The 132,876-nt window shown below is 37.6% G+C and overlaps 1 protein-coding gene across 4 annotated transcripts; it reads right to left on the bottom strand.

Moving 5' to 3' along the window:
- Positions 1–13,354: 13,354 nt before the first annotated feature.
- Positions 13,355–132,646, bottom strand: ERBIN (erbb2 interacting protein). 4 transcript variants are annotated; one of them, XM_059833951.1, is made up of 27 exons: positions 132,603–132,646; positions 91,958–92,014; positions 81,522–81,719; positions 77,132–77,249; positions 63,027–63,105; positions 62,168–62,257; positions 55,794–55,850; positions 49,771–49,834; positions 47,869–47,943; positions 46,404–46,548; positions 45,884–45,956; positions 44,700–44,829; positions 44,250–44,365; positions 43,142–43,211; positions 42,013–42,112; positions 39,836–39,957; positions 39,063–39,233; positions 38,092–38,274; positions 35,000–35,117; positions 33,106–33,289; positions 30,784–32,305; positions 22,208–22,351; positions 21,239–21,370; positions 19,284–19,493; positions 18,030–18,122; positions 17,474–17,548; positions 13,355–15,745 (listed from the first exon to the last, which is right to left on the bottom strand). In XM_059833951.1, the coding sequence occupies exons 3-27, from the start codon at positions 81,708–81,710 to the stop codon at positions 15,638–15,640; spliced, it is 4,368 nt and encodes a 1,455-aa protein (XP_059689934.1). In that variant the 5' UTR covers positions 81,711–81,719; positions 91,958–92,014; positions 132,603–132,646; the 3' UTR covers positions 13,355–15,637. The 4 variants fall into 4 exon arrangements, with proteins under 4 accessions (XP_059689934.1, XP_059689932.1, XP_059689933.1 ...); XM_059833949.1 differs by lacking the exons at positions 22,208–22,351; positions 132,603–132,646 and having other exon boundaries at positions 91,958–91,987; XM_059833950.1 differs by lacking the exons at positions 22,208–22,351; positions 132,603–132,646 and having other exon boundaries at positions 39,069–39,233; positions 91,958–91,987.
- Between the last annotated feature and the right edge of the window lie 230 nt (positions 132,647–132,876).

Below are 132,876 nucleotides of genomic sequence, written 5' to 3'. Positions count from 1 at the left end.
TGGGTAGTGCTTCCTTTATTGATGCTTAATATGTTACAGAATTTTAAATAATTCCAAGCAATTGTCAGAGATTATTTTTATATAAAAATGCCTATGCATATGTTTCAGGTAGTACTTATTTCAAAATTATTGTCGGTGCACTCATATTCTTTTTCTAAATGGAATCCATATTCCAAAAGTACAAGATTTAAGATCACAGTTAAATCCTTTCTTTCAGCCATCCTGGTAGCTTTTAATTAGCCTAAGTTTAGAGAAGTTTAACTGCGGAATTCAAGATCTTTTGTTATATATTGTGCAAAATTAAACACTGGTATGATTATTCTATCTATAGGAACATTACATGAAGATTTCCTGTGTTTTGACTAGTACATCTCATCCAAAGATGGTTAGCAGAGGTGGATAAGCTATTACTGCTTTGAACATTCTTGTCCTTTCTCCTTGCATCTCTCAGTGGAGGGTACCAGAAAAAATGAGCCCTAAAATTCGCAAACAGAAAAGTTCTGTGATGTCAGAACTGACTGGGATGCCCTCCTTCAGGTAAAGCCTTTAATAGTACATATGAAATTCTGAGCTACTGGTCTGCTTCCCAAAAACAAAACAGAAGCAAAACACTGTATAAATTTTGTACTTGTCAGTCCCTGCCACAGGACAAAAATAGCTTGGAAAATAATACAAGTAAATAAATTAATTTGGATTTCAGAATAATAAACATAATAAATATATAATAAACAAAGAATAAACAACCCCAAAAAACCCAGTGCCGGCAGTCTTCGTTCACACAGGCTGCCATTAAAATGCCAGAAACAATGACTCTATTTTAGCCAAACTGTTCAAAATTTAAAAGTATTTAAGAGCCACTCCCTCTCCTGTAATATAAAACAGAGCTATTGAGAAAAAAGTTAAATAAAATGGGTAGACATCCAGAAGGGAAATCAATGTACAAGGAGTGCCCTAACATCATCTTCTCTCTAATCAACGGGTAGCAGCAGACCTGCATTAACATCTTCCTACGGGTTGCTGTAAGCCAAGAGAAAACTTTAGCAGTGATCTAAGTGGATTAATTTATGTAGGAGCTTCTTTTCAATTTTGCTCACCTGTTTTTATACTTCTTAGTAACTGTATTGGTGCACATAGATTCAGTAAATAAATTCTTTCATTTTACCTTCACCTTGCTTGTACGGGCAATGGTGTCGGGTTAACTAGCAAAGACCAAGGCATTCCATGCCTGCAATGTGGAAATCCTTCACCTCCTCCCAGCTGGGGATCCCAGCATCAGTCTCCTGACAAATCCACACAACAGATTTTGACTGAGCTCCAGTCGTGGAACTCTAACCATGATTTCAGAAAGCCTGTTGCAATTGCAGAGTTATCCAGAGTTGATGGGGTGCTTGGGAGAACAGCTTCACAGTCTTTGCATTAAATTCTCAAAAATATGCGCTAACACCTTTCTGGAAGAGGAAGGTTTATTACTTAAAAATTCCTATTCTTAATGTGTAAAAACAGGTACAAACTATGCTTCGAAGAGAACTGATTTATTGGCAGCTGTTGTGTAGTCAAAATTCTCTCCAGTTCCTTCAAAGTTGCTCCAGAAATTAGACTGAGTGGGACTTTGCAATTCATAGGGCACTGTTTTCAGACACTGTGAAGGCAAATGATAAATTATAAACCATTCGTGCATCAACAATATGCATGTTCTTGAGGGTAAATAAGCAACCCTTTCTGAAAACAAAAAGTGGGGTAAATCTCAGAATATGTGGGGCAAATCTCAGAATATGGAGCATTTGCTTGCCCTAACAACAGCATACCTTTTCTGCTTTGTTAATCAGCTGAGTTTTTCCTGTGTATAGAAAATAATCTTCCCCTAAAACTGCATTGTTTCCCTCTTCTTGTTAGATTCTGAAAAACAACAGCAATACATTACCCTTACACAGATCATGAAACTTAAATTCCATGTTACCTACATGTAAAATGGTAGTCTTTAAAAAAAATCAACTATTAACCTCTTGTCTAAGATTGTATTTCCTGATCTTTTTACAAGGTTTAAAAAGCGTTTACTGGGAAATGTTAATTGCAGGTGCCAATAGCAAGTAGCCAGCCAGCATTCAGAAGGAGGTTACAGTAAAACCTGTTTTTTAGATGATCAGGAGAAGTGTCTTTTTCCTTACAAGAAGTCACCTTTAGAGTAGGCAGTGAGTGGCCTGTTAGAGGTAGACATCAGTGTGGTACTTAGTGCGCTTCCAGGGGCAGGGAAAGGAAATCAAATGAGTTAAGATAAAGATAGAAACATTAGAAAACATTCATTAACCTTCCTCAAATCAAGCCTTAAAGACTTCCAAAAGAATGTTATCCACAGAGCACATCTGTTTGATTTAACTTCAGATTCAGATACTCCTGGGGCACTGGTAAAACTTGCTTCTGGAAATCCCAAGCCCCTGAGACCAGTGAGAAAGTCTGGACCAAGGAAGACATACCCTTGGCAGAAGAGTGTGGTGTTGTAGCACCTCACCTGACTTACTCAACACTTTATTAAACAAAGAAAAAAGACCGATTGGTACATTGTTCGGGAAAGAACCACACATGTGGTGGTAGGATGGCCATATGACTGATACTCTTTTCGGTGGGTATTTCTTAGCTGAGTTTGGTTATCAAATGACTAGATGTTTCAGTTTAGGCTATTTACGGATCAACTCACATTAATACATTTGCAGGATGCTAAACAACACGCTCTTTGTTCTGTTTTTTTAGTCAGGCTTTCATAATTCTGCAATTATGCACTGAACTCAAAAAAAAGCTAGCGGTCTGTAGGGAAAAAAAGTCCAAACATTAAAATAATCATTGTATAACACAGTTTATGTTTAGAGAACTTTTGACTTCTTATTGAGGCTTTGAGAAAATTTTGAGTGAATGGTACAAATGTTTAAAACACTGCCATCATTTAACCATAGCTAGCACCTTTGGTTCTCTTTAAACCGTTCAAGTTGTGTTCAGCATATTACTTTTTACTTATCTAAGATGACAAATTTGTATGTTTAACTTAATCTTTCAGTATATAAGAGTGATTAAAATAGACATGTATCAGTCTGGTGAAGATATCCAAATAAAAATAGTGTTTTTCTTCTGAATGTTTTTTCACAAACAGTACTAGAATGCCACTAAAAGCCAGGGTATTTGTATAACTTTCGCTACATAAGTTTGTTTCCATACACAATAACTTCACACCACTTGTCTTGTCGTACAACCAAAATTCCAGTGTTTTGCATAGATGGGCGATGCAGAACACAGGAAACAAATGTGTCTTTTACAACACAAATATTCCTTCCCTTGTGAATTAATCAAGAGACATAATCTTCAAATGCCAGTCTCCTACTACTACTCACAGCAGACTGCCTGTTCAGACTGAGTCCTGATAATACTCCTACTTTCTCAGTTTATGCCCAGATTCGTGCTCCAGGTCAGGATGTTTTTCTGCCTCTTAAAATCAGGCAGGAATTTTACTTAGTGTGTAAATTCATGCAGAGGTGCTTGCCAAGTTCTGCACGTGGTGAAAAACCTCAGTTCTCATAGCATGAACTGTTTCTCGTGAAAGCAGGCAGTTAACATGAAATCTGAAATCAACAGTGTAAGTTTTGCCTACATCTACAGTTGTTTCAGCACATTTTATTTTGGAATAAAACTGCACGTGGAAGTAGGATTTTTGAAATACCTAATGCAATTGAGATTCACACCGCAGTTTAACTTGAAGTAACTTTCAAATACAGACAAATTGGAAAATGTTAACTTTGTAGTGCTTCACAGACAATAGACTTCATTTTAAACTCCAACAAATCCACTTCCCAAATGCTATAATCTGCTTTCACCCCCTTTCCATTGTTATACTATGTAGGTTTATCAGGTAGCTTCTCTCTTTTTTGTATATACCCTAGTATAATTTTTTTTGTTGTTTTAATAAGACTGTTGTGTAGTAGAGGAAAATACCTTACAGAAAACAAACTCTTAAATTCTGTGAAGTAATCCCTAATCCACCACATCTGTAATATCAAAAATTACCTAAAATGCATTTAACAAGACAAAGTATGAGACCAATTTTATATCCCTACCCAGAAAAACTATAAAAAGATTTTTTCTAGCACAAATTTTCTCTAGTAGTAGTTGTTTTTCCCAGATGAAACTTGACCTAGAAACTTAAAATCCTACCCATATTGTGATTAACAGATGAACTCTACATAGTCAATGTAAGTAGTTGAAAGCATTTCAGAGTTCCTGTCCCTGGACCGCAGTCAACTATATAAACTGGCATTGTTAAACTGAAACAGCTGTGATTTCTGCATCTCTTTTTTATCTGTTTTATGGCAAATGCATGAAAAAAGTCAGGATTGTTGTATTTAGCAGAGCAGTATCAGTGATGAGAGTCATATTAGCAGCTATATGAGCGTGTTTTATAATGAAGTTCCCCTTCTCCCCATAAAATTGCTTCAGTCAAAAGATGGAGTAGCTTTTCTCATGTTTCAATTCTTTTTAAACTTGCTCTGAAATAAGATGAGGGACTTAGCTGACAGCAGCAGGATCTAGATAGTATTTTTATCTCTGAATCTCCAAGCACACATTAACAAAGGAAGATTATTGCCACCATTTACAGACTGGGACAATGCACCAAAACGAGTAAGAGAGAGATCTGAGAACAGATTCTGCATCCAGTTATCATTTCAGGGCAGCATTTCATCAGTCACTTAGGAAATCTAGTATCTGTTTTTCAGACAACGCTACTTGGATTGCAGAAGCATTTCTTCTTCAAAAGTGGTTTTTAGAAGACCCTCTTTTACGTTGTATAAAAATCTACGTATCAATTTTGTAAGTTAGTATCAAACTAAAAGTTTCATGATATACTTTTACAATCAGTATGTGTGACTATGTATGTGTAGGAGAAGGAAAAGAAAATGTTAAAAATTCAGCTTTTTTTTTTTTTTAATTTAATCGCGTGTCTGCTAAGAGATCTGCTACTTGCTATTTTTCTGGCAGGACATGCTATTGGAACTGTACAGGATGGTCCCTGCTATTTCTGGAGGAAAAGCAGCATCTTTTTCCTTTGCTGTGATGTTCATCCTGCTGTGAGTCACAGCAGATAACTCTACGTAAAGGGAAGATGTTTTTAAATCTCCAGAATACCTATCTGAACAAGCTAGTTCAAAGGAGTTAGATAGAAAATTCTAGAATTCATCGGGAAGAACTTCCTCTGCCTTCCAGCCACAATTTGTAGGAGCAGGGCAAGAAGTATAAATACATTTAGGACACAAAAGTTTCATTCCTCTAAAGCCAAATAATTTCACATATAGTGGAGAAACTGCGGAAATGGGCTTTTCTATTTTAGTGCCTGACTCTGGGGACAACCGCATATCCATTAGATATGAAATTTCCTTTTTTTGTGCAATAGTTGAATTACCGTCATCAGACGTATTGGTTTGGTAAACTGGACGTCAAAGAGTATCATCTTCAGCAGGCTACTATCACCTGGAACTGAAAAAATCACAACAGTAGTGAGTTTTTGTTTTGGGGACATTGTTTTGAAGGATGATAATCCAGGTATTGTTGCAGCTGAAGTGGTTCCTTTAATTTGCTCTTGCATGCTGAATTTCAACGAATACTTCTTTTGCCTTAAGTTGGAAAAATAATACCAGTTTTGCTCATATGAGTCAACCAAACACTGCTTATCTGAGACACAGAAAAAAATATTAATAACAGTAACTTGCACACAAAAATCTAATCAGCATGTTGTACTGCATGACAAGATGAGGAGGTCTGCGCACAGTCACCCTTTGCCAGTAGTTCTAGTTCCCAGCCTTCTTCATGGCATCAGAATATAGGCTTCCACTGACAATAAAAGGATTAGAACCTTTATAATTGTGAAGTTTGAAAATATACTGGTGTGTAACTCAGTGCAAATAAACATTAACATTTTATTTATAACTTTTATTTGAAAGGGGTATAAAATAGACGTTACTGCAAAATGAATCGAGTTCAGTAAGTAGTAATGCTGAAAATTCTTTTTGGTATCTTAAGATGTTTTGGTATCTTAAGATGTCTTAAAATACAGGCACATAATGATTAATGCTGTAATAGAATAATTACAATCTACAATTAAAAAAACACCACGCATCACTTACTGCAGAGTCAGTCCCATTATTCAAATCACCAAGTGTATTTTCATAACTTTTTAAATGAAAATGCAGCAGAAAAAAGATGTTTTTGGAGGTTTTATCTGTTTGGAGGCTTTTCAGCATGGTTTCTAACCCTTGCATGCATCAACTCCAACCTTATCAGTCATTTCTCATTACAGTTAGCAAACGAGATGATTTTACATGATTATTTCATTTTTCCCAGGACTTAGTATTATGCCAGCTAACCAGCTGTTAAAATCTGTTTCAATATTTATTAGTAAACCTCACTTTCTTGGTAGAGGAGCCATGGCTTTCAACTGAAGTACTTCTGGCAGAAACATTCTCAGCAAAAATACCTTCTCCATATTCAAAACCAGTTGTTGATTATTCTATTGTGAGTGGAAGTTGTTGCAGACAAAAATCAATCAAATATGCTAAAATATTATGATGTTAGGAGCCTTAGCACAATACTTTCAAATCATGTATTTTGCCAGTGCATACTTATAATTCAACAGAAAGCTTTTCCCCCTTTTTGTTGGTTTGTTGGTTTATTTTTTTCTCCAAAGTTTCCTTCACAAATATCAACATTAGCAACTGAACGAGAATTTCTCTGTAGAGCATCTGGTTCATATGCTACCAGTTTCTCTATTAAGAGACAGTCCGTGGGAAGTTTGTCGAAATCGGTATTTTCACAGGTCTGGCAAACAAGAGTGAATATTCCATCACAGTTTTTTCATTAATTTGGACAATACTGAAACACAAACCAGTTCATTTGCAGTGTCCAACCGTGCCCATGAAATGTATGCAGTGCAGAGCCATATTCCCCTTGGTGTTATGCAGCTGCAAAAATAGATGTTGCAGACTACTGTAACCAGAAATTTAATTCCTGATGCTCAAAAGTTCAGGCCATGCAGAAAAGCGGTGTCATTTCAGCAACATGAGCTTTCATGGACAACTGTTCTCAGCCATCTCGGGAACCTTGTCAGCCGAGCCACGATACTCGTTCTCTTGTACTTTCTTATTACATCTCTAAAACTTTTGCTCAGGTAGTCATATAAATGTGAGTGGCTGAAAATGTCCTTGCTTAGCCATTACAAGCTACAAGTTAACTGCGCCTTTCACAGCTCAGTAACATTTATCCATAGCTACTTAATAGATTTTTCCCTCAAGTGGGTAATTGCAGACTACTTTGGAAATGCACAGAATCCTGTGCAGAGTACTTCTGATGTAGTCTAAAATATGTAGGTTGTACTGCTTATTTCATGTTTTCTCTGCCTTCAGGCCAAATAGCTTCTTCTTTTTCTATACTTAATTCTTACCCTTAACACCAAGCAATATTTGAAATTGCAGTATGGAAATACAAGTCATGTTCTTGCAGACAATATCGGGAAAAGCACACACATGAAAGCAGAGAGCTGGAAATTGGGGAGTGTGTTGGAGGAGAAGGGCTGGACTGCAAGGAGGGGTGATGCCATACTTGAAATAGGGCTCTTAGAAAGTGGTAGAAGAGGGGGACTCCTGGGAACCCTCTGAGAAACTTGAGGGTACCTGCTGCTGTCAGGTACGAGGCAAGGGGAGCCACAGGGCTGTGGGCCTGGGGAAGCTCTGGAAGCTTCTAGCGAGCGTGGTCAGCAGCCCTTGACGCAGGGTGCCTGGAGCCTTTGCTGCAGCTAGCTGCCCCTGCTTCGGGAGGGTGACGCTCTCTCTTTCAGCTGGTGCTGGGGAGAGGCCCGTGTCAGAGCTTGGTGGATCAGAGGGAGTGCCTGGGGCTTCTCCTGGACCTTTCCTGCAGGAGGTGCACTGCTGTTGGAGAGCTGTGCTGCTTAGTGCAGAGGAGTTACAGAAGTCAGCAGGCTGCGCAGCATCAGAGAGAGACAGGATCTCCTCAGAGACCCTACTGGAGCCCTTCAAGAGCTCTGGATCCCCATCACAGTGCAGACCTGGGCACAGTCTGTCACTAGCAGAACCGCAAGTGGAGAATCAGTGGAAGGCAGTGGCTGGAAGCTGGTGTCTTCCAGTACCTCGTGTAAGGCTCCTGTTCCACCTGAAGTTCACCGCCCTCAAAGCTGAGGAAGAGCTGAGGGTACTTTCAAGCAAAGCATCTGGACCAGCTGACCCTCAGGCACACCAGATCACCTGGAGGAAGCAGTGAGTGATGTAGTGGGCAGCTCCCTGTAGCTTCACTGGCTACAGAAGCTTGCTTCTTGCTGGGGGCCCAGGTCCAGGATGTTGTGGAGAGACTACCAAAGCTTGTCCAACACTCTGACTGTGACACCCTGCTGTTCACCCATGTGGGCACCAGTGACGCCTCCAGGGGCAACCAGGAGAGGATCTATCACCCCCAGTCTCTGGGGGGATAGTCAGGGGTGTAGGGTCCCAGGTGCTCTTCTCCTCAGTCCTGCTTGTGCGAGGAGAGGGCATGAGGAGGCGGGGACTGGTACTGAGCATCAACAACTGGGTGCAGAGCTCAGGTCAGCAACACAGTTTTGGTTTCTGTCACCATCTAATCCTCTCTGAGGATGAATGTCTGCTTGGAGAGATGGGATCCACCTCACTTAAGTGGTGGTGGGGATGTAGTAACTCTTAAGATTCACATAGTTAAGTAATCATATAATCCCTAGGCATCACTTTCAAAAATGTTTCAAGTTTAGAAATTAAAAATGTTTTCACTACTGGAACATACATTTGTACAGAAACTGTGTGCGCACCTCCCCGGGTAACCTGAAAGCCCCAGCTACTGCATGAATAGCATGGATAGCTGTAGGAAGCTTAACTTCCTAAACAAACTACGAAGACCGTGATATGATGTGAAATGTGGTATGAAATTAGTTTTTATCAGCTTCCAGTGGCTTTTTTTCTTAGCTCATCATTATAAAAGCTTCCTCTCCCTGCCAACAGTCATGGTTCTTTTCTTTAGTCTTTATAATCTTCATAACTGTAAAAAGAATCAGATGGGAGTCATGTCACAGAAAATTAAATCAGGTATTTTGTTGCTAACTTGTTGAGGATGAATAAGAATGTGAATTAAAAACAGTGGGTTCCCAAGCCTAGAAGCAACTGCCTCATAGATACATAATGCTTCTATCAGCTGGTTGCAGTAATACTTCTGTACATTGGAGATCATTCTGCTTACTGAAACAGTAACATTTAGCAACTGTCAGTTCAAGTATAAAATTACAAATTCCTGAAGAACCTTTACTGTTCTATGGGCTAAGCAAGAACTACCTAAATGACCTCTGCTGTGATAAGCATGCATTGATGCTTTAGTGGAACAGTGCAGTAGGTTGACTCATTCCTGACTAATGTGAACATACTCTTAAAAAATTTCTCCTGTAATACTGGTTGAGTCGACAGCCGGCTGAATATGAGCCAGCAGTGTGCCCAGGTGGCCAAGAAGGCCAACAGCATCCTGGCCTGTATCAGAAATGGTGTGGCCAGCAGGAGTAGGGAGGTGATCGTGCCCCTGTACTCGGTGCTGGTGAGGCCGCACCTCGAATACTGTGTTCGGTTTTGGGCCCCTCACTACAAGAGACATTGAGGTGCTGGAGCATGTCCAGAGAAGGGCGATGAAGCTGGTGAGGGGTCTGGAGCACAAGTCTTATGAGGAGCAGCTGAGGGAACTGGGGTTGTTCAGTCTGCAGAAGAGGAGGCTGAGGGGAGACCTCATCGCTCTCTACAATTACCTGAAAGGGGGTTGCAGAGAGGTGGGTGTTGGCCTCTTCTCCCAAGTGACAAGTGACAGGACAAGAGGAAATGGCCTCAAGTTGCGCCAGGGAAGGTTCAGGCTGGATATTAGGAAAAGTTTCTTTACTGAGGGAGTGGTGAGACACTGGAAGAAACTGCCCAGGGAAGTGGTGGAGTCACCCTCACTGGAGGTGTTCAAGGAACATGTGGACGAGGCATTGTGGGACATGGTTTAATGGGCATGCTGGTGTTGGCTGATGGTTGGACTTGATGATCCTACAGGTCTTTTCCAACCTTAGTGATTCTGTGAAATCCAAGTAGTAAGGCAGAACTTGACCTTCATTTAGCATCAGTCAATCATTCAAAGCAAGAGTTGTTTTTTTTGTCTTGTGTTGAAGGCAGTTTAGAAACTTACAGGTTTATCCTCTTGGGAAGAGTGAAAAAACCACCAAAAAGCCCCTGAAAAACCCAGAAATGGAGCACTTGCATGATCTGAGATTCTCCCATGGCACAGAGGCACTTGGGGTCAGCATCATTTGATCCAGTCCTCTCACAGGTAGAGCAATTCTTGCAGAAAAAGTATTCAAGGAACAAGAAACCCTAGGTCCAAACTTAATTTAAAAAGCAATAAAGGTATAAAGAGCAAAGTTATTTACATTAAGCTAGCTAATTAAATCAGTTATTGCAATCATGATTTATCTTTGTTTTTTCATCTTACAGGATAGATTCTTAGAGTTTTGCAGAGAAAGAACCAAAACCTGTAACTAATGAAAGGCTTTTTTAGATGCAGTATCAGCCATTCATGAGGCAGCCTCTGACAAAAACCAACAATCTTCTGACATACTTCTGGTTTCCTTAATAAGAGGAAAGGTTTTTTTTCCAGAAAGTATACTTGTTCTGGTTGGAACAAATGTTCCAACATCTGTTTTTGGAGGGCAGATGCAGGTTTGTCTTTTTAAATGAAAACTATAGAGAGTGCTCCAGTAGTTCTTTAATTTTCTATGTAAGACCCTTCAGGACAAGAGATTACTCTGAGGCACTAAAAAACTTTTAAAATTCACTATTCAGGTGGGCCTCTGGGAAAGATAAATCTTAATGGCAGAAGAGCAGAAATTATTTCATACTGTAACTTGAAAAGTTTCCTAACATCAGCTATACCCAACTGAGTAGCAAAAATTGAATAAAGGAAGATTTTGAGAAAGATGTTTCTTCCGTTGTTTGATCTTTCAGTTTTGTTTTCTAATACATGCCACATGGAAAACCTACTGAAACAGTGTCCTTGTTAATGACAAAATACACCTCCGACAACAGACTGTGAGAAATCACAGAATCACATATAACTGGCCAAGATGGATTCAGACACTATAGCAAATAATCAATTTCTAACCATGTTTTATACCCTTCAGCCAAGAATTCATGAATGCTGCAGGACCGTAGGTAGCTTATTGCCTCAGTAAGCATTGAACTGACAATCATTAGGTCTGAGTTTTTTTCTGCTGACTTCAGTTGTCCAATGTATGATCTTAAATAGAAATTTTAACTTCTCTTATTTTGGCTACTTCAGTTTTTGATATAACAACTCATATAACAACAACTGACAGGAGCAATTTTATAGTGCAGTTGTTAATGTTTGGTGTAGCTGAATGCCTGTTTCAAGGTAGTCTCATAGATGCTGCAACAGAATCTTCTGGACACATTCCAAAATTGAATTTATTCCAAGGGAACAGAAATAAGACACCAAAAATACACTTTCTCTCTGAAAAAGTGTCTCCAGTCAGAAAAATACAAGTTGGACCCAGCATTCTCAGGTGCTTGATGAAAAAAGAAACTGTTGAGTTATGAAATAAAGGAGGACAGCAAAGGCTCACTTGCCCAGGAATGAGGCTTACCTAACAAATAATACTTGTGAAATGGGAAAGAATAAATTTGAAGTCTGATGCATAGAAGGCAGAAAAGACAACAAAAAGGTCTTCAAAAAGAGAGCTCACAATGAAAAAATGAAGGGGGAAACCACTCCAAAGTCCAAGTAGGAAGCAGATACAGAAAACCTTAAATAAGGAGAGGCCCAATATTCTAGGGTCCTCAGGGCTGTAACCTGTTATAATTAGAATCAGTTTTCTGCGTAGAGGAAGTAGGAAGCGATATTGGTATGCCAGATCCCCATATAAAAGGAAAAAAGGCTAAACAGTTTGTGTTACTACATTGTCAGGTGGTTTCCAAGAAAACTGGATGTAAACCTGCATTTTCCTCTCCTGTGAAATTCTATGCTGAGCTCTTCACTTTCTTTACCACATAACCCTTGTAATCTCACCAGAGCACTCTCAGGACACTCAATTTTAACCCTGCTCCTTGACCTAGTCACCCCATTCCGCTACTGAAACAACTTAGTCTGCATCAGAGAAAGATCACTCATCTCTTTAGGAGAGAAGGCACTGGCTGCCCTAGCTGATTTAACTGCAAGATTGGGTTATTCACGAAAGTATTTCTCTATTGTGCATAACCCAGTCTTGCAATGAAATCACCTAAAGCAGAGCCCAGGGCACTGAGATGCAGAGCCAGAAACACAAATAAGACTTTACTAATGTATACTGATAGAGTACTAAGGTCTATAAAAACTACGGAGGAATAAAATGGTATTATGGAGAATTTCCTGGAACTTAAATAAGTCAATTACACACAGCTTTAAAGAGCATTAGTTTATTATCTAATCTCCATGTGTTACCTCAGAAACAGTCTAATTATATACAAAAATTTGGAATGTTGAATAAATGTTGATCAATAAAAACATTTCGTAGCTGTTGACAAGGGAATATTTCTAAACAAAAGCAAAGTAATCATAAAGGTTTGATTCTGTGTGTTGTTTATTGCTATGTTTGTGTTCATAGAATGCTTTCAAGTATATACATTTTTTAAGTCCAGTCCAAAAATGAAACTAAAAATATTTACACAATAAATATGTGGGAGAGTTCATCTTTTCATGACATCTGTCGAACTGATTCTTTAATGAACTATTAAGAATGGAAAGATTTAACAGAGTTTGCATCAACTCATTGCCATGCTGAGTAACTTAGGCTGCTGATGGTTTTTATTCTATTTCAAAATGTAGTTTAAGATGCATTCAAAATGAAAAGTGTCGATATTGTCTCTCCTCCTGCTGAATCCTGGCTGGACTAGTACAGGAGACATCTTTCTCCCACTCTCTGCAAAATCATCTAGTTTGACATGTGTTTACACGCAGACACTGAAGGAATAAACACATTTCAATCCACTGAAAACTCCAACATTTACTGAGTAAAAACAGCATAATCCATGTTTTATTAGATGGTTAATTTGCTAATTTACTAAAGACAAGCTTTGGCCAAGTATTTCCACACGAAGAACTAAACTTCTTCCTATAAATCTCTACTTCTGTAGTTCTATGATAGCCAAACAGTTTTTGGTAGAATTTTCCTGTGATACATAAATCTGGAAATTAAGTGACACAACGAAACTTCTGTTACCATTAAAGCAAAACATAATACAGTATAATTCCTCAGTGATATATTTAAATGTACTGCAAAATGTATACAAAGTCTGTCCAAGATCAATAAAGAATCAGTTCTGCTTTTTGGACATTTCCCTTCCCAAAGATACAGGTTATGTAGAAGACAAAGGTAACTTAGGACTTGTCTGTATGTATCCCCTTTAAAAGGCAGTGTGTGATAAAAATAATATGATTAGAAGTAATGAACATGTGATGTGAACATTTTGCATTTTCAATAAAAAAATAGAAACTAAACAACAACAAAACACATCTTAGAAGGGGAACACTGAAGCCTGCCATTATATAGCTATGTTTCTCATTCTTTTCTTGGAAGATTAACAGCACACAGAAAATAAGTGAATTTTATCAAAATACAGCACATTTCTGCTAATATATCAAAAAAATCATTTTCTAGGTAAATATTACTGAAAATCAACTAAAAAGAATTAAAATATACAAAGAGTTGTTAAAGGGTTTCAATTAAAATTATTAGAACTATACACAGTACAATAAGCAATAGTTAACATCTCTGAAAAGAAGTGCAATAATATTGGAGTTCACTTATTTAAAAAGTACTGCCTGTTTATTACTGCTAGCTATGTATAATTCCTCCCTCTTCCAGCTCATTGTCCCAAAACTAAAAGGAGGCTGGTGTTTTTGCTAGCTTTATTGAAAGCATTTACTTTTGTACACATGGGTTGAAAAAAAGCAACTTATACCTGTCTCAAACTACCAACTTATATGTAATTAAAAATGAACTGCAATAACTGAATATTGCTCCAATGACAGGCTAATTATTAGCCCTGATTAAAAACAGTTATTGGTCTTCTATGGCACTTTTCCCTGGTCCGTAACAACCGTGTATTAATTATCACTGCAGATTACGCAGTCTCTATTTGATTACAAAGGAGAAAGAAAAATAAAGTTAATGTTTCTGGTAAACAAAATTAATAGAAGCATAATTGAATATTTTATACAGTAATAAGGAACAAAGGCAGCCTGTGGTAAATCACTATTATATTAATAGTTAGAAACCCTTTAATGACTCTGAAGTGTCTAGTTCACATTTAATGTTACCTGTAGGAACAGCCCTTTAAGAAATATCATTACGAACTGGTGGGTTGTAAGTACACCCTCCCTTTGCTCTCCATCTCACCACAGCAATTCTCCATCACTGTTCAAAGTTTCACAAACTTGCTTTGGTTACCTAGCTCCATGCCTATGGTTTCCTTTTTGATTAACAAGGCAATGCAAAGGCCAAACAAAATCGAGATGTCTTTCATAACCCGTCCTGCATCATTTACTTTGTGTGTGTTTAAATATATATTACAGGCAACAACCTTAAAAACTGGCCATTTCAGTTTCATTTTTAAAATCTGCAAGGTTAAAATGGAGTACTTTCTAAAAAGATAAAAGTATCACCATTTGCACAAAATTGGGGATTTCCACGGCAGAGAAAAACCTCTGGGCACATTTCCACAGTACAGTTGAAAAAATTATGTATGCAAGAAAACCCAACGAAACATGACTCCAATATGTCAAATGAATATTCAATGACTACATTAAGAACAAATCCTGTAGAATATCACAGATGTGTAGTTACAGTCTTCCTAAAAAACACCGTAAGCTTTTATTGCATTTTCTATTGGTAGACGTACACTCCGGAACTAAACACTACTACTTCTTTCCTGATTCCAAATTTAGGTAGCAGATAGTTGTTTCACCTGACCTTTATTCTGTCCAATCAGCACCACCTTCCATCTACCCATTCATCTATACAATGTGCACATAGCAAAGCCAACATTTCATATCTCCTGTCCATATCTACAGAAGTGGTTTCAGCATAACACATTAATATCTGGTGAATAAAAATAAAGGCAATAAACAGCTACAGGACAGACAGCCCTGCCATCTGTCCATTGGCTACAACCGAGGCTTCGCAAAGCCTTGCGCAAAGTTTAGTAATGTGTATGAATTATCCAAAAATAAACCTACCATCTGTACAAAAAAACCAACGGAGGTTTGTTCTTGGAGGATGATCCTTAGGTTGCTGTAATGCTTAAAAACAAGTTTATTCACCATATGCATTTCCAAAATTATTTCCTGTACGTTCTATACAGTGGTTTTTCCCCCTTTAACCACAAGTTCAGTATTACCTGTACAAATTTTGATCATAATTCTTTTTAAGTTCCTTTCATGTATAAAAATAGGCAAAATACTCAGTTTCCCATAAGTCCTTCAATGAATCCTGCTGGCTTTTCCCCCCAATCCACAGTATTTATGAAGAAACTTCTCGCACAATGATGAGCTCCACTGTATTCTGAAAAGTCTTTAGCAAAGATACTGCTTGTCCATGATCAATATTGATGAAGCTGTATCCATTAGCCTAAAAATAAATATTTGAAATTGAAAATGACAGTCTCATACACCATGTTAGTAAAACATGTCTCATATTTCATGTTAGCTTATTTAAGCTTTAAGCTTAATATAAGCTTATTAGTTTATTTAAGCTTCAAATTCTACATGAATGCAGACATAAAACACTGCAGATTTGCAGATTACATTGTTGATGTGAGTTGAACATTTACCTGTATGCTGCAAGAAATTAAACTACTGTATAAGCTTTGGAAGAATTTTGCCCCAAAGGTATTGCAAATAACCAAAAAAGAAAACTGAACTTTAAACCATTAACATCAGACATCTAATTCATCATCCTTAATATAGCCATGCCAAAAAAAGCAAATGCAGAACATATGATACATCCCAGTTTAAATATTAGAATATTAGAAATGGCATTTGTGATAAATTAAAACTATTGAAGCCTTTAACAAAAAACATTAATGGCATTGGAAACCATTTTAGGGTGTGAGACCTCCTGAGGCCACCCCCAGCTTGAATTTTCCTCCAACTCTAAACAACATTGTCATTATTGGGACAGGTTTGGCTTGGCAAACACAGGCTGGCCTAAGTGGCCTACAAAAGACAGGGAAAACCTGGCTATGGTTCAACTTCTCAGGGTGTACTACTGCAAATTCATGTTCAGTCTCGGTGGCATAATCTTGCAGAATGACAGATTCGTCCAGTTTAGACTGTTACTGCTTCCAGCTGTGCATCCCACCTTTCTCCCTCAGCTACTGCCCCTTATGTGGCAACAGAGAGAACTGGCTGTGCGCTCTGCACCTTAGCTGTGCCTTATTGGAGTTTTTAGAAAACTGAAATGCAACAGAATCAAGTCTACCGACATTCTCAAACCAGTAATGTGGTGAACAACTAATAATTTTTAGCAAGCTCTGCAACTTTAAGGGTGGCTACAGCACTGTTCAGATGTCCTGTTAGCCCATTTCCTTAAGAAAGTAAGGCTCATATAATCCCCTTGCCTATTTCCTTGACTCCTTCCCAAATAGCTCATGAGCTCATTAGACAACTTCAAACAAATCTGATACAGCAGAGGTCTGAAAGGTACCGATTTCCTACAGAAAAGGATTGCACAGCTGCAGCCCAGAAGGCATGTCTCCTGAAGGAACTTCCTTAGCTTGCCTGCGGCAGCCAGGGCAGCCAGGAGGTACATGCTGTGACCGGCCAGATATCAGCCAGCCAAAAGGCAGCTTCTGCCAGCGCTTGCGCATGTCCAGCCTGTCAGCTGGGGAAGAGGCAGCAAAGACTGGCAGGAACTGTAGGATGGAGGGGGATGTAACAGCAAGGTGCAGCTGAGGAGAGGGGTTGTGAGGGGCAACTGCTGGTGTTCAGACAACACATTATTCAGAACACTGCATGTGAATGACCACAAGTTAAATAACTGAATGATAGTAAAGCCTAATGAAATGCTCACATTCCATCTTGAATGACAACATAAGGCCTCTTTTTTTGTCTTTACAAGTATGAAAAATGTTCAGAGTTTGAAAAAATGATCCAACTGATTAATGCTTCAGCCTGTATCACCTATCCTAAATGTTCGGTGGAAGAAAATTAAAAGCATCATCCCAGAATATAAGAATGCTTCTGCAAAAGATACTGGCAATCTATCTAAAAATTGAAGATTCTGCTCTTAGAAAAGATACAAACTAAAAATGAACTGGTATATTACACAGGCTAGTTCATTATATGACCACAGTACCTGAATTATTTTATCTCCAGGCTGCAACAACTTAGATGCTGGTCCTTCTGGTTGCACTCTGGTTACAAATATACCCTTGAAAAACAGAGACGGAAAACATTTTTGACAACTTATTTCATGAATAGTAGGGTAGCATGAAACAGATGCAATATTATTCTACAGGTCTACTGGCTTTTGTGACTGCCTTCCTTTTCTGATGTTAAATCCAGGAGAATTGCCTTTAAGGGAGTACTGAAGGGCAAATTCTGATCTGCCTTTGTTTAATTTGGCAGATGTGTATGTCAAGATGAATTATCAACCACCAGAAATAAAGCTGTAGGCTGAATCCTTTTCTCTTTTAAGAGCCTTCATAACTGTAAACTCCATAATTCAGTATCTCACATCTGTTGACTGATATCTGGAACTGTGCAACAACCACTCAGCTAGAATAATCCTCTGTGTTGTCAAGTGACCACTATGGTCACCTATCACCTTGATTTTCCATATCATATATACTTCCTCCCCACTCCCCGCTTTGATTTTAAGATGCATTACTACATTAGTATAAAATACTCACATCATCTTCAGGTCTGAATGGATTCCCTCTACCACCAACTCCTCCTGATATACTAAATCCAAGTTCTGGATCCTTGTCAATTCTCACACGAATCTAAGTAGTTACAACCAAAGTTAGATGAACTGGCTGAAAATCTGCATTCAAAGCTACTGTAATGAAATTATTACTATGGAATTCAGATGAACAAAAGCTTTAAAAAGAAGAAAACTCAAAAAAAGGCATTTAATACAGTTCAAGAGAGTATTGTATCTCATAATATTAATCCAGAACAAGATTCCAATACAACAGCACCAGCTATCATTGTATGTAAGTTTTACTCCAATATCACTGTTATTATAATCATAGCTCATGCGGGCTTTAAATTCAGAGATATTTAGATATTATGTAAATGAATTTAATGCCCCCAGCAAAAAACACATTCCTATGGGAGAATCTGTTCCCCCTGTTTCTTTGCTACCCCTAGCTGAATTTAAAAAAAAAAAAACCACAAACCAAACCTTGCTCCTACTTTTACTCTAAGTTCTATGTGGCCAACACTGTCTCCCCTTTCTATTGCCAGGATGGTTGACTAGAAAACTTAATTACACAAGAAGTGGACATTCTTTATTTCTAGCACAGAATAAAAACATAGTTCTCAGTATTTTCTCAAAAACCCCAGAACAATACAGAGGAAACATCCTGTGTCCTAGATCAGAAAGAAGGTTGCCACAATGAGAGAGCTGTTAAATTGTATAAGAATCTCTTACCCACATCTGTAGAAATAGAACTGATAATTCTCAGGCATGCATCACATGCTCACACTCTTTTTATCCTGGCTTTTGTTTATGGATGCACATTTCTACATTTGCAGGTTTTTCAACCATTCTGGATAAAGTACTTTGCATCTATTCATTGCTAACTTGTACTGCTAATTTGTATTTTTTCAGTTTCTAGATAATTAATGAGTTGATGATCAATAAATGTAGTTGAGAAATAAATTTCTAGCTCAGTAAAAAGATGCAAGCTTAAGTTTCTGGTACATTCTATTAAAAATCTACCACATTTCTTTCTTAAAATGTTCACATAAAAAGTAAAAAGAGCTCAAAACTAGAAGAAATGTGTGATTTCAGTAGTAGAATTGTCTTCTGCTGCAGATAAATTCCTGTATGATTTCTATCACCATCTACAAAGAAATGGTAATAAACAAAACCAATCTAACAATTCACTGCCACTGACAGACAAATGTCATATTGTCAATTATGATTTTATTCTTACCTCTTGCTTTGCCAATTCATGGCTTTGTCTGGGAGAATACTGGGACTGGGTATAGGGAGGTTGGGGGGCAACTTTTAACATCAGATAATCAATTAATTGCTCTCTAGACGGATGTCTTGCTACTGATGATTGAGGAGGGAGATGATGGACTTGGCTGTAGTTTGCTTGAGGTCTTTGAGGCTGGCACATTTGTCCGTTTGTCAAAGGTATCTGAATAAAACATGAATACTCTATGTCATACATTTTATAAGCAGCAGTCCTCAATTTCTCCTTTATTATTTCAATATTTCTCATACTTGACTGCTTTTATTTTTAAGAACATTACTAAAACTACTCTTCTGGATCATGTACAATTACACTCAATTTTCTTTATAGTCATCAGCTCTGACCTCCTGAGAACAAATCTGAAAAACAAAACTTAGAGTGCTAACCTACTAGAACAGCCTAGACAGCCTTTGCTTTTAGCACTTGTTTCACTGAGTTATCCCAACCATTATTTTCTAGAAGTGCAACTGCCAGAATTGACACTTGGTTGATATCACTATAGTTTGCACTTTTATTGCATAAAATTCAGATTTTGTAACAATTCCCAGTAGATCATACACAAAATAAAAATGCCACACAGCTAGCCAACAGAAATCATATGCTCTCTGAGCATCTTTTGGTAACCACTTTGCAAGAAAACCTTCTGAGCAAATTCACGTACAAGCTCAAGATTTTAATATCAAAACTGTAATGATATTTCCAATAAGTGTTATTCTTCTGCTAACACATCTGTCACTGATTTGGTAGATATAAAGATGACAAACAGCAGTAAGGTACACAGCTGTCAAGACATACAGTGCATTCAAACCATTTTACTAGGAATGATGTTGGAGATGGCAACGTTTCCTACTGAAGCCTCAGAGTTACCTGTTCAGCTTTGCAGCTCTGTGTTGAGATGGGCAGCCTTTTCCCTCCTCGCCTGTATGCCTTGTGCTCTTACCTAGCCTAAGTAGTCACTCATCCATCTGTATGATTCCCACATTCCAAAAATGCTAGTCTTGAGTTACAGATTTTTCTGCCTGCCACCATTATCCCATTAGTTATAGGATACAAGGATGTTAAAATACTCTCTCTCTCAGTATTATAAATAACTGAAGTGTGCAAATTTCAACCTTTAACCATGCTAACTGAACGGACACATATCAGAATCTGTTCTGTTAAGATGAGTTTTTTATGTCAAAGTGATTACGAGAAAGGGTAATGTGTGTATATATACATTTTTTAGCTAATTTACAGATCAGATGTACTCAATTTACACGATTTTCTACTGCCTTTTCTGAAAACCTAAAGCATGACAGAAAACCTATGTTTTGTTGCACTGCCAGAGGTAGAGTTTACATAGGCAACATGTATCAACAGCTGTGCAAATTCCCAATATCCAGTGTCTGTAGAAATGCAACTGAAATTACTGAAGTGATAAAATCTGTTGCTATATTATAATAATTTACAAGCATCCATTTATTTTCATTGTAGTAAGTCCTGCCTGTAGAGATGGTCCTTAGAGATGTATACAGAATGTCTCCTACAAATTCTAGTTTATCATCACGATTTCGTCACAACAGATTTCAAGTTTGTTCTTTAAAAGGTTTAATCAGCTTCAGATTGCTTCCCTGAAATCATGTACCATATTCCAATTTCCACTTGCAATTATGTCTTTTGCTGCCAATTTCTTCTTTCAAAGTCCCTGCTGAAGAGAAACGAGAACAGCTAACTTCATACAGCTAACTATTTTGTCTTTCAAAAAGAGGATGCTATTTAACTTACACCACCTTCAATACCTAGGTACTACATTTTAAAGAAGCCCCAGTTCCAACTGCTATCCCAACATGTGTTTCTACTACTAATAAAAAAGATATCCTTATAAATAATAATAAATATATCCTATCCATGGTGTCATGTAGATCATTTACCTGCACAGCTATTTTCTTCATGCTGTCTGGAGGAACATCTTTGAGACTAAGTGTGGCAGATGAGTAATTCTGCTGTCCTGAAATGAATACTTCATCCTGGCATTGGTCTCCTGGTGTAGAAGCCTGGGGATGCTTCAAACAGAATGGAGCAGTAAAGATGACTGACTTCATATAACTCAAACTAAAAAAATTCTCATAAGCAGCCCAGAGTAAAACATTTTAAGGGCTTTATCATTCTTTATCTTCTTTGATTAACTAGTACATTGTTTATGTAGAAAATGTTACTAGCAAGAGACCATACTCATAATATATTGATGAATATTTATGAAAACTAGCAACTGCAGAGGTGTCTTTGATCACCAATAAACTGATCAGAAAAGTGAACAAATGCTAAGGACTGCCTATTCGAGGATTCCTATAGTTAAAAGAAGTTGTCTGTTGACTTCATCCTGCTCACTATGGATACCATAACATCACTCAGCATGCTCAGAGTTAGAGTCATTTCCTCACATTTTCTTACAAACTAAAATATCAATTTTCTTGAATGCTTGAAGTATCTTACAGTACAGTTTATATAATCAGAATTTGTTTGGGGGAGGAAAAAGCATGATAAATAAGATTTTGTTCAAACCTTTATCAACCTAGGTTAAATTCAGAATGGTAATCTCTTGTTCACATTTGTACAGCAAAACCAGACAGTTTTACCTATGTTCAACCACATATAAAAGCCAATTAGAAAACTCAACTTCATTACATTAAATTGAAAAGCCTTGCAGTAAGTTTAAGGCATTTGAAGTGAAGGTAAATTCTTTGATTTAATGCCTATAAAAAAATTCCAGCACATAAATTATATTCTTTTTATTGAAAGCATTATCCATACGTAGAATAACAACTAGCAATTTACAAACACCTCTCACAGTTTATTCTTTCCCCCTCTATACATTGCAATAGCCTCCTGTAGGTACTCACTCGAACAATGTGCACACCAGAACCTCTTCCGTCTGCCACACTCAAGGCAACACTACCCTGGCTGCCATGCAGATCCCTAGAGCTGCCATAGTGAAAGTTGCTAACTGCAGCATAATTGGAATTAAAGGACCTAGACAGCATGCTCTGAATAAAGAGGGGACAGATTTAACAGAGATTAGTGCAGCATGCATAAACCACAAGACATGTTATACATAGACTAATACAAACATATTTCATTGTCATGCAAGATAAAAACCATGCAAGAATCATACCACTGTGACGTGTAAAACACAATTCAGTGACCCCTATTTACCTTTATTTACTGTAAATCAGCGTGCAAACAGCAGTTAACATGCAGAATTACATGTAAATAAAGTAATTCAAATGTTCATGTGTCTGGAAAAACAACAAAGGTGCACAGTTTATCAAAATTTCTAGGTTTTCATTAAATTTGCAACATATCAAATATGTTGTAGGAAGAGAAGCTGGCAGTCAAGATAAACACCTGTGGAAAACCATCTAATTACCAGTTATTTTGTCTCATTTCCCCGCCATTACTGGTACGGTACAAATAAAAATGTACACAGAGATTTGACTGTTTGACTGGGTTTTCTTGCTATTGCAATGCTGTCAACATCTGCAATGCATTCCAGTAACACTTCTTTCAAGAATGTGAATAAGCCTGATTTAAAGAAAAAGAGGCTCAAGAGAAACCTCGGAGTCCACCCCTGTGCCACTGCAGGCAAACAGGTAACATGAGCTCAAGGGTAGCAGTGATACTGGTTTGGTTTTGAGCTTCATTACCTTGCAAACCTGACCTCTGCAATATTGGCAAAGGTAGCAGAAAGAAAGCAGTAGACATTACCATCTTGCCACCATGGACTTTTGTAGTTGTAAGAATAAAACAAAATAGAAAGACTGCACAAAAGAAGAGAAGGAAAATCCTCCATGTGCCACCTGACAAATGAAACAAACCTATCTTGAAAAAGTGACAGACCCATGAAAAAATATGATCATAGTAAAAGATATACCACAAAGCATCAAAACCCAGCAAATTCAAAGTTTTTTGTTTTTTATAAAGTTTCTAATTTTTCCAAGTTAAAAAACAAAAAAAAGTTTAAAATACATATCATTTGACTGCAACAGTTGTATTGCAACTACTCTTACAGGAATAAATGCACTTTGGTGTTTGTCTGTTGACTACACATACTAATCTGATTTTGAAAACAGTCACTAGTCTCCAGGGAGACATTTGCTCTTTCATACTAGCTTTACCTTGTGAAGCTAAAACTGGCTTAGTAATCTAAGGCACATGCCTCTGCATATGCTCCATAGTCCCCAGATGCTCTGGTAGCACAGTCATTGGAAACTCCCTTGGAAAACAGTATTTACTGACAGTACTTGGCTTTCCTTGGCCAAGGCTGTTGAATAACCTCTCACCTAATGGCATAATGAGCTTTCTTCATGCTCCTCTTCTACACTCACCCTGTTCTCTAGTCAATGGATTTTTCAAGCTTCCAGACAAGCCTCCAGAGGCTTTCCCCCTCTTGGGAGGGAAGACGGTACTCAGCAATTAAGTCTCTCTTTACTAAACATTCAATCTGAGTTTACTGCTCATCTAAGTTTCAGGCCAAACACCCAGATGAAACTCCCAAAGCCAGTTTTCATTAGCTCCTTTGTGTCTCAAAGCATCTTCTTACAACTCTTCTCAAAATAGTCTCCATAATTAGCCAGGTGGCCTTCTTCCCCTACTTGTATAGGCAACTCCCTAAGTCTCCTTACAGGAAGCTCCTCTCAGAGGCTCCTATATCTATTTTCTGTAAGTGGCAGAAAGACAGATAAAAATAGAAGGAATGCATGGTGAGACTAGAAAATTATCTTCTGAAAGTGTCTCTAGCAGACCATCTTACTACAAAGATCCCTAGATCCACTAGATTCACTCTTCTCTTAGAAGGACCCAAACAGATGGTCAATAAATATTAACTATCTAAATCCAGATTTGTACTTACAATCTAAGTTAGATGTGCAATAGGAGGTAGAACTTTCCTGAAATTTGTAGAGGCACAACTTGTCCATCAGGAATTAAGATTTCAGTTAACTCAGTTTAGCATCAAGGTGATTATATAACCTGAGAGTAGTTTTATTGAAGGGTTTATAAAATCTCCTTTCTTGGTACAGACTTTTTCCAAAGTACAAAAAATGACCGTGCAATTGATGTAGGGAAGATATGAGAATTACTGCAAACACCGTTTTTCTCCTTCTCTACATTGGGCATAGCGTCTTAACACTAAATTAGAAGGAACTTACAAGTACAAACTGTACAGAACAAATACTATTTAAGATTACATGGAGGTGTAAGAAAGTTTTAGTTTAACACAAGAAGAGATTCCCAGTGACAAATCTAGGAAGTATTTTTCCTCTACCTATTTTTAGCTGGGAGAGAGAAACTGAGGCATTTGGAACGCGAACAGGATTCCTCTTAATTTTGCTTCTCAGTATGAGCACAATGAAGATTGTACATTTCCTAGTGAGGTTCCTGAAGACTGCTGCACCAGAGAAGACACACTTTGATAAATCTGACTATGCAGATGCCATTAAACCCACTGATTTTTATTCCAATTTATTAACAACTAAATATGGAATAAATGTATGGTCTAAACTTCAGATTAAGTATGAATGTGAATTCCAAGTACCAACTCCATTCTGCACCTGATTTGCTACAGTGCCTTAGGGCATAACGGCCTGCAAAATGATAATTCAAATATCTGAGGCTTGAGGAATCTCATTTCAGTTACTTTAAACTAATATACACTAACCAATATACATGCCATGTTCCACTATATTTTTGTGAAAGCTTTTTACTAGAAATGAGTTATTCAACCATGAATAACACATATTAAAAGCTACAATACATCAAGAAAAAACAGCTATGTACAAATTAAAAAAAAAATATTCAGCATGTAAATCATGATTTGTAGTAAAAATCAGCTTTTAATAGAATCAATTTAGATGCAGGCAGCTAGTAGCATAGTTTTGGGGTTTACTTACATTCTTTTTGAATGCTACGAGTCAGAACATATTCTCCATTTTGCAGCTTACAAGAGAATTTGAGACTTCAACAAGGTGTCTTTTGGGAATTGAAGTGTCTTAACATGTTTACTTAGGTGCAAGACAATAAATAGTGAAATTTACCTAGGAGAATTTCTATTGGATAATAATGTTGTAATTTTAAGACTGGCTGGAGTCTGTCACGACAATCTATGAAATTTTGGTATAGAACAGGAACTAATAAAATTCAAGTATCTGCAGGGAACAAGACTCTACATTCTATTTATCTTGGAATAGCTTTAACTGGTAACATAACTGCTAAGCCTAAGTATTAGCCTTTTTATTTATTTATTTATTTAACAGTACTTGGAATCAACTGCCAGTTAAAGGTGGACATGTTATCCTTTAAGGCTATATTAAACGTCTAGAAATCCCTTCATTTTTCATTCCCACCCTGACTATTAAAGATTCTTTAGAAAATGTTTGCTAAAGGTATTCTGGAACACTTGAAATGGCTAAAATTAATGCTTTAAGCCTTTTGGAATAAAAGCACACAAGCAAAAAAAAAGTTTTGCTTGAAATCTGATAGAATTCTACCAAGATACCAGTTTGTGCCAAAGAAGAACTTAAACATTATGAAACTATTCTTCAGTCATGACAGAGGAAAAAAAAAGCATGAATTTAGGTCTCTGATCCTGAAAAAAAAGAAGTATCTTCAACAAGTGATAGCATTCCTAGTGAAAAGTTACATATGGAAAATTACATATAATTTAAATTCTACTGTCATAAAATGTTTGCAGGGTCAGAACTTTTGTTGTTTACATTCCAAATACACAAGAATTTTATTCATTTTAATGTGTGATATATTGACTTCTGAACTCCAGAAAATATCATTATAACACACTGATGGTTCAGTAGTCCATTCAAAATGGAGAAAAAACCCTAAAATCAAAATTTAAAACTAAGAACTACTGAATGGATAGCATTCCTGCAATTTATCAGTGTCAAAATATTCTTCAGGCTATGATCTTATAAACACTTAAGCACTTAATTTTATGTGTGCACAGACCCACTGAAGTTAGTTTTCTCGGCACATTGAACTAAGCTTAACTTGGAGAAAATCTGAGGCCGTATCAATGAAAATATTTTTGCATGTTAGCTATGTAGCGTAAAAAAATCAGTTCAAGAAAAACTTTCAAACTTTGATTAAAACTGCAATTCTGTATCAATGATGATACACTCGGACTTTCTTCTTTTAATAAGGCACTGTACACTGGCAACTTTGAGAATAGAATCACCTATTCTGATTTCTGAATTGGAAAGCAGGAATCAAACTTTATGACCTCTGAAAGGTCTGCCATTTTACATAAATAGCAGGCAAAGTAGATAAAAAATAGAGGACTTAATTAAGATGAAATTAGAATTGAAAGAAAACACGCACCTGATGAACTCCCAAGAGATCCACAACAAAAAAAGAAAATATACTTAAGCAAAGGACAGAGTCAGGCCCAGTAACTGTTTTTGCCTACTCAGCACATAGGAACATAATAGGTATTTGCAGATAACTGTTGGAGATATTTGTTAATGCAATTTACAAATGAGAATTTTCTCTACTACACAATAAAATGTGTGTGACACTAGTGTTTTTACATGGGCAGTATTTTAGGTTAAATTCCTAAATGAAAATTTTCAACAAGATTACTATGGAAGATTACTGTGATATAACAGGTAGTAAAATTAGCAAGTCACACTCAAAAAGGAAAATATGCTGAAAAATATTACTGTTCTTAAAAACCTCACCTGTGCACTAATTTTATGAGGTTGGGGGTGGGGCAGAATTGACTGCATGCTTTCCAACAGCCTACATATAAAACCACTAGAGAGCAGCTTGACATTTAAATAAGCTCTTTTCTCCATCTCACAATAAAATATGCTTTGCATCAGGGTAAGCAAATTGTTTCTCCTGAATATATGCAAAACTTCTATTTACAAATGGTCTCATGAACTGTTTTCACCTTCCTTCAACCAGTTGGATAATTTTAGTTGATCAGCGTATGCCCCCTTACAGCTTGTCAAAGGGATTACAAATGCTGGTTACTTGGCTGGACTCCACTATTAATCATTTTTGCTGGACTTAAAACTATCCTTTATCTCTCCTCATGCAAATTAAACTCTTGGAAGTTTTTTTTTCCGCTACCTATAAGGTAAAAAGGGCTAAAAAATAAAACAAGAACTAGCTTCTCCAATTTGTCCAACAAGCAGACACTGTTTCTTTAAGTGGGTTCACCCCCGCCCCCCAGTTACCAAATTTTATAAAAAAATAAACAAGTACTTTAGGAGCTTAGCAAAAAGGAAAAAAAAAACCACCACCACAAAAAACCCACACCAAACCAGCCCCCCAAAACCCACTACACCCTCTTCGCTAATAAACACAGGATAGAAATAATAAACTCGATTAAATTCAGTAACAGACTCAGAATAGTTGTGAATGTAATACTATTAATCCATACAGTTGTGTATCAACACAGGCAAGAGGATATGAATTAAATATTCATCATAAGGCTTACTTTTCTATACTTGTTTTTGTCAGTATTGTGTCTTATGCTTTAAAAAAAGAAATGCCATTTTAAATCCATGAAGGCTTTGTTAAAGCAATTTCCAGTAAGCATTCATTAAATGAGCTCTGTAATTGAATTTGTTCCTTAAATGCTTGTTCCTTAAATGAGTTCTCCAATTACTGACATTTTTTCAGACTGCAAAACACTTCAGAAGTCTGGTTTATAGATTAAGTCCCCCCCACCTGCCTAATTTTTAATTACAAACAGAAATACCAAAACCATTATTTTAAAAGAACAAAGAAATATCCAGTAAATTCCTAGAATTTCCACATTATCATATTTGCCAGCTGCCATATAGGATCATATCTACATTTTTCACAGTTCAGATTTTTCAAGTCAGTCATATCCCAGAAAATATGAAATAGACAATTATGCACACATTCACTTTTAAACCCATAAATAAGTCTCAGATTGCTAAGTAAAAGCTACTTTAAAACACTTCAAGGCCAGAACAAAAGAAACACGCTCATACAAAACAAACTTCTAAGATCCGTTAAATTAGATGCACAGCTAAGATCTCAATAGCAGCTATTCCATATCACTCTAGTAGGAAACAAAAATTAAGGTTTACATATAAAGCATGGTAGAAAGTACAGACAGATATAAAGGGAATCAAGTCAAGCAATCAATTTCATTTCAGTAAAGGTGACTACACTGCTACAGTACCTGAACAGACATCACTAGTGTAATTAAACATTGTTCCTAACATGTCAAATGTAGACTATGTAAGACAAGCTGCATTAGCAGTGCACTGAAGTTCTGGCTCCCTCTGCATTCAGGGATTGCTGTGATTTTTGCTTCTCTGTCCTTTCATGTAAGATTTGATACATGCATCCAAAAGAATGGGAGATCAGAGAATGCACCTTTTATTAGGGTGGGAACATGGTGAGGGTTGTGACCACCTTATGGAACAAAGGATCCCCACACTACAGCACAGTATTGTGAAAGCCTTAAAATATTTTATGTTGTACATGACACAAACTGGATCAGAACAGGTGCAGCTGTTGTGCAGGCTTCTTTAAAAAACAAGCAAAACCCACCCCTTTCTATCACCAGAAGTTATGCAACTTAAAACAAACAAAAGCAAACCCATCCCTCCAAATACTTGGATTTCCAAAGAAAAATTAGTTAAAAGTAATTTTTCCAACCATCTCCAATTAAATTTCTTTTGCTATCATGGATATTGAAGTACCTAGTATAATCATCACAAATCAAACTATGTTCTTGCAAAAGAAATTAAAAAGAAAATCAATCTGCCTGGCATAATCAAAATGTATTTTGGCTGCTTTACTCACTTCCCCTCCACGGAAACAGGATTAAGCTAACTAGCGATGATATTTAAAACTGGTTTAGCTGGACAGCATAGATTACACTCTTTCAGCCTCTACTCAAATTCTTTGAAGATGCATAATTGTTCAGCTCTAAGTATCAGCTCAAATTCTTGATAGCATTTACAGTACATAAAGAATCCTGTATGAATTGTATGAGGTTCAACAAGGCCAAGTGCCGGGTCCTGCACTTGGGTCACAACAACCCCATGCAACGCTACAGGCTTGGGGATGAGTGGCTGGAAAGCTGCCCCGCAGAAAAGGACCTGGGGGTGTTGGTCGACAGCCGGCTGAATATGAGCCAGCAGTGTGCCCAGGTGGCCAAGAAGGCCAATGGCATCCTGGCCTGTATCAGAAATAGTGTGGCCAGCGGGACCAGGGAGGTGATCGTGCCCCTGTACTTGGCACTGGTGAGGCCGCACCTCGAATACTGTGTTCAGTTTTGGGCCCCTCACTACAAGAAGGACATTGAGGTGCTGGAGCGTGTCCAGAGAAGGGCAACGAAGCTGGTGAGGGGTCTGGAGCACAAGTCTTATGAGGAGCGGCTGAGGGAACTGGGGTTGTTCAGTCTGGAGAAGAGGAGGCTGAGGGGAGACCTTATCGCTCTCTACAACTACCTGAAAGGGGGTTGCAGAGAGGTGGGTGTTGGTCTCTTCTCCTAAGTGACGAGTGACAGGACAAGAGGAAACGGCGTCAAGTTGCGCCAGGGGAGGTTCAGGCTGGATAGTAGGGAAAATTTCTTTACTGAGAGTGGTGAGGCACTGGAACAGGCTGCCCCAGGAGGTGGCTGAGTCACCCTCACTGGAGGTGTTCAAGAAACATGTGGAGGTGGCACTGTGGGACATGGTTTAGTGGGCATAGTGGTGTTGGGTTGATGATTGGACTTGATGATCCTAGAGGTCTTTTCCAACCTTAGTGATTCTGTGATTCTGTTCATCATCCCTAGTTATATCAAAACCTCCTGTGATTTCCTGAAATGAACAAGATTTTTAAGTGTTCTCATCTCACAGCAATAAATATTCATTCAACAATCTGTTAGATACCCAACTTCAAAAGACAACTGGCTTGGAGGCAAATATGTGAATTATGGCTTTTGAATTCTTCAGCAACTGAAGCTGTAGACCTACACTTCCAAATAGATTTTACTGATTTTCTCTTCCTTGTTCTTAAAGAGAAGAAATAGGGGGGGAAATGCAGAACAGAAAAAAATCAAGAAGTGTAAGCTAATATTTTAGTATAACACAAATACAATGCTACAATAAAAATCACCTGGCCTAAAATAGCTGGCCTTGCAATCCAGCAGGTCAATATGACATTATTTAATGCATTCCAAAGTAATTGGACTAAGCTGGCAAGTATGATGTAAAAACAACAGGGATTTTTTTTCTTTGGAGGAAAAGTTCATTTACAGTCTACCATTTGACTGTTTCTCAGATACTCATCACAAACACGTTTATCCTTTATAAGGCAGTATCAGAAGTACATTTTCACTGGTAAGTAAAAGCAGTTCAAAACAAGTATTTAACTTATTCCATATCCAGGTAACAGAAAGGTAGAAAAGTTTTTAAATTATTATTTTTACCTTTTCTAGCTTTTTAGCCTCAATATGTCGCAGCACCTGTTCCCTCCAGTCATGAGGGACTTTACTTTTTCCTGGAGGGTCTAATAAAGAGTGCTCAGAGTTAACCCTTGGGTTTGATCTCTTTGAAGGACTAGTCCGTGAGTAATTGAAGTCACTAACTGACATAGTTCTTTCCGGTATTTCATTCACTGACGGCCGAGCACTCTGTGGTCGGGGTACGTTTGGACCATCAATGCTGTATGTCCTAGCAGAAAGAGGTCTCTGCTGCCCAGACATTGCTGGTGGAGCTCTTCCCATTGAATGCAAATCTCTGTATGTTAAATAATCCCCTTCAGGAACCTGGGTCCGCCTTGAAGGTCCGGTATCCCCAACATTTATAGAAGCTGTAGAAGATACACTGCTCTGCCTTTGCAGAGTGTGTCTGGTTGCTCCTGGGAGCAGCCTATCATGCGGTGGAATAGCCCACATATCTATAAGTCTCCCAGTCGTTCGTTGATGAGTGTTATACACAGTGCTGGCTCGGACATTGTTATGATTGGAGAAATTCATATTGGCACAATGCTTTACATAGGTGGGAGTTTCTGTACTGTCAGACCTATGCAGACGTGAAGGAGGTAAGCTGCCTTGCTCTGCTTGGGTGTTTTGTTTCTGGGACCACAGGGTGTCTTTTGCTGTTGCACTGCTGCTGTACTGAATATTATACTGGGGAGCGCAGAACATCTGTGCACCACTTGCCACTGATCCTCTCACTACATTAGCACCTTCGGGGTTGTGATTTGAGTCAAACTTGAACACAGTTTTTGCAGAAGATACTAAATCAGATGATGATGACGACCCAGGAAAAACCTGCAAAGGCTGATCATACAGAAGAGTGGCAGATTTGCTTCTGACTATGTTTTTTCCATCTGCACTATCAGACACTGATTTTACCACTGAGTTTGGCTGTTGAGATCCATTCTCATTGACAATATCATAGATTTTCAGACCACCAGTGTCCATACTGGTGATGCTGAGAGATTTCATCACAGGACCACTTCTCTGTGGGGACAAATCTTCAGTGCTCCTCGAAACAGACAGCTCAGCAGAATCGCCATCAACTGTAGTGCTTCTCATTAGCTTGTCTTTACTGAGAGACTGTACTGCTTCCTCAGCATGTCCATTGACTTTATTTATAGGATATTTATCTCCGTTTTCCAAGTGCTCACTTTCTTCTTTCCCGCTGTTATTCAAAAAGCCTTTTACTGAAACCATTTCCTGCGTTTGTAACCTTTCTACAGGAACTGACATTGCCTCTTCACTAGCCAGTTTATTGATATTCATGTTAATTTGGTCTAATTTGAGATACTCCTCTGTAGGAGTGCTTAGATCAACACCTTTTCCTATCAGACCTAATCTTTCTTCAATGCTTAATTCATATTCAGACAAATTTGTAACCTTCCCTTGCACATTTATTTTTTCTTCTGCCGTAATGCTCAATTCATCTCCATTTTGCAAAAGGTTATTCAAATTTTCATCTTCTCGCCTGGAAAAAAAGATGGCTCTTAAAAGAAATTCCAAAAGGAACCAACATATTCCTTTAAGAACTGTTTTAGAAAAAATAATCATTAACATGCAACACAGCCATACTGTGCACACAAAACAGGACAAAGACCAATATTTATGACTTGCTATCTTACCATTACAAAAATACATCATATGGAGGGCTCATTTTGGTAGTGATTGTGTCACCTGATTTCAGAAGTTTGTTTAAATTGAACACAAATTATTAAAGACAGTTTAAAAGTGTCAAAAAGTACAACGTGACAATAGCTCAATTTTTTTTATCAAATATTTGCAAGTTCCATGACAATTTTGGACAAATGTCTTGTTTCTATTGGCAATTTTTTTTAAAAAAAGGCACCTTCTAACTAAAATTTCAAAAAGAGTAGCATCCTGTCAGTCCCTTCTTTATAAGTTTCTAAAAGTCTTTTATAGTTAGTAATCAAACAGATCTTCAAAATTATGCAAATAAAAACACAGAGCTTTTAAAATGGTGTATCGAAATGTTTTGCAGGGGTAACAAATTATAAGGATGAAATTATTATACCCTATTATTAAAACAGATGGGAACAATGCCTTGTATCCTGAAATTAGCCTCTGAATTTTATTGCCTTTTTTTTTTAAAGGGAACTATTCCATTATTTAACACTATTTTAAAACATTATAATTTCAATTATTTCACAAATGATAAATTAATGAATTAAAGGAGTGGACACATACTATGAACAATTAAGTAACATTTTTCTATTATACTTGCTCAGTGGTATACAGTATCTTACAAACCTGATCTTGGATAAAACAGCAGCATGTGTTTCTTTGTCTGGAGAACAGAGAGAAGTATCTTGGCTACTATCAGTATTTAAGGAAACAGAATCTGACATTCGAGAAGGAGAGGAACAGTTGCTGTTATTTTGATTGCTATTGTGGGTAGCTTCATCTGATAAGGAATCAGCATCTTTCGAATCATCTGAAATAAAAATTTTCCAATTTAGTTAGACACATGCAACTGTTTAATAACCATTTGATGTGTGTATGTTACTGAAGAACAAGAGACAATTTCTGAATACTGTACCACTTACTACTGGAAACTAAAATGTAAGCTAACACCTGTGCAAACTTCATTTAAACTTACAAAAGACTGTTGGCAATACTTCTTATTTTTAAATATTTAGCTTAATGTAAACAGCCCTCACCTGATAATGAAATTCAATTTGTAGCTTTATTCCAAGTTTCCTTGGCATAAACTAGTGCTACATTATGTAATATTTCCCCAAAATACCCATCAAATCATATTTCTGTTTTTGCAATGATTTCAAAGTTTTAAATGACACGAGTCTATTAGCCCCTAGGAAAATGAAGTACACTGCTTCACATGCAGGATTTTGAAAGTGTACACAGTTCCTGATTTTGAACATTATATCATTGTTAAATAGCTATTTATTAGACCAAGCACTCTGGAAAGACCTAGATCACTGAATAAGCTCTGTATAGTTTCATAAATGTAGAAGAACAGGAAAGAAAAATTTTCTTCTGCAGAGTTGGAATCCAATGCATTCCCATGCTTTGCAGATGACTTAGGACAACATTTTCAGAGTAATTTACACCTGTGCACATTGATTCTTGCGTAAGTTATGCATACTTACATACCCCATCCATATAAAAATAATTTCTTTGCGGGACTTCAAGCCAGCCATGATTTTGATACAAGTGTACGAACAAATACATTTAAATTTTTGCTTCAAGACACAGTTACAGGTGCCAAAAGCATAAGTTTTGTGAAACTAATGTCTACCTCCAGAGCCAAGAGAAAAGTTTGGACTTTGTGCTTTAGGCAGGCATAAAAACCCAAAGGCAGCATTGATAAACATCAATCTTTTCACCTGCATGTGATCCTCAGCAGACTCTTCTTGCTACTTCCATGTGGTTTTCCTTCATCCCCAGTAAATCTCACCCTTTTACATCTAATGGCCAGAAAAGCCTTCTGTCCTAGAAAGTGCTCGACTAGGATATCATATGAAGTGAAGTACGATTTGCTCTCTAACTTTTAAATTATGTTTTTTTCTGAATCCTAGGTCACTCCTTACTCCTAAGTAAATGGTTACCCAGACCGAAATTATCTTTCAGAGAATATAAAACTTAGGTAACAAAAACAATGTCCTGAAATTTCCCATTAGAGGAAAGAAGAAAAATAGAAGAGTAAAGTGAATCTGGAGAAAGAGTTGCCACAAGAGAAGTTTATTCTTAAACCTCGGGAAGAGAGCACAGCTTCTCTGAGAAATTTAAACAAGTGATATTGCTGCCTACATCAGCAATAATCCACAAAATCTGGGGGAAAGGGGAAATACAGAATATTTCCAAAGCAAACACCACTTTCCGCAAAACTTTTCTTAAGCATATCAAGAGTGTGTTCAAGCTAACAGGCCCCCAAAACACACGCATCTCCTTTCCCACTCTGCTTTTAAACTGATGACAAGAATCAAGAAAATTAGATGTCAACACAGCTTTCTCTACCACACACTCAAGTATAAGATATTGCAGAATTTTTTTTCTGCTTTCATTGCTTAACTAGAGAATTGATCATCTACTTTCACATAATTTAATTGGAAAAACTAGCCACTTTGTGTCAAGAAATTATCAGAATCACACAAAACTTCTATTACTTTTTATGGTATCTAACCTTTTTTGCTATTACTAAGAGCTACCACTTTTGGTTGGTTTATGGAGGTTTCTATCAGTGGTGGTCGCATTTCTGCCATTTTCATCTCTTCATCAAAGGAGAGTTCTTCTGACTCCTGCTAAAAGAAAAACAGCTTTATGCTGTGCATTTTAAAAGAACTGCTTAAAGGTTAAGTAAATGCTATCTAAACTATCACCCACTGAACAATAAAGGGGAAAAAATAAACAAGCACCATAACATAGGCAAAACATAACAACTATGTAGTGCATTTGTACTGCAAGTCAACTGAATTTAATAATATTTGCCACTGAATTATCTTTAAGAAGCAGCAAATGCAGACTTGCATTGTCACTGATAAACTCCATGGGAATGACAGTCAAACCAGTAACTTCAGCTGCAAAAAACAACTTGGAGCAAGCAGATGCAGCCTCTGTTCCACCACTGGAGAGAAACTCCAGTTGAGTTCAAGTCAGAAAGTTATCAGCCAGCCAGCAAGCATCCCAGAATGACTAGCTGGGTATTGATTTGCAGAAAAGAGCTCAAACTGAAACAGCTATAGAGTACCATGACCAAGACAATCTTAGGAATGGAGAGCTATATGCTGTGAGAAAAGACTGAATGAGCTTGGCTTGCCTAGTCTAGCAAAAAAAGAGCAAGTGTAGCCTGGGTTTCTATCTTTAAATTTACATTGGGGGTAAATACCAAAAGGAAGAGAAGTTATTTAACTTCAAGAACAATGGCAGAGGAATAAAGCGATGCTGAATACATTTAAACTTGAAATCACTAGTTCCTAACCGTAAGATGGAGCTCAGTGCACTTATGAAAGAGATTAACTGACAAAGCTGCTGCAAGAGCAGCCATGCAACTGATTCACGACCCTACTACCAGCCCCATATTCCCATCATCTTAAAGAAATTATTGTTTCCAGGATATGTTGAAGGAAAAAAATCTTCCTTCCCTGAAGTGGAAATTTCTTTCTAGTAAACATCCTTCCTATTACAAATGCTACAAAATCCATGTTGCAGATTGCAAAAACAGTCTGTCAACGTTCACTTTTTCTTACAAGCTTCAGAACATTTAATGTGTGGAACCTACCGGAGCACCACCTTTCCCATAATACTAACTACCTGACCAGTTCTTTGGACTGCAGGGAGGACCAACCTGACTGAGATGTAGCAAACAAGCTATGATAGTCTTCATTAAAAATAAACACCCATCTGTTGTTACAGGCTTGGGGAGGAGTGGCTGGAAAGCTGCCCCGCAGAAAAGGACCTGGGGGTGTTGGTCGACAGCCGGCTGAATATGAGCCAGCAGTGTGCCCAGGTGGCCAAGAAGGCCAACGGCATCCTGGCCTGTATCAGAAACAGTGTGGCCAGCGGGAGTAGGGAGGTGATCGTGCCCCTGTACTCGGTGCTGGTGAGGCCGCACCTCGAATACTGTGTTCAGTTTTGGGCCCCTCACTACAAGAAGGACATTGAGGTGCTGGAGCATGTCCAGAGGGGTCTGGAGCACAATGGGTCTTATGAGGAGCGGCTGAGGGAACTGGGGTTGTTCAGTCTGGAGAAGAGGAGGCTCAGGGGAGACCTCATCGCTCTCTACAACTACCTGAAAGGGGGTTGCAGAGAGGTGGGTGTTGGTCTCTTCTCCCAAGTGACTAGCAACAGGACAAGAGGAAATGGTCTCAAGTTGTGCCAGGGGAGGTTCAGGCTGGATAGTGGGAAAAATTTCTTTACTGAGAGAGTGGTGAGGCACTGGAACAGCCTGCCCAGGGAGGTGGTGGAGTCACCCTCACTGGAGGTGTTCAAGAAACATGTGGAGGTGGCACTGTGGGACATGGTTTAGTGGGCATAGTGGTGTTGGGCTGATGATTGGACTTGATGATCCTAGAGGTCTTTTCCAACCTTAGTGATTCTGTGATTCTGTGTTCTTCTCTGCAACCAGAACAGACAACCTCTTCACTGCCTCTACCACATTGCCTTTCCTCTTGAATGGGACATACAACAAGTGTAATCAATGTTGAAATGAAAAACTTACAGGCATGCAAAGTTTAGGTGTCTGAATTCAACTGCAACAGAGTTACCAGCAGGTTATTACATGGAAATAAGGAATTCACTATCCCTGGCTGACTACACACTGCTGCCTCATTCACTTACTGGCATACAGCCAGCTATAAAGAATTGCTGTCACCATCATTATATAACTAATATGATTTTCTGAAATTATGTTTTTAAACTAAAGAAAAATGTCAAAACCAGTATTTTCAGAAAGCATGTAGAAGCAGGAACATGCTAGTTGGGAAATAGCCAGCAACAGCCACAACTGCTTGTCACAAACTCTATTGAGCAAAAGTATGATATATGCACATTCCAGTGCTTATGCAGCACAGGCAAAAATAATTGACTTGTGAAACTATGAAAAAAGCATTTTACAGGTTGTGACTGGCAACTGATTAAGGGACAAGTTCCAAAATTTGTCATAAGTCTGAAACATTCTAAATAAACGAATATATGGTGGATGTTGGACAGATGTACAAAGAGTTTAGAACTTTAAAATCTCTGACTCTTTATAAAAGGTAAATACAATCCAAGTCAGATTCATGATAACTCACTAATAAACACCAAGGAATACGTATTTTTAAACCCACCTTTCACTTTTCATTTGAAATGAATGTGCATAGTCACTTGGATATACAAGTTTTTGATTGCTCCCACTAATCAGACATTTTGTCATTTCAGTGACAATTAAAATTGATTATTTAATGAAGAACTGACAATCAAGCAGAACCTGGAAAATTCTATCTAAGTATGAGACTTTTCACAGTTTGATGCTTTGGTCAACTTTTAATTGAGTTTGCTTTATTTTTCTTTAAGTGCATGTATCTTTCATTATGAACTTTTTATTAGCTAGTTCAACTTTTACTTAACATAATCTGAGGTGAGAAAAATATTGCATTGCAAACCATCTGTATTTACAGCACTTGTGGATGGCAATTTTCTGCTATTGTCAACATGAATTTTCATCTCTCAGTAACAAATTCAATACAACACCAGCACAATTCTTTGACTGCTATGATGTTCATCGCAATGCCATACCTCGAGCGTGTCTTCATGGTTGACAATTGTTTGCGTGTTCTGTAAGGTTTTAACAAGTGCAGTCATCTGTGAATTTGCGGTGCTGTGCTCAGCTTCTGGTTCAGTAGGCTTCTGCACAGAGCTTCCTGCTGAATATTGCTTTCTATCATCTGCTTTGTTCTTTATTGAAGCAATTTCTGAAGTCTACAGGATTAAGAACATTAGCAGAAAAAACCTTGTAAGAGGTTTTCAGTAACATATGATATTTAGAGTAAACATTATATATTTTGGGAAACTATAGAATGGAAAATCTGAGCTTTGAAATTAAAAAGTATGAAATGCACCAGGTATGAAATGCAGAGAAATCTCTGCATATTACTGAGGTACAGTACCTACCCTTTGTCAACCCAGTTTGACTCTCCTCCTTATTGGCATTAATTTGTATCGTTACATTTCCAGTTAAAAAAAAAAAGCCAAGAATATCTACAATGAGACCTGCGAGCACCGAACAGTAGTCTCATCGCCTAGCATGCGACATCAGCCTGTTAGAGATTCCTGACTCGTGTGCCAACTTGCTACGACTGCCTTCCCAACTTATCACGTAAAATCTCCCGTCACAAGGGCAGCAGTAAGATCCTTAGAGATTATCCTGATTTCATTGTGAATTCTGGCAGATAAAAGAGGATCAGAGGATGACAAAGATGCCATCCTCCAGAAACTGAAGAAGCCAGCTCCTTAACACATCAATAGTTTGTATTTGCCTGAAAATCAAGTTACCTTCCTTGGTTTTAGTGTCAGAGAAAAATTGCTACTGCAAACCAGACATTTATTACAGACTTCTTTAGACGGTAAAGAGGTAAGTTCTGTTCTTTAATCTGACAATTTTTCTTGCTAAAGCATTAGTGTGGAGGGAGAAGATAATTAAAAGGAATCAATGACACTCTAGATATTTGGAAGTTCTTGCAAAGTCAGAAGAGAATATTATCTCTAACCTTTACCCCCACATCTTTTACAGAAACTGTCTGGCCTTCTCGTTTTGACTCCTTGGTAATATCTTCAGTAGATTCTTCATCCTTCAGCCTATGTACAATTGTCTGGACTGTTTTGACCATATTCTTCAGTTCATCAGGATATGGAGTTGGATATCTCTTCAGGTTGCCTTCCTGTATAACAAAAAGCAATAATATTCTACATTTGATTAAATGCCATAACTAAAACATCAGCTTTAAAACAGACAATGAATTAGGTCAGAACACTGAAGAATCTAGGATCTCCACTTTGCTGTTCAAGTCTACCTGGACTGATGCAGATTTAAGTTCATAAAACCCAGCAAGATCATGAATCAATTTTTCTTCCCCCTGCCCCAAAATGTGTCCATTGATTGCAAGCAGGAAGAATTATGACAACTTTTATTTACTTAAAGAAAAATCAGGATCATTGTTCCCCCACTATCCTTCTCCATGGCACCACCAGTCAGGTAGTCTCCTAGTTATGCCCTACATTTCCTTACATCAGCAGAGAGTTTTTCCCTTGTGCTCCACTCCAAATGATCTGGCAAAAAAACCCAAAAAACCAAACCAACAACCCCCGCCAAACCAAAAACCACAGTGTATCACCCTGTTAGATACTCTTTAACTAATAACTGTAAACTTGATTTCTTCAGCAAAATGAAATCCACAGCCAAAGTAAGGAAAAGGATAGGATTCAGAGGTGGGGATAAGAAGAAGAGAAGCACCAAGTATTCAAAAATAAATTCAATACTAACCCGAGGTGGTGCTTCTCTCTCATCTTTGTCTTCATCACACTCAAATGCCACCTGAGCACGCTGTTTCCGCTGTTCCTCCCACAGAGATGGATTGAAACTTTCATTATCAGATATAAACATAACTAAAAAAAAGAGAGACTCTCATAAGAATAGGATACATTATGCAAATAAAAATCCTCTTTTTCTTTCTCTTGGATGGAATTGGTGTGCTTTTGTATGCATTCTTAAAAGATAAAGAGACTAGAAGCACCATTAATTGAAGACTAGCTGCACTGCCACTGCTTTATGAACTTGGCTGTATTTTCATAATAGTAAAATCCCCACCTAAAGTAAAAAACTTCATACACGCAGCTGCATACTAATCTTAACACTCACACTTGAAAATTTTCAGCAGAACTCTGTTGCAAAGTATTTTTATTCATATATTTATATATGAAAATATGTATTTGTATATATATATAAAAGTAAATTATACTTATATAGATTTATATAGCCTGACTTCAGTGAGGTGGTCTCATTAAGCATGTATAAGAGCAAGCATTCACCTGATTTCATTTAATGGAAATTTAAAAATGAAGAATGACTTAGTGACAAAAACCTGCATTACTACTAATCCTGAAAGAAACCTAAACATCTAAAACTTAAGGTAAACACATGATTTTGCAGATGTTATACAAATGACAGGAGCTTTACAAAGTACTTCTTGCTTAATTTTACAGGAGAGAAAAAAAATCTTTTGGGTACCCACTGTCTCTTATTCTAGCATGTCTCCATGCCTTGTGTTATATCAGTCAGGTTCTACTTTAGCATGCCAAATAGTGTAATAAATCTGCCACTAACACCCCAGCAAATGTATAACCTTCACTAGCAATGCCAAGACTGTTCATATTAATTACTTCTACACCTGAAATGGAAAAATAATTATAGGGGTCAACAAGCGCATTGGAATGTTTGTTACTCTGTGTTTATTGGGTAAACTTACAATTTTAACACATCTGAAAATATTCTAATAGACTTCACTATCACCAAAACTGTTCTTTACCAAAAAAAAAAAGAACTTGATAAAGAATTAAAAAAATTTGAATTTTTAAAAACCCTATCTGTTGAACTTTAAACCTTCCATTTGGAATGACCACCTCAGAGGCAGGTATTCTGTCAACTTAAGCCAAACAAGCAGCACCTTCCTTATTTACAGAAAGAAGCCCCAGCACCTGGGTAAAAAAAAAATTCAAATGGAGAGAATGCTTCCAGGAACAAGCTTGAACTTCACTGAATCTCCAAGTGATTTTATAATCCTCACATTCTATCAGAGGTATTGCAGATCCATTATCTGCATTAGTAGGCACTGAAAGTGATGCACATTTTGCTGTTTTTGCTGATATTTTTGATGACTCCTCTCTCAGTGTACTAGACACTTGTGCCATGGAACAGCAAATGTTGCCACTTGTCAGTTTTCAATTATTTCCATTGATATGTGACCCCCCTCCATTTCTGTTAAAGCAGCACAAGCTTTTTCCTTTTGCCTGCAGGAGAAAGAAAGCAGAGTAATAAAGGGTTTTAACTCTCTTTCCCTAACTCCTGATGGGGTTACTCATGGAATGTTATTTGTTTTCTTAACTATTTCACAAGTGTGCAGAAATAACTTTCTGGCAAGGTCTTAATATTTTGGGCCTAACTTTTTATAAAATGGTCCAAACTAAATGTGAGTAAAATGGGTTTTTTCCGAACTGATTTTTTTTTCTTTTAAAATAAAACACAGAGTGCTATGTACTTTTACAAAAATATGTACTCTGTAACGGAGGAAACATTGTGTCTAACATTCTGTTAAAATAGTCAGTCTGAATCAGACACCTGCTAAGAAGAATTTCACCCCAAACCATTAAGCTCTGCCGGAATGAAATAGGGTGTCATGCTGGGAAGTGGCAACCATCGCAGAATGTGATCCCACCAGTCCATTCCTCACCTCACTCACTAAAACAGTTTCACCTAGAATTTACCAATATGTAGATCACATTATGTTACTGTTCTCATTCTTCAGATGTAACTCTTCATCACTTACAAGTTTACTTCAAACTTGTATTTAAGTATTATCTAGTGAAAATCATATTGGCTGGACAGTCTTCCCATTATTATTTTCCAAAGTGAGCATTCTGACAGGGTATTTCAGAAATTCTTACCATCCTCAGTCCTTGGTTGCTGGGGGAACATGTAATTTGTAAGCACTGTTTTCTGTGTGTCAGGGTCAGCTTCTTTTTGAAGAGGGATAAGTGGTTTAGACTATGAAGCAAATGAAAGAAGGATATGTTATGAGAATATATATAAAAAAGTAAATATGATCTACATATCACAAAACATGCCTGTCCCATTACTTTGAAGACTACTCCGCCTTGTATTAAACCATTTCTCCTCTGAATACTTTTCACAAAATGAAATTAACATGTTTGTCTTTGACTGATGACTGGCTTTGATTGAGAACTGAAACTCAGTAACAGCTTTACCAGAAAAGCAAACACTGGATATTAAAAAATAACCCAGTTTCTTGCTAGGACTTATTACTATCCCAAAGCAGGCTGATCTGGAATACACAGATATATTTGGCTATTTAAAGCTGCAGACAATCATATAAAGAGAAAAATTTTGTACTCAGTTTTTCGTATTGACACCAAATTGAATATCCCCCACCCCTTACAAAAAAAGGGCAGGGGATTCTTGAAATTACTGTATTAGTAAAAGTGCTTTCATTATACTACATATGAGGCTAGTGGATTTCTGGCAGCCCTGTACACCTTAATGCTGTTCAGGAAATCAACATAGTACAGAGGGCTTCAATACACAGCAAAAATACAAGCCACAAGCAAATGAGTAACTGCTTAATAGCTTGAAACTCAAGACAGTCACAGAGTTCAAAGGTGTGGCAAGAAACCTAGCTCAAGAAAAGGCATGCTAAGTTTCCCCAATGGTATAGCTGTGGAAGAAACAGCATGCTACACATTCAAGTACTAGCCTATGAAGCGCTAACTGTCATGGGTAAACAAGCCTGAATCAAGAAAAACAAAAACCAAAAAACCCAACATCTGTTAAACTGTATTCCCTAACAGCACAGAACTTTGCTAGAAGTATGAAAGTCTCCAAAGGCAGGTAGGCTCAGTGTTACTTATTTCAGGAGAAGCAAAATAGTAATGTCAAGGAAGTATTGATGTAGATACACAGTACCAGGTCTCATTATTTAAGAGATGGCTCTGTACTTGTAAATTCAATTAGGAATAAAGTCAACAATCATCTATTTTTAATTTTTAAAAAGTTCACCTGATTGTCTGATAGCCACATAGCAGTAAGCTGTTGCAGTTTTGTAAAGGTAAATGGCAAATTCTTCAGTCTGTAAATTACAACAACAATTTACGTAAGTACACCGATCAATAATGTTAAGACTGTTAAGAAACAATCCTGCATTAGCCTGCAATAATGTTTAAAAAAGACATTTACAGATATAACTAAATTAGTAACTACTGATGGTTGAAAGACAACAACATTTGATTTATATTCAAAGTTATACCTGGAATTAAAAAAAAAACACAAACAAATTAAAAAAAAAGCATTTCTACCCAGTTTAGCAAGCAGCTTAAAAAAAGTGGCAATGTAACTTGAATTTAATGTAGTTCAGTGACTTGAATACAGTTTTGAAGACAATTAACCTGAATTAATTGATCTGACTCCTCAGCATTTTATCTTTCAATACACATGCACACTAATTAAGAAAGAAGTGCTACACCTGAAAATTGTTGGGTTTTTCCAAGATACATGTGTGGGAAAGGGCCTGCCCTGGATAATGGAAGCTCTGTCATTAATGGATAAATCAAGCTACAGATGGAGTACAGAGAAGCTGGATTAGCAGAACAAGAGGGAGAGCTCAATTAGACTTCTCTCTCCCAATATATTTCAACTTTACAAATCAGCAATTCCCAAAAGAGAAATCTTTTGTCAGTTTTTAATGACCAGCTCTAATAAAACACAACTCTCTCTTCCCCGCTTCCCCAGCACACTGAAGTGTTTCACACTATACTGTGATACTGTTTTGTGTCCTCCATATGCAATACAGGAAGCTATTACCTGAATCAGAAGTTTTATGAAAATAACCAAACTAATTCCCCTGAAAAATACATGCTAACAATCATGAATGTATTGAAGCTGTGCTTCAACGCATATGCCATGTGCCAAGTCATTAAAATAAAGACAGCTTAATACAATGGAACTGCAAGATCCCCAATACAACAATAACACATAAAATACATGCATCTCAGTCAGCTTCTAAGCTGTGCGTGAGATAAGGTAAGATAGCATAATATATTCATAACAGTAACTCTACATTATTATTGCATTTTACACAACTTCCACTTGAATAAATGCATTCACAAACCTATTGTCACTCAGATTGATGACTTTTAATTTCTGCATATCACCCATTTCTTCAGGGAGAAATTCAAGCTTATTAGAATGCAGAAACAACACTGTTACATGCTTCCAGTTTCCAATCTGAAAAAAACCCCAAAGAATTAATTCATCGTCACAACTCTAAATATGCAAATTTTTACTGTTTTAAAACAATTAGTATTACAGCTGTTTTTGCCTGTAAAGTATAATTAGATTTATTTTTACATATTAAACCTTCTTTTAGTTTTAATACACTAGCAACAAATTTCTTCTTGCTTATTATTTGAAAACTTGTATGTGTATACATACTCCTTTAAAAACATATACAAAGAAATATATTCAAGAATTATTAACTTGTTATCCCAAAGTTATACAAGCTATGTAGTTTAAAATAAACTAAAAAATTCATTTTACAGTTTTATAATTAAATACATACCTCTGATGGCAGCTGTGTTAAGAAGTTATGATCTGCAGCAAATGTCCTAATATTAGAGAGCTGCCCAACAGACGAAGGCAATGTTTCAATCTCATTGAAACTACAGTCCAGTTCTTCTACTGATATTAACCTGCAAAAAAAAAATTACTCCTCTATACAGGTGAATTAATCCAACATTAATTGAATACTTTAAAGGAATTTAATACCACTATTAATTAAAAATCTCAAATTTAATTCAAAATAAAAGTCTGAAACCCAAGGGAATTCAAATCAAGAAAAATCCTTTACTAATTGTCTAACATGTTTTGGGTTTTTTTGTTTGTTGATCGATTGTGGGGGTTTTTTTGTTTTGTTTTTTTTTTTTTGTTTTGTTTTAAAAATCTCCTTTACACTGTCCTCATAAGAGAACATTCAGTGAAAGCAGGGGGGCCCAGCAACATCAAATGTTTGTGTACTACATGAAAACATGCTAGTGCAAGGTACAGAATGGCACAGATAATAGCCAAAGAGGAGTTGAGTGCAGTTTCTGAACAAGCAGAGAATTTCAAGAGTTAGAGACAGTGAATGTAAGAATCTGGCAGTGAAGAAGTATTTTGTAAAATTTGACAACAAAAGATAATCTACATTAATTATAATAGGAGAAAATAAACGGGAACAAATACCCTTCATCTGTATAGCACTTCATTCTGAACCAATTATTCTTGCCATCGTTTACAAGTTTTACATTGCTGAACACCAAATTATGCATTAGGAAAACCTGCTGATGAACACCTGAAAATTCTTCTCGTAATATAAAAAAGGTAAATGTGTGTGCTCAGATTCACTTTTTCTAAGTTTTTTGATAGTGGTTCAATCATTTGCAATATTTACCACAGCCACAGCTACCTTACTGCCAAAAACCAGTTTCAGACAGCTGACTGCCTTTTTAAACATCTTGTTTTCTTTCACATTTGATTTTTCTTTTATAAATTGCAGGCTGCAATAATAAGTGAGGAACATTGGTCTTTTGGTACAAAATACTACAAACTAGAAGATAGGAAAGCACTTGCTTTCAATTTTGTTAAGACATTAACACGTAGAAGAAACTAAATCAAGTAGTTGAAACAACATTCAAAAGAGGAGCCATTGTTACAGAAAAGTGTGTACAAACCAATTCAGCCTTTTATTCAGGTGAAAATACCTACCCTCCTATGGAGTCGGGCAAATAAATCAACTGGTTTTCATCAATTTTAAGTGTTGTTACCTTCTTCAGGGAACCTGTAATAAGATGAACAAGTAAATAAAAAATTACTATTGAGTTCATAAAGCTTAGTTTTAATTTTAAATTAAGGGGAAAAAAAAACCTATGGGCAAGCAACCACATCTTCTGTATTCCCTGGCATGCCTAAGGAAACAAGCAGACAAGCTTACAGAACTTGTTTGCCAGCTTACCATGTGCCAGCCATGGGGGGGGGGGTGGGGAGCAGGCAGGAGGAGGGGGAAAGAAAAAAAATACTTTTTAATCCACTTACAAACTACTGTATAAAGTCAAGAATGCTCCAAAACAAATATAAATTTTATTATTCAGCTACACATTACAGCTTTATCAAAACCCGGCACTTTTAATCAATTGAAACTTAGATCTAAAATATATTTGTCTATTTTCAAGTGTTCTGTGTTTAAACTATAAGATTTTAAGAACACGAATCTCCTGAAAATACAAACCAATAGACTCTGGCAGTTGCTGAAGTGAATTACTGGATAACAGTAGGTCTTGCAGGCTTTCACAACCTGAAATACCTTCTTCAACTACTTCAATGTTGTTTTTAGAAACATCCAAGTAGGTCAGTTGCTTCAAAGTGCCTATGAACTAAAAGCAAGAGAAAATAATGCATTCTAGAAAGTGCAAGTTCAAAACAAAAAAATCCAGCAGATTTCACAACAACAACCTGTCTCTCAAGTGTAATGCCAGAGGAAAAGAGAAAACCTATTTATACTGCTGAAATACAATTTTACGCACAATATCCAAGCTTTATAATTAAATATTTTGTGCAGATACACACAGTTGATGTTTTTCCACGCACACAGACACACCACCATAATTCTGCAGGTGTCTAAAGTCAGTTTGCTGCAAATTCAACGGTTTCATCGGTTACCGTGAATCAAGTAACTGAAGCTTTAGAAAAGACTTCAGAGAGAGAGAGATAACATAAGGACAGCATTAGGCTCCAGTAAAGTCTTTTAATGCTTATTTTTGCCTTTTGTGTAAAACTGCATCCTACTTAACCTCAAAACCAACAACAACCCCTAATTGTACTAAACTGAAGAAACAAGCCAAAATAGAAGCTTGTATTACCTTTCCATACAGACCAAGAATAAGCTTGAAGATTTGTGCACACTACTCTACTAAAATCTCCATGGGGATGATACAGTCACTTTCACAAATACAGTGTACTTTTACTGTACAGTAGAAATATTTAATACATCCACTCAACCCTTCAAGTAAGAATTAGCTGAAGTGAGGAAAGACAGTAGAGAAGACTACTAATCAGGCAAGAAAGCCTCATGTCAGAAGACTGCTAGTGATTTTAAGTCTGAAAACAGACCATCTGCTTCTCAAATTTCAAATACTCATTTACTAGTTTACTAGAACGTAAGCACAGGTTCACAAGTACTGCTGTAACAGGTCAGCTGGGACCCCATGTAATTCAGAGATGTCAGGAACCCGGACGAAGTCAACAGAACATCTTCTCAGGAAGTGGCTATGCTCACTGTATACACAGCACCTGAACAGGCATTGCTTGCTTTAGAGCTGTGACCAAAAATTCACACATATTTATCCTGTAAATTCCTGTTTGCTGTCTAACATGAAATAATCCCGTTTTGGAAGGACCAGTCAACCCTAAATTTGATGCAGGCTCGATCTAGGATTTTTATCCCTTTCCTGCATTGGAACATATTTTTTTAGAAGAGAGGTATATAAGTTTCAATGAAAGAAAAGTTGTGTACCCAACTCTCATGATCAATGACAATGTCTAAGTAGATTAGTTAAGCATTTAAGTGGCATTTAGCCTTTTGGCTTTTAAGTAACATTAAAATTACATAGCAACTTTAACATATATGATAGCTGACAAAGCAAATACCACTGTAAATTAAAATACTAGATGTTTCACCCAGTAAAAGGACTTACCCCTGGAATAAGTGTTAGTCTATTGCCATCCATCCAAAATTCCTTTAAACCACTCAGTTGTTCAAGTACTTCAGGCTGTAGAAGGAAGCCATTTTTTGAAAACTTCATACAGAAAATAGTGAAAGGCAAAACCAGCTTCAGTGATTCATCTACTGCAAGTAATGTCTTATTGTAGCTGTTATATACACTTGTTTCACTGAGTCAAAGAAAACCCAGATAATTCACTTTTTGAAATGTAAATATATACCAGATATACAAAAATCCTTTAAGAACTTGATCACAGCACTAAGTAATCCTTACAGAAAATGTTTGGGGTTTTTGAGGTTTTTTTGGTAGGGGTTTTTTGGTTTGTTTGTTTGTTTTACAGAAAGTCTTATTTTTCAACTGGAGCACACAATAAATAATTGTTATGTGTATAATTTCCACTCTCATGGAGGAGGTCTAAAAACCCTTAAATTCCATCAACTCAGAAGACCTGTTTTTCAAAAACCACAAAGATGTGGTTTGGGGGAAAAGGAAAACAAATTTTAATTTTCTAGCAACAAAGGGTACATCTGCATGATACAAGCAAACCACTCCATCCATGAAGTGAAGTGCAGGACTGTGCTTCCGTTACAACTTAATGTTAGAAGTATCTTACTGATCAGGGAAAGACCACTTCTTCGTAAACATCCATGTTGCATATGCTTTCCTATTTAAACTTCCCCCCGAGAAAGTAATACAAAGCAGGTGCTACTGCACCTTAACAACTACAACTAAATTCAGTTAAATGCAGAACTCAGTTTTGTTATATTGTAAATATGCAGCATTCCTGCATAAGCTGCAGTCCTGACTACCAATAATTCATTTTCCAAGAGAAAAATCTTAACTGAAGACTACCTTTCAGACAGATCTTTATCCAAAAAAGTGGTTTCAAACTTTTTTGTGCTTTTATCAAAAGATCTTAATGAAATAAGTTACCAGTGGTTGATTCTTGTAGCTAAAAGGCTGGGAGAGATGAAGCAATCAGCCAAAAATATATGCCAACAGGTAATTTTGCAGCCTATACTTAGCTCCTGGCTGTTACAGCTTAATGTGGGCCTGGGCACATTAGTTTAAGGCTCCCACACGAATATCTACCCTGTAATGAGAATATGGCAGTAATGGTAACGGCCACAAGTCTAACAATACTGATGAACAATTCCTTAAATACACTTCCCTATCTGCCAAACCATACAACTAGGCAAGTGTTCAGCTCTGCATGATCTACTGGTGGCACACAAAAGCTTGTTTATATGGCAGGTCAGTATGTTCCACTATTTTTCTATTTCAATTCCTTTACCCAGGAAAGTACTTGTGGAAGCAGAGAGACGTTAAGTGGTTGTAAATATAAGATGTTTTTTGTCTGTGAGATCATGAACAGGAAACAAGTCGATCCATGCTGAAGGAAAAATCTGAGCACCTCAACTGTAAACATTATTTTGAACAATATTTAAACTTAAAATTAATAGAGTTTCCCTTGGATCTATATAGTATGTACACAATAATAAAAGCAGGTTATGCACAGCTTATACAGAACTTGCAACATTAAATACATGATAACCAATGTTTAGAATTTATTATAAGTCAAATAATTATGTTTACAATTCAAACACATATTATCATTAATTTTTTACCAGTACAGTAACCACACTATACCACACAGTTGTTATTTTCAAATTGAGGAAAAACATACTCTCATTCATCAAAATATGCACATAATTTTTATCACAGGTTCCATAAAGTAGTATGAGGTATATATAATATTTGCTCAGTAGCAGAACTCTTAAGCTGATGCTTACATTTTCATATTGATTAAAAATAGATTAAAGGATAAAGAGATTTATAAAAGATACAAATCTCTGTTACTAAGGCAAAACTCACCACTTCTGTGAATTCATTACTTCCTAAGTCCAGTCTCTCCAGCTGAGTCAGTCTGGACATGGTTCTGCACAGGAAGGGGATTAATAAGAATTCGATTTAAGAAAATACCAGTTACATCCAATCTTCCTGTATTCATACAAAATATCTAATTTTACTCAGTATCAAGTAGTGATGCTGTTCTGTAACTGCTATCTAAACAAGGTCAAGTTTTCACACACTGTTCAACCACGCAAACATCAACGATCATGCATGCCAACCCTGACTGTCACACAGGGTACACTGCAACTCATCTACAGATTAGTTGACAAAACCTAAAGACCACAAGAGTAATTTTTATGATAGAGTAACTCAATGAAGTAACTCTTCTTTTGAGTGCTTCAGCTTTTCACCTACAGTCATAATAAGTCTTCCCAGCAGCCAAAGGCTGGTTAACTACAGGTTTTCCTCCCAAAGAAAGACCACTGCCTAATGATCAGCTGAAACAGACAAGACCACTGTTGAATCACAGTAACCAACATGACCTTCCTCCATCTCCAGGCTGCTGACAAAGTTGTTTCCATATGATATGGTCTGGAATCCTAATTATTTCTGTAGTCCTACAACAAATCAGACTACTAAATTGGACTTTGTGACACAACAAAACTCTTTAAGCCAACTTATGGCAAAGATTAAATCAATGACTGGAATAAAGTAAAATCCATTATTTCAAGCTGTGTTTTGGCAAGATTTTTTCTCAGTTTGTTTACTTTGGGGACCCCACAGAGATTATCTACCACTGCACATGATGGTCTACATGATAGGTACTCCAGTCAACAGCAGTACTACCTAAAAATATTCTCAAAGGGGCTGTGAATCCCTCGTATGACATTATGTTCAGTATTCATTTAATAATAGTGTTCCATAGAACAATTAATATTATCTAATATTTTAAAATATAAACCATGTGTACATACTATAAAATTCTGGAAGAATTAACTATAAGACCTTCTAAAAGATACTGTCTTTTATATTATCAAAATATATGTATGAACACTAATATCTTTAAAAAACACCTGCATGAGCACAAGATGGTCTATGCAGCTACTCAAAGTTTCAGTTGTTCAAATATACTATTACAATTGTTCTGAATATATAGTTCAAAAATTACATTCCACTGCAAAATGCCTTATTTACTGAAAGTTAATGTGATTATTATGATTATTCATGAAATAATCTCCAAAAAGGATTACACTCAACATTTGTCTATAGATTTGGTTTTCATTACATTATAGTAATTATGTTGGGCACAAACTAGGAATTTAGCATAAGTAGGTAAATCCTTGACCAAAGACAAAAGCAGAAACCATTTTTTGCACTGCACACATAGTATACACGGGCTTTAGGGGAAAGCCTTAACTCATATTCCCACTGCCTCAAAGAAGAAAAAAAAAAAAAAATACATGAAAAGGCTATTTCCAGAAGAATCTGAGAAACATTTTTCCTCATTTCTTGAAGCTCATGAACAGGATGATTATCAGTAAGCCAACCGCTAAAATTAATTTTCCAATTCTAACATAAATTATGTAAGTCCCTCTGAAATACTACATAAGCTGGATTTCTCAAAGCTTTGAGACTATGCCAATACCAATTTTACTTCCATATGTTGCTAACAAATTTGCCCCAATGCGTCTCCCAGAAGTGCAGCTGAAGACTGACTTAAAGGATCTAGCATATCATTCTGCAGCTTTCAAAACTTCATGGGCCACACCATACTTTACTTTTACTGATGGTTTCCATTTAAAAATGTTTTAGATTTCTTCTGTTTTCAAGCTATGTTAGCTAGACTGTGGGCTACTAGAGAGAGCAGTCCAAAGCTCCACTGATGATCTCAATTTCAGCCTCAAAAAGTAGATTAAGGGAGATCACAGGTATGTAGAGGTGAATTTGATACATTAGTTTTAATAAATTATTATTTGGGGAAAAAAGGCTTATTTTAACATTTTTATAATCCTTTCATTTCCACAGTTTTAAGACAGTGCCTTGATTTTTATGTGAGCTGAATTTTCAGCTTAGAAATAAATACAAATTTGAAAAATGAAGGAAAAAAACAGGTAACACCAACAAAATGAAAAAAGTTCAATCTGGTTTAAGTGAATTTTGATGAGACTGAATTGAAACAAAGTCAGACAGGGATTTTTACTAGAGCTTGAGATGAATGGAATTTTTTCTTTCAGTTCAACATGAACTCTTCTCTTTTTATTTTAATTGTTTCATAAAGATACACACAAAAAAAAATCTCCCAGACCAACACACTCCACGGTCTGATTTATTCTTTCCTTCTTCCTGTACACCATTCAACTCTGAGGCAAAACTGTTTACACAGCTAACACAAGATTCACAGAACCTAAGCAATAAAGCTCCTCTCCTACCTGCTGCCAAATTACACTAGATACACAAATTCCACTCCAGTCCAACCCAAGATGTAGATGCTCCCTTCCCTCCCCACCCTGCTAGTGCTACATCCTTAATAGTTATAAGTGAACCCAAAGTTGCCATTCTTGTGCTACTCTTCAGTGTCTTACTAAAATTAAAAAAAACCCTGTTAGTGTTTCGTCAAGGATCCTGATCTTACCATTTGAAACCATAGCAAATATCTGCAAATCTCTCTCAAGTATCTGCAAAATTAATGTTAGGTTAAAATTGACAGCGTAACAAAGTAACTTTACTGATTCGGGGCCCTTTCTTTTTCTTGCCAAAATGTCTGTCATCTAGCAGACACATCTACCAAACTGTAAAAGAGACACAAATGTTTTTGCAAGACCAGGCCCTCAGTTGTTTTCCTCCCCTTCCCCACTGCCTGCCTAATCTATAGCACTTTCAGCTATTCTATGACTAACGTCGCTTTGCTTTTCTGTATTGTGTATAGAGCAACTGCACCTTCAGACAAAAGGCAAATAGAGCTGCCAATAATGTTAAAATAACAGCAAAATTCAGTGCTAAAGGAAGAGGAATACAGGACTGGAAACAAAAATTTACTAGATCACTGAGTTACACCTATTTCTATCTTTGACATGGCACTATGTAATCTCTTCCATAAACTGAAAGATCTGTTTCATAATCCGTATTATTGAACTTGCTGTCAAATCAGTCCAACCCTAAGGGATCAAGTAGTCTAAATTATGGCTCAGATTCTGATGTTGTAAACGGTCATCTTCACTAAGGTTAACACTACAGCTTACTTCAAGTAGCATAAAATTCAAGAGGTGTGTGTGATAGCAAGACTGGGTCCTGAATCATCATAACGACACTCTCAAATAACTTGCATCTTTCTAAAAAGGTCAATTCTTCTGTTGACAATAAGGCAACAGAGGCTTAAAAAAGAAGTCAAAAATAAACTACTTTTATTTCCATGGAACCATTTTCCCAACTTCCAACTACCTATCAGATAACATCTCTAAAATAGTCTGTATATTTTTGCTTTTCTTTCAGTAGAAATATTTTCACTGAGATGTTTTGCATTATAATACTGCCAGTTTTGCAGTCTCTGGATGTGGATAAGCTCCAAGCAAAATGATGCATTTGGCACAAAGCAAGGTTGATTTAGTGTGTTGGCATTAATTACCCATTTTGATTAACAATCTTTCAAGTGCTTTATGCTTTAGTGTTAAAAATTATGTGCGTGTTTAATTCGGCAAGAGCTGATTCTGTAGAAATTTATCCAAATAAATTTCTCATTACAAATGTGAAACACGAAAATGAAATGAGAATATTAAAAAGGTGAGCGTGAAAGGGAAACAAGAAAAGATAGTTGTATTCTACAGCAAAAATATTAGCATGTGCTGCTACATCTTATTATCTTCAAAAAAACCGCTTTGGATTTTCTACACTGTTTAAAGCTGTATAGCATGTTCCTTTTAAAACACATACTCAGGTTTGGAAGACTGTCTAAGTTCGAATTTCACATCAGCTTCTGTTCTGATGCAATAGTTAAAGAAAAGCCATGGATGCTTTTGTTGGCCAGGTCAACTGCTGCACAGTTGTATTATCCTGAAAGGCATATTCACCTCTTGCATACTATAGACACCACAATGAATTTCTTCTCCCCAGTGTACATCATACATAAACAATGTATGTTTCCAGTGCCTCACTGCAGCAAAATTCATATTAATGTGGTTAAATTAAAAAAAAAAAAAGAAAAAAGTAGTCTCAATAGCTTTAATCTCCCTTAATTCAACCACAAGAGTACCAGAACAGAATAATAGAGGTGGCATCTCAGCATGTACTGTAGATCATTATGGAGGTGCTGCAGAGGACATCTTCATGACAGCTGCTGTTTAGTTTTCCGGCAAGGATGAAACCCTGAAAACACTGAAGTCAACAAAAAAATTCCCAGCCACTTCACCAGAAGTTGTGTTTGGCTTAAATACATTACAGCATTTGTTTAAATGTCTCTTATCACTACAAGAGACCTCCATAAACTATTCTTTTTAAAATACCAGATGTAATTAATGCTGTTAGTGTTAATTATGGCAATTAAGGTCAGAGTAATTTTACAAACAAAATCTGTATTAGCTGTAAGTTTTAATTATAGCTACTGTTCCTCAGTTGGCAGTAACTTAATTTACAGTGCTACTACCGCAAATTACATGTCCTCTAATGTTTTTCTACTGAAAATTAGTGGTAGAAAGAGCAAAGGAAGATAGAGAGTATTCATATCACTTGAATAAGTACTATGCTTCACACTTGGAAGATTTAAATTCACACTTTCTGGTGCTATACACTTCATTCCAGATATGAGTTCTGGCATCTTTATACAGCAGATACCACAGTACAGTATCTAGGCACACAAAAAGGAATTCCAATGGAACATAACCCTTGGTCATGTCTTAGGCCTATAATTAGCTACAGTCACTAAGAAAACTGGTTGTATTTGAAGGGCTGGCAGTTCACACTTCAGCCTACTGCATGCAAGTCTCTGCTAGCAATAAGCTGGACAGAGTGAACGTTCAATTGTTAGCTCGTCCTCTTCTCTACCAAAACATCTTATATCCACCAAAACCAGTACCTCTCTTCACCAGATTCGGTTGCCAGAGGAGGACGCCTTTTACAGCATACCACTAAGGACTCTGCAGCTAGTTATTCACAGCCTATCTTTGGGATCTCTGTTTCTCTCTTCATTGACCTTTTATACCTCTGTTAACCCACTTAGACCTCCAAGGTCCAAGTCAGAAAATTCAGAGCATTGTTCTAGCTCATAGAAACAGCAAGAACTGCAACACCACCACCGTGGGCTTGCTTGATGAAACGAGTGAGAATTGCCAGGCAGGCTTTAGAAAGATGATTGATTTTAAGAGAGAGGTGCAATTGGATTTACTGTTAAAACAACTGCTGTAACAATTTCCAGATCTATTTTACTATTACCGAAAACACATCTGAGGAATATGCTGTCATTATGTTAAACAAGCCTGTTGCATTATAGAATAGGTACAGCATAAGAGATTCCATGCACCACAGTAACAAGTGAAGAAAGTGTTACTTTCTTCAGCCCTGAAGTGTATTAAACTAAAGTGTTCAAGTTATATGAGTCGCATTCCCTCAGTCATTCTGAGCAAGCATCTCAAACTCCAAATTTGATTTAGTGATAATGATCTCAACTAACAATGCCTAAGTCTGAGACACTCAGCCATCAGAACCGTACCCAGGCACCTGGGCAGCCATACAATACAGCATGCAAGAAGCATCAGACATCTCTGAACAATCATCCTGAGATGCCCACATGCTGACTTAAAAGCTCAACAAGTGGATCAGAAATCCACAGAGCTGGACAGGGACAGAAGAAAAACAATGTCTGAATAGGCAGACCAGTCAGTCTGAAGGGAGACATAATTTCAGCAGTATGAAGGGGAAGTTCCTTGTGAGAACTTAGTCCAGTTACTCAGCTACATGTTTTAAGCTGTGGTCTACTTTTCAATATGCACTATATTATTAGTATAACTACAGAAAAAAACCCCAAAGTAGTTTAAATAAATGTGATCCATACTTACTTTGGCAATATTTTTAACTGGTTTTCTCTGAGTTCCAATATCTGGAGTTTAGTTAATCTGTAACAGAAAGGCATAACAAATTATCACAGTATACTGTATTTTATGACAAAAGCAATCTCTGAACTTATTTATATGGCTGAATTTCAAAAAAAGATCTACAAGTTCAAAATATTTTTCTGTAAGAATAAAAATATGTTTTGTGCATAAATATGTGTATTTTAAATTAATTTATTCATTGGGGTTTGGTTTTGGTAAAGCAGCAAACATACTAGATCTTGCCTGCTCTTCTGCACCTGTTTGAACACATTTGTTTGCCTTCGCTCCAAAGATTTTAAAGCACTTCAGTGCATTCGTTATGGGTACATGTTATCATCACATAGAGAAGTACACAGCAAGTAGTACAAGAAAGGTAGGATCAGTCCGCACAAGTTAAGATGCTGAATTTCTAACACTGGCAATATATCAAATTATTTCATATAACAAGCCTCACTGGAGGAACACTGGTGGTTTTCCTGATGGTAAAAACAGCCTTTAAATTCATCTTGGATTTCCTTCCATATTTTCTTTTTAGGCAGCTTCTTAATCCATTTTGACATTTCTGTTAGAAGGCAGTTTGACCTTTCAGTAAATCCTTCACTGTAAGATAAATAAGCTCTAAATCCCAAACTCAACTGCTTGGCCAGGATGAGTTCCAAGCAGTCTTGGCATTTAAGCAATGTACCATCCCCAGTGGAATTTTTTGCATCAGGACAGCAGTGACAAGACTATCTCTTTGTTAAATGAAATGCAGAAACTGAGTTTGGTTTAAATACAGACAGGTCTGTAAAGACAAGAGTTCTACATGTGATCCACTAACAGCCCTTATACAACTCAAAATAAGGCATTAAAGCTCCCTGACTCAAAAAGGAGCTTAGTGAACAAACCAGTCTTTCCTGAAGGTGCTTAACTGAGTATGTTGTAAGGACAGAGACAAAACCCTGAATTTTGATTGAGCAGTAAGAACTATACTTGAAGTAAAAATAGAAAGCTGAAAACAATATTTATTCTTCCTCTAGACATTCGCTCATTTTTGGATGTGTTTGAAAGTAGCAATCTGCCATGCCTACAAATAACCTAAGAATATAACAGTCACCTTGAAATGGAGCAGAGGTCAACATAGCCTGATTGCAAGCGGTACTTGCCATCTGGTAGCAACTGCTGGAGGGGAACCTCCTCCCCCTAGTCTCTCAAAGAAAAACCAACACTCTAACAGTGCTGAAAGAATACCCTAATAAAAACCCAGTTCATGGTAACATCACTGCTGTCAATCTAGGACATAACTGGAAAGGACTTCCTAGACTTCTTACCCTACCTGCATTCTAAGATACCAATTTGTGACAAAAAAGAACTTGTTCGTCTAAGCACCCTCAGATTTGAATTGTCATTTTGGGCTTGGATTTCTGAACCCAAGAACAACCAAACACTGCATTAGGCTCCAGTTGCTGTTTTGCTTTGATGACAGGGAAAATAGTTACACAGTTTGTAGGTCGTCTTCACAACATGTATATGCAGTCAAATCTCTCAGTTGAAAGCAGTAGAAGCAAACCTCCATTGTTTTGCTGAACTGTATATATGCACACCAACACTTTCTTGACTTTAGCCAGAACTAACTATACTACAGTTCTAATAAGCTAATTCCCTGAACTTAAAGACTGCCTTTGGTGATAGAAACGTTCATAGCTTTGTGACCTTTTTTCATGCTCTACTCTGTCTTCAGCTAACCCTAAGAAACTGGAGATAAAAATATCAAATTTCTTAAGTGTAGAGCTACACAGAGGCTACTAGGGAAACATTTCCAAACTCTCCTGGCTAGGAGATACAGACTGTGTCTAAACTAGTAATTTTCTGGCTGTAACTGATGAGAAATATTGGACTGAAGCAGTTGTAACTTCTTCTATTATGACTGGAAGAGCTAATTCAACTTTACTATAATAATACACATCAAATACTTAGCCTAGCTACTCTTTAAATTGCTGGTGTAAACACCCATGCTAAGCATCTGAATTGCTATAATGGAACTGAAAAATTGGTGTTAAATTTGGAAAAGAAATACAGACAGAGAACTAGTCCACCCATACTAAAGGAAAAAAAGTCATAGTGGCAGAATATATATTTCCTGTGCCATTCTATCACAAAGATTTGTCATACTCATATGGAAATATTTCATTTCTCAACTGTAAAAACCCATAACCACAGAAATATTTACATATCACCTAAACTCAAAGCTGAAAGAGAGTATTATTCGACTTTAAGTTTACCTGGTGTAATGGTCTCAACAAAATTATTGTTGCAGTATTGTTATTTAATGTAACCAACTTAGCCTGCTTTTAAAATGTAGCTCAACTTTTAAATAAAACAAAATCTCTACATGAACACCTCGCCAGGATTAGATCAATATACTTCCTAAATCTGATTTCTTTAAATATACAATCTGTAAAAAATGTAGAAGAAATACATAGCAGGTATACTTAGAAACTCTCTGTTCAACAGCACTCATTCCGTGGAAAGCTAAAAATACTTCATAGAGAGATGTTCTTTATTTTTCTTATCCTTTGCAGTTTTGCTAATGCAGAATTTTTTTTTTTAAATCGTAACTAAAATATAAAGGCAAGAGAACTGAAATATATGTATCATATAGCAGGTTGCATTTGCAAAAGTTTCAGCCAAATTGCATATATCTAACTAAATTAAGTCACTAATTTGATTATCACTGTACATTTATGTAAAGAATTGTCCCAAAGTAGATACTACTAAAAATACCTACTACTGCAAATACTACTGGCAAAATGTTGAGAAAGAAGATTAAAAGTAAATTCATTGCAACACCACAGTAAAAAGTCCCTGGAAGCAATATCCCATTATAGACAACATTCTCAGAGTTTTTAGAATGACACTGAAGATAAACTCCTTGCTTATCTTAAACATCCATCAGGAAATAATGTTCCCCTTTTAAAGCCCTGCCTCAAAATTAGCATGCAGTGAGCTGCAAGTTTAGAATGCTCTGCTTACTGCTTATATATTTGTATATTTAAATGTAAATATACATAGTGTATTTAGATACAACAGCTATGGTTTTCTTAGGTAAGCATAAGCAATTTTCAGATTTGAGTGCACTGGCATAAAGGCTAACTCTGGGATCTGTGCCAATATTAATGCATTCAAATTAGAATTTGGGAGCGGAGAAAAAAACACTTTGTCACTTCAGAATTCTGAAGGAACTGGCACATTTAATCAAAAGTCTGGTGATTTTTAATAAGTCTAACAGGCTGGACTGGTACAACATCACTGAAGGACAGCAAGTATGTAATGCTCATAAAGAAGGGGAAAAAGATTGGATGATCTTCACCTCAATAGCACGCAAAGCTTTAGCTCAAAATTTGAAGGTGAGAATAAAACATGGAGGTAAATGTAATAAAATGCTTCATGGATATACTAAAAGTAGTTTGCATTACACAGAGTTTTCTTCCCTAAGCATCAGGATGAATGTTACTGACAGAGGTGCTCAAAGACCCTTTTGGGGACTATCCTGTTCAATAGTTTTAACAGGAATCTTAAAGGACAGGAAAAATGTTTAAGTTGGCTAATGCCACAAAAGACAGTCACAGACAATACAGTGAATTATTAGGACACTGTAGGGAAAAAAACTGTAGAACCTTAAGGGCTGAAAAAAACAGAAAAGGGACAAGATGTCACAGCACCAAGTCAAGTACTCATGATTTCCTGTAGAGTCATCAGCTGTTTCTAACTGAGCTGTCCAATGCATTAGTTGATCATGTGGGAAATGACACTAGGCAGCTGCAAAAAGGCCTAGTGGAACAGCATAACAGCAGACATTTCCAAGAGAAACAAGGAGATAATCATGACATTGTACAAGCCATGAAGAGATCTCAATTTGAATTCTAAATATAGCTATACATGTCATCATCCTCTGTCAAAAAGAAGATGAATTCAAACTGAAACTTGTTCCAAGACATATTAATATCACCAGGCACAAAGGAAAACCTGCCACACCAGAGGGAAACAGAATTTTGTTTAGTCTAACAAACTAAAAGAGAACACTATAAAAACAGCAGGTGAGAGAATGGGGGACAGCACTCATGAGAAATGACAGCAATTAAACTGTGGAACAAATTAATATGAACAGTGAGAGAAACTGATGTTGGAAACCAGGTTTCTAACCTGAGTTGCTGCAACAGACTGACACCTGGAGCATAAAAAACTTGCTAGCTTTAATATGGCATTGGCTTAGTTTTTAAGAGGCATCATTGCCTGTAGTTGCCAGTAAGAGCAGGCAACAGAACTCAGGTTACTTCATGTGTTCCCATGTAATGAAAAGTAATAGCTGTAATGCCATGTACAAAACAATTAAACCACCAAATTGGAAGAAGCTGATGGCTTGTCCTTTATGGGAATAACCAACAGTGCTCTAAACACCCCAAAAGCTTCTACCAGAGCTTTTTTGTTTGTTTGTTCTCTAAAATATTTCCATATTCTTAAGCACAAGTTGAAAGACCATTTGCACTAGCAAGCGTTTCTACCTACTTGTAAAGTTGTGGGGTGGCAGAGCAGTCTGATCACTTACAGAAGAGAAGTGCTCAATGTCAAAGGGGTTTGAACCTTACTTTGAGATGACATTTTACCAACTCATTGTTTTCTAATTTATTTGATCTAAATATTATCTTCCTACAGAATAGTATTTATTCCGTGCAATACCATTATTAGCAAGTAAACTTATATAAATACTTCGAATTCATTTAAAATCAGCTCATGAGAAAAGTCTTAGTTTCAGTTTCATTCTCCTAGCTACAAGCTAGGATGCTACAAGTCACTATTTGTATTTTAAAAACCAAGGCTGAATTCTTCATAGCTATTAAGAAAAACATAACACTGTAGAACTGGCTTTCAAGTCGCCTTCAGTAACTGATTTATTTTTAAGCTGTTGGTAATTAATGACTTCACTATTTCCATAACTATTAAGCTTTATAGAAGCAGACAGCAATGAAGAAAAAATTATTGTGAGGCTTTTTTAAACTATCTGTAAGATTAACTACTTATAAGACCAACTGTGTCAACCTGAAGTCCTCAATTTTGTCTGTAGTGCCTGCTTTTTACTACGAAAATTTTGCCATTTGGTTAGACTATTAAAAAACAGAACAGAAAAATACACAGGCAATCATTAAAATGCAAACAAGTAAAGACTATGCATCTTTCAGGTATTTCTTCTTCAACCTTAATGAAGGCTTTGGAAACGCAGACTTTGTGTACTAGAAACAAGCACAATAATTAAATTGCTTCTTCATCATAAGCAGCTTTTTTGTTAGCTGAGTGTGTAACAGATCTGGTGCTCTTAATTGTTCATCAGGGAATGACTAATAACTGGACCGAGAAGAATAGGCCAACAAATCCGACCACAGATGACTAATAAACTAATGGTCACTAACTGACTACACCTGTGCTGGTCTTTCATTGTACATCCCCTGATATGCCAAACTTCTGCAGCACTATTGGCAAGCTTTTCTAATCTCTTGTAACCTGTGCTGACCCAACTATAACCATACGGCCTAAGACAATTGCTTTCACACAGCAATATGCCTGGTTAAGTAATAGCCATATTTCCTGAAAGAGAAGCTTGCTGGAAATGCAATGGGGTAGAAGAGTGACAATCTAGAAAAAGAGAGCATAAGAGAGAGGAGAGGGGGAAAAAAGCAGAAATGGCCAAATCAGCATGATAAAGAGAACAGGATGAACTATGCTCATCGAGGAGTCTTCCTTTTAATAATACTATCCTTTCACTTTTGCTCCCAAGATTTAATCTATTTTAAAGAGGTAGGGATTTAGTATTTGTCTTGTATTTAAGCTATTAAATGGAACAATTTTGCTTAGTCAGCAGACCATATATATGTTAAGTCTTTCAGAAAGACTCCTGACAACAAGGCACTTGAGCATTATAGATGTGCATGAAGGAATCTGTGCATCCAGGAGAGTACAAGTGGAATTACACATCATTATTTGTTTCACTCCAATTACTAAGTGATAAACAACCCATATTTCAGAAATACTAGTCTCCTGTACTTACCAGACTTGCGTTGTAAAAGAAGCAAGTATGTAAATGAGTTTTATTTCTTGGCTCTTTATAAGCATTCTGTCTGTCCTTCAAAAGCCCACTTAAAAAATTATGATAAGGATTTAGGTTTTTTTCTGTAGCTAATATCTGGCATAAATGGACTGGCAATGTACACTTCTCCTTCAGTTCGCACTTCACTTGAGAAGCAGCAGAAACTGCTCTGTATAAATTTAAAACTAAATGTAAATACTAAGTTTCAAATTCAACTTACCTGCCAAAATTGGCTGGCAAAAACTCAAGAAAAGCATCATTCAGGTACAGCTGCGTTAGGTTTAACAGTTGAGAAAATCCATCTGGAAGCCTATATAGAAATAAAATAACATAGTGCCTTTGTTTCAGTTATATTCAATAAGTCATATTTTCTTAAACAACAGTATAGTATTGAAGTCCTACATATTGATAACATTACAATTAAGGTGGTACGAGAATTTCTACAAAATTGCACTAGATACTTGTTCTCTGCAGGATTAGTTTCAAAATTATTTTTAAGCATTGAGGACGATATCTACAGGCAATAAAAACTACAAACAACAAATGTAGTCTTGCTATGTATTTGTGATCTCCTGACACCTAATGTGGAGGAGGAATTCATTACAGACAGTAAGAGAAATTAAAACCTATGCCACACCTTTTTTCCCTAGAAGAGTTATGTTGTGCGAAGTTTGTATCTCTGGCAGTGCTACTTCTGGCAAATTAATTTTGTCACTATAGAAAGTGACAGGGAAATCTATTCATATCAGCTAAGTTGGTACAGTGGTACAGGCTTTAGAGTAAAATTAATTATTGTTATTAAGAAAGAAAACACTTGGCATATTTCTCTATGTTCACAGAGAAATTATAGACTTAAAGCTGAGAAAGCCACATGGTATAATGCAGCATTGCCCACGTAGCCTATTAACTTGGACAAAATACTTTAATGACATAGCTATACTGTATCACAGTGCAATGAGGTTAACGAAGATACATCTCAGGTTGCTCCTTGCCTCGACAGATTGGCACATGTCTGGGGCAAGTTTGAGACTCAGCAGTGTTTGCACAAAATATAAAACATCAAAAAATTACAAACTTACTTTGAAATTGGATTTACGCTGGCCTCAACAACTGTCAGGACTTTACAGTTTTTTATATTTTCTGGAAACTCCTGGATGCCTGCAGGATACAGGGAGAGGTAGGGAAACAGTCTTAACTTATTAGACTCTATCACAGGCATAAAAGTGATGCACATAAAACCACTAGCCATAAAAACTTTAATTCATTTAGCAACCAGTGGACTGGTTCTCTGGTATTTCACATATAGTTTTCATTAAAGAAATACTCTTATGCAATATCAATTCTTTTACTATTCTATTCCTAAAGCATTTCATATTGCAGCTTAGCAGGCAGCTCACCAAGACAAAGTACACTAACAATTCTCACTGCTCATTACCAAATATTAAAGTACTTGTACTTTGTAATGTACTTAAAAGCAGGCCCTCAGTCCCATTTTTTTTTTATTTTTTTTTAAAAAAGGCATTCATACACATGGAAGAACAAAGTTTCCAACAGGATCTGTTTGTCAAATGCATGGCTTGTATGTCATCCAGGTGAAATGGTAAGGCTTCAAATCTTACAGTATGTTTACAGCATTCATGGTTCTGAATAGACATCCCAAAATGTGACACATGCCTGCTGTTAGCGTCAGATTATTTGTAGAGAGGGACAAAAACACTGCAGACACACTTATGTCTGAAAATTAGAACTAGAAATGCCAAAGTGAATTTGCAACCCACATATCTGCCAAATTTGTATTTGTCAGAAACTGACAAAACAGGCCTTGAAAACAGAAGACAGGTATCCACCACATCAGTAGGAAATCAGTACTGAAACATTCTTCTGCCCAAGACTTTCACTCAATCATTACTATACCATAAAAGCAAATAAAACCATGGTTATCACAACTGCAATTACTTTTGCAATGTATCACTACATTCTTGTACCATGGGACAGGTGTTTTTATTTTAAATAAACTTGTCCTAAGTATAAAAACCATTCATACTGCAATCCTCCCACTTGGCTTCGTAATACACCATTTTTTCAAGAAAAACCCATGCACTAGTGAAATAAAGTTAGCTTAAAACAAATGTTTTGTTCAGGTAACAGAAATCTTAGCTCTTTGTCTTTCAATTAATGCATGTAATTGCGTCTGCTTCTAGAGTGCTTTATCAGATGTGTGGAGAGACCAGCCTGAACCCAGGGAACGAGACCACTGAGAAGTAACTGTACTCTGTGGATGCTTCTTTTTAGGCTAGTGAGAGTGTGAAGTGTCATGCTGCTGCAAGCAACATTAACTTTTACAGTCCAGCTGCAGAGAGAAAGACACAGGCAGTGTGTCTTCTCATACAGATTGGCAGGTGGGACTCGATTATGTGTCTCCATGTATCTGTTCTGAGAATACCTAAGCAGAAAAAAACATGGTGAAGCATCATCTGCTAAGTAAGAAGAAATCACACAATTTCTGATGCTAGCATAGAGTTTGGTTCTTTCTATGTTTGTGCAGTAAGAAGATTGACCTGGTAAATTAGAATTTAAGAGATGGCAATACCACCCGACAAGAAAACACATACTTTCACAGTATGTCAATTTGTTATGTTGAGGGGCAAAGTCACCATGGTGACTTTTCCATAAATGCAACTTAAGTAAAAACACCATTTCTGTTAAACTAGACATTTAAGTCTTTCTTGATGAGAACCTTTGTCATACTAAATGGTTGAAACTGTTACTTTTGCCTCATACCAGGTGCTGTACTCTGTTATTGAGAGGTGAAAGGCAAGAAAAGCACACTAAGCCACACAGTTAATCCAGGTGTTTAAATACCTCTAAGTATCATGGATCCTTTTGGGAAATAGCTTGTTGAACTGGAGAACAATAAAATATAGAAGCACAAGGGACCAGCAGGATTGAACCATCAATTGTAATATATGCCAAGATTTCTGACACTTCTGGTTTACTACCATGGGTGTTCATGTATATAACTTTATATATATCACTTCAGCCATGTGAAGTTTACTGGGGCTGTGAGTGGAGTCAAAGCAGAAGATGACAACGGGATACTGATTCAATTCACTTTATCAGTCTCACAGTTCAAAATCAAAACTAAAAAGGTAATACTTGCAATGAAGCTTCATTTCTGGAAAGCAGCAGTGATACTTTCAAGTACAAAGATAGGTTTAAAGAAAGATTAGAAAACTACCATAGACAGACTAGAAAAGTATCTTACCTATTGCTGTCATATAATCTTTGTATTAAGAGAAAAACATTTCCAAGAAATTTAGATATACATGATCTTAATTCCAGCTGTAGCAAGAAGTCACTTTCACCAAAGAATATCCAAACATACAGATAGAAAGCACCTAACATGACACAGTATCCTGAGCCATGGCAGATGAACAAAAATCTAGCACATAAGAGGCCTGTATAGATGAAGTTATGGATGATTTGTATGAAGTGGTCTCCTATTGCCTAAAAAGTACATCAAGACCTCTTTATTGCTGATGACATAACTTTACCTTCTTAAAATAAGTGTCTACATTAACCAGAGTAAACCACTGCTAAGCTCTTCCTTGGAGGCGGAGTTGTGTTTCAGACTCACTCTGTGCCATTAGTTTTGTGGTTTGAATCACATTGAGAGATTCTCTAAGCTTAGTTTTTCGGAAAGATGGTCACACTACTGGCCTTGGCTTGGTCCTTGGCTGAAAGATTGCTCCGGTCCAACATGTTAAACCTCATGTTTTTATTATTAATATTAGTTTCCACTGCCTGTGTCAAGAATTCATTGAAGCACAGAAGACTTAAATCTGTGATAACTACCTAGAAAACAAAACACACAGCACATCTGCTAGAGAGGAGAATGTCAATGTAAACTTACCCTCAAAGGAACGGCCAAATAAAATACTAGCTATCCAAATACAGACGTGTTAAATCAGCATGCTTTTGTACACAATCAGAGGACTCTACAGTAGTCTCTTGTTTGACTATGCCTTGGACAAGAGGCAGCAACAGTTTTAACAACAAATTAACAACAGAAATTCAACTGATAAGAGAAAGCTAACAATGAAGGAGCCCATGAATTTAGTTTTGCTTCTTCTTAGAGCCAGGATTTTTATGATACACACCATCTTTACCAACCTCACTCAACACTTCAGTATGGATAAATGGCAGCCATCATTCAAAAGAGCAGTAAATTGTGAATGACAGCATGAAATATACCTGATGTTTGTATTACACATTCAGACAAGAAAAAAAATTAAGAGACTACTCCTCCCTACCATGGGATAGGAAGTCGCTTTTGCTAACTGGCTATACAACAACCTTCAGACACTCACTTTTCCTCAGCTATATTCCTCCTGCGTGCTAGAAACATGCAGCTACTGTTGGACTAGTATTCTTTCAGTTCTCCCACTAAGAAATCAAATTCAAAAGGCGAGTAAGAAAGAAAAGTAAGAAGGCAGTGACACACTGGAAAAAGAAATGAAAGAAGGACAAAGGTCTATAAAGAGCACTTTGTAAGAGGATCTGTTCCTTCTTTCTTTGCTTTCCACCTACCCTTAGTGTCCTGAATCTTCTTCTCTGTTAAGGAAACTCAGCAAATCTTGAGGGTCTCTGTGACCACATCTTTCCACACTCCTTTTGTAACACTGTGCTTATGAATCCATTTGATAGCCACTCTCACCCTTCATGAGCGTTGGATCAAATGAGCACTAGAATTTGAGATCCACATTCCTTTCCAAATCCCATTTTTCTATTTTTTTTTTTTTTACTGCTTCCTTTATACACTGATACTCAAGGACTATTGAAGAGGAAGACAGTGCAACAGATTACTTGGGGGTTATCTAGTCTGTTGTAGCCTTACCCCACTTTCCTTGAAAAGCATCATATGGCCAGGTTCTTCACCTTCCTGTTTCCTACTTCATACGATAACAACAACGACCCTCAACCCATTTCAGTGCTGTAGCTGATTTACAGATCACGCTTACTGTTTTCAAAAAAAATACAAACCATCACACTTGTGGACTATAACCATTTGCAAAGCACAACAGGAGGAAATACAATTTGCTGGTAATCTTTAATTCTTACCACCAGATCCAAACTGAATTGAGAGCAAAGTTCTTTTTGTAGTGTAGTTTCCCAGTGAAGTGACATTTACGTAATAGCTTTTAGTATTTACTTGTCCGTTCTTTCCTCCCCATTTTCCCAAATTTCAGGCCCTTTTAAACTCTAGACAGTTTCTACCAAAACCAACACTTTAAAAAAAAAAAAAGGTGGGGGCAGGGAGGGCAGGACTGGAAGATTGTTAAGTAAATTTGGCATTAAGGTAAGGAAGAGGATTCTAAAATTCCTGTCTGGACTAATCCAAAAGCAGAAAGCATTCATCATTCAGAACTCTACTTGGCAAAAACTCACTAGCTAACCAGCCTAATCTAGAAAGTGGTGTTTAATCAGGATCCCAGACCAGCTGCGGCACATGCCCAAAAGGCATACCAGAAAGGTCATCTAGGGAGTTTGGGTCAATGACCACAAATCTGAAGATAATCAACCTCAGTTCTGGATCACATAACACAGCTAAAATATGGAATTTCGCCTCATCTCTAACTACCCAGAGAGCAATGATTGTTTTGGCACTGCTCGTCAGAGCAAATGTGCACAAATGTCCCTCTCTTTGTTTAGACTGGATTAAGGCAATTGTAAGTATAATTGGGGTCCCACTCACCATCTGGAGTTACACTCGTCTCCCCTACATAGCACAATCCTTTCCTATCACCAGGGTCAGCACAACTTGCAGAGCAGGAGAGAAAACTAGGACAACTTTTTCTCTCCATCAGGTAAGATTTTTTCACTCAGAAACACTGGCAATTTTGGATTTACAGAAAATTGGGCAAGTGACATCCACTGCTGGCAGTATCCTTCACTGCAATGAATCCCAGAGCTGACACCCCAGTGCACTACTGTTTCAGCTCTGCTGCAGATGGGGGCTTGCTCTGCTATTCATAGTCTAGTCATGTAGTTGTATTTTTCTTCCCAATCATATGCCAAAACTTGTATGCCCGGACTTCAGTTATTGAAACCATTACTGCTACACAGCAGTGGCAGTGCCTCCAAATAAAGTTCCACCTCTTCTCACACAGAAACGTTTTAAACAGGCTTGCCAAAAAAATACGTATTGGTTCAATTTCTAAAAAGGACAGAGAAAGAAAATCACTAACAAATGAGAGACCTGTGGAAGCCATATGGGTGATGTCCCCAAAGGAAGGAGTTTACAGCTAGATGTCTCAGTTTGTGGGGGAAGTTTGGAGATAGTATTTTTTTTCCCCTCACAGCAGGCACACCAAAAAGCCCTCTTGCTGCAAAATAAATGAAACTACAGCCTGCTGTGCACCCGTCCCACTCTGCACCCTTACAAGCATAGAGGACACAGAGGCAAACATAACATCTCAGTCTGCATCAATATGAAAGCAACCTTAATTATGTACATTCTTCCCTCATCTAATCTATTCATCCTGGTCTCAGCTTCTGGGCAAGCAGCTTCTAGGACCTGCCTGAAAGCAGTTCCACCATAAAAAGAGCAGCTTTTGTTTGTTCTTCCACTCAGACCTTCCAGCCAATATGGATCAAACATGGCAATCAAAATATTTTCAGAGCCTAAAAATACATGCCACAACTCTCCCAAAGATTATGTAAAAACTGTTTACAAAAGCTGAAATTTTAAACTGAAAACTTAAACTAAAGTACCAGTCATGGTCTGTATTCTTATATAAATATATAATGTGCTTTAATTTGGGATTTTTGCCTACCTTCTGAATTAAAAGCAGCATTTTTCATTATTCAAAGTAAGCAGCGTGTTAGAGCCCAATCAATTCACTGCACAATGCTGACCCATCCACCCTTCCAACTGAGTGTTCATTCCTCTTTCCAAAATTCTTAGAGGATGCCCTGCCACAGCTGGTTTCAGATCAGCCAGGTTCTCAGGTTTCCATGAGATGCCTGACCAGGCTGCAGGGCAGCAGTAACACCTTCCTGCTCAGAGCTGGAGTTGCAGCTGGGCACAAGGTTTGCCTCCGTGTACCTGTGCACAAGGTGGTACTCAGTACACTAGTCATCACCAAGCAGCTTAGGAGCCTCTGGCTTATTTAGTGAAAACCTATCCTAAAAAAATCATTTCAAGAGAGAGGCAACTATTGCAAATATACTTTCGTCTAGTTCTGCAAACATATCCCAAAACTTTTGAAATCTGCTATATGTCGTATCAGTTGCTCCTCTTGCACTCTCAGAGTGTCAGAATGGTAAAATTCCTTGTAACTCAGTTTTCCTTGTATGTGAGCATTACAGAAGCTGTGGCTTTCTGTCTGTCTCTTACTAAAGGCAAAAATACGTAAGGTTGGAGACCTGTGAAGAAACCTACGTTTCTTAAGTACAACTCAAAAAATGAATCTGTCATGGATTCAACCTATCATTAAACTTGTTACAGATTTAATAAAACACTGATTTTAATACAATTATATAAGTTTTCATTCTCTACTCTCTCCAATTTGTTTATGCAGAAAAGTTCCCTTCCTAGAGAAAACTTATGCTTTTATTACAGAAATCACTAATCTAAAAATCTTACAAGTAGTTTACAAAATTCTGAAAACAAACTCCACTGGATTTCCTGATTTTTCCTTGAAGTGACTTTGCTTGACAAGTATCTACTTATAGCTTAGTAAGCAGATTCACCTCTCCATCCTCACTTTACAAAGTCCTTTCTCCAATTCTGTATGCTCTGCAAGTTTTAGAGTTTCCTTTCCCATTTGCCCTCCCTTTAATGATGGTCACTTGCAGGGTTGTAAGCCATCGCTATGCTGGGGGCTCCTTTCTTAAGTTTACACAATGAAAAATGGAAGCTGAATCTTTATTCGGAGGACTGTTTGGAGGTTTTTCATATGGAAAAATAGATAACATTTGTACAACCTATGTAATGATTAATGCAAAAATGTCAGTCAAGTTTTAATTTAAAAACAGAAAAAAAAAAAACAGGAAATACTTCCATAGGGAAATTTTTAAGCTTTTCTAATGAGTTTTAAAGAAAAATGTACTCTTACGGGTTGTGATAACTACTATAATGTAATTAGATTTACAATAACAGAGTATTGGCAATATATTTGGTCCTCATTTTGTTAATGAGGAGGTACTTAACTACGTACATTTATATAGTAATAAAATATTTATTTACAATTAAGACAAAAGGCTCTTTTGCAGAGTAAGTGTCCACATGTTGAAAAAGCAGCAGCATTAAGATGTAAACTGCTTTTTTATAGCTTTGAACCCATTACAAGTCTGACTCAAGTTTGGTAATTCTAAAACTTCTGTTTTGAGACCACTTGTGAAATTCAAAATTCTACGTTTTTAATCTGAAAGATAAAAACTCACGCCAATTCTGTGAGGTTCCGACAGTACTGAATCCTATTTTATACTGCATGTTAGCCTCCTGATCTGTTTAAATGGATAATGCCTCCTCATCACTTTCTCCAACAACAAGAACTTGTGCTGCTAAATTATCAGACCTGATAAAGGCAGAGAAAACAAGATGACAGTTTAATGGTCTTTTTGTGTTTTTTGGGGTTTTTTTTTATTCCTTTTCTATACCTGTACTGGCACAGCTAGGATACTCCAGCAAGCTCACAGGAGTCTTCCAAGCATTCATCCTCAAACCATTTGGAAGAACTTCAATTTTTAGAGTGAGGTATCTCTAGGCCTGCTCTAGCCACGTTCCTTACACAATGTAAAGGAGAAGGAGTGTGAGTATCAAGACAGGTTCCTAAATGCCTTTTCTTTGGAAAAAAAAGGATAGCCAATAATGCTGCTTCTTGAAGACATGCCTGACACACGAATTTACATAAACCCAAACATGCCAGGGCAGGGTAAAATTGCAAAATGTGGAACACTAGGAAGGCTGTGGGCAGCAGTTTTGTTCATAATGCTGTCTTGAACAATTACCAAGGTTCAGGTGGTTTTCAGCTATCTCTAATTCATGGCTGAAGTGTCATCAAGCCCCCAGAATAACCTGAAACTAAAGTGTAACATAATCATGTAAAGCTGCTTTACTTCCCCCCCTCGCCCCCCAATCCCCTACAAAGGTGGCCTGCAAATTCAGTGTTGTCTATCCAGTCACTTTTGGTCGATACATGATGACTGTCACTCAAAGCACATCCCTTTACAAAAATAAAGGTACATTCTGCCTTTACATGCAAATCCACATCTAAAAAACCCATAATTCCTTCTACAGTGCCTCTTCTATGTTACAGAAATTTCTTTGAGTCCAGGAAGATATTTGTATTAACCTTATTTCAGAATTTCAGATACGTAGACTCAAATTCCACATTCAAGACCTTAACTGCATTGAAATTCTACTCTGTTCACATCCTCTCTTACACACAGAGATAATTGTATTCTGCAGAGAGATCCTATTCAGTATCTTTAATAAGACAGACAATAAATTTAATAAAAAAACACTATAAACACTTGAATAAAGAACTTCAAATAGAATACCTGCCTACATTTAGGATAAACTTATGACGACTATATGATGATACATTATAGTAAAGCTACAGACTCAGCAATTATCTTTTCTTTTATTTCTCTATCATGGATGATATAAAACTCCTGCTCCTGTCTGCCCTTCCTCACTGCCCCCCCAGTATAAGCAGAGAAATAGCAAATTTACAGCAAGTTATTTTTGTATTCAGGATCTTTCTCTCTTATGTCTCCCTGCAGAAAATAAAACTTGGATCTGCCTCCCTATTAACTATGAATAATTCTCAATTCCTTGAAAAAACATATTCCTAAATGCACCAGATGGGCAACATAAGACTAGATACTCTCCTGAATTCTCATTTTCCAACTCCCCAACTTCTGGCACACAGCATACTAAAGCTAGTTTGCCAAATCAGCAGATAATTTTAAAACACTGAAGAAAACATATTTGATGTAAATTTGCATCTGTTAACAAAATTCTCTAAAATTACTTAAAATAATTTTATAGGCAGATATGCCTGGAGGCAGGGGGTGTATGTGTATGTTTGTTTTCTTGGGTTCAGTTTGTTTATTTTTCCATGAAGATTCCTTGCAATACAGACTGACAAACTGACATGTTTAAATTTGCTGTAACATCACAGTGAAAGAGAACCACTTCTTAATATCTAAGAGACTGCTGAAGATACCCTTATTTCCAAAACACCATGTTTCTTTTGGTCTTGCTAGCTATTTTCTCATCTTGCTGTTTAATCCTCCAAAGGCCTGAATAATATAGAACTTAAAAAGTCAATCTTTTTCTTTCACCACTTGCAAGCAGGGAAAACCAGACCATCTCACTCGCTGTTTCCCACTACGCTAACTCCACAGGCACAAGCAATTTCAAGCCCTTTTCCCAGGCTTCCATGAAAGCCTAATTTCCCTGGCAGTCAACCTCATCGTATGCTTCAGCCTTTCAAATCACTTGATTCTAATAACCTGTAAACCTAACATCTCTTCCATCCATTTATATACACCATCACACATAGTACATGAATGCTTTCCCCTTCTTCAAAGAAGAGGTAAAAATATTTCCTTGACAGTCTTCCACACTGTCCTAGGTGCAGGCTAAGAGTGGCATCCCAGAGCCATGAAGAAATTATTGCCCCCTAAAGGTTAATAAACCCTGAAAGGGACAGATTTAGGGGTGAAGGGTAGTGGTGTGGGTTTTTTGGTGGGTGGGTTTTTTTCCTGTACAACTGTTGATACGTAAATAAGTTGGCGATAGAGGATTAAATTCTAAATTTTCCTTTAGCTTCATAAATAAAACACTAGTTTTTCTACATAGGTCTTACATTATGTATGCTGCAACTTCTCTTTAGGATGTAGCCCAGTAGAACTGGGAGAAAAGGACATCTCTTGATGCTTCGTGCAATGCAGGATGTAATTTCCGGTATAGGAATGCAGTTTATTTATTGCACCATTTGTTCCAGTATCATTTCATCTTTGTGACTGTCGTGGTTTAAGCCCAGCTGGCAACTAAGCACCACACAGCCACTTGATCACTCCCCCCAGGTGGGATGGGGGAGAGAATCAGTAGAGTAAAAGTGAGAAAGCTCATGGGTTGAGATAAAGACAGTTTAAAGGGTAAAGCAAAAGCCGCACACGCAAGCAAAGCAAAACAAGGAATTCATTCACTACTTCCCATGGGCAGGCAGGTGTTCAGCCATCTCCAGGAAAGCAGGGCTCCATCACGCGTAACCGTTACTTGGGAAGACAAACGCCATTACTCCGAATGTCCCCCCCTTCCTTCTTCCTCCCCCAGCTTTTATATGCTGAGCATGATGTCATATGGTATGGAATATCCCTTTGGTCAGTTGGGGTCAGCTGTCCCGGCTGTGTCCCCTCCCAACTTCCCCTGCACCCCCAGACCACTCGCTGGTGGGGTGGGGTGAGAAGCAGAAAAGGCCTTGACTCTGTGTAAGCACTGCTCAGCAGTAACTAAAACATCCCTGCTTTATCAACGCTGTTTCCAGCACAAATCCAAAACACAGCCCCATACTAGTTACTATGAAGAAAATGAACTCTACCCCAGCCCAAACCAGCACAGTGACTAGTATAGCATCAAGCTTCAAGTAAAAGCTTCAAAGCTGATGCATACCTGGAAAGAAGCAGTGGAATACCTCTTGATACTAAGGGTTCAAAATAGCCTTGGGAATAAGGTTAAAATGCCATAAAAGGACAACTGAGGTACTCACTACCAAAAAACTAAAGAATTCATTGCCTACCGCCAAGACTAAAGGCAGAGTTAAAACTAACTCTATTCCATGCTTGCTGCACATATAGCAGCAGTTTGATATTTTAGGCTACGTCTATGCCATGACCTCTTCAGCAGCCATGAGTAATACATTCCAAACCAAATGCTTGTACAAAGACTTCTGTATGCTCCAGAACACACAACTGTTAAGAGGCTTGTACTCTGTAACTCAGCACATGCCTCGAAACATACATCATTTCACGCAAAGACTAGATATATTGACAGAGAAGGAGTCAAATGAAGACTACTAAATAAAAACCCCACGCTGTCTGGCTCAAGAAGGCCAAACAATAAAAGGACACTGGGAGCATACAGAAAAACATGCATGTTTCCTGGCCTTCTGCTCTTTCCTAAATCTTCCCCAGGCTTCTGCTTTTGGTCACTGTTGGAGACAGGACACTAGACAGGATGAATCCTTGTTCTGATTAAATACTATTAAATATTCTTAAGTAGCCACATTTGCACATCTGCCATGTCTTTGTTACACAGTTTTATATATTGTATATATGAAATCAGACATATTTAAAATTTGAAATTAAGGTGGCAAGACCTTTTATGAGCTATTAAAACATCATAAAGATTGCTTTATTTGACTAATACCTTTTACGTAATGACTCTGCTATCTTGAGGAATTTCTGCCATTTTGATCTTTCATCTAAATGTCAAATATTATGCACACACACTTACACACACACATATATATAATGTATGTGGTTCTACCTGGAAAGCTGGATGCTCTCCTGTGCAACAGGTGTGTCCCTCTGTGAACCAGACTCTGCAATTCATGAGGTAACTTGAACACATTTTAAAACTGAAGCTTCGTTCTTCATTTTTCTATCAGCTCTTTAGAAAATTAAATACTTCTTTTCAGTCAATACACTTGATTATGCCTATGTCACAAACAGCTCAATGAACTTACATGAAAATCCTATCATATTTCATGTACGCTGGTATTTGAAAACTAAAGTCTAACAAACTACCCTTCTAAAATTCAACCTTTAAAACTAAATGCATATTTGATCTAAGGGCATCTGCACACCATGATTTAGCTCCATCCACATCAGAAGAAAACACGGTATTATCAATACTACAAGAAAAATACAGGAACTATCACCGCCACTTGCAACAACCACGGGAATCTGAAAACTACATTCAATTATTTTAGAGTTTGGCATCTCTTATCATCCTGCACTAAGACTAGTGATTAATCTCCAGCAAATTTTTTTTTATAAATTAAGGGAAAGCAACCTCTGCGCTTCCCACAAAGTCCACTGCTTCCTCACTGTATTCTTTCAATATCTAATAAAGAAAAAGGAAGAACCAGAGATTTTGATCCATTTTGCTAGTCTTGGAAAACTAGTAAAACCCCTCCTGTTTGGCTCTATTATAGACACACATCAGAAAAGTTGCCGACAGTGGGAAACTGAGCCGTAAATTCTTACCTAGAAAAACAGGAGACACAAAGGAAGAGGATAGGTTCGAAATTGTCAAGAGAAAAATATTCTGTAGTTGCAACAGTGCATAGGGAAACAGAACAGGAAAGGCACTTAAAGCCAACAAACTGAAGCCTCAAATAATACCAAATTTATTACAGAATAAACAGCACGATTTCTTACCTCACCCAACAGGGACAAACAGGGACCCTGATTTGTTTTTTTCAGTTTTACAGAGCTTTCAGGAATAGCAGGAGAGAAGATGTCCTAAGTAAACAAGCGTGTGACCTCAGGACTTTTTTTGATGCGCAACACTAGGCAGAGAAGCTATCCAAACTGTCATAAGATTGAGAACATGATGGCACATGATAGTAGTTTAAATAAGCTTGTGTCCTATCGTTTCTCTGAAAGGTGTTAAAAACAAAACAAAACAACCCCTAGAAAACAGAGTGTCACAGTTCACTGGGATAGCGTATCATTCAGCTATTGCCTCCTTAAATTCTTTATATGCCTTAGAGGAACAAATGCTCTTTCAGCAGCTCTCTGAAGGCTTAGCTAAAGGTTACGCCATTTTGGACAGAGAAGTAACTCTCTAGCTGGTAAGTGACCAGCTGCCTATTTACGTACATAAGCTAAGGAATTTGCCAGCACTAGAACTCAAATGCCCTTTTGCTGCTTTTAAGTCTTCTGCATTGAGAACTTGTGGTGGAAACAGTTAATCCTTTCAACAGTTCAGTGTAGGACAAAAAGATGATTCTTTCTCTGTTGTGTGTCACTATGAAAGTTTAAGGCCAGTGTTCTTTAAGAAAGACTATTAATCCACTTGTACCAGGAACAGAGCAGTGACAATCAGCTCAATTTATCACACTAAACGCTGTGTTCATTAGGCAGAAATAATAAGGTAACAGTTTAAGTACAGACTGGGCTACAATGGACAATCAAGAGAATGCCAACACCTCGACAACTGGAATACTTTCTTAATAAAGCAGAACTTACTTAACTTTATGGAGTCATAATTAGCTAGCTGTTCAAATAAAACAATGAATTTAATATGATAAAATCTTCAGCATATTTATATAATTCTTATATAATTCTTATTTGCAAATATGGTATCAAGGAGAAGTCCTCTTACTTCACTTTGAATTAGTAAGACAAGACTATTATAACCTCACCAATTAGCATGACTAAACTTTTTTTTCTCTCAAATAAGCCATACAAGTAAGTCTGATGACAATATAAGATATTTCAATTTCCTCACAGTTGCACACATCTGCCAGCTTGCCAAAGCAGCACAATTAATAAAACCCCATATATACAATACTTGGCTGACAACGGTTCATAATTTATAAAAGGCTGACTCACACAGAACGATAGATTTTTAACAAGTCAGACAAGTGAACTAGTCATTGTCCATAGTCACTTTTCCCCATTCGACAGAGGTTACCATCCCCAGAGCAGGACAGCAAAACAGCCAAGTCCTACTACAATTTTCAGACAGCTCATTAAAATAAATTGAAAACACATTTCATATGAAACAAAATATAACAATAGAATCCAGCAAAATTTTACAAATCCTCGTGCAAACTCTCTTCAGTATAGTGAAACATGAGGAAAGTCACTAAAAGTAATAAATTTGAGCATATATATTATGAAAGAATATAAAATACTTTACAATATCAGTTTCCAGTAATGAATCTCAAAGTACAAACCGCTAAATTTGAGAGGCAATTAAATATCACAACCAGACCATAAAAGAGCATCTTTTATGTTAAGCAGTGATTTAGAGTAGTAATTTAAAATTTACTAGCTGTATAGCTTCTAGAAATTACACTTTCACTAGTGTCTTTGTACTGTCAATGGTGATTTTCCTTTTAGCTACCCCAATATAATAACTGAAGTGACTTACCATTCTTGCTGACATCCAGTTCCCTGAGATTAATGAGATTTGCAATGGATGCTGGCAATGTGGTTAGATCATTGTCTGGCAAACTCAGCTTGTGCAGGGACTGACAGTTAAAAAGTTGCTATTAAAACAAAGAAAAAAGTGAATGCAACTTTCTCTTAGTTTCCTCTATATAGCTTTTGTTTTTAATACCTTTAAACTTCTGACCTCACAGCTTGAAGGCCAGAATATTTAGAGTCTTTCACTACAAAAACTTTATTTAACTAGTTTTATTCAAAATTTACTTCAGTTTATAATGCTTCAGAAAGCAAAAAACTGCAAACAGTCACAACAAGCCAGCAGCTCTGCTTAACACTTCCTATAAATTCCTTCTAGTATCTCAGAAATTGTGACCTGTAGTTACACACAGTCCTGCAAACATTGCAAAATATTTTCCATAATAGACTTGCCATGTGATACCCCAGAGATAATTACAGCTTCTTCAAACAAGAAAAAAAAACTTGAGAAATGCATTTTTTAAAGTCAAATAGTTCTGGAACACAGGATTTGAGTAGGTATTGATCTTCTCTAAAAGTTTAAATTTTATGCTGTTATATCTCACAATATTATTTCCCTTTCATGCTCCCTACCTCAAGTACACAAAAATCCAACAAAATTATTACAAAAACTAGTGAAAGTTTGACCTAAGGATATAGAAAATTGCATAATCTCTTTGGTATACATGCATTATAATTTGTATCAAATACTAGCTCAGAGCCAGATCTCTTCCTATATGCAAGGTACCTTGAGATTCTTACGCAAAAGCTTTACAAACTGGCAAAATAGGGCAAGTAGTATTAGTGTAATGGAAGAAAAATCCTCAGTGATATGCAGGAAGTTTACAGACAGTACAAAATAAATATCTGTAAGAAAGTGGTTGAAAAGGTTCATCTGAACAATTTGTGATGAATATTCCTTTCCCAACAATTTTGGGTAATCATTCATAAATACCTGGACTTAGCGTTCTTTTCTTTTGGAATTCTGAGAAAAGAATACAAAACCAGGAAGTGTTCTATGACTAAAAGATTTATCCCAATCAACATCATAGCAATGGGCTTAGTTAAACCAAAATTTTGTGGGTCTCTCTCTCAATTATGAGGCCATTAGTTCAACCACAGACTGTTGAACAAGCCCCATTCATGCAATGTTTGCATATACCACCCCAGAACAAAAGCAAACATAAATTAGCAAGATGGACAGTTCAAGGAATGAGCTTTAACTTGTCTACCGATGTTTCCAATTCCTCAGAAATGTGCACCTGTTAGAACTAGTTGATATCATTAAGGTTTTGAAGAGTTACAAAGTTACTTAGGATATTATATGGGAAGGAGAACTTTAATGAGCTCATGTGTTTTGGAGCCATTCCTTTATTTCAGTACTTCAAGCAAGCCTATATCCTTAAAACTTATCCCTGAAAACAATAATCTGGACTCTTGGAATCATTAGAAATTTCCCTGATTAGTCAGATGAAAGCAAATGCAGCACAAGGAATTGCAAGATCCCTAAAGGAATATGGGGGGGAGGGGAGTTTTGTATGGTGATGACTTTGTAGTTCTTCCTTTTGCTGTTGTTGTGGTTGTTGTTCTTTTTTAATGTCTGCATATTCAGTGATTAAGTAGATTACTGTTAGTAAACACTAGAAGTCATATAATTAAGGACTATTTTACTGCAGAATTCCAATTTCTTCCGAACAGCAAAGTGAGAGGGAAAACTAGAACTGCTACAGTTTGAGCTTCTCAGCTCAAATACACACCGTGGCACTTGGGATAAACAGGGTACCTTTTCAGATGTGATTTAGCACACAAGATGAAATGCCTGTTCACTTTTGAAAATGAGACTACACACCTGTGCTTCGTGAAAAGCGAAGTCCTTCTCTACCACCTTTCTCTCCACTGCAGTTTGCTCATGCTGCCCCCTTGGCCAGCATATTAAATTAAGGAGCTATACTGTAAGAACCAACTTTTAAAGTATGCTGCAGTTCTGAAGAGATTGGAGGCAATAAAAAACCAAAGCCACACACACTGGCAGGCCATTTCAGTGATCAGGTTGACGAGACAGCCCCAAAGCACTTGTGCTGTGGCACACAAAGGGCAGCAGACTGCAAAACAGGGGTAAGAACACACCACCACGGGCAAAGAGGAAATGTGGAGAGTGGCAATGTCTTAACCACACTTCAGAAAAACTGGAGAGGGCCTAATAAGTACCACACCCTTCGTCTGAGATGGCTTAATTAGAAGCATTTTTCAGAGTTAAAAGACTAAATTAAAGATTGGGTAAGGGAAAAAGCATATACAGCTCGAAACTCTGGCTCCAAATCAGCTAGGATAATTTCAAAAGTTACAGGCCTTCCCTTACAGATCTTCTATGGATAGTTTTAAGATTACAATTTCTGTCAAACGGTTAAACACTTTTACTATGTCTTCACTACTCCCTAATCTCTCTGCTTGTTTCCTTTACAGTATTTTAACTTATATGTGGGTTTTATTTTGAAAATTGAAAGGGTAGTAAAAAATAATGACCAAAGTTACTTAAAAGCTGAAAAAAACGCTTAGCTTCTCAAAAATAAGCCCGTAAGGATGACTTATTATAATGTACAAACACATTAGCATGAAGCAAATGCAGGCTATTGCAAGTCCCTGCAGTTCAGGAAAAAAGCAAAAAGGAACAAAACATACATGTTCAAGCAGTCTTTCTAATGGCGTGGATAATTTTGTCTTAGACTCGGCCAATGGAAGTGGTAGACTGCTCACCTCTCCGTTTACTCATGTATCAGAATTGGGATTCATATAGGAACTAACTAATGAAATCAAATGGCATGTAACAGAAAAGGAAGACAAAGCACATAGAACTGCTTCTTCTAGTCTAAAACGCCAACGTGCATCCATTTGATCGCTACAGTACAGTCTTTCTTCCTCTTTAAAAATTACTAAGACGAGTTTTTTAGAGAATTATGAGTTTGGGAGGAAGATGTTTGCTTAGTTCTTATTTGCGAAACAGGAATTTAATGGAAGAAGAGTTCAGCAGATTTCCTTTTATTTCATCTAAGAAAGGTATTTTATTCTCGTTTTGAAACATTTAATTTTGTTCTTCTCCAATAAAAAAAAATGAGAGACAAGAATGAAGTTCTGAAATCATCTGAAAAACAAACCTCAAAGGCTTATACGAAGTCTTTAAAAGCAAGCTACTAAAACCTAAAGTGACTAAGTTTAGAGTAAAGAAATAACTGCTTGGGAAGAGACAAGAATAAAATATTGGAAGTTCTAACCTATAACAGACTTTGACAAAATGTCTAGTTTTAATTTATGTGTTATTAGCTCTAGTCAATGTACAAATACAGATTTTCATTGATGGCTTCTCAGGAGCATTTAAGGTTGGATTTGCAAAAGCACTCAGCTGGTTTAAGTCAGCTTTACTGGAATCCAGGGCTTCTGATACCTGGCAAGTTATTATCCTGAACTTGTTTTATTTCCTTGTTTAATTTATCTTTCAAAAAATCCAAACCAGCAAAACCTGAAGTGGTTATAGCAACCTTTCTAAAAATCTAACAAAGCTTTCTATAGTTGTCTTGCATGACAGTTAAGATTTGCACACAATTGTGACAAACCTATTTTAAATACTGTCTTTCACCTAAGTTTTTAGTTCCACCAAGATAGGACCAAGTAATGGAAACAAGTCTATTGCAATGATCACTTTGTACTTCTCAAAAGTCTCACTGGCAAAAATTTTCATTCTTTTCTCTAATATACTGCTAATTCAGCATGCAATTTTTCTTCAGATTTCAGAACAAACAACAAATACTCATTTCTATAATAAAGATGTAATCAAAGTGGCATTCCAGCTCTCAAGTTTTTGAACTTCAGTAATCTGAGATACTTCAGAAAGTCTCTTCATTCACATACCAAAGAAGAAAGCAGGACTTCAAGTGAATAGATACTTTGGATTGTAGCTATCTTTTGTGGGCGCAGCAATCTGAACAAGACATTAATCTTACTTCTTCTAATCTTCATGTGTTAGAGATTCAAAATAATGCTGCAATGTGTTGAATACAGTTAGTCAGTTTGACCAGACACTGCCACAGAAGCAAATTAGCCTGCTTCTTCTGCTGTGTACCTCTCGGACTGGGTGAGTTGCTTAAGCAGTTTCATCCCAATTCACACAGTAAACTAGTCAAGCTTGTACACGTAAACATTCCTTCTACCATGGCTGCTTCTTCTGGGACCAACATTTACTCAAATATATTTGGCAAACTGCAGCCTAAAAGCTTAAGCATGAAGCTAGACCCTATCAGCTTCTACAATGCTGATGAAGTAACAGAGTTAATACATGTAACTAAAAGGAAAACCACCCAACATACCTTTGGAAGCTCTTCAATCTGATTAGCATCTAAATAGAGTTCTTCCAAGGTCTTTTCAAAAGTAAAAATCTCCTTAGGCACCTGTTCCAGGCTGCAGTGAGAATAATCAAGCGTAGTGACTGTCTCCTCCTCTCCACGCAGACAGCGGCATGGCACCAGCCGCACAAACAAATTCCGCTTTGTTGTCATTTTCAGGCACTGTAAAACAGAAATTGGTCAATTTAAAAACCAAGACAACTTCAGAAATACTCACATGGGCAGCTTCTCAAACTTCCAGTGGTTGCTAAATACTTAAAAAAGAAAGAAGTGTATACATACCTGCATATGTGTGTGTATACATATATATGAGAAACAGGGGGGAGAGAGAGAATTTATTTTCTTTTAAACACAACAGATCTGTAGTGGCATTAAATGGAGTTAACACACCTACAGACCCCAGAAGATAAAGTCAAAATTTAGCCTATTACTTGTCACCTGCTAATACAGCCCTACATTGGCAGAGAAGCAGAGAATTTTAAAGCAGCAGTTCTGAAGTGACGCTTGTGTTTTTACAACATAGTTTATCCCTACTTTTACAAAGGTTACTGTGATGACATTTTTGCTTAATATAATAAAATCCATCCTCTACAGAGCATTAAAATGTAGCTATAGGAAAGCTAGTATTTTTTTGTGATGAGTGAGATTCAATTAATGTACCTTAATTTCAAATCCCTCATTTAAAGACAGAATACAACAAAAACAACTACTGTGGTTTCTACCAACTGCTCCATCTACAGTTTAAAAGGAAAGGTTTCCAAGCGCACAAATAAAGAAGCGACTTCTTTTTGCAACTCCATTCAGTTTGGAAAACTTCCAACACATCTTGCTGTGCACACTGGAACTAAGGAAACTTCACTTTGCTATGGAAATATATCTTCCTTTAAACTCAATCATTGCTACAACAGTCCCCCCTACTCTCCGTAGCTTCTACAATATTCCTCCTCAGCAAACCTAAATGGTGCAAACTGACTAGCTGATTACTGACAGCATACATTAGCTATATTCTGCCTCTTTTATCCGCAGCAAGAGCACATGTTTAGGTCTCTTTCCTCTAATTAGCAATGAATTTTCACAAAATTCAGAAACAATCATCTTTAAAATGTCACCTCAAGTTCCAAGTTCAGCTGAAATCAGGTCACAGACTCAACAATTTTTCAGGAAGGACCAACACGTACAGACGAACATGATCATGTAAGCTTCATTTCCTCAGGAAATTGGTCTTAAAAAATACATCATTTTCCAAAACTCCACTGAGTATTTTCTCAAACTGCCAACACTCCAAATTAAAATACGCTTTTTTATCTCCTTTTTTTTTTTTTTGGAATTGCAGAAATTATATTTCAACTTCTGGATTGGTGACAGGAAACTTTCTTCTCCAAGTGCCAAAAAAGTCTTTCAGACACATTTCACAGACTGCAGTTCAACTTTCAGACAGTGTGTTAGTAATACAGGGAGAAAACAAAATACCATGGCCACTGCCCTGTATGAAGTCACAGGCTGCGAGACCCCTCTTCTTACTAAGACAAGCAAAAAAGTCACGCACTTGGATTTTTCTCTATGAGCAGCTAGCTTGCCAAGTACTTCACAGTATGTATAATTTACATGACAACAGGTCGAGGGACTGCTGTACTTCAGTGTTTTCACTAAATGGAAGTACAACTTATCACTCAGGCTGGATACAGCCAGATTCTACATCTATCCATTAAAAGGATGGAAGAAAACGCATTAGAATAGTGGGATGTCAAGACTTACTTTTTTAACAATGCTTCAGTGTTGCTAGGATTTTGTTACAACTTTGATTATCAGAACAAGTAACACTTCCCATAAAACTCCAGCCATGTTATTTAAAGAAAAAGTGATCTAAAAATAAAAATATTTAACTGTATTGCAATGCAAAGAGTTTACAGACTGCAAATTCCACGCTGGGGTTTTCCGCAGAATGGCAAACTCAGCAAAACAGACAGCATAACCTTGTCCTGCTTCTTCCACAGGAACAGGCTCCAGCATGACATCCTCCAGCCACCCACAGCCAGATGCCAAAGATGCTAGAGAAGGTAATGTGCTCACTGGGTCAGAGCTACCCACGCCTACTCCAAGCCTCAGAGGTCACATGTGAAGACACAAGAGGAATCCCATGGCCAACAATTACAAACAAAAAAGTCTTTAACAAAAAAAAAACCATCTCATTTTGTTATTACTTCAGAGATGTGCAGAGTTGTGGAAAAACACACCACTTCAGAAAGAAACATCAACAGCAGTTTCTTCAAACAGGAGTATAAACAGAAGAACATATGCCTTTGAAACAACAAGGACTGGAAGCAGAGATTGTACGTGTGAGCTGATTACCGGAAGTCTGGCAGGGAAAGACACACCTATATCATACTAGCTGCAGCCATAACTTCACTTCGTCCAGTTATTTCAGCTTCTCAGAACTATGTTTTGGTTTCCAGAATATGAAAAAGTTCCCTACATAGTTCATATAAATAACAAAGTAAGATACTCTTTTTCATTCCAATCCCTCAAAAAGAGCATACATTACAGCTTGCCCCCGCTTTTTCAGTGGCTGTTCTCTTCACATCTAGTCTTACTTGGTCTGGTCTCAAAAGCTTCTGAAGCAACAAAACTCATAAGGCCTAACTATGCAAAACACACATACCTAGTTTTCCTAACTTATTCCTTTATTTTGTAAGGGAGATCTTGAGCTTTTGGGGGGGTTGGGGAGGAAGGGTTTTTTAAAAGATCACATGCATCCACAGCACTGTAAACGTGGATCAGTAAAAAAATGCCTGGACAACACCACAGTGTTGGGTCATAGCTCCAGTCAGTTATAGTACCTAAACTCACAGCTCACATCTCAAGCCAAAATAGTCAAACTTGTATTTAAGTATCAAATAGACAACCCTCCCCCAAAACCATTGATTTGACCAACTTGAGCATACATCTAATTATAACACTTCAAAAACCAGAATGAACCAACAGATCTGCATTTAAGTAAATGTAGGAAACTATGCAATGTTCCTTAGTTCAAATTTGTCTTACGTTTGTTCAAATTTTACTTCTACACATATATGAAGATTTGTTTAGCACTGGTGTTCTACAACAGAGATGGCTGCCAATACTAGAAAATGGGTGCAGTAGGATAGTCGCATCAAGTATTCCACACCACCATTCTTCTGCAATATATATTTTTATATATATATAGACAGTCAGACACAGCCCCTCCCCCCATCTGTCTGTCTGTCCACCTGTCTTGTGGTCAGTTGCCCAAGCAGAAAAACTGTAATGGAGGAAAGGAAGGATGTACTACAGAAGACAGTCTACTGTTGTAATTACCAAAACCAGGAAAATGTTATGTTGCACAGAACATATGCTTTTCGTATATTGCTCAAACTAAGAACTCCTCCATGGATAATTTGGGTAAATACATAGAAGGCAGAAGAGAACACAAAGTATAGCATTGTTTCCCTTCCTACAAAACAAGGAAGTCTAGCAAGCAGAAGAATCTTCATTTCATAATATACCACAACATCAGACCATCTGAAGGCACCAAATCAAACAACGTAAAACTGCTTTGCAGATCTACAACACTGTGATGGCTTATTTTTCCCCACCACTTTAACAACTCCAAATTTTTATGAGGCAGATCTACTAAAGAACTCAGAGGAGTTGGAAAAAAAAAAACCCACAACAAAACCCCCTTGTTCTCTAAACCATTAAAGCCTTGGAACAAGTTCACCTCAGGTTCAGTGTTCACAGCCAACAGAGGAAAAATTAGGATCTTCATACAGTTGGTTTTTTTTTTATTTCTTGAAGGAATAGGAAAGGAAAAACATCATTCTATAATCAGAAGCTTTTCTTTGTAAACATTAAAGCCTCAAAAGTTGGAAGGCATAAGTGAGAATTAGCTGTATTCTGTTTGTGAAGACTTAATCTACCACCCCAAAAAATTCAATGTTAAAAAATACCTAGTTTAAATTGATATGCTTGCTAATTATAAACTATCAGATTTCGGATTTTTTTTTTTCCCTCCATGAGTAATTTCTAGCATTTATTTCACACCTCCTCTTCCAAGCTTATTTGAGGATCACACCTAAGGATCAGAGGCATTGTAGTATCTATAGTAAACTCAAAAATGGGTGGTTTAAACTACACAGATTAATGTATTTCAGTGAAGTACAGTCTTCACTCATTCATACGCATTGACTGTGACAGTAATAGGAAACAAATTCTGCAATAACTACACAAAATGGGACAAAGGAAAATGTTATCTATTGACCTCCCTATATCCTGAAGTGATGACTATGCAGACAGGTTTTCCTCCAGGGGTTCAATGGTGGTGAAGGCTAATTATTCTGTGAAGTCTCAAAATTTGTGAGAAAAATTTAGTATTTTCTGATATAAGTATGGCAGTATATATAAGTATGGTATAATGGCAGTGCTTAACCAGTATGCGCAAAAAGAGAGGGAGATAAGATGTTTTGCTGTGAAACTCTCCACAATTTATTTAATATAACCTATGTCAAAACTTCATCTTACTTTTTTGCCCTACAACTAGATAGATAGGTAACAGTCCATATAGTCTATCCTGTTTAAGACCATGAATGACTTGGAGCACTTTAAAGTTTCAGAATTGATAAGCAAGGCCAAACTGATCAAGGGCTATTATGGCACTTGAAGAAGGCCACAATATCCAGTTAAAAAAATTTTAAAAAAAATCAACTCTTCCATTTTGAAATTGAGGATTCTCTACTTCCAGATACACATTTCCCCCTCCCCAACTGATCAAACCGCAGACAAAGTACCTACTACCAGCCTCTGATTTAATTTTAGCTATCAGCCCTCCACCATTACAAGCAGTGGTTGACACTTGCTAAAAGCCAGTGAACTAACAAGTGGAGAATACTGTGTAATTAATCAATATCCAGAAAAAAATTATTGGAGAAGCTAGGGCAAAGCAAAGACTATAACTCTATCAGATCTACACCGTAACAACAGTGGACTGTATCTATATGGTGGGTTGACCTTGACTGGCTGCCAGACGCTCATCAAGCCACTCTATCACTCCCAACTTCTCTACCTCCTCCCCCGAGCAGCACCACCCGTGGGAGACAGTCCTTCACAAAATTCTCCAACATGAGATGAGTCCTTCCCATGGGCTAGTTCTTCATGAACTGCTCCAGCACAGGTCCTTTCCATGGGGTGCAGTCCTTCAAGAACAGGCTGCTCCAGCATGGGTCCCCCGCAGAGTCACAAGTCCTGCCAGCAAACCTGCTCCAGCGTGGGCTCCTCTCTCTCCACAGGTCCTACCAGGAGCCTGCTCCAGCGCGGGCTTCCCATGGGGTCACAGCCTCCTTCAGGCACATCCACCTGCTCCAGTGTGGGGTCCTCCCCAGGCTGCAGGTGGATAACTGCTCCACTGTGGACCTCCATGGGTTGCAGGGGGACAGCCTGCCTCACCGTGGTCTTCACAATGGGCTGCAGGGCAATCTCTGCTCCAGCACCTGGAGCACCTCCTCCCCCTCCTTCTTCACTGACCTTGTGTTTGCAGAGTTGTTTCTCTCACATCTTCTCATTCCTCTCTCCTGGCTGCTGTAGTACAGCAGTCTTTCATGCTTTCTTAAATATGTTATCACAGAGGCACTACCAATATCGCTGACTGACTCAGCTTTGGCCAGTAGCGGGTCCATCTTGGAGCTGGCTGGAACTGGCTCCATCTGACATGGGGCAGCTTCTAGCATCTTCTTACGGAAGACACCCCTGCAGCCCCCCTGCTATCAAAACATTGTGCCCTACACCCAATACAATCTATAAACGGTGAAACATTTTTACTGAATAGAATAAAATCACTGGAAGTGCAAAAGGAAAGCATTGGTTTGCAAGACCATGACCAATGAAAGAAAGCAAGATCAACAGCAAGCTAGGATACACACTAAATATTAATCCAGAAGAGCCAGCATCATCCAGTGAAACAACATTCTTTCCTGGAACTCTCTTGATGATTCCGTGCACATCCCCATCATCCAAACACCTGGCAGCCCAACAGCACCTGCAGATCTGCCAGAACCCCATGGGGCATTTTTGTTAACCACATGTCTACCTATGTTTTGATGAGCAATTAAAACAAAACACAAAGCCCCCCCAAGCATCACATTTCTTTGAAAATTCTGAACTCAGGCTTGTTACAAGCAGAATTTAAGTTCACAGTAATTTTGTTCCTCATTTGTTAATTTGTTCTAAAAGCAATAGTTTCACCGTACCATTACTCCCTTAAATTTCCTGTCTGATGCTAACAGGATGTGACCGCTCATGCTCTAAGCTGGTGAAAGCACTTCCCCCCTGCCTCCCTCAAGCCTTTCAAAAGAGTGCTTACCAGTTACATCAGCAGCAGAGCTGAAAACAAAACCAGCTATTAGATGTTTATACTGAAAGGCACAATCAACTAGGCACAAAAATATATGATCAGGCTCTTTTTAGCCCACTCCACTATCTAAAAACAAGTTCAGAATTATGGAGCTGAGGATGTGTAAACACAGGAAAGGGAAAGATTGTGTTGGGGAGCATGTAACCTAATATGCAACCCAACAAATACAAGAAGGCTTATTTGGCCAACTGACAGAAGTCCCAACATACTCTTGTTGAAACAAGGAATTATGAAAAAAAATAACTGTTATTGATTAAGAATCTTATTTAATCCACTAAAAAAACCCCGAAAGAATTGATTACTTCCTCCACATTAGAAAAATTGGTAGGAAATGAAGCTTCCTATAATGGACATAAAAACATGAACTAGTCTGTCTTTAGAGATGTTAAAGGTTTTTCTCTTTGTAAATCAGCAACACACACCACATAAGATTCCAAGACACAGGCTATTTGGCTTGTTGATGAAAGACACTATCTTGTGAAAACTCACAGCACAATTTAAATTAATCTCTTCCAGCTAACGACAGCACTAGTCCTCATGAATTTGGGGAAACTGTAAATATTAGTACTTCAAGGAACAGAAAACATTCTCAGCTCTTACAGTAAAGTAAGAACATAATTACCCTTCATTCTTTAAGCTCAGGAATGACTTGGCATCTCTTGCTCATCAGAAAATCATGTAAAGAAGCTGGGCGGGGGGGCACTAAGGGTTGGTTCAGGCTTCCCCTATAATCAACCCAGTCCTCTTGGATGGGAATGGTGAGGTCTTAATTTAACAGACAGCAACCAGCACTTTGCAAACCCTAGCGTCTAAGTTTTTTTTCTCTACAATCCTCTTCCTTGTTCTCTTTAGGAGAGGAAAGTATGGCTCAAACCTAATGGCCACTGACAAGGAGCTGAAACACAAAAAGACAGCACGTACTGTGAAGAGACTGCCTCCTTGTAAGCGGCACTGGCATTCTCTGGTTGAGGTGTCGAAGCCTCATTTGATGACAATGCCAAGTTAAGGTATTTTCACCTCCTCCTCCCTCTCATCCAAGCTACTTCTTTCTGTCTCTTCTAGAAAAAAATAAGAATTTTGCAAAACTGGATTGTTTATGTCATTTATTTCACTGAAAGAGACTGGCAAACACTCAGGCCAGTACAAACCAATGAACCATAGTGCTGCACTCTCGGGGAGAGAACAAGCGGTACAAAATAAAAGGGGTTTTGGAACCATTTCACCATTTTAATGTGAAGCTATAGTCTGAGCCTCCCTGCTCCTGATATGAAAACAATGCTCAACTGCATCCATGGCTGCATGTCCTCACGCAGGCAGGGAACACCAAAAAACACATTGTACTTGCTCACATACAGCACTCAGAGCAAAAGAAATAAAAGGCGTTACTCATGAAAATACAATGGTGAGTAACAACAACAGGAGGAAGAAGAATATGTTAGTAAATACAGTAAATAACAACCAATTGTTAAATGCAAAAATATGAAGGATGCTTGCTTCATTTGTTGAGAAAATAAAGGGAACAGAGGGGGCAGAAATCAGTTTTCTTTTGCTGATTAGATAGCTGCTAGGATATAAGCAAAACCAGTGATACTCTATTCCTAGCTTGCTCAAATACAAAAGTCAAAGCTTCTCTTGGGGTTAAATACTTCCCAAGCTCTCAATGGGAACATATATATTTTTTAAAAAAAAACAAAAACCACAAAGAAACAAAAACACACACCCACATCCAAGGGCCAGGGCAGCAAGATAATTTCAGGTAACTTAGTTCTCACACATTTCCTTTTGCTCTTTTTCTGAGGCAGGCCTAGAAACCAACTTCCATCTGGACAGCCAAACTATCCACATAAGCGCCACTGCAACATTTCATCTGAAGAATGGTCTCTAATTGTATACCATTAACAACGCTGCTGAGATTAGCATTAGATCTGAGCTTCATTTCTGATGTTCGACTTGATTGCATATTCTTTGGGTATGTGTTTGTAGTGTTACTAAGAAAACATCATGAGGAATAAATTGATTTTTAGGACCACTATGCTTGAGTCTGACCCATTTCTCGTCCCAAAATAAAAAAAGCTGTATTAATTCAAGAATATCTACCAAGACAAACTGAGGTTCGAAGGAAACTGTAGGAGCCTTTAAAACTTTCACAGAATAATAAAAAAATTGAGCTTTTTTAAAAGCCATGACATTGGTATTTTATATATTTCAACACTGATGTTTTCAAATGGCTAAAGAATTCCTTTACATTGTGGAACTAACATGTTTGGGTTTTCGTGTTTGACATGCTAGCCACCATATCCCTTTTCTTTTTCCCCAAATGGGCTGTAGAAATAATCACAGCTACTGTACAGATAGTAGTCACAGCTATTTGGTACAGCTAGCTGTACCAAGCTACTTCAGAACTGCTTTGCTTTCAGAATCCACTAATTTCTACATTAAATAACTCCATTTTCTTTCATTGTTGCTGTGAAAAAGATCCATGGAAACAAATAGGACAAGTTCCTGACTTTCTATACAAAGAAAACAATGAAAATTAAATACACAGAGCAACCAGACTAAGAGATGGTAAGCCTCTGGAAGAGGCATAAAACCATATTAAACCGCTTATGTTTCGGATTTAGTCCTTTGAGGGATTATGTCTGGATCTACTGTATGAGTAAATGCTGTGTATCACATACTGTCAACATCTATTCAAGCAGAAAGGAAGAGATACTGTCTTAATTCCTCCACTTATAACAACATAGTCAAAGAGATGAACCAGCATAGGGGAAGGGAAGAGGCACTGCTAGTCATTTGCCCATAGGAAGCAACAAACCTTACGGAGCAGTAAGCACAGCTGAGGCAGTGCAGCAACAGCACAGTTTCTTAGCTCAGCGGAGAATGCCAAAGCACAACACAAAGCCTACAGCCTTGTACACTACACAAAAGGCTGGGAAAAGCGAGCATGTGCACATGCTTCTATGTTCTTAAGCATGTGCTGTTCATAGCAATGCCAGATAAAATATGCAGAAGATTTTGTATGTTTTAAATTGATATTTTATAGTAAGTCTTAAAATTCCAGTCACTGAAATGTCTGTATTTATTAGCGTTTCCACAGTCTGAGCAGCACTATTAATAAAATCAGAGCAGATGGAAGCTGCTGTAATATGTTGTTGGGGTTTTTTTCACGGGCCATGGCGGGGGGGGGTACACAATAACGACTCCTCCACAGAAATTCATAGAGAAGTTCTGAAAACAAAATATTCTGTTGGGCATTCTTTATATTCATGAGAAATATTTGCCTCCAGAAATCCTTACAATATGAGGCAAAAGCAACTTAGTGCCATCTGCACTCTCATTATTTAATAAAGAAAAAAGCTGATTCTGAGCATGTGTTGTTTTTCCACAGAGCTTTGAACAGCAAATTGAACTTTATTTGGCTTCTTACTACTTTTCATGTTCCTAAGTATGCTCTCTAGCTAAAGAATGTTAATACAGCAATAAGAGAGAAATTACATGATGCGACGTTCACCTAGGCTTTAAATCAGCAAACCAGAAAGAAGAACAGTAAGAGTCCCAGCAAGCATTCAAAGCTTGTTTTCAAGCATCTTTTATTCAAGTTCTTCAAAAATATGCTTATCCTCCCTAAGAACTAAAAAAAAATTACTTAAAAAGCAGTATAAAATGCTAAAGCTCCACAAGCCGAAACATTTAATAAGGAACACTGAGCTTTAAAACAGGAATATTTTCCTGCAACTTAGTTTCCCATATATTCCCTTCCTATATATGCAGACAGCTACATGTAAATATGTATCATTCACTTGGCTTTTCAACAGGTATTTATAACTAAAAATTTGCCTTCAGAACAACATGAGAGATGATGCAGAATAAAATTCAAGTGCTCTAGAGGTGATTATTATTACAACATACGAATAAAGAAGATGATTTATATTTTCTCGTGCAATTGGTTCAGAGGAAAGAAAAATAACGTACTTACCACTGTGTTACTTTCTTCTCCCTGCTGCTTCTTCCCTGAGCTTTCAAAGCCAACATTCTGTTTAAGACAAAGGTACAAAACTTTTAGTCAACCCTTTCCCTAGCAAATAAGAACAAACTGATATTTTATTGTATTGGATATTTATTTTGCTTTCAGGGTTTTGGTTTTGTTTTTTATAAAGAAAAGAGGTATATGTGTGTGAACAGTAGCTTTGTAAGATTTCAGAGAACTTGAAAGACTTTCAAGACAGTAAAAATTACATATATGCATTTGGTGGAGATTATTTTGTGTGTGTAACAGTACAAAACGTTGCTTTTTATCCTACTTTAGTTTTGATTTTATAGTATTCTGTCTACAAAGTTGTTTCATTTCTACTCCATTTTAATTGCTGTATTAAATTATTAAATATCCTATTAGGCAACTCTTGCACACAAGTTAAGAAAAGTTAAGAAAAAATACATCAGAAATTAATAGAACATGAAAAGAGCACACTTCTGTATCATTAACTTCAGGAATTTTTTAGGAAGTTGCAACACATTTAATAAGGTATATCAGATCACTGATGCTATCTTCACTGAAGTAGAACAAGTACAAACAAAAACATTTGGTACATTCAGCTGAACACATTCAAAATTAGTAGCTGGACCCATGGAAAGGATAAATTTTGCCTCCAAGGACAGAAGTAGAACATATCTTCAGAGGGACTAAATGTCACTATGGTCAGACAGATCATCTAACTGAGCATGAAATCATACAAAACAGCTAAGGAGCTAAGTCAGGCAGAGTATATTCTGTCACATTTGTAGTACCTAGAAAAAAATTTAAATTGTGGGGACCACAGTAGTAATAGCTTCATTCAAAGGATTTACCTATAAATGGAACTATATTTCATTTCTTTCCAACAAAAAGCAGAATCAGCCCATCATAAACTCATTATAAATGTGTCCTCAAAAAAATCCTGAAATAGATTTAAAATCAAAATTGTTCCAGAAGGAGTGAAAGTTCCTCGGTTTGGGCTGAGAAGCAAGCAGCAGTACAATCAGAGAAAGATGAACTCCTTAGGAAGTCAGTGCAATCCTGCTGTGACAATCCTATAACCAACTTCCACATTACATGTCCTATTCCTCATTCAGGCGTCACTGGTGCCAGCTTCTACGTTCCTACCAAATGGATTCCAGTGCACTATACCTCATAAATCCATTTATTCTCAATAGAAGGACAACCAGGACATGCAAATAGCAAGGGGAAAAAGTAACATAAACAATATTAAAGCCTCAAATCTTTCAAGTTTCCTGCTGAAAAAAAAAAGCCTCTATCAGTTTAGCCAGCCTCAGAAATACAGAACAGCAGCACTCAAGACAATTAAAAAGATCAAGAAAGACAGCAAGGGTCAAACCAGACTCTGAAACCTGGGGTCTTAGGAGACAGTCTGTCCAACTGCCATGGCTGCATGCTTCTTTCCTTTCCCATAGCACTTTGCTCCTACTGAAAAACTATTTAATCTTTACGAAAGCTATTCAGAGGCACTGCACACAAACTCCCAAACAGAAGAAATACAGGTCTGCAATAGGTCTGCTAGGATAAGCAGAATTAATCCAGAGAATACGACAGTGCAGGGCTGGATCTGACAGCGGTACAGTCAGGTGATTGTGCCTCTGGAAAGAAAAAGGCATAAGGTCAAGACTTTGCAGGCAGAACATTTAGACTAGAAAAGTGATCAAAGAAATAGCTAGCCCCATAATCATCACAAAAACAATAAACAAAAAGGGATTACTCTTGCATCATTTCCTGACACCTGCTAGGCTGCCTCTGTTGAAATGCCCAGAAGAATAAAATCCAGTGGTAGGGAGCCATTAGCAAAACATGAACTGTTTGCAGACTTCCAAACCAAGCACAAGGAACTCATCCGAACCCAACGATCCAGAGGAGATAATACAGCAAGTGGGATGGGTGTGCATGGGGGGAAGAATACACACCACCACCTGGATTTTTCAGGTCATTCTGCTTTGGAGATTAAGCAGCTATACACTGAACAAAAGACAGCAGTTACAGAATCAGATAAGAACAATAAACTCACTGCCACAGATGCTACCTTAATGTGACTTGAAAATGTGACCTTGAGTCAGATAACCTTCAACCTATATCAGAAGAGAACAGCTAAGAGTGTGGTGTAACTACAACTGTAAGGACTGATGAGTCTTCAATAGCAGGAACCCTCCAGGCTTCCACACATTCACATTGCCAGGTCCAGTTTGCAGGAAAGTACAACAAACTCCCCAAAAAAACAGACCAGGGTATTCAGAGGAGCCCAAGGTAACCACACACCAGGACCTTGACTAGCTCAGATCACCACATCTCTACTTGTTTTGCAGAAATGGTAACAGGTGCTTTAGAAGACTAGTGATATATTACCCTCAAGGTAAAAAAATACCTAATGAAACCTTATTTAACCCTACTCTAGCACACGGTATCAACCACATCAGATAGAGTCTCAACATCTGTCAGCTTCCTCCCACCAAAAACGCACAGCAGAAGAGTCCTAGCACTCAGCTTAAAATATGGGGGGAGTACTTGGGGAAACTATCACATGTTCATCCTGTTCTTACTCTTTCTTGGGTATAACCCAACTGCTGCTAGAAAATGCTTGCCAGAGGGTCTGTGGGTCTGCTCCGGTACAGCTGTTCTGATCACTTCACTGTACCCTGAAGGCTGCTCACATCTCTAACTATTTCAGTTCCAGCTTACCACTAGTTTTAGAGAAGTGAGGCCTGCAATTGACTCAATAAACATCTTTCTTGCTAATTTTCACACAAATACATTTCACCTCAAATCCTTGTCATTCTTTCCATTGCTTATTGGAGGACTTTGAACAGATTTTGATCCAGCCAGAACACTAATGGCAAACTTTCACACAACAGATCAGGAAACAGGGTTATATTTCAGTACACTAATGACAATTAATAGCCACCAACCAGTTTTTACTTTCCCCAGCCCATTTTAACAAAACAAACAAAAAAAAACCCAAAAACAAAAAAACCACCCCCCACGAAAAAAGGAGGGTGGGGAAATCACAACACTTACACCCTTCATTTAAAGAAGGGTTGGAAAAAAAAGTATCTTAAAAATTGCTTGCTTCAGAGACATTTCAGTCAGTCTTCGGGCCATGACAATCATCCTCCATTTTAAATAGTGAAAACAGTAAGAACAGTGAATTATTTCTTTAAATAATTCCAGAGGAGTACTGCAGAAGCCAGATTATCTATGCTTGCCCTGAAACATCCACTTACATTTGGTGAGAAAGTATGTTTAGCTAAAAAGACTTTAAATTGATCAAGATTACCCATAGCAGAGAGACACATTAAGCAGAAACAGATCCCTTACTGCAGCGCTAAAATCCATCTTGCAAACCAAGAACAATTTTAAGGCAATGAGATTAGTTATATTTTTTCCTTTTGGAATGGGGACCAGGAAGATGAGGGGTTCTGAAGCAGACCAAGTAAGTTCAACTGTATGCACAATCAGTATCACTGTCCTCAATGAAGCAGGTTTTGCCTGCACAAGGAGACCTATAATCAGAATATTAAGTATCAGAGGAGTATATACAGATGTGCATGAAGATTTCATACACAACAGTAATAAAGAAGTTTTACTGTCAGTCATTACTGACAAGATTCTTATTCAATCACATCCTGCTCCACAGGTGAGACATGCGTGCCTTACAGTGAGCTAGATTTGAAAAAAGAATAACATATGATCTTGATTGAGGAAATAAAAGATAAACACAGCTGGCAACATATTTATCTCTAGATAGCACACCTTTTGAAATCAAACAGACATCTCACACCAAGTAGGAAGGTCTGTAGACCACAGACAGCTTAGTTCATCTTGGATTCCCACACTGGGGAACAGGGAGGGGTGAGAGGACCAGGGAGACACAAAGGATTCAGAGACCATTCTCAAGAAAGAGTGCATCTTGTTTTTCCTGGAAGCAGATGCTGTCACCATATCTCGCTGTTTCTCATTACTTTGGTGTCTGAACCAAAGCCAGACATTTATAGTGAAGCAAAGCAACAATCTCTGCTGTGTGGATTGTCTCGTTGACGAAAACCTGACAAGCTTCAGGAGCAGCACTATCTTTCCACTGGTCTTGGGTGGAGGAGTCTAAGATACTAATTATGATACATAACCTTAACCAGCATGAGACTGACCTACTTGAGGATTTGTTACCTCCTAGCACCAATGCTGTCGCAGCTGCTGACAACCAGAACCCTTCAACGCAGGAAGAGAACAGCTGATGGCGCATTCTCAGTGAGCACACAAAGATTCACATTTGCTTCCAGTATGCCCCAAAATAACCTGTATTTGGCAACGCTGTTGGTATACTGCAGGGGACATGCAGTTTTGAAGTGTTCTGCCAAGGGATACGGGTACGCTTATCAACAATGATGGAATGGAAAAGGCACATTTATAGGTCCCTGACTGGCTAACTTAATATTAAAATATAATTAATATAGTAAGAGTTTCATTGTTTTGCCAGAGAATCTACAGTTCTATTAGAGATATTTCTGATTCTCTTAAAACTGAATGAAATGCCTAGAGGTTAGAAAAATGAAACTTTGTTCATTACTTACAATACCGTAACAACACTTTTGGACAAGACGGTTAGGGAAACACATTCATACCTGCACATATGCAGATAAATCAGATCTGCTGAATTTTGCTGTTGATTGCTTTCCCTTGGGGAAGCTGGTCAAAGGGTCTCCAAGGCATAAATGAAGATTGCAGATTTGACCTCAATTTTTTTAAAGAAGCTATTTCCAAATTATTTCTCTCACCTGTGTGGATATAGCTGCAAAAACTCCACTGTGTAAGTGTTCTGAGGGCAAACTGGTTTTGCAACGAAATAAACATACCTAGATTTAGAAAAACTGCCTGGGGTTCAAAATCCCCCTTCACGATAGTGCAATTAGTGCAGAAATGACCAATATGGCTGAGTTTGATCTCACCAGTGAAAAACTGCTATAATGCACATGCACCAGATGGGAGGAGTTTCTCAACTCTTACAACTTCAAGGAATCATTTATGAATCAAGATGACTTTCTCAAAGCATAAGCCTCAGCAGGTATGCTCTGAAAAGTTCTTCTATAATAAGAATTAAATATAACATTGTTATTAAGCATAAACAATTATATCTACAACACCATAAGAAGGTTTAGCTGTTGCAGATAAGTCATCATATTGTGACTTTTAATTACCCTTAAAGCCAATATTCCCTCTAAAAGCAGCAAGATACAGCACTATTTTCCACTGTTTGCCCCAAGTAATTAGAAATGCGGAATGATGGAGGTTGGAAGGGACCTCTCCAGGTCATGTGGTCCAACCCACCAACACCACTACCACATTAGGGCCAATTTCAACATCAGATCCAGCAAAGTCAAAGGCTACTTTTGAATTAAGGTCAAAGTCAGCATGTGCAAAAGGAAGCAGGTCAGTTGGCTTATTTGGAAACATTTCCAGGGGAGAAAGCTGAGATTTAGTGCTTTTTGGGAACCATGGAGATACATGTTTCCGTGGCTCGACTCTAGCAAAATTACCTAGTCAACATAATTGCTATTTGAGATACTCTTTTTCCAAGTCTTACTAAAGCAGCTGAATAATCACACATTGATTTAATCATTCATTAATTCATTATAAGCTTCATCTCACAGTAATTCCAGTATCCTTTCCTACCATGAAAACAAAACTATCAGGAAAATGCCTTTATAGAACCAAGATCACTTACATCGATGAACAGAAATGAAATTAGAGAAATCACTATTTAATTGGAAATTATTTCTACTTTACAGGGGGTAACAAATACAGTCACCAAAGTAAATCCAGTGTTCACAGACTTGCAAATTATTAAGTTCTATAAACCAAGGCTGCTTTGCAGAACAGTAAATGTGAAGAGGATTAAATTGTTACTGTATACTGTTGCTAATAATTCTGCTTAAGGCTTTACTGATGTTTACTGGCTCTGCTACTGTGATGCCACTGCATTAGCTCAAATAACCAGAGACCAAGCCAGGAATGAAAACAGAAAACGGACACATGACACTGATTTTATACTCCAAACTCAATGCTAAAAATTAAGAATTTTAGGAAGGCTTTAAAACCAAGCATTTGAAATATTAATATACCTGGCATCCTCAAACACTGTATTCATTTAATATAGGCTTTTTTATGCAAAAGTGATCTATTGTCACATCAATTTGTTTCTTGTCTCTGAAATACATAACACAGTGATATCCGAACTTCAAAAAACAAGAAACAAACCATGTGCAACAGAAAACTACCTGACATCTTCGATGAAGGAGACAGGGCTTTCTGGACCACTTACTGTGACCTCACAGACCATGCTTAGGGACCACCACCAAACCAGCAGGTCTTAGAACAGCAACAGTCTGCATCCCATGCACTGTCACAATTCTTTACCAAGTTACTTTTCTCTAAGTGATATTTGTGCTAACTCAGTGACTAGAAGTGAGGCACTGTGCCAAGCTACACACCAAGGTCTAGTTAAGCCTGAGAAAGCTTTGTTGTTAGTGGTAACACAAAGAATCCAACTTGACTTAACCTAGGAATTAAAAAGAAAAAGCAAAAAACCCCATTCTTTTTAAGTTATGACAACTCTCACCCAAGCTGCAGGCATTTCAAAGATTTCCACTGCTGCTACAGAATTGACAACAACTTTAGAGACAACTGGACATACCTACGTCACATCAGGAGTCCAATTAGCACCACAAACAATGTGGCATGAGCTCTCAGGATAACAAGAGAGGTTGCAAATCCAGAAGAAAACTATTTAGATCTGGTGCCCTCACCCTTTGCTCCTATGCAACCCCCTTCCTTTTCACCCTTTTTTCCCTCCCACCATTCTTAAGAGTTTCCCATCAGCACATGGATCCTAGACAGTGACAGCTCCAAATTGTCAGAGGTTTTTCAGGCCTATTATTGTTAGCCACAGCAAATATGCTCAGACCTCAGCCTGCTTTCACAGCAGCACAGAGAGACCGATGATGGGAAAGAGAAGGAATGTGGAAAATTTGGGAGTCAAATGACTAAGAGAATAAGAATACTTAAGAGACGGAATATACCAATTTAATCAGTAGTAAGATTTTTAATTAAAAACATGAAACTGAGCCATACACACACACTAAACTACACCAGAATGTATACCACCGTTTCTAGAAAGGACACATTTGATCTAAATTAAATAGGTGGTTAACTTGTATGATGCTATTATGGTGACTCTTACCTCTTTCTCCCTACTGCCGTTCATCACCTAAACCCTTTCCTCTCCTCTACTTCATCACATCCACATCTTTTATTAGATGTTGAAATACTTTAGGGAGGGACATATCTAATACTATTTGTGCAGTACTTAAATATGGCACTATGTCTTATAGGGACCATGGGTGTGTATAAAATGCTAGTGGCACCCAACACCCACACTTCTTTGAGCAAGGAGTGATCGGCTAAATACTGCATTAAGTAGATGCTGACTCACTAACACAGATAACCTGTTAACTACTTAGTATAAGGAGGATAGAAGTGATCTAGATACTAAAGTATGACTACCAAGCATGAGAGAAAGAGAAAGCACAGGGAATAAGAACCTTTGGCAAATATTTTGAGCACAATATTTAACTGTATACTGAATTTTCCAATAACAACTTGTGAAACTTAATCAAACAAGTCCCAGGATGAGTCATCCATCTGAATGACCCCAAGATTGTCACAGAGTGTGCACTCCTGTCCTAAAATACAAATGACCCGAGATTCAAGTCCTCTTGGACAACATTTAAGTATAGGTTTCCAACACCCCAGACAAACAACCTATTACTTATACCTCATTAATAAGAACAATACAAGGTGGTATATTTCTTTCCATTTAAAACCTACGCAGACAGATGTACTCTTGATACACCTCCTGTATCAGGCAGACACTTTGTCAGTTACACCACAGCTTATGCACAAAATTGGATCATAGAGCTGTTTCAGATTATTCAAATACAGAAGGATGTGGATACACGCTGCAGAAACCTAGGCATAGGCAGAATTGAGACTGCAAATTTTACAGATTCTGTGAATGTTTGTGGCACTCTAAATGCATGAATTTGTCTTGTGCCTGCAGCCTTTTATTGCTACCGGCTAGTCCAGGAGATTCTGCAACACAGCTTGAGCTGCTAAGCAGCGGAGGCTTTATATTTGAATTTATCAAATTATGCATAAAATACTAAATTGTTAGAACCAATAACCCCTAGAAGTTGTCTGAAATAGGTTAAAAAATAGGTACTAGGAATTTGATGACTGTTTTACATTTCCCACATTTCAGAAACACAATTTTACAGCAGAAAGGAGATTTCAAATTAAAATTGTTTAAAACATAGCAGAAACTAACAGCAAACAGTTGCTATAATTGCATACTTAATTACAGATCTCACTTTACCAGCCAAGTCATTGTTAGGGTATGTAAATTCCTGAGTTCCCCTTCCTTCCAGGGCAGAGGTGAGCGGTGCTAGTTGAGCAACATTTAAACCTATTTTTAGATATCATTTTCCCCCCACTCGTGTAAAGGCATAACTTTCCAATTAACAATTCGTATTATGAACCTTTTACTTCCTTCTGCATTTATTTTGTTCCTCGCTGCTTTACAAAGTCGGATTAGGAGACATCACTGACCAGTTTGATTACAGATACAATTAGCAATCTGAGAACACGCTTGCGAAATTGCTAAACATTCATAGCTACAAATGAAATTAACCTCACCTGTGCTGTTAACATACAAAGTCATGCAAAAATATTAGGGTGTCATTGCTTGTTTGAGTGGGTTGAAAGAAAAAAAGAACTGTCAGATACTTTTTATAGCTTCAACTGTCAGTTATTGTGCACACCAATTCACTGTCATAACAGTAATCATTAACTCACCCCATATGCACATTATGAAGATGAATTCCTGAATGTCAGTGTTCTCTATAAACAATAACAAAAGAAGACACCAGGAGGAATAATACACATCTATATTCAAAGAACAGCAATTAGATAGTGGAGCACGAAAAAAGAGTCACAGAGATATGAATTTTTAAAAATGCACTGATTTGAAGTAGGGATATACTCAAGGTAGGTGTCTGGTATTAAAACCTTTTAGTAAGCTGTGAATGACTGAACAGGTGTCTTACTGGAAGGTGAAGTCTCCTGTTTGAATTGATACAAACTTCATAGCTAACCGCAACAGCTACTGATTGTGACTAACCATATTCAACATCAAACCAAAATGTATTTTTACTCTATTACACTTCACACAGGCATGTGCCATCTGCCACTGAGGTATGATCCGTTTCTCCGTGACATTATCACATTACTCTTGAAAGACTAATGCTGCTGCTTAATCTTATGGTTTGAGCCAATTTCTAAACACTAAGCCTTGGCTTGCTGTCAGATCTCCTCACTACCTGCCTGAGAATCAATGATGAAGGAGCAGATTGTCACTTTTTACCATATAATTTAAAGCTACCCAAAGCCCTGTTGCAACCTAATTTACATGCTGCAAATACTGTTCTAGAAGTGATTGGTTTCATGGATGGACTGAAGCTATAAATCCCCCCTGATTTTTACTATGTAACAGGATAACAATCCTCTTCTAACACACAAAAACAATCCAGGACCACAAGCCACCTGATCTAAAAAGCAAACAGTTCATTATGGTAATAAAGTTCTCTATAATTTGAAATCGCAGAGCTGCAAGGTAATTAATCCCCAGCTTGTAAGAAAATTTAAGGAAATCAATATGCTGAATTCAACTGATTGGAAAACAGTCCTAGTTTTTTCTGTCTAAAAAAAACCCTCTGCAGATTGAACTTGAAGTAACCAATGCAGAGATAGCTTTTGCATCTGAAAAAACCAAGAACGCAACTGTTATTTAAAACCCTGGGTAGAAGATGGCAGCGTCTGGAAAAGAACAGGATACGAGTTTACTGTGTTCCTTCTGATAATGAGGTTATAACGAGGGTTGTTTTGCCTCAATTATTGATGGATTTTTATTAAACTTAATCTAAACTAACAGAGCATAAGTGTAACATGCAGAAACTGCTGTTTGTGCATAGTCTGCAAATCACCAGCAGGTTTCTCCTCATTCCCAATTTCTCATTCTTTGAAGGGTCATCTTGGAGAAATATGCTACCTAGAAGAATGTGCCCTTCACATGTTGACAGAAGTGCTACCAAACTGCATGCCCTAAAATGCATTTTGAAGATTGTATTTATGCATCTTCCAAAATCCTTTTTACTGCAGTTGCCCATTCCAGTTCACAATATCTTCCAGTAATAAGTGAAATGCATTATCAGATCTGATAGCCAAACAGTGGAGGGTTTGGGGTTTTTTTTGGTTTTTGGATGCAGCTCCATTCTCACTTCTGAGTGAAGAAGGAAAACAATCACATGTGAGCTCTGAAAACAACCTGACATCTCTTTAATCTAATCTAAAATCAATTCTTCTGGATCTTCCAGATCTTCTCCAACAAGCCAATATAAGATCTGAACAAAACACTTAAGTCTGTATTTAAAGCTTTCATACCAATAAAGCAAATCACCTGTCTACCTGCAGATTACAGAGTTCTAAATTCTTAGAGAGAAAAACAGATATTTATTAAACTGCATTAGATGGCATCTGTATGCAATATTCCATGTCTAGCAATAAGACACTGCAACTAAAAAAATAAAATTGACCTTTTTCAACAGATTGATTTTTAACATATCAGTCATCTTTGTTAGCAGCTGAAAAAGCACTAGTACTGAAAAATCTCAGTAGTAAGATCAGTAGTGACATTAATGGACTAATTCCACTCTAGATACCAGCTTCCATTTTAATACCATTAAGGGATCAGAACTGAGGCAGACTGATAATGTCATGGATAAAATCATTCAACACAGTTTCAATGCATGCACTCTATGACAATGCACACAGTCCAGTTCTCCACAAATCTAGAAAACAACACATTTGAAGTTAACAGTTGTCTGGTGTTCACACCAATAAGAGACTGGGCTGAGAATAAATGCTAACAGCATGATCTATAAAAATAGAGAAGAGAATGAGTACTAGCAGTTACACAGCAGTAGTGCTATTAGCACTCCAGTTAAAAGGCAGGCCAGTATCTAAACCCAAAATAGCAAACACTGGGACAGAGCTTAACCAATTTATCTAACACCCACTAGTTTAAGACTAATGAACATTAAACTTAATCTTGCTAGACGTAAACATGCCGGCGTAATCACTCCCTACAGAAACCATATCTCTATCTCCAACCCGTTATTGTTTTCTTTAAATGCACATGTAAAGAAAACTACAGCTGACAGGCTTCAAAAGGAAGGAAATTTAAAAGAGGAGCCTTTACTCTCAGTCAAAATTTTCTCTCTTAAAGAGGTGGGGGAATAAAAAGGAAAATAACAAAAGACATGTAAAAAAGGGAAAAGAAAAACTTGGTTGGGTTGCTAACGTCTCCTATCAGTCCAAGGTTTCTCAGAGACCTAGTACTGCTCTACAAGTGACCCTTCCAATGAAAAAGTCCTCAATGAAGGTGAGAGCCCCTGAAGAGTCATCTATTTTGCTTCCTCATCCATTCCATCATGATTTATTGTGGTGTTGGTTAGCACATTCCTCTCCACTCTTCCGCTTTTTCTTCTTTTTCAGTATGTTCCTTCCCACCCCGAACTGTTTCCCCTGCCTTTCTAACTCTACAGTATCCCTGACAATCTTCCATCTCACAGGAAAGCTCAAGACGATGAGCACCTCTGGGGATTTCCTACTTAAATTCAGTGTGTATAAAACCAGAATTTAATCTCAACTAACAACAACTGTTCTTATCATATGCTTTGATTACCTCTGTGGAAATCAACCATATCCTGCCTGTTGCTCTGACCCACAATCCTCTCAGTTGTTTCTCCCTTGAGTTCCTGTAGTCACACTTCCCCCCTGCCCCAAACACCCAAACCAAAACCTTAACCACACAGACTTGTACCACTTACTACAGAAATAATTTCTAGGACACTGCTTGACTGTGTTGCTCACTTAAGTACCCTTATTTTCCCCCTTTTCTATTAGAGAGATAAGCATCTTATTTTCACTTATTTTTCCAAACTGTTTTCTCATTCAAAATCAAGAGGGAGACTCCTATTCAGTCAATAAAGTTATCATCATCATTCATTCTTCAAAACAATATTTGACAGCACCCCCACACAGATATATAAATTAATTCACTATGAATTCCTTCATCTTCTTCCTTATCTCTCATCTTCACAACAATGCTTAAAAATAAAATCCTGACCATTACCAGGCTGCTAATGTGAAAATATCATTGCTCATCAAGCTAACCAATACTTACCACCACCACCCCGCAACATCATGTGCTCCTCTAGCCTCCTAAGTCACCTCAACCTGTCCTGGAGGACATACAATCTGTTGTTTATCCCACACTTGTGTTGAATCATGATAGGTGATTCCAGTTTGTTTACTAAAACTCCTTTAGGTTACATCATCACAAAGGGTGATCATACTGTTTGGGAAAAAATTGATTTTACCCATCCTGCTCTTAAACACATTAAAACGCATTACACATGTTACATCTATAATGCATACTAAAACCAGCAGAGTTATGCTGGTACAAGCGTTTACGCTTTCTAACTAGAAAATTTGAAGCAGAGATATCTACCTGGTTTGTTTCTTTACAGTCTCAAATAGTAGCAAGCAAAAACACAAATAAAGTTTAATAAGAACATAAAATTCAAGACAAGAAATACACTGATTGCCTTCCAATATAACAGGGAGAAGAACAAACTGTGGAAATCAGCCCACAATTCTGAGAGCAACGACAGCAGGCAGTAGTCAAAAAATGTCCTTGATATCTGAAAGAAGGTGGTTGTTTCTTCCCCTCATGCTCCAATTAGCTCAGTTACAGCTGTAGAAACTACCTTCATGGTTTCATAGAATCATAGAATGGGTTGGATTGGAAGGGACCTTAAACATCATCTAATTCCAACCCTCCTGCACCTTCCACTACATCAGCTTGCTCAAAGCCCCGTCCAACCTGGCCTTGAACAATTCCAGGGAGAGGGCATCCACAACTTCTCCGGGCAACCTGTTCCAGTGTCTCACCACCCCCACAGCAAAGAATTTCTTCCTAATATCTATCTAAACCTATCTTCTTTCAGTTTAAAACCATTACCCCTCGTCCTATCACTACACTCCCTGATAAAGAGTCCCTCCCCATCTTTCCTGTAGGCCCCCTTCAAGTACTGGAAGGCTGCTATAAAGTCTTGCCAGAGCCTTCTCTTCTCCAGGCTGAACAACCCCAACTCTCTCAGCTTCTCACAGAAGAGGTGCTCCAGCTCTCTGATCATTTTTGTGGCCCTCCTCTGGACCTGCTCAAGTAGGTCCAAACTTTCCAAGAGTTTTTTCTCTGGATTGGAGGGGAGGTATTTCAGCTCCTAAATAAATGAACATAATGGTAACTGTGAATAGAGATTTAGAATAAGTCTGGAATACTTTTTACTTGAAGACTGTATTTTAGCACAAAAGGTAGGGAAGGAATGAAAGACCATCAGCAGCCATATAAGCACCTAAATTGAACAAGAGACTGGCTTGAGTTCTACATAGCCTAGTACTAGCAAAAAGACAACAGAGGCTTCTTCATCTAGCCAAGAATGACAGGCAGATCAAGCAGGTTTGTACCCTCCAACAGCAACAGTTACATGCCAAAGGTACGTGTGCTCCTTTCTCACATATGCAACTAGTTCAAGGGTGGAGAGGAAGGGAGCATAAGAATAAAACATTATTTCACATGATATACTGGGGAAAATATGAATCCTTTAACCTAAAACCAGATTAAACCAAATTAATCATAGCATTATAATCCAATAATTTTCTGAGTGATCAAAAAAATTGAGAAAGTGAGCCACTTGTCTGTTGAACAAGCCTACAAAGGAGTCGGTTTGATCATCAAGTTTTTCTCAGTTTTATCAATTATCAAAGTCTCCTATTTTGCCAAGCAACTGAAACATATCTGTTAAGTATATAAAACCAAAGGTTTTGTATATTTTAGCTCATTCTTAAGCACCTTAGCGGTCCAAACATTAGCATCCACTATATTTTAGGTAGAATTCCTGCATCCCTCACTTTCTGCAGTCTGTAGCTTCTAATCCACAATTCATGGCTATAGCTTTTTTCCCTTCATTTAATTAACAGGTGGACACTTTTCGCTACTACGACATTACCCTGTTTTAGATTTGTTGTTTTCTAAGCACCTAGTAAAACATCCTTTAACTGATTTCCCTTTAAAACTGGAGTAGAAAAGGAATTTCTATACAGATAATTTGGCTGAATGGCTTCCAAGTGCTCTTTTTAAAGATGATCAAATAAATGCTGCTGATTAAACTTCATATTTATTACATACAATCAAAATAAATTCATAGTCATTTATACTTTATCAAACACAAAGATGTTTTAAATACACAATTGGTTACTTGGCACCTTTCAATGTCAGGTGCTCCTTCAAATTTTTCTACACTGACTTCTAAGAATATTGCATCCATCATCTTTTTTAATGAACATTTTAGTATTAGCAGTATGAGACCACCTGCACATAAAGATTAAGTTTCCTGTACTTACAGAATTAGTTATCCTGTACGTGACTGCAATTTGATGGTCTGTAGCAAGCTAGCTATGCTGTGGCTTGTCAGAGCAAATACCAATTAACAGTTATTAATTTTTTTTCAGTTCTCAAAAGTCAAAAATAGGTAAATAGGTAAAGCTATTTTAATCAAAATAGCACTATCCTTTTCCCTCACTTTGCAATTCCTAAATTATAGGCAGCTGTTTCAATGACTGAACACATCACTCTTCTACCAAGGGCCAGTGATACTAAACAGACCAACCATAAGCTTTCTTTTTTTCCTCCAAACTAAGTACCTAGCACTTCTTTCTTTATAAAAATCCTTAGAATTATTCATTAGTCCTTGATAAACTGTATTTCCAATGCCTTGGTTTTATATTAGAATAAAGTTTGGTTTTTTTCCTTTCTGCACATGTTTTATTAGCTATTCTATTTGCCTCTCCTGTAACTGATGTTCACTTCAAGTTACTCTCTTCAGAGAAATATCTGAAATCTCTTTGTGCCCTAAAATCAAGCTATTATCTTCATAATAGTAAAACCCACCCCTTTTGCACCACTGAAGTCATCAGCTAGCTCACTTTCACCATCATCTGCCTTTGTCCTCATTGGCTCACCACCAGGAGAAACGTCAGAAGACCACCTGGACCTCCAGAAACACAGTGCCTGCCTTTTGTCCATTTATATGTTACTGTCTTCCAATTGTCTTGGTGTAAATTCCCTCAGAATGAGAGTTTGCCTCTCTTTGATGGCTACAGATCTTTATGGACATGAATTCTGCAGGATAACAACTTGGTAGTAATTGGATATTCATAAACACACAGCTGTCTTCCCATACTACCCCTTCCCTACAAATCAAAAGCAACTCATTCTTCTTGCTTTCGGTGTACAAGGTTTCTTTGGTCTGATCTTGTTGCAGATTGTCTAGCTGCAAACGAGACCTGCTCCATTTTCCACTCTCGTTTAGTGACAGACAGTATTTCTCATACTGATGTGGAGTTCTGTAATACCTCAGCCTGTGCAGCTCTCCACACCATTGTTGTATGATCCTCCAGACATAGGAACAGTACTGGAAGAAATCTGTACTAAACTTGTGCAATTAAATTTGTAAACTTGTACAATTTGTACTTGATACAAAAGAAAGTATTTTGGCTGAAAAACAAACAATGGCGCATCCATTACAGCTCCCTACAGTTGCTTATGACATCATTGGAAGGAAAGCATTTTACTAGGCATTTTTGCCTCATCATCATTTCTTCCTGTAAGCAGGAAAATACACTTTCATATTATAACAGATACAATTACAACATTAAGAAAAAAATCCGGGGGGGGGTGGGGGGGGGAAGGCAAAAAAAGAAATCAAACAAAAGAAAAGGAGGAAATAGTCAATGAGATCTGTGAGTGACACAGAAGCCGTATCTTAACTGAAGAAATAGGCACAGGCATTCTTGAACCAGCAAATTATGTTGGCCAAGACCTTCAAAGACAACTGTCAGAAGGAAGTTTGCTTGCATAAATTAGTTACCACGTAAGTCTATCTCCACTGAACAATGTAGCTGGAAAAGAAGAGGAGAGAGGAAGGAGGAAGAGGAAGCCAGAATGCGCCATGCTATTTAAATAAGCATTCTTTGCATGCTCTTTAAATAATGCATTCTCTACATACTTTTCCTCTGAAACTACCACACATGTTTATGGCACTGTACAAGATGTTTTATATTTGCTAGTTGCTGAATTGACAAATAGGATTTAAGAACTGCTTATGCAATGCAAGAGGGAGTTTCTCAATACCTAGCCTTTGCACAGAATCAAACAAATTGGCCTAGATGCAGTCAGGATGAACACTGTTTTCCTTAGAATATCCAATTCTGGCCATGTGACAACCAGGAAGCTTATCATGCAAGCCAACCCTCTGATAACCTAATCTTGTTTTAGACAGACTCTGTTAGCAGTGCACATATTTTAAATGACAAACTAACTACTATCCTTCATAACTGCTTAAACTAAAATAACATTCACCAAAGCAGTCTAAAATATTTCAATGTTGAAATGCCCATGGGCCTGAGAATCGTTTCACCTATCAAGACAGCTTGTCCATACCTCTTCTGCACGACAGGGAACACCAGGTTGACAGAACCACAGGTTCCCAAAGTGCACTGCCAACATAAAACATATCTTGTGTGTTTTATGTTGGCAATGGATTAACCTTCATAACTGAACCACCTGAGATAAGTTTGAGCAGACACTTCATGCCAGAACTTGTGAACAGAACTAGGAAGGGGGAGATCCTGGCCAGCATTTATTGCTACAAGGAGAAATGAATCAGCAAGTCAAGAGTACTCACAGAGTAAACATGCAAACCAGAGCTTATATAAGAAGCTTGGAATGTGTCCAAACCCTATTGAAATAAAGGAGCCACAAGAATACTGAAGGGATGGGATAGAGGGGGCCCTCTTTAGCCAATGTTGTTTTCTTTATTCAGGTGGAAGTCTTGATGGCAAGACAATGAAATAGGATTTTCCATAACCGACTCTAACTACACACAGCTTCAAAACTGCATCCTTAAATAAAGCATAGTCAGAATACCAAATATACAATATTACTCCATTGCAAAAGAAGCTGCAACACTCTGTACAAGTGAAATTTCAGGGACTTGTCAAATTCACCTATCATGCAGAGTACAGATTACAAAAAGAAAAAAATGAATTTGACAAATTTTAGTATTTAACATTCAGTCTTAAGTTTCTTTCATGTATTTCAGCTATAAACAAGTAAGAACTCATTTACGGTCTGTATGATCACCGTGTATTTCTGTACCTGTAAATACACACTGAAACATTACCTTCATGTTTGACCTAAGCCTTTAGCAGTGTGCTCATTGTGGATTTAGCAGCTTGACAAATTATGGCACCTTTTCCAGAAAATTACTCATTACAAAACTTTGAGAAGCTGAAGAACACACACACAACTGGCATTAAGAAACCTCTATCCAAGAGGATCACAAAACGTCAGAAACACTTACTAGGTCTCTTGTGATATCTGCAGTAAATACTTCATCATAACATGCTTTACAATTCAACTATTCAAGATCTGCTTGCAGCTACAAGCCTGTTGCAAAGACAGCATTTGCTTCCCAATTCTGTTCTACTTAGCTAGCAGAGATTTTCTTCCACCAATAAAGGCTCTTTAATCTAGTCTGCCAATGAGCCAACAGTTAGGAGTGAAAAAGGGATTCGACATAAAATAAATGCAAACTAGTGCAAAGCAACAAAAAACAAACTCTAGATTAACCATTCCATTTGAATTATCTTAGTAAGACTTAACATCCATTTCAATGTGAAGACAATCAGATCCACAACGAAGCTAGCATTATAAAACAAGATTCTAATTCAATATAAAATTTTCCTCAACATTCAAACATATGTATCAGCCTATTCTCTTTTACATATCAGGGAATGTTATGCTATTCATATTATTCAACAACAAAGGAAAGGACCCTTTCTAAACCCAAGCTGTGCACTATTGCCTGAACTCCCTGTTTTGTTATTGTTAGCTTGGCAGTAAATAGGACAGTAATAACTTAAAAGTCTCAGCCTATCCACACGATAAAATCACTTCTCTTTTGTGATGATTTCTTCGTGGTATTCACTCACTAGTGAGAGAACTGTGAAAGAAATCTCAAAAGCTTAGCAGAGAAAAATGGCACTTTATCCAATTCTCTGTAATCAAGGATCTACAGAAACAATATTTCTGAAGCCCTCACACAGAATATCAAGTACTTTTCATAAACATAATTAGGATTTTCCTACCAAAAAAATAAAATCTGCTCCTCAAAATAAATATTCTTGCCTTTCTGCTTTACCAACCTTTTTTATTAAAACCCACTCTTTTCCCACAAACCCATTTTCAAGCAGAAGTTCCAACACTTATACTATCTTTTCACAATGTGTATTAAGATGAAACTTGCCCTACTGGAGATCCTACTCCAGTATATTAAGATCAGAACATACTATGACCTACTAAAGTTCTTTGTGGCACTTCAATTAAGCATACCCTTACTAAAAAAAAAGGCCACATCATTCTGGTTATATTGTCCCTATAATTCTTCACCAGGAGCTACGTGCATCTGCTGTTCAATTATGGGATTAAAAATAAATTTAAACAAAAAATACTCCTTCAGTCTCAGCCCCCCCAAAACATACCACTAACAATGTAACAAGCATACAGAACCAAAACAGTACATGCTTGCAACTGAAAAATAAAAAAAGCCAACCCCCCAAAACAAAAACGAACCACACCAAATCCAAAACCAAACAAAAACCAAAACAAAACACCAACATCCCAATCATATTAACCTTTCTCTAGATAGGATAATAGCATTTAAGTTAGCTTACCCAGGGCAGAAGGATTTCTTTGAAACAGCTTTTATTTTTTGCACAGAGCTACCTGAATATATTACAATAAAATGGGTTACTGCCTTGCATACATTATGTAGCATTCAAAGTAAACAAATTATGCAGAAAATTATAGCAGAAGAAATGAAAGCCAGGTTGCCTACACACAAGTGCTCACACAGAGCTATATCAACATGTTAAAACTGCAGACACACAGACCATGTTCTGTGACCCAAGTGCGACAGACCATGCCACTGCAGTGAATATCCCTAGTGCTTCTCGCCAGAACGCAACCACAATTCACAGTTCTTACGCACCTTCCCTACAAGCTACTGTAGTACAAATTCAGCAATTAAACTAAAAGTTTGTCATTCTTACATGTGCGGGTGAGAGAAGGTATCATTAGTACATTGTAGGGTAACTGAAACAGTAAATGCACCCAAAACATTTCTTTCCCCTTATCTCCCTCAACACATCTGGACAGTCACCTACCCGAATCACTCCACCACTGCCAATTCACACCATAGGAGTCTGAATCAGCTTCTGAACTTGGACCACAGAATCACCAGGATGCAGAACACAGTTTATTAAACCGTCCACATGAATCTGTGAAAAAGAATTGAGAAGTGTTTTCAAGATGACAAGTATAAGGGGTCTTGCACAAAAACTGAAACAGTTTCAAATCCACACATTAACTTTGTTTTACACCAGAATCAAACACAGAAGACACAGAAGTGGTAGTATGTAACTTACCACCACAACCACCATTCTACGATTACTCATTTTTGTCCTCTGCCAAATCTCAAAGTAATGCCAATAGAGAAAGCATTGTGCCAAAACACAAAAAAGGCAGAACTGATTATCCTCTCCTCTTTCTATGCCAGCCAAAACCAAAACATAAGCATTGCTAGCAAGCTTGAGTTCAAAACAGCTCTGTTTCTGTTACTTGTATGAATGCAGTTTTAATGCAATTATCAGGTTAACAAAATGTAACCAAAACCAACAAGAAGATATGTGCAGGACGTCAACTGCATAACTTCTTCTTAAAGCATTGCTGTTCTGGTAAGTTGCAAGCAAGAGATTCTATACAACCCACACTGTCACAAATACTCCCACAGCCCTCATGGGGAAATACAACTCCTTGCAACAGATGAAGCTTTTAAAAAGCTGCAGTTATTTTAACTGGACCTGCCAGCTGCCTTTCATTTAGCTTAAAATGAGGTTTTATTAAAAGTCTGCAGCCACAGCCATTAGCAAGAGTGGAGACAGTTGCTTACAAGTCAGTGGATCTATTTCTGAGAAGCTTACTCTGCCTGGTGAGCTTTTGTGGAGTACTGCCATATACTCTATACATTGAGGATACGAAGTTTTATTATGTGGGCCTGGCTAGCAGGCCGGAATAATGCAGTAAGTCTTAAGATGTATATGGAACACACCCATAGCTTCATCTTGATGACATTTGTTGGGGCCAGTTCAAATAAGGTGCCAAAATATGGAAGAGAGGATGATCAGTTACAGAAGAATGGTTCTGTCATCTACTTTTGAAACAGCAAACACATCCCACCGGGGGGGGGGGGGGGGGGAGATATAAATATGTCTAATACGTCTAGTTATCTAAGTTGATAATTGGAATCTTTCCTGAGAGAAAAAAAGATTATTCAGGAGGTCAGATCCTCATTAGCATACTCTTTTCATAATACGTTCAACATGCAGACGCAAAACTGAGTTTCATGAGTCCTAAAGTCTCTAACACAAAGATCAGCAACAGAATCATCATTAAAGTAACCGCTTCTGCCACTTCTTCCAGAGCATGCTGTGAGATTTAGCAAACTCTAAAACCTCTACACCAATATGATTGTTTAACAGATCTCAGCTACCTTTTCCAAAACACTAGTATAAGCTCCCCATGGTGCCTTGGCCAGCACAGCTAGAAACTCTAAAGGATGCCACGTTGATGACTGTACTGCTACTTCCTGGCTTGCTCAGGAATAAAAAAAATTGGGTTGCTGTCCCTTATAGTGGTGGCTCTGGAACTTTCCTTCTGAAATTTTCCTACTGCTTTCCCACTTACAGCCAAAATTTTTGTATGACTAAAAATACTAACATAAGTATTGTATTAAATCAAGTTTGTATCTGGCCAGCAACTCCCTTCATACACACCCCATTTAGCAACTGCTGCTCTATGATGTAAAGACTGAAACAGCTTTCTTGGCTCTTAACTAGCAAGAGCTGAATAACTTCCCTCTCCCTTGTCTTCCAGTCTTCCACAGAAGGTTAAATTTCCAGTTCAATTTGAGGTTTAAGTGGTATCATTACAGATAGATAGTGGACTGTTGAACATGCTGACTCCTCCACATTATGTGTCTGAGTTTGCGACTACCTCTAGCAAGTCTCGAATTCTGCGCTACCCTCCATTAGTGCTTCAATCACTGACCCTTCCACTATATCCCAGGTAGCAAGAAAAAGAATATACCGTACCTATAGGACTATATAAACAATGGACACTTGCACAGATCATTACATACAAGTTGCTTATTTAAGCATTATCTAAGGACTGCAAAAGGGGATTGGAACACTCCTCCATCCTCCATTCTCTACCCCTACTGACAAATAAGATGTTGTTACAGAAGCTCAAGAGACAGACATCAGCTTAACTCTACTGGCAACTGCAATACATTTCCTGTGACCATCAACTAGCTTCTTGTTATCAAGTCCAAAATTCAAGACTTCTTTTTTTTCCTTAATAAAAAATAGACTACCCTGGCATACATGTTACAAGTGCTCAGTGTTAAGCTAGACCCCAAAAGTTAAGGGTTGAGGAAGAGTAGGAAAATAAGCATTTTGCACAGCTTTGGAATAAAGATCTCCTCCTCTGGCACCTCGTCCCCTAATTCAGGCTTTTCCCACAACATGGTAATTTAGAAATTAAGCAGACCTAAGGCTACAGCTTACCTCTAGCTTTTTCATTATCACATATTACTATTTTTTAATTAAAACACATGCTGTCTAATTAACACCAAGAACCAATTCCAACTCAAAGGTCTGATGGGCAGGCCACTGTATGAAAAAGCACCCATATTACATTTAAATTATAAACTAATTTCAGAAGAGTTATGAACAACCAGACTTTTCAGAACTAGATAGATTTGTGCCATTGAATGCACAAAATCATCCCTTGCACACAACATCTGACAAAGTATTTTTGTGGCTGCAAAGCCAAGCATGAGAACTATCAACTTGTTTTTTACTCCAGTACCACACTTACAAAAACCATGCTGCATTTCAAAAAAAGTTGTGAATTAAAAACCAGAAGAAAACGTTTTCACTATACTGTTTCTGGTCCTCTGTTACAGTTGTTCATTTTTTCAATAGCTCTACGACGTGAAAGATCAGGGTCTGCCTAGCCACATGAAGTTTTGTTCAGCTATTGCAAAAAAGAAGGTGGGGTTAGTACTTCTATCAAGCACTCCAGACTTCGAAAGAACATATCCTAGAGCCCATGCTTAAATGAGTAGTAATATGACATCATAATCCAAGTCCATCTATCACTTTGAGGAGACTTACTGGAAGAAGATGCCAGATGGAACATCGTAATGGACATTACTCCTGTTTCATTACAAATTCCACAAAAAGCCAAGAAGCATCATCACACCACTGTCTTAGCAATATACGTGCAAATGCTGATAGCAGTGAGCAATGAAAACTATCACTTAAAGCAGCAAAATTTATTAGAAATATGCCATTAATCAAGATTTAATAAGGTAAAAAAGACTATTTGAGCTATTTGTTAGTCAGTTCTACTGCATCAGTAGATCTATGCATAAAAGCTTGATTTTTGCTTTCACAAGGAACAGAAAATATTCAATTACTACTACAGATTCTTCCCTTTACATTTTCTTCATCTACCATGACAAAGTAAAAAGGGTATTTAGATTTCTTTTAAGCATAGTTTAGCTGAATCCATAGTCCAAAATAAGGGAAAACTAAGAGAAAAATATGAACTTACGAATTCACGAACACAATTACTAGGAGTGCACAAAATTTGTAATTTAGCAGCTACATTAATGCAATTGGGTATGAACAGAATAAACAAAACAAATGCTCTCCACGATTACTTTCTGAAAGCTACTAAATACTTTGTGTATCTGATTTTTTTCCATTAAGTGGGACAAATGGAGGATGCGTATAATTACAGATAACATACCCAAATTAGTTAGCCTATGTTACAAGAAGTTGTTTTGACACATATTTATTCCACTCTTAAAAATCACTAAAAAGTGCTTAAACATACTTGACTACTATCCCACAAAGTGTTAATAGATAATTTGGTTGTACAGAAATTCAGTTTGCTGGAAGCCAGGTGACTGACACAGGAGGGCATCAACTTGCAGGTACTTTGTGAGCTTAGGTACTTGCCATTGAGTAGATGAACTGGTTTTTACACAACCTGAACACATGCATTTGACATTGGATCCTAGATTCTTCTCCAGATGAATGATTCGAGGGGAGGAAGGGAACCCTCTTCAGCAGTGTCCGTTAATCTTACTAAGGTCAGCTTTGCTACTGACTATAATTTCAGCATGCAAGACTCACAGTTCATATCCAAGTATCAGACTGATACCAGAAAATTTATGATCTTACCAGAGACAGTGTCATTTCTATTTTGGATTTTAAAATTAAGGGATCTTAAAATATCCATTTTCCATCTTGTTTCAAGATATATAAATATGCCTAAATATACACATATACCTAAAAAACAGCATCCAACTTGTATTCTAATCACACAGCAGAATAAATAAATGTAAAAATACCTATAGTTATCTTCCATGAACCTTTTCTGCCTAGCATTTTAAAACATGACAGATGCACTGAAACTAGACTCCAGTCTCTCAGAAGTCTCTCTGATTCTTCCCCAAAAGAGACAAGACTACCTACAGCATCAAAAAAAAATCTACTTCATGTTTTAAGTGGGAAAAACCCAGAAGAAAGATAACTTGAAAAACAGAAGAAGTTAATGCAGTTCATAATATTTCAATTAAATACTCACTTGGACAGGGAGGGATGAATTCAAAGATGAAGTTATGCCAAAAAAAGATACACATGCCCTCAGGTTCAGAGTCGATTCCAATTTACCATGCTCCACATTGTTATTACAGATAGACTCTCACAAGTAAAGTAGTCACAGGAAGGAAACATGAAAAAATGTACAATTATTTCACGCTCATTTGCAAGGTCAACAGACACTTCATTTTTGAATTCCTAACTAGCCTGTGAATGCATTTTTTAAGAAAAATCCTAGTATATTTTGAATCTGAGGGGTGGCAGAAGAAAAAAAAAGAAGACTGCACCACATTTTATCTGATGAAACCAGGACTTGGTTTCATAAGTTCAGTTTCAGTCCCAGAGAATTTAATAACATTACAGGAGTTCCTCCCAAGTATGCAGAAGATCCCCATATGGCAACCACCTTAAGGAAACAATTCACTATCTCCAGACCCTGCATACATTAATCTTTGTACTACACAATTTGAAAGAAAAACTAACACATTAGTTATCTTCTCAAATATAACATTGAAAATAATTTGGGACTTAATATATTCTGTTGAGCTTTGTTTCCAGCCTTGCACCCTAGGATGAAGTAGTAGGATAACTACACTAGTCTCTTCAGGGTAGCAAAGATAAGACTCTCTGAGACTATGCTTAAGAAGCTGGTGCCAACACAGGAAAAATCTGTTTCAGTCTACCTCAAGCCCATCAATGCTACCTCCTCCCTACTGGCTTGGCCCTTCTGGGAGACAGGAGAGAAAGATCAGAAGCTTTATCACCTGCACTTCATGAGCACAGGACAGCCAAGTGGGACTGCTGTAGTGTACACGGCCCCACGACATGGCCACACAGCGCCTTCACACCCAGGAGGCAAGTTTCCAAGAAGATTTTGAATGATGAAGCTAAATGCCTGGTTTTCTTCCATCCCTCACCTCCTAATTATGTTGCAGCTTTAATCCCTCCATGAATGAAGGTGGTTCTACACTGCCCTTCTGAGAGGAAATAGTAAGATATAGTAATGGCACCCCACATTATCAGTGACAGACATTTCCAGTTGCATCCTTGTACCAGTGATAACAACATATGAACTTGTTTACTAATTATACTGACTGCCCATCACCTGTCAGTTCTCCATTCACACTAGCCTTGGGGTCTAATTTGAAAGCAGAGCATCCCACATTCAAATACTGTTGACACATTTCAACCAAGAGATCCCTCCAAACAATGAAAATTACAAAGCCACCAGAAATCCCTAGGAACTAAAGAAACTAGATACAAAAGCCTCAAGAGAAAGCACTCTGGAAGGTAGCTTTCAGGAAAAAAGGACTTCAATGCTGCTACTCCTTTTCCAATTTCAGTTTTTACTGTGGTTAGTTATTTCCCACCCCCGCTGCAATTACAAACTATTTTACAGATAGGCATGAAATTCCCAACTTACTGTCCAAGTCCAGAAGTCAACCCGCATATGTCAAAAAAGCAGGAAAGTTAACAACTGGTACGCTTTAAATCTGCACAAAAAGAGATAGAACTGGGTAAGTACCCCAGTTTTTAACTGCACTTCTGACTTTTATGGAAGGATTATTGAGGATCAAATCAGCGATGAGAAAAGAGCAACATTTACATTTACTGTGATCACGCAAAAGATTATTCCAAACCAGCAACTGGAACTCAAAAGGCAAGTCAATTCCCATTGTGCTTAATTCAAACTAGAGACTGCTAAAGAAAGAGCAAGCCCTGCTTTCCCCTCACACCTGCCTTTCATTAAATCCAGGGTTTGTGCAACCACACCATGAGTCCGATCAGTAACTGACGCAAAAAGCCTAACCATGCAAGATATCAGGGGGAATTTTTTTCTAATCACACCAGCTTGCTCATTAACTCACTGACCTTGAATATCAAGTCTTCACCTATGAAGCAAAGGACCCGCACAGGAAGGAAAGAGGAAGCGTACTGCCTACTGTCAGGGGAGATGCAGCAGAATGTAAGACTGTACACTTAGTCACAGGCTTTCTAAATTAAGACTCCTTTAAAAATAAAGGTGGCAGATTCATTATTATTGAAATTTTTCCCTTAAAATCAAAAAGATGTATCAAAAAACATATGCAAGCATAGTTTAATGCTCACAACAGCACATTCTGGTAGCACAATTCGTTCATGTGGGTCACATTTCATAATTCAGTCTGCCTCAGATTCATAGTTTTGGTGGGGTTTTTTCCTGAAAGAATCAACCAGTAAAGACAAGAAGTTTGGAGAAGCGGCAGGGGGGGATAATTTGAAAAAATATTAACAATGCCAAATATCTCCAGGCAACCAAGAAGAAGCGAAGACACTCCGTTAGGTCAGTAAATAGTTATGGTCCAGACAGTTACTATGTCAGCAGTTTGTGTTCTACATTCTGAGTTCAGAACTGAAAGAAATATTTACAGGATGTGGTCTTCTTAACTGTAAGACACCCTTGCTCAGCAAGTGCTGCACATGTTTTTGCAACAAAAACTCAGTTACTTGCCTACAAAGCAATGTTCTACATCTATAAAAGGCTTGAGGGAATGGGATAAAAGTATACAAAACAGATCAGGACCCCCAACATGGTAAGTTAAATATTTATTTACATTTACTTTCTTTTAACCAAAAAAACCTCATAAATTCCGAAGTGACAGATATATGAAGGTGCCTTGTCAAGAAGTGCTCATGATAAAGAATTTCCGTTGTTCAGTTGGGGCTAATTGCAATATTAAGGTTTAAAAAAAAAATTGTGGAAGAATTTTCAATGTATATCAACCTGTAATTCAAACCCTGAATACTGAGTAGATTTGTAAAAAGAAAAAAATTGAGACCTGAGATACACAACAGGGCCACTGATCTAGATCTTTCATCTGTCCCAGTGCTCTTGAAAAGTACTTGAAGATTCACAAGATGCACCTCAAACTTCCTATAGCATCAGAAGCTGCCACTTTATAGTAGATGATGCCTACTACTTCGAGCAGGATGCACCCTCCTTCTAATCGTAAGGATGATTTCTCCCGTATGAAGTCCATACAATAAGATAGTTCCTGTTCACCCTTAGGCTTTTGGACATAAAGCAAGTCCAATAATTGGTATGGATGAAACCAGTCTCTCTGCAGCCTACACAAGCTTCTCATCCAAATTATTCTCCTACTGCCCCTCCTACTAATTGATTAACTAAAAGCCACCCATATCACACACCTGAAAAACACACCAAACAGTAAATCCTCATACGAAGAAATGGAAACAGCTTGTGCTTTTTTTCTTTTTTTTCTTTTTTTTTTTTCCTTTTTTTAAATCTTCCATGATGCTGCCTTCTGGCCAAGTCAACATTACCAGTGTCTTGGAAAGCCAAAGGAGAAAGGACACATTCAGGAAAAAAACACAAGAAAGAATGAAACAAAGTGTAACAGCCAATATACTTTTAAGTCACATCAATTATATATCATGGTTAATTAAATCACACATTAGAATTAAGTTGCAAAGTACTTTAAGAAAAGACAACTGTTTAATGGAGAGGTAACAAAAGAGATACTGGGTAAATCCAAGAAGTTGGTTCTACAATACTATCAACAGCAAAGAAAGATGTTAGCAGAAAATTTGGAATGAATCCCAAATAGGGTAAAAAATTCAGTAGACTCCATAGCTTTATTTGTTTATTAAAACCTGAAACATCAAGGGCTTTGATGAGAGTTTAAGTTGGTCAAACAGTGAGAAAAGACAACATATTATAACTGTTGCAAGTATACTGCAATTTGCCACCATTTACAGGTTCTGAACAGCAAAAAACAACTTTGTATTAAGGCTAGGTTTTGTGGAACTGCATTAACACTATGATAGCAGCAAGTCCAACCTGAACACAGATGTATGAACTAATTTCCAAGTTCATTTGAAAATGAATTCCTGTTACTAGTGATGACAAAGACTGAACTGGGAATAAGTTTTTAACTTGATATTTCACACTGACAATGTCAGCAAACCAGGTCAGGCTCTAGAGAAATAACAGGTACTTCTAAGGTGGAGGGAGGAGGTGGATAACCATAGATACTTGATACAGTGCACTGGAAGTACATTCCACAAACACAAAAGGACAGAAGGGAAACATAGACCTGATCGCACATTTCTTTGTTCTACTATTTCTGGTACTTCCTACAATTCAATAGTTACAGAACAGCAGTGTAGCCACTAATATCTGGGAGATGAGTAGAAAGACTGGAATGAATCATGCGTGAGCAGGTCAGGCCTCCCTTTGGCTAGCAGGACCACGACTCATTCATGAAACACAAAATTTAGTGACTAGAATGAAGGCAGACACCACACTTCACAGAAGAATGAAGGCTGAGAAGGAGGACAGCTCCTGTGTACCTGAACATGTTTTCTAGAGATTATCCCAAAGAAGGCTTAGACCAGACAAACTAACACACTTCACAATCAGGGAAGAGAAGTGGACTGCCAGAACAAATACAAAAGCACACAAGAACTCAGCTGATGTGGACCTAGACGCAAACAAGCAACTCCAGAAGTTGTTTTGGACCATATGCCTCATCTCTCAGCAGATGAGCACATCCTTAGTTGGTGGTAACATTACCATGGGACAGCTAAAAATTTCAGGGAGCAGGACGGCTAGAATTTAAAACAGAAAAAGAAAACACCAGCATCTCCTCTTTCAATCCAGGAACACATCCAGCTTCCACTGTGCTTCACATCTGAGCTCCTAGTACCACAAAAAAAAAAGCATAGAAATGCTGATAATTATGGCCTCTGCTGCAGCCAGGCTTCAGAGGAAGCTACTTTACTATCAAATAGTAAATTAGAAAAAAATTATAGGAAAAAATCAATAGAAATAAATATATAGAAAAAATAAAAGTAAAAAAAAGATTTTAAATAAATCGATGACTTCTACAGCTAGGAAAAGAGAACACTTGCCCTCACTCCCTCCTCTCTTTCAGGGACCTATCACTTTTTGCGTAAGACAGAACAACACTAAGGACCTTACGTAAGATAATTCACTGAAGTTAATTTTTAACTGTATGTCTAATCACAGTGACAGAAAAGAGAAAGCAAGCAAGAGGAAAACAATATTCAGAAATGACAAGCAAAATTTCTTTAAAGAGACATACTTCATTCCTTTGGGTTTAAGAGAGCTATAAAATCGAGGCTTTCAAATTATTTCAGATAAGAAAAATCTATGCAAAATATTAGTTAGAAACTGACCAGATGGAATTACAACTCCTAGAGAGACATGTATTTTTCTGTCAATGCAATTTTTAATATATTTGCCTTCCAACCAGGAGGAATCAAAGTGACTACCACCTCCTTTGTAAACAAGGAAGTAACAGGCAACAAAACACTCTCTGCCCTGGGCTTATTTCTATCATAATAAAATCCTGCAGTATTTGGAGCTATTAGTTGTAAATGTTCCCACTTCCTGTCTTGAGAACTTGCTGGAATTAGAGTTTGGGCAGAAGCGATATCCTTTACCGCTCATTTTTATTTTCATCAACCCTGGTTTTCTATCTGTGGTATCAAGCAGTCACATACAACTCTTGCAGGGATGTAAAGAAACACATAAGCTACCAGCCTTAAAAAAAAAAAGAAAAAAACAACACACAACCTCCACACCAAAACCAAACACACCCCTCACACCCCACCCCACCCCAAACATGTATACTGTGCACAGGCCTAGATATCCAAGGAGGAAAACATACACTCTTTTTCCTATACAGCACCCCTATCGATACCCTCCTTGTTTCAATTTCCATCTATGGCACAAGTTAATCAAAAAATAGGGAATGGGGAAACAAACAGTAGTGAAAATGCTGAAAGTGTAAGTCAGCAATTAGTATTTAATACTATCCTCAATACAAGAGGTCCTTTTTAACCCCTTAATTCAGGAAAGAAACCAGATTTGAAAAACGTAACTACCACATTCTGTTCTGCATGAGTGTGATATTTTTATTCATTTGACATATGTTGCTTCCTGAACAGATTCAATGTATTTTGGCATTCCTGAACAAAACTGCTCTCATCGTGTTTGGCACTTCATGTACAATGCAGCCAGGAAGCCACTCCTTAGACTATGCAGCCATCTGCAGCAGATACCAAAGGTTTTTAAACAAGCAAGCTGCACTGCTGTAAATATGCAGTACTTCCATATACAAGAAAATTCTCATCTATTAACCAGACTTTCCGTCTAATTGTCTGCAGATAAATTCAGGCAATCTGCAACATGTAACAGTTCAGCACAAACGAAAGCAAAAAGGTGGTGGGGGGAGAAACTATTACTTATCCGAAGATTCCTGGTTACTGAATTATTTTGCTTTCTAAATTGTGTGGTCCATATATTAAAATAAAACAGCCCCTGATGCCCTGCTTTACATGCACTCCCCTCAAAACTGTAACAGCCAGAATTCCTAGCTAGAACTAGGATGAATCAAACAAAGGTCAGAAGAACACAGCAGACCTAAAACAGTATGAGACAGAGATGCAAAGCAAGCAGAGATTGGGTACATAGGAAGAGGAGGAACCACACTCAAAACCCTCGAGCTAATAAGATGGATAAACTCCCCAGAAAAGCTGCTGCACCAAGTCTAGTCAGGTTACAGAATTCAGTCTGTGGTGACAGGAACACAAATGGAAACACATTCATAGACTAAAGCTCAAAGAAGAGGACCGCATGTGGATATGTGCATTCATTCCCCATTTTGGGATTGTTAGATTTCAAAAAAATCTATTCTACCAAAAACACACATAACGCTGCACCCCGACACTTAAAACACTATGCAGAGCCCTAATGAAATAGCATATACAACTGGACTTCCATTTTACTTTAGAATGCTTCCCCCTTAAAGAACACTTCTGTCTCTGTCTTGTGCTACCTACCTCACCAAGCTGATTTGTTTTTTACTTTTACATTTGTTTAGTATAAAATGCAGTACTAAAACCAGTAAGCTTTTATTTACAATGCAGCTTTAAAAAGAATTTTACTTTACTACACCTTTTTCACTGCTGTGATAAGGACTAGCCTTATATTTCTATAAAGAGCAAAAGTTCAAATAAATTAGTATTTTCCAGATTCTAAGCATTTTCTCCCTCTAGTTTATACAACAATTATGATACGTATTATGTCAACATTATTCTCAGCAGTTTTCAGAGGTACCATCCTGGGCAAATAAAAGAATTCCTGAACTGTACCTCTGTCTATTTTTTTACTTTTACATTCGTTTTGCAACTGATACATAAATCCTGATCCAATTGTAATGCACAAGAATTACTCTTTGCATTAACTGTGGTTCTAACTACAAGTCTCTTCACATCTCCCATGTGGCTAAGCACCATTATTCTTGCCCTCTATTTGCTCAGCTTTGCTTTCACAATGTGCGTTTGATTTTTTGCCACCTTATAATCTCTTTTTACTCCCAACACAGTAATGAAGCATTTAAGCTAGTACTTGTTGTATGAAATTATTTTTCTCTTTACTGATGTTGTATTCCTTTAAGCCAACAGGTGAGGATTAAAGAAAAAAGACCTGTTTGGGTTTTTTTTTTACTACATCAGGAATTTCTGAGATCAGATAAGCAACTGTTACAACAAAATTAACCGAAGGTTATTCTTGAATGGTTTCCAAAGTATTTTTGCCTCTTTAGATATGGAAGAACGACAGCTTACTGCTTACAATAACAAAATTTAAGAATTACTTGGAATTTAGACAATTATATTGAAATAAAGTTTCTCTTAAAGTGCTGTTATCAACACAGATAATAATTCACTATCTAAAGTCAAAAACAAGTTTTTCACCTGACAGGAGTTTTAAGTATAACTAAGATTCTTCCTTCCCATCACAGTGCAAATTATAGCCTCAAAACTGAATTAAAAGTTGATTTAATAATAACTCAGCTTAAAGTGTTACTTAACTTCTGACATCTTGTGCTTTCTAGCCAGAGAAAAACAGACTTTGACACTATTGAAGTAAAAAGTGGGACAGTGCCATGCTGATTTACTATTAACATGTCAGTCTCTTTTTCTCAGAATAGGAAAATGGAATTGAATAGCACAACGTAGGAATTTCAGAAAATTTCGTAACTGTGATTTCAAATAATTTGAATTGTCCAGTGTGTACCTCCCTTCAGACTTTTCAAAGATTACAAACAAGTTAATGTAAGTTTGGGGAAAATGAGTAACATTCTGATTTTGAGTGAAGGTTATTCCTCTGTAGATATTTCATACTCTGAAGATGAAATATAAAACTTTGTCAAGATTTAACACAAATGGAATGATGGGTGATCTATGGATCTAAATGAGCAAATATGTATTTGAATTCCGTGGAAATAGGCAGGGATTCACTCCATCTGGGACAGATGACAGAAAGTGAGCACTGGAAATAAGAAAGAGGATGAGGAAAAAGTATTAAAGGCATGTTTCTCTCCCATCCCATAATATTATCTTTTAACCTCCTCCATTGACAGGGCCATAATCTTTCCCTTGAGGCGTCACAGGCTGCTGCTGCAAAACCAATTCAGTAACACTAATTTCATGAAAGACTACGGGACATTTGAAATCTTGACAATATCTCTCCCACAGATCCCACAGATTTCCCACAGGAAAATCCCACAAAGATGTTTGCCTGCTCCACTGCCTTTCTCTAGTAAGAGCAGCACTGCAAAAAGCACACAGGAATGCCATGATCCTCAGCACTTCTGCTTTGCTTCAGTAAAGCATGAAAAAATAAGTGCTCCTTGAAAAACAGAAGAGCTCATCCAGATAAATACAAGCAGAAGAGTAAATTATTCTCATCTAAGTCTATTAAAATGTACTTTAAGTCTACCTTGCTTTTCTAGTATTGTATTGTTTATGTTTTCATTTATTTAGATGAAATCTCTGGTAGTGGACCCAAAGCGTTAACATCTAGATTAAGACTAATGCACTGGAAGAACAGGATTTTCTAAGAGCCACAGAAGCTCCCTCCCTCATAAAACACTATTCAGAAAAGAAAGTCTCCTAAAAGAAAGGACACGAACAAGATGCACTGTAGTTAAACAGTAGTATAGTAAAATAGTAAAGTGCTGATAGTTTCTCCCTCCCCCATACCAATGTTTCTGATCCTACCCATCAGAATCAGAGCCAGATGGCTTGCCAAATTCAGAATTCCAATTGATTTCCCTCTCCTGTCACATTCCCAGAAAGGATGGAAAAGCACAGGTTTAACCATCTTTTTCTCCTCTTCCTACTTAGAGTTGAGTCCTTAACTTAGCCGTTACCTTGTTTTTAATAGTTTCCCAACATCTGTATGTGAACCAACAAAAGTGACTTTGAAGTAAAATTCTAGGTTTGTTCCAAATATTGTTTTCCAGCATTCCACACTCAATTTCCTCTAGCTGTAATTCCCCCCGGAAGGAGATCTACTAAAGAATTAATTAATTAATTAGAATAAATCACCCTGTATAGCTTTACTAAAGCACACCTGAAATAAATGGCATAAAGGCTGGACAGCTATGAATCAGAAAGATGTGAACTTGTGAATGTTCTCCCTCAGCAATGAACTTCATTGCCAACCCAAAAAAAAAAAAAAAAAAAGCACCTCAGAAATTAAATGACCCGATGCTCCAGGGTTAACATCACATATGATTATGTGACCAGAAGTAACCCAAAACAAGTATGTTCTCCTAAAAGGAGCTAACTACCAAGCTGACCTTCCAGGTCACCACAGACCAATTTGCCACAGCAAGCAAACATACCAGCTGCAGGGTATCAGTGAACATGCAGACAGACAGCTGTTGATGTGCATCTCCTCCTTCAGGCACACCTACCTCACAGGCCAAAGTGGAAACTAAGTAAATTCAACACCTGCATATTATACTCTGTAGCACAAACACGTAAAGTGAGACCGAGCATTTAAGTCATGAAAGATTTAGACTGCTTTGCTGCCACATTCAGTTTACTTTTACTGAAAATACAGGCCTCAACCTTGTAAATACTTCTGCAGCCAAGCTTTTTTGTTTGTTTTAACCACAAGCATGCACAGATTATTAAGCATAACGTTTCCACAGAGGAAAAAAGCCTGTAATTTGCATTAGTATCAATATTTAAGGGTTCTTCGATACTCAGTTTCAAATATAAACCTTAATCCTATCCTCAGGGTTACCTGTAAGTAAAGACGGAAGAGCTGCAGTAATTTGATCAAATTGCTGACAACTGGGTTGATCTTTCAAGTTATCATTTCTCCCCTCAGGGAGAGTAATGCCAGGATGACTACAGTCACATGGTGGGGAAAAAGCAGCAGTTCCCAAAAAGTTTCTTAGCAGCCTACCAGAAGTGTTCCAGACAAGCCTGGAAACACCTTCCACCATCCAAACACTTAAGATGACATCCATAGTCATTTTGGATGACTGAACCTGTGACAGACATTCACAGGCATCTGCCATTGCGTTTCAGATGTTTGTTCAGGTGTACTGATGTAGCTCGAAGCATCTATGCCCTCTCCTTCTTAGGAGGCTTGGAAGTTTTGGAAGATACGTACCGAAAAACTCCAAGGACAAGGAGGGCAAAGAAAGCTAAAGAAATAACTTCTGCAACTATACTAAACTTAGGCCCCACATTATGGGTCAGAGGACTAACGAAGAACATGAAACTTCTCTTCCACAACTGTCTGGGAAGATGGAGCCCCCTACGCAACTGCTACAGGAACTTCTCATGCCAACTAGAGTTGAAAACTGGTACGATGACTCCAAAGGCAGCAGTAAAACTCAAAGCACAGTACTTCAGACACCAAGACCATCCATTCTGCAGCTACCTTTAACATACTAACAGAACTTCAAATATTTTGAATGTAGTTATTATCATTGGAGCTTTCCCCAGCAAGGAAAATAAGGCCCTGGACACTTCACAGGGAGATACCACCCATTCTAAATTAAGAGTTAAATTATAATTATTTCATTTCAAATATTTGTAACTTTTACTAACACTTCAAACCACTTCAGAGCTTCTTCCACTCCTAAACTAGCCCCAGATAACTGACACAAGAAGTAGCCACTGAGCACTAGGAGCTCACAGGAAGACAGCTATGCCCGAAGTGTCTACTTCAGAAGTGCGATTTTAAGTTCAAGAGTACACAAACCTCAGAACACAAACCTCATCACTCCTAAACCAAGTACTTCCTTCCTACCTGTTTGTTCCTAGAAAGGAAATTCTACTCAAACAGCTGCAGTCTCTCCCACTGGAAGTGTGTGATAGTCCAGAACATTCAGACCATTCACTACTTGGACCATGTCTATGTGCCTGTGTTCATAACATCCCAGCCAACTTCATGACGGGGTCTACAAGACATGAGCACAGCACTGTACGTACTAAACTATATAGACCTGGAGAATTCAGTGTGCTTAGAAGACTTTTTTGTTTGGAAAGGCAGCTCATACACCCAGCGAATTCCGACCTAATCACTCTGAAGATACTCATCTACAGTTTCTTCCAGTTATTATTCTCACAATGTGCATCTAAATAAGGGAATCTTAAAAGAATGTTTGCTTTTAGCAGTTGTTTTACTTGGCATATATAATATAGCCTTATGCTTGCAGAATTCAATTATACGAAAGCGTGAAACAAAAGTTTGAGAAACCATAGTTCTATTTACAGAAGATGCAAGAGTGTATAATAATGGATATTTAAAAATTAAGAAACTATGAAGTTGTGCATTTTGGAATCACTTACCATCTTTCTGGTAGCTTTGCTCCTACAGGGACAGAAGTTGTCTTTACTATCATAAGTAATTTTTAGGGTTCAGACTGTGCCTCATCATTGGATGGATATAGAACAGAGAAAGACACAAAGTATTCCCCCACCTTCCTTAATCAAAGTTGTGTTGAAGACTTGTTACCTAATATTTTTCTGGCCATGCCAAAAAATAGTTTAGAAGAGTATGGCCATACCATTCATTAACTACTGAAGTAGATAAAGAGGGGAGGAGAGTACCTACTGTCTTATCTAACAAGATCGAACCTTCAAATGCAAGAAGCTCCAAAGGCTTGATTACCTTCTGACATTATTACAACTTCCAGGACAACCACAGCAGCCAAGGTAGTTCACCCTGTTCTCAGACTCTGCTTGAACATCACTTTTTGTTTCTATGTATAATGATCGTTTAGTACCAAGTATCTACAAATTCGTTCCAGATACAGAAAGAACTAATCTACTTTCAAACTTAAAACTACCCTAGGGAAGCTAGTCACCATGCTGATGTTCTCCAACAAAAGTACACTTCAGTTTGGTTTCATTTACACCAAATCAAGAGGTTTGTTTAGCTTTATTTCTCAATTATGCAAAGTCACGATGTATTTTTAAAGGTGGAAGGTGCAATTTAGTGTTGAAACATCATGCTTCTGTATCGCCTTCAGGGGAAGTACAGGTGAAACTAAACAGAGTAATAAGCCAAATACCTGTATTGAAATTTAAGCATCAGAGAAACAAGTATCTTAAAAAGAACTGATAACTAATGAGAGCGAGCAGCAGAAAAAGCAGAATTATCCCAATAAAAAATACTACCAATTTCAGCATAGCAAAGTTCACTTTTTCCATTTTTCTTAGGCAGAAGATGAGATCTATAGATCTCCTAAGTCAGCATCCTTACTTTCAAATCTTAACATTTATAAGGCTTTACTCACAGTACATGAACATTATATTCTTAATTAGAAATGAAGGCTGTATTTCAGTAAAGTAATCTTGTCACAACAAAAAATCCTTCAAAAAACCCCATACCCATCTTGTCATTAGAGCAGTCAAGTTTCTCTATGAGTGGTGTTAGTTGATGGTTGGACTTGATGATCTTGCAGTTCTTTTCCAACCGTAGTGATTTTGTGATCACCTGTCCCCTTACAATCTTAAACTCAATAGAATTGCTTAACAATTAATTATTACTGAAGTACACCAGGCAGTGTTATCTAGGCCCACTAATTTTTACCAGTATTTACTCAGGAGGAGACAGCGTGCCAGCTGTCCTGATACAGTGGGCTCTGCATGCCACCTTCACAGTTGGAAACTGCAGTGGCACACTGCAGCTGATCCCCAAGTCATGAAGAGAACTATGAGGACTGTGGGAAATCCATGTCTGAAGCTTTGACAAGCCCCAACCCATCGAAAAAAAGCACCTCTTGTCCAGAACTGGACCAGAGTCTGCTGTGTGAGTAGCCACAGAACTGTTCAAAAGTCACTCACAAAACTAGCAAAAACATATTCCCTACGCATTAAAACATCAAGCAAAACCCTCAAAATCAGCTAAACTTGTAGAAGTTGTAGAAGATGTAACCTATACCTCACAAGTGTGCATTGGACTTCACAGATGTTTCAAAGACACTAAGCTATCAATGTAACAGGTTACCACAAACACTGCACTTTCTAAACGGGGTGGGGTGGGGGGTGCAGTTTTCTGTGGACTAATTACTACACAAACTGATAAATATGTTACCTTCGGTGTTTTCATTCTGATGTGAAAAGTGTTGTCCGATATACCATTTTACTTACTCAAGAGTTGACAAGGTAAAATAGCTATGTTTCTAAATCTTCATTTTCCAGATAATTCACATTTAACTACCTATGTCAACTGTCACCATCAACATTTGCATGCTCACATAGGAATACAGTCTACTATTTTCATATCTGTAAGAGCAGCATAAGAGCAGCTTTTCTGTCAACTTAACTAGTTACTCATTCAGAAAAGGTTAGGTTTGAAATTCCTTTATATGGAGTAAATGTCAGAGCCTCCTTTAGCGGATCAGGTTATTCCACAAGGAGAATCTGCTGAAGCGATGACATATCAACCTTTTGATCTTTATGTAACATTTTCCCTAGAAGATTTTCCTTTTTGCTTGGGAGCAGGAAGGACAAAAACAAAACAAGAAAACAAAGCGGACAGGCAGTGATTCATTAAGCCGCTACAGGAAAGCTGAGTTGAGGAATTTGCTCCCATCCCCTTCTATTTCTAGAACCTACTGCTAACACACTACGTATAATGTATGTTACATACATGCAAGCCTCTCCTTGTTCCAAGCATAGCTCTTTATGCCTGGGACTACAGACTCTAAACGAATTCCACTTAGGACAAATCATAACACTGTTTTCTTACACCACCGGCTTAATACACTATTAAGATGTGCAAACGGATACCTTGTAGAGCACTACATTTTTTAGCGAGCATTATCTACTGGGCAGCTTATTTGTAACACAAATCTATTCATATTTTTACTAATACAGTAATCATCCTAATTCTAATCATATTCCATAGTATGCCATACGCTGTAACTTCTAGCTCTCTGATTGCAAGCATACCTACTTAAAATTACCGATGTTTACTTGAGCTTAATTTAACTCATGAGCAAGGAACAGCCAGGTCAAAAGAATGTTTCCTCAAGCCATCGACATGTACCTATGAAAGTGTTGTTTCAAGCAACATGAGCTACCATGTGCATACTTATATCATTTTATTTATAATATGAATATCAACATCAGACTGATTTTTAATTGAGATGGCTGATCTTGAGAAAGAATACACTCCTTTGTAACTCCTAAACTATATTAATGACATGAATGGCATTCTATGATATAACCATTAGCTGTAAGCAGTACTGAACTACACTTTCATCATTAAAAAGGGCCTTAGCCATAGCTACCATGGCGACAAAACACTACCATAAGAAGTTGTGGCTCCACTACAAGGATCTATTCTTCTAGATGGCATTGAAAAATACCGAGTGTATCATGAGAAACACAAGAGGTCTGAAAAGAAACAAAATTGCATCCATTACAAACATAGTGGTTTACAACCAAATTTGTCATGCATTGCTACAATTCCCCAGCCCCCCAAGAATCTCAAGTCATTATTGGGACTGAAACACTGCTTTGGAAAGTGATCATTCTTTGTAAAAGGATTACTCTATTTAGACTTCATTGCTTTTCTGCCAAGCATCAGCCATATAAGGAAACTGAAGTTCACTGCCATTTATTTTGTTCAGCCCTTTCTGACGCCTAAGAATAACCCTTACTGCTGCCTGGAAAGGTAAGTCTATAAATTGCAAGCCAAATCATTTACTTGTTATCAGCCGTAGAAGCCACTTTAGGTCAGTTAAATGTTAACATTTTTCCTGACAGTGTATCAAACAGATGGAGTTGGATTAATAACTTTCTTCTCAAACTCGACCTTACTTGATACTGTTAAAGAACTACGTGTGTAGGACTATTAAAAAATTTTGCATAGAAATTACTTTGTCCAAGCCTCACAAATACCAACACATCTCAGACACTTGAGAGGCTGAAGCACACACATCCTATCTGACCAACACGCTGCTTTCGAGTTTGACAAACGGGAACAAAAATTTAAAGAAGCTAGCACAGAGCTATGGCTTCTAGCCCATTTTGAACATTCACAATACGAGAAATTCCTTGCCTTCACGTAAGAACTAACCAGTAATTGCCTCTTTGAGGCATCTGAAACGAATCTGTGGTGAGCAATATCGCTTTCACCACACGCAGCTAGTTAGTTGGTGTAACTTAACAAGCACAAGCAGTACAAAACCTTACACCAAAACTTCGTTATTTAGTTTCCCCTCCAACAGCTTCAGACGGGACTCCTTTCAAAAATGATAAAGGAGAAAGTGGTCACCAAAACCAAACAAGGCTACGTTAACTCGGAGGTTCAACTGCACATACTTTTAAGAAGCCAGACCACTAGCTAGCTTTTTTTTTATATATATAAATAGAGGTTCTTAAGATAAACTCGTACAAGGATCAAAATACGATACAGACATCCCCTATACAAGCTGAAAAATGTGCAGTTCAACTCGTCATCTTGAGGACTGAGAGGGGGCGGAGGGGAGGAAGAGAGGTGGCGGCGGCAGCAGCCGGGGGAAAACTGCGACAGCATTTACAGAGGACTACGACGGCACGTTTTTATAAAGAAATTTAACAGCTATCTTGAAGAAGACCGGCTAGACACTAGCCGATATTCCAGAAAACAAGGTGAAAGACAAACAAGAAACGGCAGACACAGGCAGCGCCAAGCCTCAAGATCTTTCGATTAAATAAAAGATACTACCTTCTTCAGGACTTTATTTCCCGAGAAGTCAATTATACTCGCAGGGTTAGCAATCGTTTTGGAAGGGAAGGCGCTGAAGCAGCAGAGCCACGGCGTCGAGCAGTTTCAGTTCAATACCTTCTCCGACCGAACAAAGAAACTTCTGTGTCTGAGAAGCTTAAAAACTTTCGGTCTCCCCAGACTCTTTCCTCAGCCTCCACGAAACCAGCGACTGCGTTCATACAAACAGCATTTCGGTGAAAGGGGGAGAAACACAAAGGACAGCTAAACTATGCAGGGCGGAAAACACAGAAAAATAAAGGCCAAAAACAGGATATCAAAACGAAGCGTGAACTCCTTCCTTTTTCCCCACCCCCTTCAGCAGAGGAAGGATTTTACTGTTGTTGTTGTTGCTGCTGCTGCTCCCCAAGCCTTCTCCATTTAATTTACCTTGTCTGTCGGGCGTCTGAACCAGATCCAGCAAGCAGGAGTTTCTTCCGACCCCAAGGAAAGATATTAAATCCAACAGAGTTTTCTTCTCGTTAAGGGGGAAGAGGGCAGAGGCGAAGAGAGGCGGGGAAGGAAAAAAAAAAAAAAAAAAAAAAATGCAACAGCTTTCGGCGACGACGGGGCGTTCGCGGAGCGGAGCGTGCGACGTGCGTGTGCACGGGGAGAAGGCGGCAGCGGAGCCGGGCTCCTCCCGGCCTCCGCCGGCGGCGGCGCC

This window comes from Gavia stellata, chromosome Z, assembly GCF_030936135.1.
Source record: "Gavia stellata isolate bGavSte3 chromosome Z, bGavSte3.hap2, whole genome shotgun sequence".
In the NCBI taxonomy this organism is placed as follows: Eukaryota; Metazoa; Chordata; class Aves; order Gaviiformes; family Gaviidae; genus Gavia; species Gavia stellata.
Note: the sequence above shows the minus strand (reverse complement) of the source record. Positions and strands in the feature narration are given on the sequence as shown.

Coding starts and splice junctions, on each gene's coding strand:
- ERBIN (XM_059833951.1), bottom strand. CDS start 81,710: ATGACAACAAAGCGGAATTTGTTTGTGCGGCTGGTGCCATGCCGCTGT. Junction 38,275..39,062: donor TAAAAGATGTGGGGGTAAAG/GTTAGAGATAAT, acceptor TTAATCCTGTAG/ACTTCAGAAATTGCTTCAAT. Junction 35,118..38,091: donor ACCATGAAGACACGCTCGAG/GTATGGCATTGC, acceptor TTTTTCTTTTAG/CAGGAGTCAGAAGAACTCTC.